This window comes from Coenobita brevimanus, chromosome 57, assembly GCF_032717465.1.
Source record: "Coenobita brevimanus isolate Jiangsu-jjx chromosome 57, ASM3271746v2, whole genome shotgun sequence".
In the NCBI taxonomy this organism is placed as follows: domain Eukaryota; kingdom Metazoa; phylum Arthropoda; class Malacostraca; order Decapoda; family Coenobitidae; genus Coenobita; species Coenobita brevimanus.
This window is the reverse complement of record NC_137010.1, coordinates 28303104-28447282: the sequence shown is the minus strand read 5'-3', so window position 1 is coordinate 28447282 and position 144179 is coordinate 28303104. Positions and strand designations below refer to the sequence as shown.

Here is a 144179-nt window from a genome sequence, read left to right as displayed (position 1 = left end):
TTTCATTACTTTTTCTCTTTCCCCTCACTTCCTTCCTGTCTTCCCCTTCCCTCATACCTCACTTTTCCTTCCTTGCCTCTCCCTGCTATCCCCCCCCCTTCTCTTTCCCCCTTATTCCTTTTCTCATGTTCCCCGTCTTACATTTTTCTTTTGTACCGTTTTTCTTCTAAACCGATAACAAATTGCAAGAAGCTTCTACACGGCCATAACCTCGTGGACTTAGGAGGCTCTCTGGCATCTCTTCCTTTGTGAAAAACATTGCGTACTACACCTTAATGATGACTTATGTGTATTTGCAAATGATTCAGCGTAATGACTCATGGTAGATGGCCAGCAGAAATACAGTATTATAATAACGCAATTAAAGAAAAATGCATGTATAACGGGCCTTCACCGATTTGAATTTCGTACTGCTTTTCATTTCTTTAATATTTCCTTGTTGCAACCACAGTATCATTCATCCTAAGAGAGATTTTTTCAAACTTGAGAGGCTAGATACAGCCTTCATTTACACTTGCATTAAAAGGTTCCCCCTGAACTGAAGGAAACAGTCAAGAGGCAGCACCCACTACAACTGACGTCCTCAGCCTGTAGGGGATAAGTTGTTGTGAGGCCACGTCATAATCATCTGTGGCAGCAGCGGGTCAGTGGTGCCAACAAGAAAATGTAACACTGAAACCTGAATGACCTCCACACGCAGCCAATCGCCCACATGGGGGCATTTCCTTTGACTCCACTGACCCTGACTTTTGACCCACGGCCTTCATATTCCAGCCTGACCTAGATGCTCAATAACCACCAAACTCATTTAAGTAAGGTTTCTAGTCATGGCTTTAAAAAGTTGAATCCAGTGCAAACAAAGAGACAGACCCAACCAAAAACATTGCTTACCCGCTGCGCAGAGTAATAATAATAATAATAATAATAATAATGGTCATCATCATCATCATCATCATCTAACCCTAAGTTGCCCCATGAGGAGCGTAGAAGCCCGGGGCTAGGCAAGTTGGTCCTGAAATTTAAGATGAGTGACCAGCCTCACTCATCCCTGAGTGGCATTACGTGCGCAATAAACCCCAACCTCCCCTTAGATATAAACCGACACAGGCTCAATGCAACTGGAGCGCCATAATTACCCATTAAACCACCAGGTGCCACAATTTGGCTATATGGTTACGACCCAGCATAGCAAATTGACTCCTGATGCACAGGAAACCTTCTGGCTTGTCACTCAGTGTAGAGTCACTCGAAGACAGAAGGAAATGAAAGAAATGAAGTAACGAAAGACAGAAGAGGAAGGAAGAAAAGAAGGAAGAGAGGAAAGGGCAATCACTCGAGAGCAGCACTACATCGAGTGATGGATGGTGAGTGCCCCCACCTACCACTAAATAATAATAATAATAATAATAATAATAATAATATCGCTGACTTTTCAACCACGCAATATAGTTATAGGTAACCATGCACACACCGCTAATTCTTTCCTACATTACGTCACTCCTACTCCTCAAGTATCTCTTACTTTCCTGTTTTCCCTTTTCTCTCTGCGTCATTTGTTTATTGCCTCACGCACTCCCTTCCCCATCACTCTCCCGCCACTTTCATCATTTTATTCTTCTCATCCTCCATCCCTCTCACTTCTTTCTTGTCTCTCTCCCTCCCTCCCTCTCACTTTTTCTTCCGTCGTTTCCCTCCCTCACTTCAATCCAGCCTCCCTCAACCCTTCTTCCTCTTTTTCTCTCACCTCTTCCTCCTCTCCCTTTCTCCATCCCTTTCCCTCTCTCCTCCCATTATTTCCCTCTCGCTTCTTCCCTCTTTCCTCCCTTTCCCTCCCTCTCTCCTTGACCCGTCCTGACCTGACCCGCCTTTACTACAGTGAGGGAAGCAACAAGGGAGGAAGGGAGGGGAAGAGGGAGGCGAAGGAAAGGGAAAGGATATGTGCTCTCTCTCTCTCTCTCGGAAGAAGGGCAGAAGAGAGGACGGGAGGGATGCAGGGAAGAGAGAGGGAGGCAGGGACGGAGAAAAGTGAGAGGGAAAAAGAGAAGAGGGAAGGCGGGATGAAAATGAGAGAGGGAGGGTTGCAGGAGAGAGAAGAGGAGAGAAAAAAGACAGTGAAGCGAAGGAGGAAAGAGAGGGAGGGCAAAGGAAAGAAGGAAGGAAGGGGGGAGAGGGAGAGAGAGAGAGAGAGAGAGAGAGAGAGAGAGGGAAGAGAAAGGGAAGTAAGGAACAGAGAAGGAAGCAGAGAAGAGGGAGGGGAGAAGGGAAGGGAGAGGGAGGGGAGAACGGAAGAGAGAGGGAGGGAAGGGAAGAGGGAGGGAGGGAAGGGAAGAGAGAGGGAGCAGGGGAACGGAATGCTGAAGAAAAGGAAAAGGGATATACCGTACAATTATGTACTCTCTCTCCCTCTCTCTCTCTCTCTCTCCATAAAATACAAGGGCGTATTCAGAATTCTTAACCCACCAAATTTCTTTCCGTCACTTGAACACGCCCACAACAAACCAAAAACATTTTCTCTACGGCAACTGAATACAGTAAACCAATAACAACAATATAATAATAATAATAATAATAATAATAATAATAAACATCCGAGTTTAAACTGATGACAATTACTATAATTATTATTACTACTACTAACACTACTCCACTGATAATGATAATTTTAATTCATCCAAGATTAAATGGCTGATACAGTAATTACTACAACTACTACTATAATAATATTAATAGCAATAACAATAATAATGACAACTAGTTACATACTCTTACTGTGTAGTCACAATATGGCAACTTCGCCGTTATAGTCTATAAGGTGTGTACTGTAGAATGTAAACAAAATCTGAAGACCATAAGGTGACTTGTTTAACATGGGATTTGAAGACAAAGATGTCGAAGAACGCATGTGTAAATTTTACGTTTGTCTCAATAACTGGCTAATTGTAGACTTAACTGTAACCATAAGCCTTTCAGATCATAAGGGGAACCACAGCTATATATCTGGAAAGTTACTGCTATAAAGCTTTAGTGGTTTTCACTAAAACGTGCTGCAAAGAAGAAAACTGAGCTGATTTGAATTCAGTACTTTCCACCAGCTAAATGGCAAAATATCAAGCCAAAAATATTCAGTAAACATTTTTATCATAGATTTTTCAACCAAATAGCTGTTGTGATATTTCAATTTCATACAGGCAATTTTGTAGAATAAAAATGAGTATATCGCCTTCAAAAATAGGTCGTCATTTATATTTGGCACAAGGACTTGGGTTACCCTAGGGTGCCTTCATGTGTAATATCAAGATCGAAGAAAAAAAGTGTAAAGAAAAATAATAATACTGACGAAAACAAGAAGCTTCGCCATTCATATGACGAAGCTTAATTACACTGCAGTAGTAAAAGCAGTAATAATAATCTGGCAGTACTAACAAAACCCTATTAAACTACATAACAGCGGCTAATTTAATGATAGTACATAATACAGCAGCAAACAATACTAGGAAAAAATATAAAAACTGTGGTAGGGGGACAAGGATGAACGGTACATGAGTGAGGGTGGCTTGAAATGACATCGGGAAAGGAGGGCGCGAGGACGTAATTCTGTGGTTGCCCTGAGAGAGAGAGAGAGAGAGAGAGAGAGAGAGAGAGAGAGAGGAGGGGGGGGAGGGAGTTATAACAACAGATATTTAAAAAAACAAAAAAAAAAAAAAAAAAAAAAAAGGTTCCGTAGTTCATGGAAAGGTAATCGTATTTATCAAAACAAACATACAACAGAATAACACACATACACAAAGGAACAGTCATAAACGTGGGCATTCCGGCATCTGGCACTGGTTCGCATCAAGGCCATCCTGGGTCCCGCCAAAACAAGTGAGCTAAGACATGCGGCACTAACATGGCGACATGTAAGGGAGGACGAAAAAAAGTTTGTTGCATTTGCATATATCTCAGGCAATAATTAATATGACAAAAACTGCCTCAACGTATGGAATACAGATTCCTTCATAAAAACAATGACAAGGAACGATTATACGAAGGAATAATGACAAGGCATCATCGATGGACGTGACTGAAATGGCAAAGACGACGATCAAGACACAATAAAATAATGCATCCGGTGACCTTTGTACCAGTTATACATAATGAAGTAATTAACTCAACGACGAAATAATTAATTCCTCTCCAAAGTAAATAATCTGTATAATAATACTTGAAGTACAAGTCAATGAAGCATCGAGCAGTGTGGCCGAAACGGCGGGAGACTTAGGACAGATAGGTATTACATCGTTATCATACCTTTGCATATCAGTAATTAACAATTGAATAATCACAGTCATTACTATATATTTGTTTAACTTTAGAGTAAATGACAGTTTAGACGATGAACAGGGATGAGCAACATGAATCACCATTTAGAAGTAAACAGCGAGAAAACTGTCGAAAATGGCGTCAAAACTGGGACGGCAGGGTGCTGTGGAGACGTAAATAAACGCCAGAGAACTGAAACGTACTGTACAAGCACCAAACAAAAATTTTACTGGACATGTTTGTGGATTAAATAATAAAGCACAACAATCACTATAATTATGCGTTGAAAATCGCAGGTCTTTTGAATTTTCGGGAGACTCGTGATTCGTCAGTAGGGAAGCCCAATATTTTTCGGCGAACAAAAACTTTTTCAGCATTTTACCTTGACATCACGGGAAACCTCACCCATCCTCCGCCATAGCCTAACTGTACAATGGCCAAAGGCAACCGGGACCAATCACAACCCAGCTTTCACAGCTTTGTTTACATCATGTTGCCGAGAGAACATGTAAGCCCCCTCCTGATTGGTCGGTCGAAGAAGCGTCTCTTACAAACGTCCCTATTGGCGTACATTTCATAGCCATTGGCGAGGGACAAAGGGTCATTATTTTGTTGACTTCGCATACTTCGTAACGTCTCCTTCCCAGGTACATATTTGCATTTTACACCTTTGTAATCCCCTTGCACATTATTAATGCAAACCATGTCAATATTAAAAAGACAAATAATATATGTCAGCGAATACTGAATGCGTACTAAGTAAAATAAACTGCTACGAAAATGTGCTAAGAATTCCCTTACGGGAACATGAATACGACCCAGAGAAAAAAGCTACGAGTGTTGTGATTGGCTGCCTGGATGGTAAAAAAAAAAAAAAAAAAAAAAAAAAAAAAAAACTGCTATTGGTCCATGTGTGAAGGCCTGGATTGGCTGACCTGACCTCTGAGTAGTCTGCCTTGACCCCATCCCCTTAGAGAGGAAGGGAGAATGTATGGATGCATTTTTTTTAACTCTTGGTTGGTTTTTCATTCAGAGGCCAAGCAAGACAATGGGTGAGTTAGTGACGTAAGGGTGATGTAAAGTAGACAGGGTGATAAGTAAGGTAGACAGGGTGATGTAAAGTAGAAAGAGTGATGTAAGGTAGACAGGGTGATGTAAAGTAGAAAAAGTGATATAAGGTAGACAGGGTGATGTAAAGTAGACAGGGTGATAAGTAAGGTAGACAGGGTGATGTAAAGCAGAAAGAGTGATGTAAGGCAGACAGGGTGATGTAAAAGTGATGTAAGGTAGACAGGGTGATCTAAAGTACATAAAGATATGTATGGTAGACAGGGTGCGGACTCTATGTAAAGTAGGCAGGGTGATGTTAGAATGCGAGGTAGAGAGGTGATGTAAGAATGATGTATAGTGGGCTACGTGATGTCAGGGTGATGTAAGAATGTACAGTAGAGAGGGTGATGTAAGAATGATGTAAGGTACGCTACGTGGTGTCAGTGATGCAAGCGATGTAAGGTAGAGAGGGTGATGTAAGAATGATGTAGAGAGGGTGATGTAAGAATGATGTAGAGAGGGTGATGCAAAATTAGGTGGAAAGGTTAGGCAAGGGAGGAGGTGAGGCAGGGTAAGGCAGGTGAAGCGTGATAGAATGAAAAAGTGCTGAGTCAAGTGAAATAGGCTGGCAGGCGAGAAAGACCGAGGCAAGTGAGGAAATGTGAGACAGGGTAGGTAAGGGTGAGAAGATATGATGCAGGGTGAGTACTGGTGAGAAAAAGTGAGCCAGAGTGGTTTAGGAGGAGGCAAAATGACACAGGGGATGACTGGTGAAACAGGGTGAGGCAAGGTGAGTATGGTGAAGTGAGACACGATGAGGCAAGGTAAGGGTGAGGCAGGGCATGATCAGGCAGGCTGAGGTGGAGCTGAGATGAGGTAAAGTAGGGTTGGGCTGAAGCAAGATAACGAAGGCTGAGGATGCAGTGCAGGTATGGCAGGGTGAGGGTGAGACAGTGTGGGGATGGGATGAAGCAAGATGAGGCAGGGTTGGGGTAAGACAGGGTAAGGGTGCGGTACAGCAAAGACGCTGCAGAGTAAGGTAAGGCGGGATGAAGGTGAGGTAGAAAGTTCCAGGGTGAGGTGAGGCAGGATGAAGGTTAGGCAGGAGAGGTGAGGCAGAAAGTTCCAGGGTGAGGTGAGGCAGGATGAGGCGAGGTGGAGTAAAACAGGGTGAGGTGAGGTACAGCCGGCATCAAAAGCCCTGTCACCTCTCCTGCTTGTGTCTCCATGGACGTAGATGATCAACGTGTGAAACAGCAACTGCCACTGATGATACCAATAGCTGGACAAATAAATTCATCACTGTCGGTTGCTGCGGGCTCACTTCACCGATTTGCACAGTCCGTGGAGAGAAAAGCGGATGAGTTGGTGGTACTTTTGATGACGTCTGTGCGCTGGGTCAGGGTGAGGCAAGGCAGGGTGAGGTGAGGTAGAGTCAAACAGGATAAGGTGAGACAGAGTGAGCTAGGGTGAAGATGAAGCAAGACAAGGCAAGGTAGGACGAGAAAAGACGAGGCAAGAAGATGTAAGGTGAGGCAGGGTGAGGCAAAGTAAGGTGCAGCAGGGTGAAGGTGAGACAGTAAAAATGGGTCAGCGTGACATGAAGCAAGATAAGACAAGGCGAAGGTGAGGTAGTGACATGGTGAGGCAGGGTGAGGATGAGGCAAGGTGTGGATGAGACAGAGTGAGGGTGAGGTAGGGTGAAACAAGATAAGGCAAGGGTAGAGTGAGACAGGTCGAGGGGTGAGGCATGGCTTGGTTAAGTAGGGTACGAGGCAGGGTGATGTGAAGTACGATGAAGTAGGGTGAGGATAAGGTAATATGATGGCGAGGCAGGCAGAAGGCGAGGGTGAGGCAGTGATGCAAAAGATAGGGTGAGGGATGTGAGGTGAGGCAGACTGAACAAGGAAAGAGGTGGAGTGAGGCAGGGTGAAGGTGAGGTATGTGAGTTAAGACTGGGCAAGGTGAGGCAAAAGAAAAAGGGTGATGAATGTGAGTTACAGCAGTGTGAGGGTGAGGGTAAGGCAGTGTAAGGGTGAGGAGAGGAAAGGAAAGTGAGGCAGTGTGAGGGTGAGGGTGAGGCAGTGTGAGGGTGAGGGCAAGGCAGTGTGAGGGTAAGGGTAAGACAGTGTGACGGTGAGGAGAGGAAAGGAAAGTGAGGCTAGGTAGGGTGAAGGTGAGGCAAGATTGGTGTGGGGCAACTGAGGAAAGGCAACACAGGATACGGCAACAGAAAAAAAGCGTAAGAAGTGTGAGGTTTGGTGAGGCAAGGTGAAGTGAAGCATTATGAAGCAGGGCGATGTAAAGCAAGGCGAGGAAGGGTGAAACGAAGCAAGATGGAGGTGTTTGACGTGAAGAAAGACGAAGTAAGGGGAATATAAAGTTTAGTGAGAGAAAATGAGGCAAGTGAAGCAAAACGATGCAAGGTGAAGAAAATTAATGCGGAAGAAATGTGAGGTGAGACACGGTATGCAAGGGTGAGGCAAGACGAGGATGAATGAAAAAGTGTGGAGATGAGGCAAGGTGCGTGAGGCACGGTGAAGGTGAGGCAAGGTGAGGGTGAGTGACAAAGGATGAGGGTGAGGCAGGTGGATCAGGATGAGGAATCAGAGAAAGGGTGAGGAATAAGAGTGAGACAAGATGTGAGGAGAGAAGGACAAGGAGAAGACAGGATGATGTGAGCCAAGAAGAGTCCAGGCGAGTGTGAGGCAATATGAGTGTGAGGTGGTGTGAGTGTGAGGCAGTGTGAGTGTGAGGCAGTGTGAGTGTGAGGCAGTGCGAGTGTGAGGCAGTGTGAGTGTGAGGCAGTGTGAGAGTGAAGCGGTGTTAGCGTGAGGCAGTGTAAGTGCGAGGTAGTGTAAGTGTGAGGCAATGTGATTGTGAGGTGGTGTGAGTGTGAGGCACTGAAAGTGAGGCGATATGAGCGTGAGCCAGTGTGAGTGTGAGGCTGTGTGAGGTGAGGTAAGATGAGGTAGGGTGAATATGAAGCAGGGTGAAGATGGTGAGGCAGGGCAAGAGTGAGGTATGGGGACATGAGGTAGGGTGTGCGTAAGGAACGGTGAGGGTGTTGTATGAGATGAGACTGGGTGAGGGTGAGAAGGGCGAGGGTGGTGTATGTGAGATGAGGCAGGGTGAGGGTGGTGTAAATGAGATGAGACATGGTGAAGTGAGGCAGGGTTAAGGTGGTGTATGTGAGATAAGGCATGGTGACGAAGTAGGGCAGGATTTGGTAGGGCAAGGAAGTGAAGCAGGGTTAGGATACGGAATGTGAGGTAGGGGAGGGGTGAAGGTGAGGTTACAAAGTTAGACAAGATGAGACAGAATGGAGATTGTGAGAGAAATGGAATGAGGCAGGGTGAAAGTGAGAGAAGTGGGGTGAGGCAACACAGTGAGGCACGTGGAGTGAGACAAGGTGAATAAGGTGAGAGAGGCGGTAAGGCGGAGTGAGTGTGAAATAGGATAAGGGAAAAGAGAAAGTGAGGAATGTAGGGTAAGGCAGGGTGAGGATGATGAATGTGAGGTGAGGAGGGGTGAGAGAAGAGAGCAAGGGTGAGGAATGCGGGGTGCGGCAGGGTGAAGAAGGTGAGGCAGGTGTGACGAGCCAAGAGGATGCAGAAAGAAAGCAGAGGTGTGTAGGGAAAGTGGTCAGGTGGGTTAGTTTTGCACCACTACCAACACTGCCACCACCACCAGCCACTGCCACCACCACTGATAACACCACTGACACCACCACCACCAATGACAACACCAATGACAACACCACTGACACCAAAGACAACACCACTGACACCACTCCCACCACCTCTACAGACAACACCATTACTGCCACTGACAACACCACCACAAATATCAGCACTGACAACACTATTACCAACACAAATATCAGCACTGACAACACTTGTACCACCACCATAACCACCCCTAAATACCACACCACCACTACTGACTATCACCACCAATGACAACACCACCACCACCACCACTGACAACACCACCACCACCACCATCACCACTGACAACACCACCACCACCACTCCTGACAATACTGTCACAACTGACAACACCACAACCACCCCTGTCACCACCACCACTGACAGCACCACCAACACCACCACCACTGCTGACAACACTGTCAGTACTAACAACACCACTACCACCACCATCACCATAACCATCACTAACATATCACTGACAACACTGCCAATACTGATACCACAACTACTGATAACACCACCACCACTGATAACACTGCCACAATTGACAACACCACTACCACCACCATCACCGCAACCACTAATTACATACCACTGATAACACTGCCAATACTGATACCACCACAACTACTGATACCACCACCACCACCACTGATATCATTACTACCATCACCAACACCACCACCACCACCACCACCACCACTGTGGTTTACCACCATCACAGAAACCACCAACACTGCTAACATCACACCACCACTGACACCACAATCACCAGTGACACCACCACACCATAACCATCAGTGGCACCATCACTTACACCACCAGCCCCACTGACACCAGTGTGACTATCACTGACACCACCACCGTCATTAATACCACCACCATCACTAAACCACGAGGGAGAGAAAGAGAGAGAGAGAGAGAGAGACACTAAACACACTTTTCCAATTAAAAACAAAATGATTTGCAAAGTGAGTTAAAAACAAAGGGAAAGTATCAGAAAAGGTGGAATGGAAATACTAAAATGGATTACTACTTCGTAATACATAACAGAAAGGACAAAGGAATGGTTGGAAGAAAAACAAGGAAGTAACAGAGATGGAAAACTGGCAGGGGATTAATATACTGTGGCTGTACATAAGGTATAAGAAGAGATGCAACCCATGTGCCACACCCACACTGGGCGGAACTGGTTTGGTTGTGAGCCCCCCCATGACTCTATAGCAAACTACCACCCCACTGACACCTCCTGTAATCGCCCTGTCCACTAGAGCTTATCTCAAAGGTAAAGTCAGTAAACGAATCCCAAACTGCTATTTATATATCGCTTTCTCTACTTTCACTGGCATGTTATTTAAATACACTGAAATTTAATTACAGAACAGGTCCTTCACATTTAAATTTCTTTTACAGTACCCAGAAGTTGCTTCCCAAATCCCTCTGACTGATAGGTCATATCTGTAAAGTGATGAGGACTGTCTGGCATTTGTTGGAGGAAAAGGATATACAGGAATACATCTTTAGATGGATGGAGTTCATGGAGATTGCTTCTAACCCCTTTAGCCCAAGGGACTGTATTCAAGTCAAATAAAACTATCAGCCAGAAGACTGGAGAAAATAAGAAAGACTTCCTCAGACTGAATGGGATAAGCTACCGATGAATTACCAGTAATTATTACTGTACTCTCAATTAAAATTGCTCATTTTTACCTTTTAATCTGCCCTGCTTGAAGAAATTATTTAATCTTTGTGAATAACTTTTCAGACCTAATCAACAAGCATATGCATCATTTAAAAGTTATCTAACAAAATTTATTTATTCCTTGTATGCACCCTGGACATAAGCCCTTTCAGTATTTATTATTTTTACTTCCAGACTAATTTATGCAGTTTATGACTGTTCCCAGTGAAGGGGCAAATAAGAGCTATATGTAATCCCTCCACCTTGAAAATACTTCCCTAAATTGAAGACAATTGTCTGAAAGTAGCAGAAATATACCTGTAATGTACAGAATGTCACCATGATGAAGGAGTGAGTGAGGAACAACTCTACTGTACACAAAACATCCAGGCTTTAAACAGGAAAGAATATGGCATCTTCTATACTATAAACACAAAATTTCAGCTAACTAAACTTAATTAATTACTACAGCAATTATATAATTAATATAATACCCTCATGAAAAGGACCAACTGCTTGCTTGGGGCTGATCTATATTACTCCAGTGTTCATGACCCCTGATTCATGACCTTTGTATCTGATCCTGACTATATTATGGTCAGCAACTACCAGCCTGCAGAAAATAGGTTTCTATGCAAGGTCAAGGCTTCCAAAAGTTTGAGCCTGCAAAGACATTCAGACAGATGCAGCTACAAACATTACCAGCCTGCTATGCAGGAGGTAACAATGTTACAATCAAGCAGGAAATCTTGCATATGTAATAAAAAATGTGATATTCACATCATTATCAACATCCTGGCTATTTCCCCAAACCAAATGGGTTGAGTAAGACCCAGAAGTATGCAAAAGGTAACCACATATGAATGAAAACTATCAACAGAATGTTAGTGAGAGGGGCCATAAATCTATGCACTCATCATTTAAGCCTTCCAAACTTTTGGCTTCATCCCACAGGCATTACTTTCAAATAAAGAATTATAATACAGGAATATCTGAAAGTTACAAACTGCAGCAACAATAATAATGCTTCCTCAAAGAGAGCAGTATAATAAGACACTTAACACATTCTTCCTCAAATCAGTCATCTACATATGTGCTTACAAAAACATCAGATCTTATCTCCATTTGCATTCAATACAAGATGAAAGTAACATACACAGTAATCCCCCAATTATTTATCCATCATAATTTGGCCAAAGCCAAGTTGGATAATGCATTTTTTGGTATAATACTGTACTGCACTAACCCCCTGGCCCCTCTGTGGGGGAAATAACTCCTACAAAATCCCTATACAATATGTACTATACAACTATCTAAACATATAACACAACAACAACTTGAGTTTTCCTAATAAACAGTACAGTACTTTACAGCAAAATATAGTTATGGTACTATATACTGTACTCACCATACAGTAGTCGTGGTAAGTGGGGGCACTCATCATCCACTCACTTGATGTAGTTTACTTCTTCTCTCATGTCTATCATTTATTTTCTGTCTGTTTTCCTCTCTTTCTATTCCCCCCATCCTTCCTGTCACTATTTATTACTTTTCTTTTCACTTAAGGTGGCTATACAATGAGGTGCAAGCCAAATGGTTTTTTGCAACTCAGAAAACTATTTACAGTGCTGGGTGGTAACCAAGTATCAGGATAATGTGGAGCCTGCTATGGTGCCCATACTGGGTGGGTGGAGACACTAATGTAGCATCCACCCAGGAGCCAAACCTCTACACTAATCCCTGTGCCTTTCTCTGGCGAGGTGCTGTGGGCCATATGAGAACACTGGTCCACTGCATGGAATGGCCCCGCAGGGGCAGTTGCTTGTCTGTGGTTGATGAGTCTGTTTGATCAGACTGGGGTAGTACTACAACAACAGCAACAATGATACTGTACTATTGTAACTGACTTTGTTGATTACTCCTGTGTGGTTAGTGGCGTGCCATCAGTTAATACTGTAATTAATGGATATTGCTTTAATTCAGATTTTTGCTTGCTGGATAATGATGTTTGTCGGGTAATGTGGCACTGAATAATCGGGGGATTAATGTACATTCATTTTGTAATGCAGTGCTCCATGACTGCAAGGGTCAGTCTCTTTGCCTGATGGATGCTCTCCAAGTTGCATCGATCCACTAACTCTGAGGCTCCTTCTCAGGACCTCATATCACATTTTCCTTGATTTCCCAGCACAGACTGTCTCTTCTCTGTTAAGATCCCTATATTGCTTCACACAGTTACATTCACAAACTCTCTCCCTATGTCCAGATTACCTCAGCCTACCTGTGCACATCAAATCAAAAAATGTTCTCAAGTCCAAGACTCTTCTTAACTCTGCACACACTGTACCGTCCTTCAAAGTGGCATTACACATCCATCTAACCAGTTCTGTGAACATCATTCTCTTTTACTGCCTGTGTTTCACAACTGCAACAACTTTCACACACACACACACACACACACACACACACACACACACACACACACACACACACACACACAAAGTTCCATTTCATTTGTAAAGAGAGTCCTTTCATAGTTAGTAGGGGTAACAGGTCTCTAAAACTCCTCACAGCCAATTCTGACTCTTGCATCTGAGCTAACTTTTACAACACCTCCACATTAATCATATTCCCTTATAACAAAACCCATCCACACACTTAAGAACTGCATCTCCTACATCATTTGCCTCTGTCCTTGGCTGGACCACTGGATCGCCCTTGCATATGACTCACTCATAATTTGTTATACCTTGCAAGCTACTTTCACACCACTGAATCACTTATGTATCCACCCTCCACAAACACCAGATAAGATGCAGTTCATACCAAACCCTTTTCTACACACTACTCATGGCCAGTGACCACTCTTCATAAACTATGCCCTCTCCAATTTACTTTTTGATCTCTAGGCCACATTCTCTCCCTCCACTTCCTGAATTTCTACACAGCACCCTCCTTGCCATCAGCAATGAAGAAGAAGAACAATAGGAACCTAGTGCTAGCCATCAGCAATGAGCATCAAATCATCTGTAAATAACCCTCATAACAATCCAGACCTGAAATCTCACATCAATTCTTCAAGCACCATCGCAGACAAAAGGGAACTCAAGACAGCACCCTGGTGCACACCAACATTTACTGTAAACTCCTTGCCTTCTACTCCATCCACATTTACATGTTCTTGTGTTATCATACATTTTTATTATCATGTATATGTGTCACTTCTTCACTCTCCATTTCCTTATTTCCTGATGAGCTACCTCTCTTGAATATATGCTTTTTCTAAATCCACAAAAAAACAAGCAGAGTTCTTTCATTTTTCCATGGGAGCTTTTGTAATTACCTGTCTTAAAAAAAAAAAAAAAAAAAAAAAAAAAAGACTTGTTCTACTCCTGGCATAAATCCAAATTGCATCTTGTCACCTCATTCTATTCTGAATCATTCTCTCTCACACCTCAGCAACTTTTTATATCTGACCTAACAACTTATGTTTACAGCTGCCATGCTCAAGTGATATTCCTACATTTACAGGTTCACTCAGTCACCTGACAAAGTCCACTTAACAACTGCATTCTTTATTTTTTATTTACTTATTTCTTTTTTTTATGTGCTCTACTCTGGGTATAGGCTTCACAGCCTGCTCCCAAGGCCCAGTAGTCCTCCTACATATCATACACCTCTACTTGTCACCACTTTGGTGCTAACACCCACCGTCCATATTGAATACATGCTAGGGCTGCCTCATACAGGACTGGTGTATTGGTATTAGAGGGGGTATTTTTACGACATGTCGGCGGGTCTTCTGGTAGATCAGTAAAGTCTGCTTTACATGAAATTCAAATCCTTAAGCCGTTCCCTGCCCCAGCAGGGATTTGAACCTGGGTCTGGTAGGATCGCAGGCCACCTCTCTAACAATTGGGCCACCGCCTCCCCTAACACCTGCATCACTCTAAGCTGGCACACTTTCAGTGGCTAACCCAGAACTAATGACTGCTTTGCCATTCTCCACCTTACTTACAGTACTTCTTTCTTCACAACTGTATTCAATCAAAGAGGGAAAACCCTGGACTGGTGCTGCTGGATCTAAGCTATCCTTGTCTCAGTCAAATTCTACATTTAACTATCTATCTATTGCCAGATGTCTTAATCCCGTAAGGGGTGGCCACAAACAAATCGCCTTCATGTCGCTCTGTCCCCTGCCATTTCACTGTCCTGCTCCCAGCTCACATGCCCCTCTCTCATATACCTCTCCACTCCATCCCTCCATCTCATCCTTGGCCTCCCCCTCCCTCTCCCCCCTCCACCTCACTTAAATACACTCTCCTCATCAGTCTCTCACTCTCCATCATTTAACATATAACAATCTCATATAATGCTCCCTCCAAGCATCCCTGATTTCTACACTTTCAGCACCCAAATTACCTCAATAATTTTTCACCAATTACACTTCAATTATTACCTAATATATGTCAAGCTATCTTGAGGGTCTCACTCTTACCAACGACATTATTCAAGCTGGTCACAAGATTGTTTTGTGTCACATTTTTGGCTCTGCTCAACAGGCTCTTCATTTAGTACCAAGATGCAGTTCCCTATTGCTACCCTTTTCCAGATCCTGGATAGTAATTTCTCTCTTACTGTTACATCTAAAGTACTATACCATTCCATTACACTGATAAATTATGCTTAGCTGATCCCTTTGTTTGGCCACAGGCTTTGTGCACTATTTCCAAGAAACCACTTATTATGTTAAACTGGTATCTGTCACCTCAACACTATTCCATTGTCACTTTCAATATGCACATTTCTTCATTAAATGCAACCTTAGCATTCCAGCTTCTGCTTCCACACTTTCTTCCAAGGATATACTTGCTTCTTTTTCTTTTCTCCACTTCCTATTTGCACCATATCACCAACAAGGAACTTAAGCTGAGAGGCATATTCCTCCCTATCAATAATTTTCACATCTCCAACATTCATAAAATAACATTTCCTTGCACCATCCAAGTCATAAGCAATCAGTCTGACCATCTCTTCATAAACAACAGAATATGCCTATGTTTTCAGCATCAGTGATTTCAAATATTGTATCACCTTCAACATTCCTGATGCAATATTATAGCCCACCATCATACTTATACGCTTGTTCATTTACATGTCCACCCAAATCACCACACAAAACCATGACAGACATTCTGGCATGTTAAATTTAATTTTAAAACCTATCCTTCACCTCCTCAAACAATCCAGCCTAGGGGACAATCTGATACAACTGCCAGGATGTGACCATTAACCAGGATCACACCTACTCTCTAACTCTGACACCTTTCTCACCTACCCTTCAGAACCCATAATTACCATCTCATTCTTTCTGGTCTCCTCACCTCTCCAGAAAACCTTACCCACTGCTCACTCACCTCTCCAGAAAACCTTATTCCTGTCAGACTTGCCTGTTATATAACTAGCTGAACCCTCCCCAGAGAGAACAGCAAAGAGGGTAAGGCAAAGATGGACAGACAGCTGGGAGGGGGACTGATACCTAATAACTACCTGATGTAAAGATTTCTATGTCTCTCTTCTTGAAATAGAAAGGCATTAGATAGAGATCTCTGCATGTCGTGACACTGATATAACCTGTCAGGTCAATTGCATGACTACACAAAATGTCCCACAACTACTTCCCTATCTTCCTAAAGGAGGATGGTGGACTGCTGAGGGACAACTTAAGCCAGCAATCCATTGGGTTCATGTTTCGGATGAGGCTGGGGCCACAACAAAAAAATTCCTTCCACCTGTCTCATGCAGACAGCACATATCACTTCTCCTCTTTGATACTGTCTCCACCACTTGCCCTCTATTTCTTAATAACCACACAACTGAGTCTGCAAGACAACTTTGGCAGCTTCCACCTCCCTAGTGATTTAAACCCAATGGATTTAGTTATTATGAATTAACGTTTGTTACTTCTGACTGGTGTTGATACACTCACCAAAAACTTCAAAAATTATTTAAACACTAAGCAAATTGGTAAAATGAACAATGAATCTGAAGATGTTCTCTTGCCTGTATTGCAACCCAATATTATCAGTTTCAGCAGCAAATTCTGCACTCTGTACAAAAAAGGGCTTTCCTCGAAGCCAGTAAACTATTTATAACACTAGGTGGTAACCATATAACCAACCCACATGTGTTCCCTATGTGTCAAGAAGTGGGTTGGCAGAAGGTTAGTGCCCTTTCCCATAAGGCTGCATCCACACGTGTGCTCGAACAAGTGTTGGCAACATGTAAGCAACATGGTAACGAACACGCTGCAAACATGCTGGGAACAGCAGCGTCCAGATCATGTTGGCAGCATCATGATGAACTCTCAGCTGCCTCGTATGGACACTTAACCCATTGCCTCTGCTGCCAGTGTTCGAAACTGCACTGAAACATGTTTGCATACATCTGTCCAAATAATTCTGCAAACATGTTCCTGAACATGTTGCCAGCTGTGTTGCCAACGTATGTTCGAGTACACGTATGGATGCGCACTAAAGCAACTAACTCAAAGATAAACAGTCATTCTTACGGGATTAGGACATCTGGTTACAGGTAGGCAGATACCCTACTATGCATCCCACATATGATAATGTTAACATCTACATCTAAATGGCTTTGTGCGTGCGTGCGTGCGTGCGTGCATGCATGCATGCATGTGTGTGTGTGTGTGTGTGTGTGTGTGTGTTTTACCCACTTCATTGTTTACATGATGTGTAGGGAACATGTGGCTTTGACTATATGGTTAGTTGGTTACCACCAGCTTATCAAATGTTTTCCTGGTTTGCAGGAATGCATTTGGCTTGTTACTCAGTGCAAAGTTACCTTAAGGTAGCCCTACATTGAGTGAGAGGATGATGGGCATCCCCATCCACCACTAGGATGAGGAAGTGAAGAGTGGTGTATTGTTAGTGTGGATGTGCTAGAAAGCATTAGGAAAAATGCTTTGTGACAGTCTTGATCATGTGGAAAGGAGGAGAATGAGAAACTGACAAGGAGTGCAAGTGAGTGAGATGGTGGGAGGAGGAGAAGGGGAAAACTGAGGATGAGATGGAGGGATAGGGTGGTGAGGTATGTGAGAGAGGGAGGTTTGAGTTGGAGATGAAGGCAGCCTGATGACAAATGACAGGGTGACATGAAGGCAATTCATTTGTGGCCATCCCTTCATGTGTTAAGGCATATAGTGATAGACAGATAAAAGATGAATACTGGCTATCTTATTTGCTTTGAATGCAAGATCTTATTTGAAAATGTATCCATTATATGATCCTATTTGCATCCACAAGCAATATTAGATTCTGCTACCACCTGCATCCACATTAACCGATATTTAGCCATATTCGGTTTTGAGGAATACCAGGAAATAAACAATATACAAAAAAATATGGAAAAATGGCTTCAGAAATACAGAAGAAATCACACTACAAGTAAAACAAGTATAAAACATACCTTCAGTATCTAGACTATGTAAAGAGAAGAGCCTTCCAAACATCACCTCTTTCCTTCAGCACTTTTCCTGCAATAATTAGTATATTCTATTCCATTATTTTGCCTGGTCACTTCACAGGCTTCAACTGATTCTCCTCACACATCAATATATTAGTCTTCAGCACATCTTGCACACTTTACTGTAAACTCAGATACAAACACATTACTGTATTGTAGTCCGTTTGCCTTAACTTGGGCCAGATTTTTGTCCTTTTCCAGCTTATTTCATGTAGTTACCCAGTAATGGCAGAAAAAGATAATGCTACAGCTCTACATCCTTTTCACAGAACTTTATGATTTGCATTATATTTTAGAATTAATTTACTGTTACGGCTCAGCACTAAAGATAGATGGCAATTTTAGGCCACCAAGTTAGAGTAAAACTGATATAAAACATCAGCACTGTACAGTAATCAATATGCACTGCAAAAGACCAACAGAAATTAACACTAAAACTATCTCACTTAAAACATCACAATCATCACTATAAAAATCATCCCTGTTACTGCAGTATTATCATTTACATCCTGAGGTCGTGGGGTGGGGTGGAAGTATATGTGAGATAGAGATATGTAAGTTGGAGAGAAGGCAGCCAGAAGGTAGAAGATGGGAATTTGGAGGTGATTCATTTGTGGCCACCCTTTATGGGATTAAGGTGTCTGGCAATGGATAAACAGATAAGACAGATAGATAGACAGATAGTTTATTTATCATCATCATCATCATTGGCATCACCATACCTCAATTTCATATCACTGTACTTGAATGGAGTGGGTAGGATCCAAAAATGAACTAAGGAAAAGATCAACGTACAGTAGACAAAGCTATCAACAGAGGTCCTATTGAATTATCCCATACATATATATCCATTCACTCATCATTCATACCTTCAAAATTCTCTGGCCCATCATACAGGTTATATTGTCCATATGGCTGCTGTGATCTAATGGGTTAGAGCACATGGTTCTAACCAAGTGACTAGGTATTTGATCCCACCCAACCCAAAGGTTGTTGAAAGAATTATTATCCAGTCACAAAGTGCTATAAGCTCCAACAAAGTTTTCTAAATAGAGGCAATACCTTAGCCTCCCAAAAGGGGAGTGCATAGTGTAAAACTGAATCATACAGACTAATTTTATGTGTAGATGGTATACTGTTCTAATAAAAATCTATCTATTGTCAGATGCCTTAATCCCGTAAGGGGTGGCCACAAACAAACCGCCTCCATGTCGCTCTGTCCCCTGCCATTTCACTGCCCTGCTCCCAGCTCACACCCTCCTTTCTCATATACCTCTCCACTCCATCCCTCCATCTCATCCTTGGCCTCCCCCTCCCTCTCCCCCCCTCCACCTCACTCCCATACACTTTCCTCGTTAGTCTCTCTCCGTTCTCTCCACATGGCCAGATCACCTCAATGTGTTTCTCCTAATGCTTCCTTTCACATCCACATCCACACCATATTGCTCCTTCACTTCCTCATTTGTCAGTCTGTCTCTCCATGTGACTCCACATGCTCCTCTCAAATAACTCATTTCCACTACTCTCTAAACATCTGTCCCTCCAACAAGGTCCAAGCTTCACATCCATACATTAGAGTTGGTATCACAATACTGTCATATAGTAACTTTTTCGCTTCCATGCTCACTTCCATATTTCTTATCCCTGCTTTCAAGGAACCAGCAATCTTTCTTCTTTATTGTACCCTTTCAAGCATTTCACCCTCTAAACTCCATCCTTACTCATCACACTACCCAAGTACTTAAACGCACTCACATTTTCTATTTCTTCCTCATCCAGCCTCACTGAACGTTCACTGACTTCACTTCTCTCGAAGACCATAATTTTACTCTTCCCTACATTCACCTTCATATTCCGTTTCCTACATACTTGCCCAAACTCATCCACCAAGCCTTGCAGCTCCCCTTCGTCTTCACTTAACAACACAGTATCATCTGCAAACAGCAGTACTTGGAGAAAAAAAAAAAGTAAAATTACCAACTATTTTAATGAGATCTACAATTGTGGAACTCCACATCCAAAGGGGGTGAAGAACCAAAAATAAAATTTTACAGGAGAGGCTTGTAAAGTTCGACAAAGTGTTTGCAACTTTAACCTCGCTAGTTATTGACATACAGTGCTCATTTTGATATCAGATTACACCTTGACACCTGAAGTGTATGAATCTGATGGAAGATGATGAAAATTGTGAAAAATAATGTATCTATTTGTTGCTGTTACAGTTGCATAATGTTGCACCCTTATTGAACTTTACAAGCATCTCCTGTTGCGAAATATTACAATAATACCGATATAATTTTGCAAGCATCTCCTGTTGCGAAATATTACAATAATACCGATATTAATATTTCCATTATAGTTGCACTATAATGCAGGTAATCCACGAGTTATGGTATAAAATTGCAAAGAAATCAGGAATCCCTTTGGACGTGTCCGTACAGCACAGAGACTGAAGGCAGACAAACATGGCGAGGGAGCGGTCTGGCCAATCAGCGTGGACCTAGCGCCCGCTCCTGCGTGCTGATTGGCTGGACACCCACCCCGCCACCACCACCAACTCCGCCGCGCTCACTGCATTGGACATGCTAGCCTTTGGTCGCGGAGTTTGCCTCAAGCCGAGGCAGCTGCGTACAGGTTTGGACGTGGCAATGTTGAACGAAATATGACTTTCAACCCTATGTCCAGTGTCGGAAGGGGGTTATTTCCACATCCAACCGCTAGAGGAAGGGTTAAACTAGTGCTATCTGGTGCTATCACAAAACTGGCCGGGCCGGCGCTTCACCCCCTTTGGACGCAGAGGCTCACAATTGAGCAATATATCTCCTTATGGTTCACCACTGTGTGTCTACTAAGTGCTGTACAAGTACTTAAACATTTCAGTAACAAGTCTTTCACCTTTACAAACCACATACTGTATATGAAAATTATAAATGGTTATTGAAATTAGACACACAGAACAATACTTCAAAAATATTTATCCTGTGTTATAAAATAGAAAGCATAACAACAGTAATACAACTATTTCTGCTGACTGTACTTCAAATACACGGCCATGCTTTAACACTATATGGCATAATTTTTTCTCTGCAAAGTCACACTGAACACTGCATTTTCTACACGTTCATCTGTCCACTACCAGCTACCCAAACTTTAATTCCTTTGAGAAATCCCACCTCATCATCACTTCCTCCTGTTTTTCCAAGCTTTGGTGCAACTCACCACAACTCCCTTGTGCTACTCTGTTATGTGTTTCTGCTCTTGGGCTGAATGGTACTGTACACTATTATTAATGGCACATGTCTTTTTCCGAGTCTCACCTTTCACTAAACTAAGTGAAATAAGAGAGAGAGACACAATTGAGATAAACATAAACGATATGACAGTGTACTGCGTTCTGAATCTTCTTGACCCCTTAACCGCAGGGTGTCACTTTCGTGACCCTTGGGAGCAAGGGATCATACCGCGGGGCATCACTTTTGTGATTCTGTGTTATTTTGAATTCGCCTGGGCTTTCAAGTGGTGGCTTGTATCATCTATCAGTACTGCCAATGTCCAACACTAGTCAGCACTCCCAATCTCATCTGTACTCCCATCCATTGTTGACAATTTAGCCATTTCTCCCCGTTCTTGACTCCCCTCCCTACCTCCCCTCCATTACCCTCTCCTCTCGCCTGCCCGGCCGTGCTATGCTAAGTAAATCTTCCCTGGAATTTTCCACTGATTTCATCCATTGAAATAAGCCCTATGCCCTATTCTTATACCAAATAATATACGCAAAAAAGAAATAAGGTAAGTGAGAGTGCCATACACCTGGAATTGGCTAATTACCACCCGACAACACCTCACGTGCACTCGTTCGCTAATTTTCGCTGTTTATTTCCCCTTGAAATATGCCGTATAATCTATTCTCGTAATAAAAATGTATATAAGAAAGGAAGGGAGAAGCCTATGTGATATTTACATTCACCTGGAACTACCTAATTATTGCAAGCCACCACACTGTATTCTACGCTAAGTAAATCTTCCCTGGAATTTTCCACTGATTTCATCCATTGAAATAAGCCCTATGCCCTAATCTTATACCAAATTATATATACCAAAAAGAAATAAGGTAAGTGACAGTGCCATACACCTGGAATTGGCTAATTATCACCTGACAACACCTCATGTGCATTCGTTCGATAATTTTCGCTGTTTATTTCCCCTTGAAATATGCCGTATAATCTATTCTCGTAATAAAAATATATATAAGGAGGGAAGGGAGAAGCCTAAGTGATATTTACATTCACCTGGAACTACCTAATTTATTATGTATTGTCTAGATTTCCTGCCAATCATTTCATAGCTATATAGTAGCAGCTGTCACAAGGCTGACGTTGAGTAGTAGTATAAGAATAGGAGTATATATACTAGGAGTAATGAAAGTGAAAGTTTCACTCTAGCATGTATGAATACTATGAGTTATGAAAGTGAAGGTGAAAGTGACATTCACTCTCAACGCTAGTATACAGGACGAGAAAGTGAATGCTGTGTATTTTACTGAAAGAGAAACTGAATGCCTACAGTGACAATAAACTACTATTACTGAAGGAAACTTATGGATAAAGACTGTAGATATATATAAGTGTTATATAGTAATAGAAATATAAAGTGTGAGGGGTTTTATGAATAATAAATGACAGAACACCAATGGCAAACGATCGCAAGTGGGAAGGTCATACGCTCTCGTAATTTTCATTGCTTTCACAGTGTCTTTTTTTTGGAGTATGGATTCCAAACTATTTGAGAATCATAGAATAGTGTTTCTAGTGATAATATCAGGCTGTGGTAATCATATTACGGGTTGTCGGGAAGTGTAAAATGGAGACTTCGTTACCCAACTTCAGAGGTCTCCAAAAGTCCTACGGAACTTGATGAAGGCTCAACAAACATCCCAGGAGAAAGCTGAAGGTATGTGCCATATGCAAATGTAATTTTAATAATCTAGGACTAGTAACTGATTTTTGGCAAATATTTTTAGAGAGTCTGTAGGAGCACGAATATGCCCGCAGGAGCCCCAAGTCAAAGCAAAACAAGCCCGCGGTTTAGGGGTTAATACACATTTGGTAGAAAAAAAAAAAAATCATATATTTTATTTATTGCATCTTGTCATATGAATCTATTACTAAAAACATATATTCTTTTGAAATATAAAATATATACTGTATCCATAAAAACTACAATTACTCTGCCTTTCATAAGGCAAACATAAAGGCACTTTCTAAATGACCATACTGTGTAGTACAGGTACTTAATAATTTCTGCATAGTACAATCTTTATACTGTACGTCAAAGTACTCTTAATAGATAGGTTCTAGTTTGTAACTAAGAACACACATGATTTCCTGACAAATGCCATAAACCTCAATTATCACATGTAATTACATACAGGGACTGGTAATATAAATAAGTCATGATAACAGAAACAGACAAGCTGTACGTCATGGTATTATGCAGTGTAACAGCCATATTCTTAAAAGTCAGATCTTGAATGCTAAGGCATGCCACCGCTCCCTCATTAACTTGCTGCTGAATACAACTGGTAAAATGGAATGCAGGTTAACCACATCTTAAGCCCACAATATTTCATAAATGTCTGTCCGAAACTGGAAGCTTGCCTGTATTTTCACTCTCACATTTTGGAGAACAGGGCTATTACAGTTTACTTTAATTAGTCATTTTATTACTCTCCTTTCCACTTCAGGAAGTTCTACATTAGGTGACAAGCCTAATGTTTCCCTCCAACCCAGAACACCATTTACATTGCTGGGTGGTAACCATATAAACCATATAACAGGGTGATGTGGAGCCTACTATGGTGCCCCTGCTAACTGGGTGGAGAGACACATATGCGGCATCCATCCACAAATCAAACCTCCACATATTTTCTCATGCCTTGCTGATGGATGGCGACGTAAACCACGAGGAAGCATCGATTTGCTGCACAGGATGACCATGCAGGGGCGGTTGCCTGGCAGTAGTAGATGTTCCCTAGGCAGTCTGGCTGAACAACCCCAGGTCCCTAAGCAAGGCCATGGCCGAGACCGGGCTTTCCCACAGAGCTCTCAGGGAGTGTATGTTGTGTTGTTGTCAAAGGTGATTGTGTGCAATGCAGTCTTCCATAATGTGCTTACCAGTATGGGGTGCTGTGTTGCATCCTGGACAGGCATCAGCAACAGAGTCATCCAGCCTCTTCCGATAACTCAAGAGGGCTGGATGATGCCCACATCTCAGCCTGGCCAGGTGGACCCTGTCCTCACGAAGGAGGTAGGATTCAGAAGGGTGGATATCAAGAGGCTGTGCATGCAGCTGTGTGTTGACTGAATGAAGCAGCGAGTGATTTGAGCATGGATATGCTTCTGGAAGCTGGTTTGAGGCAGGCACGGGGGGAGAGATGACAGTATTTGTGTATGATATTGTGTGCTAGGTGTTGTTTTGATGTTCCTTGGTGTGTGTGTGGATCTGCTGCCAAGTAATGTAGTGGATGGTGTGGGCTTCTGGACGCTGTGGCAAGAATTTGTGTGCCTCTCATGTCTAGATGATCCTTGACTTTGAGAACTTAGCGTTTCTTGGTGTAAGTGGTCTGTAGGTGTAATACCTAAGCAGCGTGTGATTATTTTTAGGGCCTTGTTCTGTATGGTCTGTAGGGTGTTGCAATGTGTTTCAGTGAGGCTAGAAGCCCAAGCACGGCTTGCATACTTCATCAATGAATACTGTATATATATACTGTTTATATACTGTGGTGGTGGTTTCTCCGTTGTGTCCGAATGTTGTATGGGCAAGTGATCTTAGGGCATTGAGACTTGGTGTTAATTTATTTTTAAAGTTTGTGGTGTGTTGTTTAAATGACACTGATATAGTTTATGTTACACCAAGGTGTGTGTGTGTGTGTGTGTGTGTGTGTGTGTGTGTGTGTGTGTGTGTGTGTGTGTGTGTGTGTGTGTGTGTGTGTGTGTGTGTGTGTGTGTGTGTGTGTGTGTGTGTGTGTGTATTTATTTACCCCTATTTGTACTTACCTATTTGTAGTATACAGGAACTGAGCAATGCTCATGTTGTCCTGTCTCCATATCCACAGTTATCTAGTCTACTTTTACACACATGAATGTTTTTTGCCTGCACCACCTCTTCGTCTAAGTCGTTCCAAATACTTATGTATTTACCTAATATACCTAATTGTGATATACAGGAAATGAGCTACGCTCGTGGGATCCCATCTCTGTTTCTCAATAAGTCAAATTTAGCTTAAAACTCTTTTAAGTTTTTAGACAGGACGATCTCTTTGTCTAGGCTATTCCATAGGTCTATACTTCTATAAGGAAAACTACATTTCTTGGTATCCTTGAAGCAACTTGACTTCTTCAATTTCATTCCATGTCCTCTTGCTGCTCTCTTATCCCATACAAACAGATCTCAGTCAATTTTATCTACTCCTGTCATGGTCCTGAACACTGCAATCATGTCTCCCCTCTTTCTCCTTTCCTCTAAGGAAGGCAAATCCAGCTTTTCCAGCCTCTCTCTGTATGAGAGATCTATTGGGGACCATCTTAGTTGCTGTTCTTTGTATTCTCTCAATCTTGTTAATACAGTATCTTTCTTTTTGTGTGGGGACCACACCACCGCTGCATATTCTAACCTGGGGCGGATCATGGCCACTATCAATTTTTTCATCATCTCCTCATCCATATAATGAAATACTACTCTTATGTTAGTCAAGAGTTTATATGTCTCTCTAACTATCTCGTTAATATGTTTTTCAGGTGACAAACTATCCTGGACCAGCACTCCCAAATCTTTCTCTTCTCTCGCTTTTGTGATTGATTCATTACCCATCAAATAATTCAGTAATGGCCTCTTGGTACTTTTACCCATTTCCAATATTTTACATTTCTTTGCGTTAAATTTCATTTCCCACATCCGGTTCCAATCATGTACCCTATCCAGATCCTCCTGCAGCATTTTACAATCCTCCTCTACCTTCCTCAAGATCTTTACATCATCAGGAAACAGACTTGCATAACTGTTCGCTCCGTCTACCATATCATTTACGTAAATCAGGAACATTATTGGCACCAACACCGAGCCCTGAGGGACTTCACTTGTTACTTCCCTCCAGCCAGACATCCTATCCCTTATTACTGTCCTCATTTGTCTGTCTCTCAAAAAGTCTCTCACCCATTCCATGAGTTTCCCCTTCAGTCCTCCTATATGCTCTAGTTTCCACATTAGTCTCTTATGGGGTACCTTGTCAAAGGCCTCCAAGTCTAAATACACACAGTCCACCAAATCGTCTCTCTCCTGTAGCACGTCAATCGCTCTTGAGTAAAAGCTCAACAAGTTGGAAACACATGACCTTCCACTTCTGAATCGAAACTGACTTTCAGCCAAAATATTCATCTCTTCTAGATATTTTATCCATCTGTCTTTCAGGATTCTCTCACACAATTTTGTGACCATGCTGGTTAGAGACACTGGTCTATAATTCAGGGGTTCTTCCCTTTTTCCTCCCTTATTAATTGGTACCACATTTGCTCTCTTCCATTCCTGAGGCACTTTCCCCTCTTCCAGAGAACACACAATTAAACTTTGAATTTTATCCGCCAGTTGTTCTCTGCATTCCTTCAGTACCCAGTTAGAAATTCCATCAGGTCCTGGGGCTTTCCTTACATCTCGAGTTTCCAGTAATTAATACACTTCCTGTACCTCCATTTTTATATCTTTTGTCACTGGTACATTTCTAATCACTCTCTCCCCTTCCACAAACTCCTTTTCATTAGTGAAAACCGATTGGAAACATTTGTTATTTCAGCTTAAATTGCTGCATCTTTACAGACATCTCCTTCTACTTTCAGTTTGGTGATTCCTTCCTTTTGTTTCAGTTTGCTATTAACAAATCTATAAAACAGTTTGGGTTCATCCTTGCATTTGTCTATTATAACTTTTTCAAAGTTCCTTTCTTCTTCTCTATGTATTCTTGTGTATTCATTTCTAGTTCTTTTATATTCTTCTTTTGTTCTGTTGTTACCTCTCTTCTCCAGTTGTTCCATGTCTTACCTCTCTCTTTTTTTGCCATCATACACCTTCTATTAAACCACTCCTTTTTCCTGTTTTCTTTCCCCTTTACTCTTGGTACAAATTTGTCCACTCCCAAATTATAGAGGTCTAGAAAGATATCCCACTTCCTCTGTATCTCTCTTGTTTGTCTGAATTTTCTCCAATCGCATTTTTGAAAAATTTTCTCAATCCTGTAAAATTTGCTTTCCCAAAGTTTTATCTTCCCTGCCTATAAAGCTAGTCTCTTGGCTCGACGTTCCCTATTATCATCTGAAACTCAATGACCACATGATCACTTTTTCCTATAGGACACAAATATTTCAAAGATTCTGTTACATCGGGTTCTTCGGTAAGCAGTAAATCTAATATTGCTGGTGTGTCCTCACCTCGGAACCATGTCTCTTCTTTGACCCACTGCGTCATCACATTATTCATTGTTATATTTAATAATATAGTGCCCCACGAATCTTCGCTGTCTCCTGAGTCCCATTCCTCCCAGCTCACCTCTTTACAGTTAAAGTCACCCACCAAAATTATATTGCTGCTTTTCTCAATTATTTTTTTGTAAATAACTAGCCATATCTGACAACATCTCCTGGTATTCATCATCATTCCATGCTCTTGTCTTAGGGGGAACATACACTACTGCCATATCTCGCTTGCCATTCTCTCCAGTTTCTAGTTTCATATTTATCACTTCAGCCCTGCCTTCTCCCATTTCCATGGTATATACATTTATGTTGTTCTTCACAGCTATCATCGCTCCTCCTCCCGTTTTTTCTTTTCTGACTCTTCTCCACAGTTTGTACTTACCATCTCCCATATGAACATCAATATCTTCTCTTAACTTGGTCTCTACGAAGCACATGACATCAGGTTCATATACCCTCAAGAAATCGTTAATTTCAAGCCTTGCCGATATTAAACCATCAACATTAGGATATACCACCCTCAAATTATTTTTTATATTTTTTATACCCTCTTCTCTCCGTCAGTACCACTTCCTCAATTTCTGATCTACAACTCTCCAATAACTTCTCTTTTTCGTATTCATAGCCATCCCCCTTAGTTTCCTTCACTTCTAGTTCCTCACATACCACTTCCTTACTTTCATATCCAACACTCCAAAAAAAAGTTTTACATTCTTCCTCTGTCCTCTTATCATTTTTTTTCCTTTACTTGCTCCTTCAAAGATTTTAAAACTCTTTCTTCTTCATTCAAATCTTTTCTTACTATAATATTATCCATCCCTGCCTCTTTGCTTAGTTACCAGGTCACTTTAAGTATATCATTTACTACACTTCATGATGACAACTTGACTCTCATTGGTCTTGTTTCCCTTTTCTTATAAGGGCCTATCCTCATTACTTCCTCAATTTCTTTTTCCCACTTGTCTCCTTCGGGATCAATCTTACCTAATATTTTTTTCACCAGATTCGTGTCTCTCTCAAGTCTCATGGATCTAACCTTTTCTTCCTCCTCTCTGTTTCCAAATATTACCACACATCTGTTCCTTTCTAAAGTTTCTCTCACTATTTTCTCTTTTTTCTTCAGTATTTTCACTACATTTTCTTCAATTTTTTTTCTTGTTCATTTCCCATTCTTCCTGAATGATTTCCCTTAACCCGCCCCATCCCGACCGATTTTCCACCAATGACTCCCCCCAATCCCAACCATTTTTGGAAAAATTTTTTTTTTTTGCTCAAACCTCCGCTTTTGGTGAGAAACATTGAAAATTCATAGACAAATTGCTCACCTGAGGTTTAAAATACTCGATACAGGTAGCAGTACCCCTTACCTTACTGGGTTTTCTATCAGGCTGGCTCCAAAGGAAACGAGTTCTACGGGAGGGTAACTATTCCACACCACTCATAAACGGTATTTATTTATTTATTTGGTACGAATTTATATGTAGTACGAGAGTACAGTATATTGGTTCTCACACAGTAATATGGGCAATATAAGCATTGTTTCACTCACCAAACACATCAACATACCTGACCTTTTTTGGTGACATTACCTGATCATCATTTCTGACTGTTTCTTCCTCTAATGTTACGTAAACTTTTGTCCTCCACATTGTCATCGATTGGGGAATCACTCTGGCCCTAAATTTCGTTCCGTGGCAAGACATGTCTTTACTGGCCAGGTCACTGGTAACAGGTGAATTGCCGAGACAATGGCGTGCAGGGGGAGGGGGGGGGAGGTCGTGTGGGGTAAGGCATTGTCCCTGCCTGGCATCTTGTAGAGGAAGGTGTCCCATGTATACATACCAAAAATTAAGTGCGAAAATTGAAAATTGTGCAAATTCGAGACCTTGCAAATGATGCGTGTTTATATTCGTCAATGGGCCTGACAGTGACAAAACGTGTGGATGTATATATACATCAACGGGATGCAGCGGGTTAAGCTGGCCACTTCTTTCTGTTCTTCTTCCACATGTGCCCACTTTGCCTTTTGCTCTTCTAACACACTACTCACCTTCTCCATTTTATTACTGCTCTCTTCTAGTTTTCTCCTTAATTCGATATTTTCTCGCTTCAAATTCCTGATCTGGTTCGCCGTCTCATTGGACTGGATCAGACTCTGTACAGTATTCTTGGCATTTTCAGACATGTCCTTTAACACTAAATTCTCCACTTTCTTTTCAAGTTCACTAATCCTCATAATCAATGTTTTAACCAAATCCATAACATTAGTTTCACTATCAAATCCTGGAAATTCGAGTCCCTTGATGTTTACATTATCGGCCATGTTTGAGACTGGTTACAGTACCAAAACAGATGTTACTGAAAATACTACAAACATTCATGTATACTCTCTCCCAATAACTCTTTACATTTTTGGTAGTCTATATTAACTTACAGTAATTTAAACTTAAAACAAGACCAAAGGAGACAGGACAAACATAATTCCTGAAAACTACTAAAGGTTTGCAGCGGTGGCTGGGAGGCAGTCGAAATATGTCCGTTCCCTCTGGCTGACAGTGTGTGTGTGTGTGTGTGTGTGTGTGTGTGTGTGTGTGTGTGTGTGTGTGTGTGTGTGTGATGGGGCTAGGGGGATGTGAGGTGTTACTCACTGTAATTCCAGTCGTTCAGTGACTTTGGAGGGGGTGCAGAAGAGTATGATGGGGCGGTGTGAGGAAGGTAACGTGGAGTCTTTGTTGGGTTTGGGGATAGTGATGATAGTACCATGCTTCCAGATGATGGGTATAACAGTATGTCATGTGAGTGCTTTTATGCTTTGTGGCCCAAGATGTTTAAGGTGTATGCTGCTTATGTTGTTTGGGCCACAAGCAGATGAGTGCCTAAGGCTGCTACTGATGTGCTTCGTCTGGCTGTAATGAACAGTGCAAAGTCTGGGTCTGTGGGGAACAGTCTCTTGCATAAGATGACATGTCAGTTGTTGCGCTGGGGATTTAAATGACTGACATTGAAAAGTGATTGATGTGAGTGTTTGCCTGTTGTTTGTTTGAGGGTATGGCATCTGTTGTATTGATGGCAGCATGTGATTGTGTAGTGTTGCTGCTTGAGAATGTAATGCTTTATAGTGTTTTGTACAGTTTGCTGGTGCTTGTTTTGTGATCAAGTGTTTGGTGATAATTATTCCAATTTAGTGTTTGCTGAGCTGATATTTTATTGTTTTTTTGAGTGTTGAGTGCTTGTATTTGTTGTACAGAATCTTATGTATGGGGTATTGGGGAGTGTTGTAGTGTGTCGTGTTGACTGATGAGACCTTGAATTTCTGGTGTGAAGTTGGGATTGTGTCTCTTTCTTTTGCCTCTAAGGATGTGTCTTGTGTCTGTGTTTTGTATAATTATACTGAAAGTGTGCACAGCGGTGTTGATGTTTGTGATGGGTGTACTGTTTAATGTTTCAAAATGTTGTTCCTTTTCAGCTGTGATGGCCTCCCACTTGGCTCTCTTAAAATCAGTGTATGTGTGTCTGTGGCCAGCTTGGGTGATCCTGGTTTTGGTAGCGATGATCACTGGGAGGTGGTCAGAGCCAAGTGTTTTGGCCACTCTCCAGGATGTTATGGGGACAATGTTTAGGGGGCAAAAGGTGATGTCTGGGGATGATGAGTGGAAGAGGGCTTGGTGTGGGATATGGGTATGTTGATGGAATATGTTGAGGATAAAAAGATTATCTGTTTGGGATTGTAGTACCAGCCCTCTTGTCAGTGTCAGGGTTGTTGACATGCCACGCCGATACCTTGGTGTTGAAATCACCACCGGGGATGATGATGTGTATGTTAGCGATGTGGTGTATTTGAGGAGAATAACTGTGTGATACTGTGGGGGATGATTGGGAGGGAATGTACGTACTGGTGACTGTTATGTGTGATTTGCTGCTTGTGCATATTTCAATTTGATTGTATTTCTGTTGTGGTGTCATGTGGGGGGAGAAGTGATTTTGTGTGTACACTCGTATCTGAAAAGTTGATGGATTGGTGTACCAGGGTGATGAGTCCACCGCCATCACTGTCGGCCAGGTGTTGTCTGATGGTAGTGATATTATGAAAAGTATGTGTTTTTTGTGTTCTGCATAGTTTTGTTTCTTGTAAGATGGCAATGTGTATGTTCTGTTGTTTGATGAATTGTTTGAGTTCTTGTTTTTTGGTGTTTATGCAGTGGCTGATGGGTCTGCTTGGTCAGATAGACCATGGCTGATTAATAGCAACTTTCATTAGATAATGACATAACAAAACCTATATTGTAGGTTTTAAAATAAAGTATAATGTGTGATTTTACAGTTGGTGAATGACTTAAAATGATCATTCTACTGTACATGTCTATGCAAGCAGAACATTATATTGTATATACAGTACTCAACAACCTAATCAACACTCTTAGAATGATACTGTCTTATTTACTTTGCTCTACCTACCATCAGATCATGATATTCAGCTTCAGGGAGACCTTTCATAGTGAAGGGATACCTTATATGGTTCTGAAGTACTTGGATAATGACAACTTTTCTGCATGCTGTATTGTACAAAGGCATACCATTTGTACTTACTGCATATCTGTATTTCTTAAGAAAACTGGCATTTCCTTGACTAGATACCTTAGGACAACAATTAGGACTCAGAGTTGACATGTGTAAAATACTGTACATGTGATTAGGAGGTGGGTGTATAATACAGTAAACTCTCAATTATCTGATGTACAGTGGTCAAAGGGGTTACGGAAATTGATGAAGTATCCCCAAAACCTTCTAATGGGGGTTTAACCTCTATGAAGTCATATACCTGCACTGTATAACTATTCAAACAGCCCTTTAATAATGTAATATATATATATAATAAAATGTCACTGCACTGTACTGCACTTTGCATGGATACTGCACAAATGACCCATGGAGGCAAAGTTTGGCAGGTTAGCAAGGCAGAAAGAAAGGGGACAGGTAGACCTAACAAAGCATCAGGAGAGAGAGAGAGAGAGAGAGAGAGAGAGAGAGATTGAAACAGGCGAGGCTTGAGTGTTAGAAATAAAAACAACGTTAGGGGAAATAAACTCATCAGAGAGCAGAAGAAATTCTAGATATATCCCATATGGTTTGACAGGACAGGCATAACCACAGGGATGACAACAAAGGTGAGGAATTCCATCAAAATCAGAGTTGTTTCTTCACAATATGGCTGCCATGTAGCATGCTAGCAAGATTAGCGGCGGCCCTGGGGGAGGGGTGGGGGGAATGATACGTCAAGTGTTTTGAGATGAGATACACAAATGGAAAAACAGTATGAAATGCATTGAGAAGGGGGGATGAACCACATACATTTAATATGAACATGAGAAGAAAACAAAAGATAGGGAAATCCAGGTAACAAATTAGAATGAAATAAAGTAAAGCCATCTGCAGTGAGATAAACTCCAGGAAACGAGACACCACAAAATTGGCAGCATCAAAAGCAATGTTTAAGGGGTAAGACTCACACTGCTGAATTTGATCATGCAGCTTACAGTAGTGATCACTCGGTTATTGCCCACTTGGTTAGAGCAGTTTTCATTGTTTGTGCAAAAGGAAAATTTGCACTCCTGCCATTATCGTTAATTTTTTGGCTAAAAACATCATAATTGTGTACCTGAGCTGGTTTCTGCCAACAACAAGTGCAGCGTCTGTGGTTTCTGATTGCTTTGAGGGATTCAAAGATGAGGCCCTACTCGAGGAGCTAATCCCAGATGGTGTAGACCACAAACTCTCCACTCCCTGGCCTCAGAACCCCTTACCTCAAGCCCATCTCTGGTCTCTTTATGGTACATGTTTCTTCCTTATTTTGACCTTTTCATCACTTTCTATTAACATAACCATGCCTATGTGTTTCTGATAGTCACTATAAAAGTATCTATGTATTTAGTAGGCCTTAAATCATCATTAATGGGCTTGCACTTGTGATGCTTTGTACCAATTAGGATAAATCTCTAAGGGTCTGTGCTTTTGTTACTGTGTAATTCTGTTATCACACAGCATGTCTGGTACCAATTACAGTATGCGCTATAACCAAGGGATCAGTGCACTGTACGTTTATTGAATACTGGGGGCGGGAGGGGATAAGAAATTAGATAGAAATGAAACCATCTGTTGTTAGCCAAAATTCCAAATTATGAGTAAAGGTGCCAGGAAATTGTGTTTGGGTGATGAGACAAAAGCCGTAGATTTTGACTTTGGGGCTTCCTAGGAATTTTATTAAACTCAGCTATTTGTTGTGATGGATAATGACATATGTTGGACAATGTGTTGAAAGATAACTGAGAGTGTACAATAGTATAAGTGTGGATATAGTTATAATAATACATAATAAAGGTATGAATGTGTGTGTATAATACTGTAAAATGGGTGTGGATGTGGAAGTATAATAATAAGGGTGTGGATGCAGGCGATTAATAGTATGGATGTAGATGTGCATATAAAATAAGAAGGGTGTGGATGTGAGTGTATAATAATATGTATGCTGTTATGTGAAAACAAGGTTCACTAGTGCCTGGAAGAAGAAAGACAAGTGTCAAAAAAGTAGAAACTATAGCTGTTGGACACTTGAACCTTTTTCCCATAATTATGACTATATTATTTAGCTACAGGTGATTTCAATCAGCTCAGGATGTGACTTTTTGAACTAGAGGGGTTTCACATATTTGTATTACCCCTAGGAATGAAATGTAGCTCAGTCAGTAGAGAGGTGGCCTGCCATTCCACCGGACCCAGGTTCAAATCCCCGCTAGGGCAGGGAACAGTTTAAGGATTTGAATTTAGTAAAAGCAGACTTTACTTACCTACTAGATGATTTGCCAACAAGTCATAAAAATACTCCAGCTAATACCAATACACCAGTCCCGTTTGAGACAGCCCTAGCATGTATTCAGTATGGATGGTGGGGGTTAGCGCCGAAGTGGTGACATGTAGAGGTGTATGGTATGTATAAGGATTACTGGGTCTTGGGAGCAGGCTGTGAAGCCTTTGCCCAGAGTCGGACACATTATAAAAAAAAAAAAAAAAAAAAAAGTGTTTGGTGGCAGCTACAGTAAAATACAACTCCATACTGAATGAGTCAAGGAAAAGACATACAACATCCCCCCAAAAAAACAACAATTAAAATGCTACAGACACATAAAGATCAAGCATATATACTGGTAATTAAAATATTAGAGTACAAAATAAAAAAAATAAAGGCAAAGCACATGGGTTAAGCATGTCATCAATACTTGGAAAAAGCCCTTGACATTTGGAAACGAAATCTCAGCTGCTACTCAATATTCACAGACTTCCTGGTATTGTACATGGCACAACTATAGGCTGCAGTACAGAACTCAGAAAGATGAACAGGAAAAGAATAAACATCTCAATGAAGCAGTTTACAGGAAAAAAAAAAAAAAAAAAAAGTATCCCAATTCTGATTACTGGGCACGTCACTATTTTTTCTGTTAAATCTACCATGGGCAGAAAAATTGTTAACCCTCTCATGCAATTTGAGCTATGAGTTGCAGTGATTTTTTTCAAGGATCATTTTTCAATTATTCTGATGTTGCTCAATTTCAAGGAAATTACTCTAGAGGGAAAAGTTTCAAGAACTATAATTCACATCATATTCTCATGATTCATAGCTGGACTCAAGTTGCACAAAATGAAACAATTGGCAACCCTCTATTCCTATCTGTGGTCACAGAAACGACACCAAAAGCAACTAGCTCTGATGTCAAGCTTTGCCAGCTTTGTTTCATTTCCATGTTTTCCCTGAAATTTTGCTTTTAAAAAAATCTGAAACTACAGAAAGCTCAAGGCATTCTGCTTCTAGCAAGTTTCTATTTATTGTACTGTACTGCTGTCCATGAGCAAAGTTTTGACTTACAAAACTGGGCATATACAGCATTCAAATAATATGCAAATAAGTGGACCCAGTGCTGTCTTTTCAATCTGTGTTTGAATTTATAACACAGAGGACACATTTAGAATGCTATCAATACACTGTGTAAGCCAATAACAAATTTTGGGAGGTGAAATCAGTTAAGGAGCATGTGAAGTCACATGGACAGCCAGACTGACAAATGAGGAAGTGAAGGAGCATTGTGGTGTGGATGTGGATGTGATAGGAAGCATTAGGAGAAACACACTGAGGTGGTTTGGCCATGTGGAGAGGATGGAGAGTAAGAGACTTACAAGGAGAGTGTATGTCAGTGAGGTGGAGGGGGGGAGAAGGAGGGGGAAGCCAAGGATGAGATGGAGGGATGGACTGGACAGGAATATGAGAGAGGGGTGTGTGAGCTGGGAGTAGGGCAGTCAAATGGCGGGGGACAGGGTGACATGGAGACGATTTGTTTGTGGCCACCCCTTACAGGATTAAGGCGTCTGGCAATGGATAGACAGATAGACAGAAATCAGTTAAGAATGCAAATGTGCATTATGCAGTGTAAACATGTGTATGTATTTCCTTTCAAAATACCAGTAATTACAGTACCATGGTGAACATGAAAGGATGAAAAATCTGTATCACAGTGTGTCATGTTGACAACAAGTATAATGTACGTGTCTGTCTTCAAATTATTAAAATGACTAATAACAGCAATGTTCCCTGACACAGTATCTACTGTCATGTACAGTAATAGGTTTAGATATCTAAAAATGAATATAGTACTGGAGTTACAAAGCTGAAAGAAACAAAATGGAGGCTAATGAATGGAATGATATTGGAAAAGTGGGGGGGGAGGGGGGAAGGGCAACAAAGAACTAGTTTTAACATTTTCCCATATGCACTGGCTTCACTGTGGTTTCCACATGACAGTCAGTTAACAAAGTTCTGAAATAACCTAAGAACAACCCACTGATTTCTCCCAAGATAAATTAGGTTAAGTACGTTAGTCACTTTTAATGTGATACTAAACTCTGTTTCTGTTGATTTGGAGAAGACCTTTGACAAAGTCTCTGGGGAGATGGTGGAGGCAATGAGAAAGCTTGCGACTGTGGAGTGGCTGGATTGAGTGGTTAAGATTACATAAGTGGGTGCTCACTCCCGGATGAATGTGAATGGAGATCTGAGTGACAAATTTTTCGTGAATGTTGGTGTGCATCAGGGGTCAGTCTTGAGCTCCTTACTGTTTGTTATGGTGCTTGAAGCTTTCTCAAGTGACTTCAGAAATGGACTCCCATGGGAGATGTTGTATGCTGATGACCTGGTGTTGTCTGCTAAGAATAAAAGGGAGGCAGGGGAAAGATTTAGAAATGGAGAGATGGAAAGAAGAACAAGGGTTTGGGAGTACAGGTAGATAAAGTAAAAACGATGATACCTAGGGATGGTGGCAGTACTGTCAAAGCACAGGGAGTGTGTCCAAGTGCAGTTTGCCACAAGAGTGTGGGATGTAACTCCATCTTGTGCAATGTTGGTGATAAGCAGGTGTGTAAGGGATGTAGTAGTAGTAGAGGTAGGCTGCAAAATAATGTTGATTTTGTGTGTGTGGTGTGTTGGGGAGAGCATGCAGGGATTGTCAGGCATGAAAGGAGTGATCTTGCTGGAGAGTCTCTTAGATGCGTGGAAGAGTTGTTATTTGGGGGACATGTTATCGCTGGAGAAGGAGATGGAGCTAGCTCTGTGGCTAGGGTAAGGAGTGGTTGGAGGAATTCAGGAAGCTGTTACCTCTCCTAACACTGAGAGGGCTCTCCCCCTGTGGTAGGGGATCTTTGTATGTGGCATGTTAGATGTGTAAAGATGTAGGCAGTGAAACCTGGGAAGTAAAGGAAGGGGATATTCATAGCTCAAACATAAAGAAATGAGAATGATTAGATAGATGTGTAGTGTGCCCTTGAATGCGAGGCCTGGAGAGGCAAGGACTGTGAATGGGGAGTTGACAGGATGGAAGGGGCTTGAATGTATTAGTGCTGTGATGAGAAGCAGTATATTGAGATGGTTTGAGTATGCTGAGAGAATGAAGGATGACATCTGGTTGTGGAAGGTGAGAAGTGCAAACAATAGGGGTAGGGTTGCAACAGGCAGACCAAAAATGACCTGGGATGAGGTTGTAGTGTGACCTCAGGAGTAAGAGACTGAATAGGAAGACTGCATGAAATTGAGCAGCATGGACAGATGCCATTAAGTGACCAAGGTTAATGCATGCAAGCATGTTGGGGCCTTTTTAACCATGATATGAACTTTTAATAAATTATCATGTTTAGCCTATTCATTATCTGCATGACACTAAATCATTTACCCTTTTAGTGACAGATAGTACTTTCAAAGTTTATTCTACCTAATGATAAACAGTTTACTGATCAAGATTAATTTCTCTCAATAAAAAGGTGAAATATAATGATCACAGTTTGCTTTGAATGAAAAATCTAATATTATGATAACCAGTGTAACTAATTGTCTGCAAAAAATACTCCCTGTGTGATGATACCAGGCATGGATAAAAATTCAGAGTAAAGTATATTATCATATCCACATAATTTCAACATGGAAAAAGGGCACACCCTTGTTCTTTACAATTCCCTCTAGAATCACTGAGTACCTAAGAACCATATACTAAACTCTGACAAAATAGTGACATACAATGCTGACACAGATCAAGCAGCCTGGACAGTTGACCAGATGAACAAGGCTGACACATGCTAACATGTTCAATATCTTTCAAAATTAATGAAAGAACTCTATCACAGATCAGTTGAGCTTCATTGCTGACACATGCTAAGATGTTCAATACCTTTCAAAATTACTGTAATGAATGAACTCTATCACAGATCAGTTGAGCTTCGGTTCAACATATATCCATGATATTGGTTCTGCATTAGATATACAGTATACTGTATATATATATATATATATATATATATATATATATATATATATATGTAAAGACATTCTGGAGATTATTTTCTGTTACAATACACAATGATCACAGTGACAACAGAACATTCAAATCACATGTGATGCTCAAATTAATACACTACTTCTAAAACCAATGGCTACTGATCATGCATCAATAAAATGGTCCCTATGAACACCTCCTCTAAAATGCCCGAGTTGAAATATATTTTTTGGTGGGAATATAAAGGTTGGATGACAAAGATAATGGTAGAAATTAAGATACTGAAATATAGCCAAATAATCAGGTATCTAAAGTCTCACCTGAATTAACGAGCTTATCAGATGGTCTGGCTTTTCCATATGTGGTCTCCAAACTTTTGGATGATACTCTCCTCAAGACCGGTGAGAGATAAGCACAAAATCCTGCGTAGCAGCCACCGACACCCTCCCTCTTAACCTATGGCCCAGGTCCACTATAGATGGGGTGCAGGTCTCCCCTGAGGTATCAGGATGCAGAGATGTGTTGGTGGGATGAGAGGGGATGCTTGGATATATTGCAGTAGCATCCTCATTTCTCACTTGAGTTGCCTGCTGCCCACCCCAGGCATTCACCACACCATCTTTGTCAGGAGGAGAAACATGCAAATTATTTTCTTTGGATGGAAAATAAAATAGAAATGGTTGGTAGTGATGATCTGAAAAAGAAAACACTGATTACAGCAAATACCATTTTCATTAAGGCCTCCCAAGCCAAGCATACAGAATATAATTTTTGTCACACACACACACACACACACACACACACACAAAATCCTTACTTCAGCGAGTTATTGGTACTACAATGTTACATCACCACACAGCAAGCCAATACCAATAACAAAATACCAAGTACAAACTGCACTTATTTCAACAAATATGCAACAAGAGCAATCCAAGATTGCAAACCTCCACCAAGATGTTTTCTTGTAAATTTGTGCAAGCATTGTATGCATTATTTATTTAGATGTAAAAATGTTGAAACTGCCACTATCCCTCAATGGTAAAGAATCCTTCAAAAAATGCCTGGATCCAGATGATGATCCGGACCAACACCAAAATTTTATGGTTTGTTCCTTGGGCCATATCCTACCCCGCCAAGAAATTTCAGCAAAATCCTCAGATAACTTCTTGAGTAATCCTGCTAACAGACAAACAGACAAACAAACCAATGCTGGCAAAAACATAACCTCTTTGGCGGAGGTAATAAACTGCAAGCCTCCCTCTCCAACACACAAATTGCACACAAAACTTGAAAAGTTAGACAGGGAGAATCTAGGTACAGCACACATCATAGACAGCACCCAACCAAACTGTACTCTCCTACAAATACACACACTAGATAACTAAAAACACTAAGAATGTATCACTGCATCCCACAGCATACAACACAGTCACACTGTCTAATATTTACACAAATGAGACAGCAGGACAATCTCAAGTATGTTGAGCTTATGCTCTACCCCAGCAGAGTTTGAAAGCTGTCTTGATCCTGTGGATCTACTCAGTCAGAGCAAATCATAACAGTTGGACTACAAAAGCAACAGAAACCACTCCTGACCCACCTATAGTGATGGCCATTGAAAATGTTGCACCACAAACCACATGGTCTGCCTTTGCCCCAGCCATCTCCACCCTGGTTGGCACCCTGGGATCCAGTGGGGTGCACTGAAAGCGGCCCAGCTGACTGTGTGTGTTACTGCCACTGCTCCATACCTCACCTCCATCTGTCAAAAAATGAGGACAGGTAATCACAACCAACATAGCTAAAGGAGCCCCATCACAGAATCACCTGCGGTAACACTATCAACATAATCACTGTAAGCCCTACTTACTATCTAATAAACTGGGTAGAATCCAAAACTAAAAGAGGGATTGCATAAAAGAAAACCATCAAAACAGCATACTAAATTCATGCTCATTCATAGGCGTACAGTAGATTACTGACGGCCAATATGTCGCTTTCGTTTTGTTTCGTTTATTAAGGCTCCAACATGCTTGCATGCGTCAGCCTTGGTCACCTAATGGAGGGTCTCCATGCTGCTTGATCTCTGGCAGCTTCCCTAATCAAACCCTTATCCCCAAGGTCATGCAAAATGACCTCACCCTAGGTCTTTTTAGGTCTACCTCTCGCAACCCTACCAGCAACATTAACACTTCTCATCTTCTGCACCCAATTATCATCCCCCATCCTTTCCACATGCCCAAACCACCTCAGTCTACCTCTCCTCATCACAACACCAATACACTTCAGTCCCATCCTACCCCTCAACTCTTCCATCATAAACCTAGTCCTCCCAGGCCTCATACTCAGGGACGCACTGCACATCCACCTAATCATTGTTATTTCTGGACATTTCAGCCTGTGAATATTCTCTTCCTTTACTGCCCAGGTCTCGCTACCATACAGCATTACACTCCTAACACATGCTGCATACAAAGATCCCTTAGCACAGAGGGAGTGCCCTCACATTGTCAGGAGAGGGAACAGCTTCCTGAACTTCTTCCAACCACTCCTCACTCTAGCCACAGAGTTAGCTCCAGCCCCACCTCCAGCACATAACATGTCTCCCAAATAAAAAAAACTCTTCCACACACTCAAGAGACTCACCAGCAAATTCAATCCTTTCACGCCTGACAATCTCCACCAGATCTCCCCAACACACTGCACACATGAAATCAGCATTATCTCACAACCTACCTCTAATACCATTACATCTTTTATGTACCCACTTATCACAGACACTTCACATGATGGAATAGTTAGCCCTCACTATAAGAGACTAACTGGGGCCCAAACCAATCCGAAAAAAGCGCAGTTCCAATAAAAGCAACATCCAGACTTCCTGCTGCTATTCCGGACTTTTTCCGATTTATCAGACATTAGTCCAGATCGCACTAACGGTTTTTAAACTGTTTTCACTACCGTTGCAGTACTGTACTGTATTATACCTTCACTAGGGTAATCAAATGGTATAATATATAAAATAAGACTATACTGTACTGTACATTGATAAACATGTCTTATTTACCTTATTGTGGTAAACACAGCTGATGTGATCAGGCAGTTCGGACTGCTTCTGGCTTTATCGGACTTTTTCCGATATGTATAGGAATTTAGTCCGGTAGCTCCTCAATTCCGATACAAGTGAAATCCGGTCTATTGAGGTCTGTTATATCGAGGTTTTACACTTCCCATGCCCTTGTGGCAAATCGAACATGGCCACTCTCCCTCTTCTTTGACAGTACTGCCACCAGCCCTTGATACCATCACTTTTGTTTTATCTACATTTACTCTTATGCCCTTGTGTCCCATACCATCTCCCCACTTCCTAAATCTTTCCTCCACTTCCCTTTCATTCACTGCAATCAACGCCAAATCATCAGCATGCAACATCTCCCACGGGAGTCCATTTCTGAAGTCACGTGAGAGGGCTTCAAGTACCATGATAAACAATAAGGGGGTCAAAACTGACCCCTGGTGCACACCAATATTCACGGAAAACTCATCACTCAAATCTCCATTCACCTTTACTTGACTGCAAGCACCCACATACATGGCCACGACCATCCCGACTAGCCACTCCTCAATCCCGAGCTTTCTCATCGCCCACTTCGCCACCTCACTAGGGATTCTGTCAAAGGCCTTCTCCAAATCAACAGTGTACAGTTCCTTTTAGTTTCCTATATATTTTTTCCTGAAGCTGTCGAACACTGAATATGGTATCAGAGGTGTCCCTTTGCCTGGCATAAACCCAAACTGCATCTCATCAATATTCACTCTTTCTCTAATCATACATTCTAGAACTCTTTCCATTACCTTCATTATCTGGTCTAAAAGCTTTAAGTCTCTATAATTTGCTCTTTTTGCTTTTCTTCTTTTTTATTACTGTATCACTGTATTAAAATGGCACCTATCACCCAATTGTTCAACACTGTTGTTTTCAGACTATATGGAATAACAAGTCAAAGGTTTTCCTATACCTTATTAAATTAATTACCAATACTATATTGGGTGGACACTACGTAACCAAATAATGCCAGGTGGTCTTGGGGGTTACGGTACTCCAACCACATGGGGCCCAAAAGACTTTAAATCTGAGGGGTGACTGGTTTTGTTGCTCAATAACGCCACACAGGAGCCAGTGAGGTTGGTCCCCTTTGCCTTAAGGGGAATGGACGGTTCTTACTTATGAAGGTACATTTGTTTTTCTTATATTTGGCTGATTTTTTTTTATATGTTCTGTTACTTTATATGAGCAATAACATCCCAAAGTTTGAGTAAATTTGGTCAATTTGTTTTTACAGAAAAAAAATAATATATGCATAATATGTATGAAAAAAGAGATGCGAGAAATGGGAAACCAGGGGAAGTGTGTTCATCTGATCTCTATGATATTTGGCAGTTTTACTAATAAAACCCTCATTAATAAACTGCCCAAAACTTTTTTAAATATTCTTCACCATTGCTGAACAAAAAAATTCCCAAAATGCCTATGTATGTATCCCAAATTTTACCTCCTTTTTGCCATGTTCAAAAAATCATTACAGTTTCTGAAAAAAAATATATGCACAAAATGCTCCCCTTTCACACTTCTTTTTGTAGGTATTTTGCTTTTTGTCTTACGTTCAGAACTAATGGCGTTACATCACTCCAAAGGACAGTAAGTTTAGTTCCGAGCTATCATTTGTTTTTTGTTGACTTGCAATATCTGTACGATTAGAAACAACTTAGGTACTTTCTTATTTAATGAGTTAGGATTAGGGATGATTATGAAGAGGTAGAGGATGTTGGAGAAGACAAAGTTGGAGAAAAAGACATAGAAGGTTGGGGGTCGTCAGGTGAGGTGACGGTGGGAGGGGGGAGGCAGGTGAAAGGGGAGGTGGCAATGGTGGAGAAAGAACTGCTGCCTCCAACACATTTTTCTCCCCTTGAAAGAGTGCCAAATTCTTCTCTGCCATTTTCTGATGTTGCAGGAGCTTCTTAGGCAGTTGCCACATCTTCGAAAAGTGTGCAAAAACGATGAGAAATGGCCAAGATAGCACAGACTGAGAACAGATTGAGACCAAGGCTGGCACATCTCACCTCTCCCAGTGTCACATCATCTCTGATGTTTCCCACCTCGTTGCCACCGTCCACACGCTCTCACTCCCATTGCCAGATGTACAACAAATTTTTTTGGGGAAAAAAAAAAAAAAAAAAAAAAAAAGTGGTCATATTGTAAACTGCATATAAAATGGAGATTTCTGCAGGGAAGTGACCTCAAAATTGGAATTACAAAATAATTTTTTTGAAGGGGAAAGAATTGTCGTACGGCTGTAAATTTTTACAGAGAACGAGTGATACTGGGAGCTATTTCATGGGGTAACTTTCCCAAAATGCCTTAGTCAGTTGAAAATCGGTCCCTGCTGGCGTCCACTCCCCTTAATATTGGGACTGAGTAGACAAGCCCCAAGCCCCTATGCTCCTGATAGACTGGATGACGGATACAGAGACATTCATTCATTCATTCATTGCCAGACGCCATGTATCCCAAACGGGGTGGCCAAGGCTTAGAGTTAATTGTTTTACAGGGAGGGGCACTAATCCTCCACCAATCCCACTTGACACGTAGGGAGAACGTTATGCCAACAGCATCTGGTGTTCCCAGGCGGTCACCCATCCAAGTACTAACCAGACATATCATTATAAAGTTAAGGGCAATTTTTCAAAGCGGTTTGTGTCTTTCTGATTTTCCCTGCTTTGTGAGGTGCATCATACCCACCCCCCCCAAAAAAAAAAGAGGCCTACCTGTGATAAAAAGTGAATGTGTAGGTCCTGATGCCACTTTCATGATGCAATGAAGGGCAAGTGGGTGGGAACACATGGGCACAAATGTTGTAACCTCCTCCACACGCTTCAGAGTCTCATACCCATCACCATCTGTCTCATCCACACAAAGCTTGTTGTGTCTGAAAGTGGAACTCTGGCCTCAATTTTATTTTCAAACTAGCTGACATTTTTAACAACAACATATAGGATGAACAATAGCAATACACTCAGTTCTCACTTAAAGTTCTAAGTTTGTGGAGGCAAAATATTCTCTTAACTTTGAATAAGTCTTGCTAAGTAATGTACTAGACTGAGAGGTTATAAGCGCAAAAGTACTTACTTCTGACTTCAAAACAATTTTAAAGTATGGTGAATCACGAAAAGTAATAAACAGGTGTTAATTCATGGCAAGCTTAATAATGATACAACTTTAACTGAAACAACTTCAATTTCTTAAAATCAGTAACATATTTATATTTCTTGCTATCTCAAGAAAGTCTTATTAAGTGCATGGGAGATCTTTCATTGTGAAAGGGCTGATGAAGGCAATGTCTAACTTCTACAGTGCAAAAAACTCTCTCAATCTGAGTAATATCTGAAAAAAAAAAAAAAAAAGAGAAACAAAAGAAAAAAGGAAAAGAAAGCATCACAACACTTAAGGGGATAAGAATGGACGAACTGTACTCATCACCATCATAACCCAGTTGTATGTTGTTGTTTTTATTACTGTTATTTATTGCTGTTGCTGTTGGTGGTGGTGGTGTTGCTGTGGCCCCAGGCTGATTTGGATATGAACCCAGTGGACTGCAGGCTGAAGCTGTCCTTTTAGTCCATTCACCTCCTTTTGGGGATATGGAGGGAGTTATGCAGCATCTGGATAACCAAGCACAGATATGTCAGTGGTACTGTGTGAAAGTATTCCCCTCTAGCAGCTCACATGAGGTGGGCAAATCTAGGGCAAGATTCCTGCATCTCTTTAGGGACATAACCTGAAGAAAAAGAAAGCCCCAACATACTACAGTATCTTTCCCTTTTTGGTACTGACGGAGATGAAAGATTACTTGCAGTACAAGTGCTGAGGTGTAGGGTCACCATTTCTTTATGCTGCTGCAATGACGAGAGGTTTCCAACCCTCAGCTGGCAGCAAATGATGCAGTGTGTGGTACTACTTAGGCTGCATGTAGAAGGACTGATTTCCTTCAGTGAACAGAAATCTATGTGCTTCTGAATAATAGTAAATAAATACATAAAATAACAATATAATAACTACAAAAACAACAACAATAATAATACTAATGATAATAATAATAACAATAATCATTCAATCATTCATCCATCATCGAATCCTGCATTGCCCCATGAGAAGCATAGTAGCCTTGGGCTAGGCAAGTTGGTCTTGACATTTAAGATGAGAGTGACCAGCCTCACTCATCCCTGAGTGGCATTACATGAGCAATAAACCCCAACCACCCCTTGGATATAAACATTCACTGGTTCAATCCGACTGGAGCACCATATTTACTCACTAAACCACCAGGCGCCAAAATTTGGTTATATGGTTACCACCCACCGTAGTAAATGCTTTCCTGCTATACGGGAAACCATTTGGCTTGTCACTCAGTGTAGAGTTACCCACAGGCAGAAGGAAAAGGAAAGAATGAAAGAAAGAAAAACAGAAGAGGAAGTGTAAAGTCACCAGTAGGCAGAAAGATGAGGAAAGAATGAAGGAAAGAGACAGAAGATGACGGAAATAATAATAATAATAATAATAATAATAATAATAATAAAAATAATAATAACAATAATAATAATAAAATCAGCTACCTTTTGCAACACATGAAATGGGATGACCCAACAGGGGCTGTAGTTTACCTGAAGTCAACAGGTCTACTTGACCAGCCAGACTGCAGTTAAGCAACAACAACAACAACACATGTAGTACATGGGCAGTATTCTTTCTTCCCAATCCTTGAGAAGCATTATACAGGGTCAAGTGAATTTATTCATGGTTGCAGAGCTACACGGCTGACTAAGGCTCCTTTTATTCCACCATCAAATATTCTGAATTCCCCTTAATCACCTCTTAATTATCCGTTGGTGCATTATCCGGCATTTGTCATTACCTGTCCATGCAAATGGCTGAATTAAATAAAATTCTCTGCGAAGCCCCAAAATTGAAATCCATGCCTAGTACCGGTAATCTTCAGGCAGACATGGGACCACTTTATTTTAGCTTTTTTGTTTTCTTTTTTTTTTCCTTTACCAAAGCCCTTCACAATATTTTTTGAGTATTTTCTTAGTGCATTTTCAAGTTTCAATGTTCTTCATTTCTTTTAACCCGCCCCGTACCCACGACGTACGATGCATGTTGCAACTTTTTTTCACGCTGTCCCCACAACGTACGATGAACACTGCTACTGCAAGGTCCGTCGTTTGCACATTTTTCAAATTCCGTGCATGATTTTTGGTACCTATACACTGGACACCTTCCTCTACCCGATGCCAGGCAGCAAAATGCCTTACCCCGAGTGACCTCCCCCCCCCCCTGCATGCCACTGTCTCGGCAACTCACCTGTTAGCAGTGACCTGGCCAGTCAAGAAATGTCACGCCACGGTACGAAATTCAAGGCCAGAGTATTCCCCAATCGATGACAATGTGGACAAAATTTACGTGGCCTTAGAGGAAGAAACAGTCAGAAATGATGATCAGGTAATGTCACCAAAAAAGGTGCGGTACGTTGATGTGTCTGGCGAATGAAACAATGCTTATATCGCCTATATTACTGTGTGAAAACCAATATACACTTGTACTGCATATAAATTCATACCAAAAAAATAAATAAATACCGGTACCTATTACGAGTGGTTTGGAATAGTTACCCACCCCACAGAACACGTTTTCGCTGGAGCCAGACCCCATTGAAAACAGAGCCAAGTGAGGGTATTGTTACCTGTAGCGCGATTTAAAACATCAGGTGAGCAATTTCTCTATGAATTTTCGAGGTTTCTCATAAAAAGTGGAGGTTTGAGGGGGGGGGGAGTCGAAAATTTGTCGGGTTTTGTAATAAATTAGTTGGTATGGGGCACGTTAAAAGTGGTGATTAGCATTTTAAAAAGTGGTCTTTGTTTACAACCCCCAATGGCATGGAAGACAGACAGATGCCATCTTGTGGTTCACCAAAGACAGACAGACATCATCTTGTGAAGCACTGAAGACAGATGGACGCCATCTTAAAATGCCATAACTGTACTATTATCCTTGTCAATGCTGATTTATCCAAACCTAACCTTACTTTTCATTACTTAACAGAACTTATTTATCCTCACCTAACTTAACCTATCCCTTGTACAGTAATTGTGGCGCCCCCTGCTGAAGTAGGGCAAGCTATGGGTTGAATGAAACTGAGTTGTCACATGCATTGAATAGGCCACTTCAAACTCTAACATGTGGTACAGGTTCAAAGATGAAAGCCAAAGGGATGTGTTGGTGAGGACTATAATCCCAAGAGAATACTGTACCTGTTTTTTTCACCCAAACGCCACGTGACAAGAAACTCAGAGGTGGAGTGAGACAACCACCCAAGAGAGGTGCCACCACCACTCAGCAAATATTCAGTTTCCTGTGTGCATTAGTATTAAGGTAGCATTACAGAAGAATGATTGAATAGTATCAATCTGTGGTATACATGTGCAAGGAAAATACAGTTACTGTTAAGTTCATATGAAGAGGCTTCTAAGACTATGAATAAATGTATATGACATACAGAATGCATTAGTATTATGGAAGAATGATTAAATAATATCAAGCAGTGGTATACATGTACAAGGAAAAGAAATAAAGTGATTGTTAAGTTCTTACAAGTGTTACATTATTTGTCACCCACTCTCTCCTCAACAACACTAAGTGAAAAATTACAGTACAGTGTACAGGTATTATATTTTTCTACATATTGTCAACACCCAAAAATATGTTATACTTTTTTACTGCTTCACACACAAACACTATCATTCATTAACAATCATACAACCACATGACACAAACGTTGTAACATTCATATACATTAGTTATTATATTGCTTCGCTGGCTAAGTACTGTATTACAGAAAACAAATAAATTCGAGAAAACAGCATTTGAAAGTTGGTAGCGAGGTGTGCATTGTTGTCTGGTTGCACACCTCACTCCCACTCCAGAGCAGGAGTGAGGTGTGACTGAGCAGGGCTGCCAACCTCAAACGCTGTTTTCTTGATTTTTTTGTGCGTGTTGCTTACCTCTCTTCAGCAGTGGCTGCCACAATTGTATTTTCCTTGTTTACTGATGGAACCTCTTCACAGTCAAAAATGCACTTCTATACATCTTACAAATTCACTGAATCTGTTAAAAGGTATGTAAAAATTTTTGCTAATATTTAAGAGGCTGTCCTATATTTGCCCAGGATTACCCCACAGCATTTGCCTCATCACCCAAACACAATTTCCTTGGAGCTTTATTCAGAACTTGGGAATTCTGGCTCACAACAGATGGGTTCATTTTGTTCTAATTTCTTACTTTTATGGCCCTTTTCTCTGCTATTCAATATTCAATAAACACTCTGGTACTGTATGCTGGAGGGTCGAATCCAGCGCTGTGACTTATGCCATCAAATCAATGCTTGTGATGTTGCCAAATTTGGCAGTCTCTCCTATCCTGGAGTTTATCTTACTGCAGGCAGCTTTATTCCTTTCTAATATGTTACCTGTATCTCTTTATATTTTGTTTCTTTCTCATGTTCAGTATTAAATATGTACAGTACAGTATATTCCTCTTCCTCAATACATTTTATACTGTGTATATCATCACAAAATGCTTAACAACACACTGATGTCATGGTGTAGTCAGTGGAGCTTAAGGATGCAGCAGATTTATGCAACAAACCACATGGGATACATTAAGAAATTCTTCTACTATTCTCTGGTGCGTTTAATCCCCCTAACGTCTTCTGTCTTACATCTGTCACTCATGCCTCACCCATCTCCCTCTCTCTCATGCTTGGTTAGGTCTACCTATCTTCTGTCTATCTGCATTGTTAACTGGCATCGCCCTGCTTCATTCTGCCTCTGGGGATTAGGTGTACAGTATAGTGACACTTTATCATGCTTATTACCTTACTTAACCCTTGCTGAGCTGCAGACCTCATAAGAGGCACAATGATGATCTGCAAGGGCCACACTGCAAACCTCATACAGGGTACATATAGCGACCCTTCCAATTATGCAGCTAATGTATCACTGGATTCTTCAATGAAAATGAAAATCATGCAAATGGCATCACAGAAACCCATATTACTGTACAGTATATGCTAACTGGCTGAGTGACATAAAAAAAAAAAAAATCCAAAAGTCCCCTTTTTGGCCCTCTTGAAAAATTTTGACCACCCCAGATCGTATCTAATAATTACTGTAGTAAACAAGCAACCTCTAGGAACATCAGTGGGGGGGAAAAAAAAAAAAAAAAAAAAAAAAAAAAAAAAAAAAAAAAGGTTAATTTAGTGTACAGTGTGGTAAATAAGTGACTACACACCATGACAGGGGATGGTGTGATGCTTGGGTGTCAGGGAGGGGTGTATCACTCTCATTTTTAATAAATAAAATATCTTACTGCCTGTTGTTCCTTTTGTAGAAAACAGTAAAATGTTTCTGTAAACATGCATGCAGATGGTGCCATGGTGATGCTGCCAGGCTGCCTCCTTTGTGCTACGTAACATACACAGCTAGTCGCCTGCTTCTTGCTGCACTCATTTCCATCTATGAATCTCACTCTCACTTTTGATAAAATATTCTTAGTGCCTGCAGCTCCTCATGAGGAAAATAATAAAATGAATTACATAAACATGCACGCAGATGTTCAGTGCCAGGCCATGCTGACACGTCACTGAGTGGGACATTGGACTATCGGCATTCAGCAGACCATGTTTTTTGGGGGGCCGATTTAGTGATTTTCCTGCGTAAACAAGATTCTTTCCCACATAACAAGAATCAGGGTAAGGTTTATCTCTCTGCGTAAAAGGTAAAAATCACAAATGGAAACCGTGAAACCACGGAAGGTCACTGTACAAGGGTTATAAAACAATCATCAAAGGAAGGTAAACTACATTACAAGGAATCAGCCTGGTAGGGGTCAAGGATGTTATTATGTTTGAACAGTACATGTATAGGGCTTCATAGGGGGGCTGGACCCCCTTTGGGGGGCTTTGGGAGAATATTATGTCACTATCTGTCAGTACCTGCACGTCTCTATCCACCAGTACCTGTACATCACTTTTCAGTATCCCTTTTGCCACTATGAGCTGGATAATTGAGAGTTTACAGTACCCCATCCTTGCCACATCAAAAATCTATTTTGTAATATGGGTGTACAGTAATACTCATTTAACTGTTGTCATTAAAATGAATTTGTGTTGTTACTGTTGCTGCTTAATCCCGCCCTGTCTGTGACCTGTTGCATACACAGAGGACTGGGAGTAACAGTCAACTCTTGCATTAGAGTTGGACAGAAAAGAGATAAAGATTTGCTGCTAGATGGGTGCTACACACCTGCCATGGTGGTGGAGGAATACAAGTAGACAGTTCCGAGGAGCAAAGACCATTGAAGTAGTGATAGAAAAGAGATAAGGATGCAACAGTGCAGTGAAGAGACAGAGGTTGAAGGGAGCTGGTAAGAGAAGGAGAGTTAATGAGACGAAAGGTCTTTGACTCCACCTCCCCATGAGAGTTGTGTTATACACAGGGGCATATAAAAATCTGTCTATCTATCTATAAAAATCCTGTATAAAATTAACAACTGTGCAGGGGTAAAGAAGGTAGAGAGACAGCTTAGCACACCTAATCTCTTGGAAGCAGACTTTACAGGAGAGGCAATATGATCATTCCAAGATAAATCCAAAGAGAATGAAACCCAAAGTATGTTTAAAGGTGAGGCAGAATTGAGCTGGATATTATTAAAAATTAGAGGATACTCTTGCAGAAAATTCTTATGGGTTGAAAGTGTAAGAAATGAGTTTTTGACACATTAAAAACAAGATTACTTTTACCCCAATCAGAGATATAAGCCTAGTCAGATAATATGTATGCCATAGTCTTATCCCTTATTTGTTGAAGTAACTGCTGATATGGACGCTGCAAGAAATAGATTGAAAGATGAAGGATGAAGTCATCAGCATATGAGTGGACAGGGTTAGATGTGGAGCTTAGGTCATTGACGAATAGAAGGAAGAGAGTTGATAATAGGGTAAAGCTCTGAGGAACACCACTATTGGTAGCTCTAGAAGGAGAATGGTGACCGTCTACAATAGCTGCTACAGAACAGCCAGAAAGGAAGCTACAGTGAAGGCAAAGACTGAAGGAATGAAACTTTTAGAGGGCAGTTTGGAAATTAAAGATTTATGTCAGACTCGATCGAAAGCCTCTGAGATGTCAAGTACAATGGCAAAGCTTTCACCAAAGTCCCAAAAGGTGGATGACCTAGAGTTTGAAAGGAGGGTGAGAAAATCGCCAGTGGAGTGTCCCTGGTGGATTCCATACTGACAATCAGAAAGACGGTTGTGATAGGAAAGGTGATTTAAATTTTTTTGCAAAGAAAAGATTAGAAAGCTTTAGAAATACAGAATGTTAAAGCAGTTGGGTGATGGTTACAAGGCTGGGAATGGTCACCCTTCTTTGGGACAGGCTGAATGACAGCAGACCTCTAGCAAGAAGGAAAGGTGAATGTTGACAGTCAAAGGCAAAAGTGTTTACCTAGGAACAGTATAAGCACAGAAGCACAGTTTTTGAGGACAACAGGAAGAATCCCATCAAGCCTGTATGCCTCATTAGTACTGAAGCCAACGATAGCAGAAAAAATATCAACTGAAGAAATCTTAATGTTGGCCATGAGGAAGTCAGAAGGGTGAGGGGAAGTGATGGAGGAACAGCACTGGAATCATCTACGGTGGAACTGGGGGAGAAAGACGGAGCAAAGAGTTCTACTTTATCAGCAGCAAAAACAGCTACAGAGCCATCAGAGAAGAAAAGAAGAGGAAAAATGATGAAGTTGTTAGAAAGGCTTTAGACATGGTGCCACAAAGCGCAGGAAGAATATGAGTCAGAGAGTTCAGAGCATTTAGTATGAATGAAATTATTTTTAGCAGGGCAAAGAACAGACTTAGCACGATTCTGGGCAGAGACATAAAAGAGATGAGATTTAGAGGCAGGTTGGTTCTGGTACCCTTTAAAGGCCTTCTCCAAGTTGTGGACAGCATCAGAACAAGCGTGATTAAACCAAGAATTTTCTGCATTAGTCACAGGATAAGAGAAAGGAATGTATGCTTCCATGCTCGAGAGAATAGCCTCTGTAATGTGCAAGACACACTCAGATGGCTCTTGGCCATTAAGCATTAAGCATTCCAAGGAAAATCAAAGTACTGCCTGAGGGCCTCCCAATCAGCTGCTCCAAAGTGCCTCAGCTGCTGCTTCTTGGGCGGGTCCACAGGCCTTATTGGAGTGATAGGACAGGTTAAGGTGATAAGGTTGTGATCAGAGGCGCCCAATGAAGAGAAAATTTTAACAGCGTAACCAGAAGGATTAGTTGTATGGAATAGGACAAGTATGTTGGAACTCTCTCTGGGATGCTCATGAATATGGGTAGGGTGCTGTACAAGCTGCTTTAGGCTTGTTCACCAGGTGGTTCAGTGAAAGGAGAGAAGTTAAAGGTGGTGGTGAACAATGAACTCACCTACAATGGAGATATCAGAAAATGGAGAAATTGACAGGATACATTCCATCTTAGACATAAGATAGTCAAAGAATTTTTCAGTCAGTAGAATTAGGGGATAAATACATGGCAAAGATGTATTTAGTCAGAGAATGACAGGTGGGCCAAAGCCAAAGAGTAGAGAATTCAGAAGATTTAAGTTCTAGAACACGAGAATAAGGTATGTTGGGAAGTTTGACTGGAACAGTGGAGATTTGGAATTAGCGGATCCAGTCTTTGGCCCTTGGACTTTGATTGACACTGTTACTGTGAGCAGAGCAATAGGCAGGATGCAGGTGGGGAAGGTAGCAGGTGTGTCTAGATTGACTGCTGAATTGCTGAAGGCCTTCGGAGATATAGGAGTGGGGTTAGTTACTGATCTGATAAATACAATTATATATGAGTGCTGTCCCTGCTGACTGGCTGAAACGTGTGATTGTAAATGTGTACAAGGGGAAGGGTGATGCCCTGGAAAGAGAAAATTACACACCCATAAAACTCTGGATCAGATAATGAAGGTAATGGTGAGAGATCTAAAAGGTTTGATTAAGGAAAGAGTGAATACTGATGATATGCAGTTTGAGTTTATGCCAGGAAAAGGGACCTCTGATGCCATATTCACTGATTAACAGCTTCAGGAAAAATATATAGGAAACAAAAGAGATTTGTACTTTGTTTCTGTTGATTTGGAGAAGGCCTTTGACAGTCCCTACAGTGGCGAAGTGGGCAATGAGAGAGCTTGAGACCGAGGAGTGAGTGGTTGGAGTGGCTATGGCTATGTATGTGCACCCAGGTGGGAGTGAATGGACATTTGAGTGATGAGTTTCTGTGAATGTTGGTGTGCATCAGGTGTCAGTCTTGAGCCCCTTATTATTTATCATTGTGCTTGAAGCTCTCCCATGTAACTTCAGAAATGGACTCCCGTGTGAGATGTTGTGTGCTGATGATTTGATGATGACTGCAAAGAATGAAAGGAAGGCAGAGGAAAGATTTAGGAAGTGGAGAGGTGGTATAGGGGACAAGCTCTTGAGAGTGAATGTAGATAAAACAAAAGTGATGGTATCTAAGGGTGGTGGCAGTACTGTAAAAGAAGAGGGAGAAAGGCCATAAGCAGTTTGCCACAAGGACATGGGAAGCAGTTGCATCTCGTGCAGTATTTGTGATAAGTGGGTGCAAAAGAGATGTAGTGGTATTAGAGGTATATTGTGAGATAATGCTGATTTTGTGCGAGTGGTGTGTCGAAGAGAGCATGTGGACATTGTCAGCAGTGAAAGGATTAATCTTGTTTGTGAGTCTCTTGTGTGAATGGAGGAGATTTTTTTTTTAGCAGAGACATGTTATGTGCTGGAGGTGGGGCTGCAGCTAACTCTGTAGCTATGAGGAGTGGCTGGAAGAAGTTCAAGGAGCTATTGCCTCTCCTGACACTGAAAGGGCTCTCTCTACATGCTATGGGATCTCTGTACGCAGCATGTGTTAGGAGTGTAATGCTGTATGGTAGTGAGACTCTGGCAGTTAAGGAGGAGGATATTTGTGGCTCAAATGTACAGAAATGACAATGAGTAGATGGATGTGTAATGCATCTTTGAATGCAATGCCTGGGGAGGCTAGGTTTATGATGGAAGAGTTGAAAGGAGGGACAGGACTAGGGTGTACTGGTGTTGTGATGAACGGTAGACTGAGATGGTCTGGGCATGGGGAGAGGATGGGGAACAACTGAGTGGAGAAAGTGAGAACTGTGAATGTTGGGGGTAGGGTTGCGAGTGGCAGACCAAAAATTACCAGAGACGAGGTCACAGCATGTGACCAAAGGGATAAGGGACTGAAGGGAGGCTGCCAGAGATTGAGGTGCATGGATAGCCACCATTAGGTGACCATGGTTGACACATGTATGCATTTTGGAGCCTTTATAAATGAAATGAAATGAAACGATATCCAAAAGCCACCTTTAGGTCTGAAGTGAGTACAGAGAAAGTAGGAGGATACAGAGAAAGGTTTGCCATCAGTCGCCCCAGAAAACTGAGGCTTAGCAAGGAAGAGACGGTTAGGTTAAGAGAAAGAGAGATGATGTTCAACAGAGAGAAAATTGGAGGAAAAGCCATGAATGTTGCATAAATGAACAAGAACTGAGTCAGACAGAGGTTCCATGCATCTCTCTTGGTCATCACTGGGAGAAGGGGATAGATGGTGGGGGCTTTCTGATTACCCCTGCCCCCCTGGGGACCCTGGGGCTGGATGCTGATAAGCCATTTTTCTTAATTTAGAATGGGATGTGTAGTATGTAATGTGCAAACAATTTGGTGATGACAGTTAGAGGAACTTACATAGGAGAGTATGCTGGCCTAATCTCTGAGTTACTGAACATACATACATACATCATCTAATCCTGTGTTGCCACAAGCAAAGCGTAGCAGCCCGGGACCAGGCAAGTTGGTCCAGACATTTAAGACGAGAGTGACCAGCCTCACTCATCCCTCAGTGGCATTACGCGAGCAATAAATCCCAACCACCTCTTGGATATAAAGCAACACAGGCTCAATGCAGTTGGAGTGCCTTAATTACCTATTAAACCACCAAAGGCCATAGCTTAGTTATATGGTTACAGCCCAGCATACTAAATGGTTTCCTGATGTACAGAAAACCATTTAACACTGAAAAATTTACCATAGTGAGATGGTCAGACGCTAGTCCTGAGGGCTGTTGAGACCAGAGCTACAGTTCTCCCTGTCATCAGCTTTCCATCTCCCTTTGCACTGCCCTGTTCAACTGGTGCTACAGTCTACTGCTACAATTTTAACTTTGCAACAAATACACACAGATCATATTCTCATTAACTTAAAAGGCTTCCTAGCACCTCTTCCTTTGTTACATATTTTTCTCATTATACTTTAATATTCTCTGCTATGGTAATTTGGACTTTCTGTCATCAATATAGTCTGCATTAATATCCCTGACAACATTAATGCGCCATATTTAGAAACAAAGTAATAAGGAAGGGATGCTAGAGAGTTTCTAAGCTGCCGAGAATACATACCCAACTCTCTATACTTTTCTCTGACTCTACTGCACCTGTTTGATCCAGCAGCAAGAAGGATACCGGAGCTGGTGGTGAGGAAGGATGCATCATCCCCGGCTACCACATCAGTCACCTGCCACCCCTCACCCACATTCTCAGGCAGCTCCACAGGCTGCGGTTGAAGGCGGGTCATACGCGAGCCAACACCAAGGCGACCTGAGCAATACCAATGCTGTTAAACCCTTAAACCCTTCACTGTCATGGTGTCTTTTCATGGACAATTTAATTCAACTATGAAATGATCTTTCAAAGCAAGAAACATTCTCAATTACCGGTAACCCCTTCATGATAACCATATAATTTTGATTTTATCTGTGCTTATGCTACCTACAGATAATAATATTCTACTTCGAAGAAATTCCTCAGATCGAAAAAAATGAACTTAACCCTTTTGTGTTTAATGGGTGCGGTGCAAATTTCACCCACTTGATACCATTTGACGCAGGCTGTGTCTGTGCACATATCACCTGCTCATTACCATTCGACGCTGGTTGTGTCAAACGAAATGGCCCCAGTTTTTTTGGTTATAGTATGATTTTGCATCCACTTCTGGGTGAGAACAAAGCACTACTTGCGTACCCATGCATCCCTCCACCGCACTCAACCGATGCTGCACCCAGCATCGCCCCACTGCCCCAGTCAGTGTGCTATGAGCCTTGCTCGAGCATAAGATAATTTCCTTTCGCATTCCGTAAAATCGGCCCTAACTGACCTACAGTAATTCTTTATACACCAAAATGCAGCCAAATAAATTCCCTATAAATTTTTCTCAGTAACATTTACCATTAAAATTATATTTTTATGAGAAAAACTGAAGTTAAAAAATAAAAAATAAACAAAAAAATTTATGCATTTGGCTGATAATTTTTACAGCACCATAAACAAGTATATTTATTCAGGATTATGTTGAAAAAAAGAAAAAAAAATTATTGAGGCAAAAATAAGGGTGTGAGGATAAATTGTTTATGAACTATTGAGTGCGTGGGAATAGCGTGGTGACGGGGGGGGGGGGGATCTCAGTGTGTGGCCTTGGGCACCAAGGCCCGTGTCCTGAGTACTCGCTCGTGGTAGGATGGAGCCTGCGTTGAATGGTTACATGAGGGTTAATGGTCATACATACCACTTACCCCTCGACACCTATTCAACATGTATATATATTGAAAGTAAATAAATGTCAGGCATGTGAAAGCCAACCACTTTGATAAATACATCATATGTAGGGTACAGTTCACATTCATTCATTCATCATCTAATCCTGTGTTGCCCTATGAGAAGCATAGGAGCCCAGGGCTAGGCAAGTTGTCCAGACATTTAAGATGAGAGTGACAAGCCTCACTCATCCCCGAGTGGCATTACATGGGCAATAAACCCCAACCACCCCTTGGATATTAAACCTGCACTGGCTCAATCTGATTGGAATGCCTTAATTACCCACTATCCACAAAAACACAAATATCCATAACCCAATCACTATGAGAGGTCTCTCTTATATTAATTAAAGGGTGGCAGTACAAAAGGTAACAAGGAAAAAAATTATAATACAGAAATTCCGAAAGGGTTACACGTAAACTCTTACAAGAATTTATATCTAGCTTTCCTGTCAAATCCTGATTATCAACTTCAATGATGCTCTCTATCTTTCACTATGATGATTCAGTAACAATTATCAGTAACACCTGTATACCCATAATTGCTTCAAATGAACCATGACCTATCTGAAACATTCTGTAACCATAAGTTAGCTAATAATTTTTGGTGGGATAATACTGTATATGACTACAGTCAAAGTACACGGGCTAAGTGGACTCACTGTAAAACAATACAAATCTTACATGGTGGGATTTAGACCTAGATATGGAGTGCCTTGTAGCTAAGGCTCTTGCCAAGCCTACGCCATGGCCTTGAGTGACTAGCAGAAAAAGAACTTCAACGTGAGAAACATCAGCTGGAAAACACCTCATCTGTGTAACCTCCTCCTGATAGCCTATGAACACTTGTACAGTGTACAGCATAGTACGCCTCCGAACGGTGTCTAGCACCCTCAGCTGTGTCTGTCAACAGGTATCCAATCAGTTGAGTAACAGTCCTAAGGTACGTATGCCAAATCACGACGGAGGATGGGAGGACAAATAGTAGTAGTAGTGGTTGCTGTTCCCTTGGCAGTTTGGCTGAACAGCCCCAAGTCCCTACGGAAGGCCACGGCCAAGATCAGGTTTTCCCACAGAGCTCTTAGGGAGTGTATGCTATGTTGTCGGCGTAGGCGACTGTGTGCAATGCAGTCTTCCATAATGTGCTTAATACAGTATGGGGTGCTGTGTTGCATCCTGGACAGGCATCAGCAACAGAGTCATCCAGCTTCTTCTGATAATTCTAGAGGGCTGGATGATGCCAACATCTCAGCCTAGCCACATGGACCCTGTCATCACGAGGGAGGCAGGATTCAGGAGGGTGGATATCAGGAAGCCGTGCATGCAGCTGTGTGTTGTCTTTGACTGAATGGAGCGACAAGTGATTTGAGCATGGATATGCTTCTGGAAGCTGTGGTGGTAGTTTCTTTGTTGTGTCCGAATGTTGTATGGGTAAGTGACATTAGGGCATTAAGTCTTGGTGTTAATTTATTTTTAAAGTTTGTAATGTGTTGTTTAAATGACACTGATGTACTATATGTTACACCAAGGAGTGTGTGTGTGTGTGTGTGTGTGTGTGTGTGTGTGTGTGTGTATTTACCAATTTGTAGTATACAGGGACTGAGCTAAGCTCGTTTTGTCCTGTCTCTATATCTACATTTATCTAGCCTAGTTTTAAACACATGAACGTTTTTTGCCTGCACCACCTCTTCGTCTAAGTCATTCTAAATACTTAGGCCACTTTCACACGAGGCCACTGGTGGCCGCAACTGGTGGCCCAGTGTGAAGGGGCCGGCAACTAGTGTAGTCATATGAAAGCTCCGATTTGAAAAAATGCTTTACAGCGAGTAGCAGCAACCACCATTGGCAGACACTAGTTGCGCAAGCGAGCCACCGCCGAGAGCTGGTTGCCGGCCAGGCAACCGCAGTGGCCTCGTATGAAAGGCTCCACTGAAAACTATGGGAGGCAACTAATTGCAGCCACTGGCGGCGGCCACCGATGGCCTCGTGTGAAAGCAGCCTTATGCTTCTGTTCAGGAAACTGAACCTTTTAAGATCATTAAGACATCTACTTTTTCTCAACTTGAAGTCATGACCTCTTGTTCTTCCATCATCCAATACAAAAAGATCCTCTCTATCCACCCTTTCCAAATCTCTTACATTTCTAAATATTGTGATCAAATCACCTCTTTCCCTTCTCTCGCGGTGTTGGTAACTTCAGTTTTTCCAATCTCTCCTCGTAGATGAGTTCCCTTAAGCATGGTAACATCCTCGTTGCCATCTGTTGAACCCTCTCCAGTTTATCAATATGATTCTTCAACTGAGGTGACCATACCACAGCTGCATGCTCTAGTCTTGGTCTTATTATGGTCACTATCACCTCCCCCAGCATTTCCTCATCCATATAATTAAAAGCCACTCTAATGTTGGTCAGTAATCCATAAGTTCCTCCAATGATTTTGTTTATATGCTTTTCTGGTGACAAGTCATCCTGAATAATCACTCCCAAGTCTTTCTCATCTCCTCTTTTACTAATTATCTCATTGTCCATTTTATTTGTCCAGTGCAGTCATTTTTCAATCATTCCCATTTCTAATACATGACGCTTCTTGGCATTAAAATCCATTTTCTAAGTCTGGCTCCAGCTGTGGAATTTGTTCAAGTCCTTTTGTAGTTTTTTACAACTATCAGTACATTTAATAATTATGTTTCATGATTTTAGCATCATCTACGAACATACTCATGTAACTATTCAAACCCTCTGGCAAATAATTTACATATATCAGAAACATTACTGGGGCTAAGACAGAGCCCTGGGGTACTCCAATAGGCACGTTTCTCTATTGTGAAACCTCATCTCTTATAACTGTTCTCATCTGCCTTCCTATCAAATAATCTCCCATCCACTTCAATAGTTTCCCATGCACCCCTACAAAGGTCTTCAACTTCCACAGCAGTCTCCTTTAAGGCACGCTGTCAAATGCTTTCTTGAGATCAAGATAGACACAATCTGTCCATCCCTCCCTCTCTTGTATGACATCTATTACCCAACTGTAGAAACTTAATAGGTTAGTAACACATGATCTTCCTTCCCTAAAACCAAACTGTCTTGGTGTTCACTTCATTTTCTTCTAAATGCATTATCCATCTTTTTCTAATAACTTTCTCACAGATTTTACAAACAATACTAGTAAGTGTGTGTGTGTGTGTGTGTGTGTGTGTGTGTGTGTGTGTGTGTGTGTGTGTGTGTGTGTGTGTGTGTGTGTGTGTGTGTGTACTATGATGAACTACTGATTTATCTATCTATCTATAGCCCAATGCCCTAATCCCGAAAAGGGTGGCTGCAGACAAAATGCCTCAAGTCGCTCTGTCATCCAGCATTTGACTACCCTCCCCCCAACTCATCCCCCCCCTCCCTCATTTACCTCTCAACTCCATCCCTCCACCTCATCCTCGGTCTACCCCTCAATCTCCCTCCCTCCACCTCACCTACATACACCCTCTTAATCAGTCTTTCATTCTCCATTCTCTCCACATGTCCAAACCACCTCAGTGTATATCTCCTAATCTTCTCAACCACATCCACCCCACAACGTTCCTTCACTTCTTCATTCGTCAACCTGTCCCTCCATGTCACTCCACATGCTCCTCTCAAGTAACTCATTTCCACTGCTCTCACTCTTGACTTGTTCCCCTCTTGCAAGGTCCACGCCTCACTTCCATAAGTCAGGGTAGGGATCACAATACTATCATGCAGTGACTTCTTAACTTCCATACTCACCTCCCTATTTCTCATCACTGCTTTCAGTGAACCAACAATCTTCCTTCCCTGTTGTACCCTTCAAAGCACTTCATCCCCCAAAGTTCCATCCTTACTCATCACACTACACAAATACATGAATACACTCACATTCTCCATATCCTCACTATCCAACCTCACTGCGCATTCTGTGACTTCAATGAAGTCTGACTTAGAATGAAGTGTAAAGAGGGTGCAACCCAAAAAAGGCTGAGAACCACTGAACTAAAACAAACACAATGCCTCCTCATGATTTTGCATGAAGCTGTAAAAAGGGCTTCATATAGTTAAGTCACTCTTAGAATGTTTGTGGAGTACAAACCATTCTGTTCACTTCGCTGAGCTTGGAGTTAAATCCTTGTCTTGAGCATCTCCAAAAATACTTCAAACCATCTATTTCTATTCCTTAAGCTTTTTCTACTTTTCGATTCCATTTGTAATTTTAACACATTCACATTTCACACAAAACAATCTTCTTGCCTTTCCATACCTCTTCTTATTCTCAAACTCACTTACACATATCCTTTCCACAACCTTTTTCATATCTGTTTACTTTCTGTTACCATATCATCCAAGTACACTCTCTTGTACCCTTTGATGAACAGACTTCCTTACTCCATGTCTGTTATGGATCTGTGCTTCTTACCCTTTTCAGTACAATTACGTCATACACATTCCTTAACGCTCTAATATGCACTGTCCTTACTGTTGACTTTTACATGGATGTCATACCAAAGCCTCACATCTGTAGGTAAATGTGGGCACTAACACACTTTCATGCACGAAATGAAAGACACAAGACAGTACAGCAAAAACGGAGATACATGAACGATGATCTGCAGTCTGTAAAATGATGACCTTATACTGAAGTCATCCTAACCAATTTTTTCATATTCACATGAAGTAGGGAAAACCAAACATAGCTCAGTAGTCCTACTGATTGCAAAGACAAGAAAAGAATATAAGGTTCAGATACATTCTCTCCCTCCTGAGATTTAGAGGATATGAAGCTGCTTGCAACTCAAGTGATGGGTAATGAAGTTGCTACATCTCAACACAAATACCAAGGTGGGGGGGGTGGGGGGTTGCAGCCTTCACCTCCCCCCCTCCCTGGGAGAAAATAATGCTATATCTCACTGGCTATAACCCCAACAGGGGACAAAGGAAAAGGGTATTAGTGCATGGCTTATAAGCCACAGTCTTCTCAGTCACTGACACATATCCACACCCACCATGGCTGCCGCAACCCCAAGCATATACGGCGCCATCCAGGGTGCGTGCAAGAATGTGGCATGGTCCACATGCCACCCCTGCCACTGACACCCCCAGCAGAGACTCCACCATGCGTAGGTGGCCAACGTCATTGGTATCTCCATGGCCCAGACTTCCTGTTGCCCCTCGACCCATGGTGAGCAAGATACCACGATCTGTACCAAAAAGTTATAAACCGATAAAAGATAAAGGTCTACAAACACAGCATTAAAAAATATTGAAAAATCTTAATGCAATACAGTACAGTATATCCGAAACAAAATATGCACTGAGGGGAAAGTAAGATGAACAGAATATTGTATGAGGTCTGTCCAAGATGAAACCAAACTTTTTAAACAAAGCACCAACTAACCTGCACAGCGTTATCAATCTGGGAATGCTGTGTAGTGGTGACTGAGCTTTAATTTAACACTAGCTGCATCACATCACATCAATTAGTCATCGACCAACATGCTTTTGAGTGAATGTGTGTTTAGTGCACTTGGTAAATTTTCTTCTATCACTTCTATCATCTGAAAGTAGCGACTTTTCAAGGTGGATTTCAACCAATGGGGGGGGAGGGGAAGGCCTGCAGAAGCCAAATCTGAAGAGCGTGGTGGTTGGGCAAAGATAGTCGTCTTGTGCTTCGGCAAAAGTCATGGACAAGTAGCAATGTGTGAGCAGGTGCACTGTCATGGTGCAGCACCCAGGTTTTGTTTGTCCACATCTCAGGCCTCTTCCTTCACTCTGCCCCCATCAAACACCTCAGTATGTCCAAGTAAAATTCTTTACTGTCTGTCTGACCACGTGGAATAAACTCATGACGAAGGACGCCCTTCCAATAAAAAAAGACGATCAACATTTCCTTCACATTTGAGTGACTCTGACATGCTTTTTTGGGTTGCAGTGACGATGTTCCAACCCACTGCAATGACTGTCTTTCTGTCCTGACATCATAGCCATACACCCAAGTTTCATCACCTACTACAGTTCTCCCTCATTTATGCGGATGCTCAGTATCTGGACGTGTTCATTATCCGGATGCTGGACCTTGGCTCTATTAAACTATTATCCAAATTTACTTGCTATTATCTGGATGTAAAAGTCCCCAAGAACTTTGGCCAGCCAGCCAACATGTTCAAACATCCAGCATTGTGGCCGCTGGGTTCGAGCCATGAGTGGAAAGTAGTTTATAACCCACAAGCAGAGCTAAAATGTCTGCCCGCCCATGTACTGAATAGTCAAAATCGTGCGCTCATCCTATCACTCCCAACAAACATCCAGCATCCGGGTAATATGACTGTAACCCACAAGCTGTGTCAAAACGTCTGTATGCATTCCCACCGAATGTCTAATATCATGCGGCCACGGGGGTTAAGTCTTTCCCAGCCGCCACCTCCATCGAACACAGACCACAAGCCATGAGTACATGTTCAGCGACAGCGGCTGTCTGCCTCGTCTGCCTCTCTACCGAAGATTGAAAATCCCCCAGACACGGTGAGTTGTGTTTCCACACGGCCACTCAGCGTCTAACAGACTGCAAACCATAAATAAATTTATGGCAAAAGCACCCATTCGCCTGTTGACAGAAGGGGGAGAATCTTGCCCACAGCCTCACTTCTCCCCCCCCTCCCGTCCCTCCTCCACACCCTCCCGGCTCCCCCTTCACTCCCTCAGTCCTTACCCTCCTCCATGGTGATAACATTGACTCATGAGTTTTCAATGTTGTTTGCGATTTATTCGACTACTATTGGTCATATCAAAATTACGCAGTAACCAAGAGAAAGCCCATGAAATTCTGCATCTAGACATATGCTTAACTCTTGGAAGGTGCCGGCAAAATTTTGAAGTAGGATGGTGGGAAGTTATATGAAGGTATGTCGTACTCCTGAACACTTTATTCTTTTCTTGAATTTCTGTACTTTTACTTGTCAGTTTTATGTGTTTTATTAGCTTAACTTACAGCATAAACACAAGCAAAGGTGATGGTATACAATTTATACCAATATAACTAATTTACGGTGGCATATTTGGGAGTAATTACTCATCACAGACAACATTTTTTCAAACGTTTGTCATTTTTTTTTTGTGAATTTCTGTTGTTTATGTATTGTTTTCATGATATTTAGCATTAATAAGGATAATCCTATGTGTGTTTTGATGTCTCAATATGGCAGAATGACCAAAAAACTGCTAAAATTAGGAGGGGTACTGTACATACAGCAGTCTATAGGTCATGTGTCTTTGATTTTCAGTGTGTGTGTTTTTTTTTTATGGTTTTCTTGGTGTGTAGCATTGCTTTGGATATTTCTCTGTGCGGTTTGATGTCTAATATGGCAGACTGACCTGAAAACAGTGCCAAAATTCAGAGGGGTACTGTACATATAGTTGTGTATAGGTCAGGTGTTTTCTGGTGTTCATTTTTTCTTTGCATGATTTTCTTGGTGTTGAATATTATTTTGAATAATACTCTCTGTATGTTCTGATGTCAAAATATGACAGACTGACCAGAAAACAATGCCAAAATAAGGAGGGGTACTGTACATACAGTTGTGTTTGGGTGGGGCATTTTTTATTTTTCAGTGGAATTTCTGCATGGTTTTCTTGGTGTTTAGCATTACTCTGGATATTCCTATGTGTGTTCTGATGTCTAAATATGCCTGAATGACCAGAATACACTGCCAATTTAAGCACTGGTGCTGTACAACCAGGTTAGGTATAATAGGCTGGAGGTGGGTATAGGTAGGGTCTGGGTATGGTAGGGGAATATTGTTCATGATCCAGGTATTGCCATTACTCAGACACACCTTTGGCTCTATTATGTCCAGATAAATGAGGGATTACAGTATATATATATGTCAGGGATGAGTGAGGTGGGTCACTTTCATCTTAAATGTCAGGACCAACTGCCTAACCCCGGGCTCCTACGCTCCTCATAGGGCAACGTAGGATTGGATGATGGATGGATGGATGGATGTATATATATATATATATATATATGGAGCCTCTGTGGTACAGTGATAGTGTGTTTCGTACACGGATGAACCAGAGTTCGCGCCCCGCCAGGGTAATAAACTTTGGGAGTGTTCACTTGGCCACGTTGCATTGGCAGACACAAGGGGTGCTGTGGTTGAATCAGTGTCGTATATTATAAAGTATGCTTGCACCCAGTCGGCTTGCGTGGGCCGATTACACTTGGTTCACAGACTACACACACATCCAAAGCCACTCCAACACTACAATTACACTTACAAGCACTTCTCACCCTACATACAATCTCTACTAAACAGCCTAAGCCACTTGGTAGAGATACATTGGCTGAATCGTCCCGACTTCGGTCGGGATAGGCCGGTCCTGCAGTGGATACTCAAATGGCTGATGATGATGATGATGATGGAGCTAGTTGGAGAAGAACAAGGGGGATTTAGGAAGGGAAAAGGGTGTGTAGATCAGATATTTGTTCTAAGATGTTTAGTGGAGAAGTATCTAGAGAAGGGAAAGAATGTGTATGCTGCCTTCATGGGCTTGGAGAAAGCTTATGACAGAATAGATAGGCAAGGTATGTGGAAGGTATTAAGAATATATGGAGTGGAGGGGAAATTGTTGAATGCTGTGAAGAGTATGTACGAAGGAGCTAGGGCTACGGTGCGAGTGGATGGTGAGCTGAGTAAGTTCTTTGATCTCAATGTGGGACTGAAACAGGGTTGTGTGATGTCTCCATGGCTGTTTAATATATACATGGATGGGGTTGTAAAGGAGGTGCAAGGTAGGGCAGTAGATGTGGGGGTGGCTCTAACGAATGAGGGTGAGATTTGGAAGATTCTGGTGTTGCTGTTTGCTGATGATACAGTATTGTTGAGTGACGATGAATGGGAGTTGCAAGGTTTGGTGAATGAATTTGGGACAGTGTAGGAGGAGGAAGCTGAAAATTAATGTAAACAAAAGTAAAGTTATGGTGTTTGAGAAGAATGAAGTCACAAAATGTAGCGAGGTTGGATGGTGAGGATATGGAGAATGTGAGTGCATTCAAGTACTTGGGTAGTGTGATGAGTAAGGATGGAACTTTGGGGGATGAAGTGCGTGAAAGGGTACAGCAGGGAAGGAAGGTTGTTGGTTCACTGAAAGCAGTGATGAGAAATAGGGAAGTGAGTATGGAAGTTAAGAAGTCACTGCATGATAGTATCGTGATCCCTACCCTGACATATGGAGGCGAGGCGTGGACCTTGCAAGAGAGGAACAAGTCAAGAGTGACAGCAGTGGAAATGAGTTACTTGAGAGGAGCATGTGGAGTGACATGGAGGGACAGGTTGACGAATGAAGAAGTGAAGGAACGTTGTGAGGTGGATGTGGATGTGATTGAGAAGATTAGGAGAAATACACTGAGGTGGTTTGGACATGCGGTGAGAATGGAGAATGAAAGACTGACTAAGAGGGTGTATGTAGGTGAGGTGGAGGGAGGGAGAGGAAGGGGTAGACTGAGAATGAGGTGGAGGGATGGAACTGAGAGGTATATGAGGGAGGGGGGGGGGTGAGTTGGGGGGAGGGTAGTCAAATGGTGGGTGACAGAGCGACTTGGAGGCATTTTGTCTGCGGCCACCCTTTGCGGGATTAGGGCGTCGGGCTATAGATAGATAGATAGATAGATAAAACAACATAAATAGTGTTACGAGAAATACGCAACGATTCTTTGTTAAGAAACAGTAGCACGACATGGCTTAATATCGTGTTACGATCTCAAACAATAACAAACTTAGGTGTGTCTACTGCCCCGCTAGACCTGCTGTATAAAGATCGTGGAAAACTGTTGCATAGAAAAATGGACAGTGCCTACACTGAGCATCGGTATGCAACGTCTGCTGAGTGCTGGCTGCCGACTGGGAGTATTGAATTGTGGGGAAATTCGTGAATTGTGAGACAACTAAAAATTTTTTTCTTGCACAAAAAACGAGGTGTCGAAGTAAAGTGCGTCCAAATACAAGGACTTACTGTGTGTGTGTGTATATATACTGTATATATATTATATATATATATATATACAGTATATATATATATATATATATATATATCGTGTGTGTATATATATATATATATATATATATATATGTACATATATATATATATATATATATATATACAGTATGTACATACACATATACATGATTCTTTGATCACGAAGGAGGAAGTGGAGAAGGCAGTAAAGGAGATGAAAACAAGGAAAGCTGCAGGTATGGATGGGTGTGCTGTGGAATACCTGAAGGGTGGTGGAGTGACTATTGTTGACTGGTTAGTAAGATTGTTGAATGAGTGCTTTGTGAAAGGTATGGTGCCAGTTGACTGGGCAAGTGCTTTTGTGGTCCCATTGTATAAAGGCAAGGGTGATAAGTATGAATGTACTAGCTTTAGGGGTATAAGTCTGTTGAGTGTTGTAGGTAAGGTGTATGGTAGAGTGTTAATTATGAGAGTTACAGAGGGTACAGAGGGAGTGATTGGTGATGAGCAGTGTGGCTTTAGGAGAGGGAAGGGATGCGTGGATCAGGTGTTTGCAGTGAGACAAGTGTGTGAAAAGTATTTAGCGAAAGGCAAGGATGTGTTTTGGGCATTTATGGATTTAGAGAAAGCGTATGATAGAATTGATAGGGAGGCTTTGTGGACTGTTTTAAGATTGTATGGATTTGATGGTAGGTTTCTAAAAGGGGTGAAAAGTTTTTATGTTAATAGTAGAGCATGTGTAAGAGTGGGAAATGCTGTAAGTGACTGGTTTCCTGTGAGAGTGGGGCTGCGACAGGGATGTGTGATGTCGCCCTGGTTGTTTAATATTTACATGGATGGTGTTGTAAGGGAGGTGAATGCAAGAGTTTTAGGTGGAGGTCTGAGTCTGGTGAATGTTGATGGTGGAGAGTGGAATCTGAAGCAGCTGCTGTTTGCAGATGATACTGCATTGGTGGCTGATTCAGAGGAGAGATTGAGAGAGTTGGTAGAGGAGTTTGGAAGGGTGTGTGAAAGGAGGAAATTGAAAGTAAATGAGAATAAGAGTAAAGTGATGAAGTGTATGAGGTTGGTAGATGGTAGGGGGATGAATATAGTTTTGAATGGCGAGTTGCTTGAGGAGGTAGAGTGTTTTAAATATCTAGGGTCACATGTTGCTGTGGATGGAAGAATAGATGCAGAAGTGAAGTTTAGAATAAATGAAGTAGGAAAGGTGCTGGGAGGAATAAAAAAAGGGTTTAGATGTCGTTCGCTTAGAATGGATGTAAAGAGAAGGCTGTATGAGGGTGTTGTGGTACCAACTGCATTATATGGGGCTGACACATGGAATATGGGTGTAGCAGAGAGGAAAAGTTTGAATGTAATGGAGATGAGGTGTCTGAGGAGTATGTGTGGAGCGACGCGTTTGGATCGAGTGCGGAATGATGAAGTGCGAAGGAGAACTGGAGTTGTTCGGGAGATGGCTGGTAGAGTTGAGCAGAGGGTGTTGTGATGGTTTGGGGATATGGAGAGAATGGATAATGAGCGATTGGTGAAAAAGATAACTAGATCTGATGTGAGAGGTGTAAGGCTGTGAGGAAGACCACGAATAGGATGGATGGACAGTGTGAAGAGAGCACTGGATGCGAGAGGGATGTCTGTTGAGCAAGGAAGAGTGGCTATGCGTGACAGAAATAAATGGAGAGAAATTGTGAATGAATAAGTGATGACGCAGCCCTGAGGGGATATTCTCCCGCATTTGGTCTGATCAGCTATTTCAGGTCAGGTGCGGGAAAGGGGATGAGTCTGTTATGATGTGGCAGGGGTAAACCAGCTCTGCTGTCGGGCCCTGCTGCGGATGTCACTGACTGCATTGCACAGTTGACCCTTGTGCGGTGTGGTGCGGTGAGGATCTGTCCGTTCTCCCCTTTGGGGCTAAGATGCGAATGAATGTGTTTGAATGGATGAGTAAATGGGGAGTGTGTCGTCCTGTCTCGGCTACCTCCCTTTCCTTGGGGGAAGCAGCCTAGGTAAAAAAAAAAAAAAAAAAAAAAAAAAAAAAACATACATACATATATATATATATATATATATACAGTATATACTGTACATAAATTACACTGATAAGAAACCTGGTACATAAACAGCTATTAAAAATCTTAAGTATACTACACACTAAAACAATCAAGGCAGCAAAACACCAGAGGTCCTTGCCAGAAATGACATAATTAACAGATATACATGTATATATATATATATATATATATATATATATATATATATATATATATATATATATATATATAATACTGTACAACACTGTATACAGACTGGGCTAATAATATGATGTAAACGGAATATGAAAAATTTTACAACAATACATAAAAAGCAAACATAAAAAACATACACACTGATAAAATAAAACTGATCCATCAATCTGCAGTATACCATCATCCAATTCATTACTGGTAGTGGTCCAGTGCCAGTCATGAGTAGAGGCCTGGGTGCAGGCTTCTTAACCCACAAGACAAAAAAGAGCACAGACTATAGAAGTGACAGCAAAAATACCAAAACCATATCCACTGACAAGAAAGTACACCACACAGACTCTAAATCTTAAAGCAACCCTTGTAGTTTTATGTAGTGAATTCCAGTCTTTCAGGATTACGCCTGTGACTCTATTCAGAAGACTACTATTGAAGCATTAGCAATTTGTGACTAGATGTTCCTGGCAAAAACCAATAGCCCTTTGATAAGACTGAAAGTCTGATCCCCCAGTCTCTATATGATTAGACCATACTGGTTATCCTAACATAATCCATCTATCTTCTTCAGCTTACATGATCAAAACTACAGATGGCAGCCTACCCTCAGGTCTTTCCATGCCCTGATCCTTCTGGGAACAACCATGATTATTTAAGACAAGCTGCTATAATTATTTAAGAAATACATTGGAAAGTATGCCTTTGTATTATGTGGTTACTTTTCAATAACATCATCATCATCATCCAGACCCCCTTTCCCACTCCAGAGTAGGACGAGGTAGGATCCAGAGCGCCAGAAAAAAATTGCGAAAATGAGATACTAACCACTCTTTGGCTAATTCAATGAGCCACACTCCCAATCATTCACCATTCAAGCCTCTAAAATCTTTACTGCACCTGACCATGTCAAAAAACATTCCATATGTAGCTTTACGCTGACCTATATGAGTCAATCCAATGTTGTCAAGTTTAAAACGGGTGCCAAACCCTGGTCATACACTCCTCCACACAAATTTCACCCTGCCAGCTCTATCACTTGTCAGTTACTTGACTTCGTTAGCTCTTATACCTCTCTTTATGACACACTCACTTACCACATCTATCCTCCACCTCCTAGACCTACCATGTCTTCTACCATTTTCAAATTTACTCAGATATACACTTTTCAGATATAAAGTAATCCCTCAATTATCCAGATGTCTATTATCCAAACAATCCACTACCCGGATGCTGGGATCTGACTGTTTAAAACTATTATTCGTACATCCTTTCACTTTATCTGGACAAAATGCTTGCACCTGGGTGGAAATTATAGCTGCGCAAACATTTTCACCCTGCTGTGCAGGAATAGCCCGATGGTGCTGCACTGTTTGGCTAGGTAGTTCACCCAGCATCCACTACAGACCCCCTCGGTCGTTCCCAGTTCCTGCGCAGCTACCGTGTAGTGAACAGCTCCTCTCGGACAGTTGCCATGGCGGCACACGTGGTGGCTCTTGTGGTTGTTCCCTACCTACTTCAGGTCTTGCTATTCCTTGAATGCCTCTTCCTAGGGTGTGTGATGATGGTCCCTTCACCAGGGAAAAGGAAGTGAGTAGTGCTGACTCTGGAGAAGAAGCGGGAGATTCTGGGTAAGGCTGATGTGGGATGGTCGAGGATGGTCAACTTCCCACATCTTAAAGGAGTGTTATTTTCCATGCTTGAGCATGGGAAATGCTTGGCTGTGGTTTACAGGTCTGCTTGACCAAATAAAGTAGTATTAAGCAACAGGAACAAGTAGTGCACAATGTACTGTAGTGGAATTTTACACTGGCTTTCAAAGTTAGGCTATGTACAAAGGGGGGCACGGGGAGAAGTCCAATATCCGGATGGATCCACTTTCTGGACATGTCTTTGGCTCTATTACGTCAGATAATTGAGGGATTACTGTATTCCTATTCACTCCCATTTTTTCCACATATCCATACCATCTAAGCACATTCTATTCAACTTGTGTCCACTGACTTACTCTGCATCATCCATGAATGACATTATTCCTTATCCTATCTACTCTCTATATTCCTTATATATTCTTCAATAGTCAAAATTCCACTTACTCTTGACTTTTCATTTTCATACCAATCATAGTCTCACACCCTTATGTTACAGTATGCACTAAAACTTCATCATGCAAGGCTCTCACAGTCACCACACTCAGACCTCAGCTCTAACCAGATACTCCATGATCCCATGCATTCTCATTGCCTACTTCACCACCTCCCTGTGGACTCTGTCAAACGCCTTCTCCAAATCAACAAAAAGTACAGATCCCTTGTCTTTCCTACTTATTTTTCCTGATGCTGTTGGACAATGAATATGGCATCAATGGTTCCTATGCCTGGCATAAACCCAAACTGCATCTGATCAATGTACACTCTATCCCTTTTCCAACCTTCTAGGACTCTTTCCATTACCTTCATTAACTGTTCCAAAAGCTTTTTGCCTCTATAATTTCCGCTTTCCAGGGCACCACCCTTCCCCTTGTACACAACATTACACTTAACAATGTACCTGTGCCAAACACACCCACAACTAAGATCGTTGAAGTGACATATGACACTGGACTTATTTTCATGGACTATGCACAAGACATCATGATGAGGTACACCCCCAGCTTCAATGCAATCACGGCAACTACAGGGCTAGACTTTTGGGGGGGAGGGGGGGAACACTCTCCTTATTCCACAAACAATACATCAGTGATGTCCTATGCCTCCCTGGCATGGGCTCCTATCCTATCTAATATCCACTACACCACCTTGCAAATCATACAGACCAATGCCCTATGCGTCACCAATGGCTGGACCAAAACCACTCCCACAGCCCACCTACTCTCTGTCACTAAAGTCCTCCCTATCAGAGATCACCCTGATATGAGAGACACAATTCTATGCAGCAACCTGTGCCAATACACAACACCCCTATCACTACACTGCTGAGACACACAAGACACATATGCACATCAACAATCACCACAAAAACATCATTAAACCCTCTACAACAATATCCCACCTCCAGATATTCCAACACCAGCAATGAAGAAACACCAACATACTCACTTCACATGCAGAGCAATACAACAAACTGATCATAACACCATACTACAACCCCCCCTCTTCTGACATCCATCCACTGGTGTTCTTAATTAATGATGGGGTTCACCTAGGGAGGCTTAGAGCAGGAAATCACCCAGCTCTCCTCAGCCACCAAGATTTGGGTTGGGTGAAATGACAGATGACACATGCCCAGCTCACAGAATAGGGCCACACAGCATAACACACACAGTGGAACACTGTACTGCCCATACCACACTTAGATGCAGACACAACATCAATAGTGTTGGGAACCTACGTGACAACCCCACTGAGGTGGCTGCTTACCTACTATCAATGGGTCTGCTTGATCAGACAGATTAGGGTTGAGCACCAACAACAACTATATCCTCTAACCTATGCAAGCTAACTTCAAGTACTCCTTCCTTTAAACTTCTGATGTCAACCTCTTCTCATTCTTCCCTTAGCATTGCTTCAATACGCACTTTTTCAACTGTATTAAGAATATACTTAAAATTGAGCAGGTGCCTGTGAATATTTGTCATTTATGGAACAGCTGTGAAAATTAGACATGAATAATATGCACAAGAAATTACTGAGAGTATTCAGCAGTGAGGTAGAGACATCAAGCACTCTTTACTTTCAGCATGTCTGACAAACAGCTGACATTAACTGGGGGCTTGTCTTCACTTTTACCATCTCTGCTTTAACAAATTCAGATGCCAGCCTCACCAGTAACACAGGCCATGAATCCATCACCACATGCCACCTCCACCACTGTGACTGCAGCTGGACACTTCACTACCACAGCTACAGAAGCTTCTCCACCACCACCACCATCATCTGCAAAGGAAGATGTACCATGTCATCAACAATATCTAAGCCAAACTTCCCATGTGAATGTGGGATGAGAGGAGTGCTCTGATCCCTCTAGAGACATTAATTAGAGGAGAAACAACAGCCCTGGCATAATCTTCCTAACCTCCTGAGCCACAGGAAAAAAAATAGGCACAAATATGTATACTCTTTTTTTTTTTTTTTTTTTTTTTTTTAACATCCAGCATTCAGAATAGTCAAACTACCTGAGACAAAGTGACCTGACATTCACTCTCACTAGTTGTTCTTATTGGGTAACCCCAGTCTGTCTCGGTGAGAAGACCCATCAACCTCAGGGAAGCAACCACCCCTGCAGGGTTGAATCGATGTTCCCACACAGCAGACAGTGCCTCACCACAGCTGAGCCCAGGAAAGGGTGTGAAGGTTTGGTTCCCGGATGGATGCTGCATATGTATCTTTCCACCCAGTTAACAGGGGTACCATTGTATGCTTCAAGTTATCCTGTGATCTGGTTGTGGGGTTACTGCCCAAAGTTGTAAATTGTTTCCAGAGTTACAAGAAGCCATTAGACTTATCACTCAGCGTAGTGCCACCTGAAGTGGAAAGAAGAGTAATAAAAAGTGACAGGAAGGATGGAAGAAACAGGAAAAAAGGAAAGCAGACACAGAAAAAGAATAAACCTATAAAGTTGCTTGGAATTCAAGCACTGCATAGGTGGGGCTGCCACACTACTACACCCATGAAAAGACTGAGAAAGAGTTCCAGCCCAGCATTTCTGTCCCTATTAGTTTTTATTTTCAATGTACAGGAAATGAGTGCATACATAGTGAGTACAAAAATTATCCTGGGTTAAATCCACTGAGCGCTGCAGCAAACACATGGAAGAATGATAACTGTAAAGGATCAGAATGTCTAGGGAATGAAGACAAAAGAGTGGTTTTAAGAATTACAGGTGATGTGTGGATCAAATATTTGCAGTAAGGCAGATACAGGAAACAATGAAGTAAAGAATGTAAGAAATTCAAAGATCTGCAAAAATTATATGACAAGGTGAAATGTAGGGATTTTGGAACCCATCAGGTATGTATGATATGAATGGAACTCTGGTGAAAATACAGTAAAAGTTTAAGATGGCAGTGTAGCAGGTTTATGACTAGATGGACGTCTGTGTGATAGGTTCAATAACAGTGCCTGAAGTGAGATGAGGGTGTGTGGTGTCCCCAAAGATATTTAACATACTGGTACTGGTACTGTACGTGTATGGATGATGATAAAGGGAAAGTCAAAACAAGAGTTATGAGGGGAGAGACACTGGTGATTAACAGTGAAGAGTGGTGTATTTCAGATATGATGTATACAGATGATGAAGTGCTGTGTGCTACGAGTGAACAGGGTCTCTGCAGTCTGGTTCAGTTTGGTGAGTATCTTTGAGCTGCATAGTTTGAAAGTAAAAGCAAAAATGAGTAAAATGTCGAATTGGTGGAAGAGTTCAAGCACGTCAGTGCAATAATCAGAAAAGAGGGGTGATTATCTGGACAATGTGGAGAGTGGTTCAAAGAAAAAAGGTGGCCTGTGCTATGAAGGTCTTGATATAATTCAAAGGAGTGAATATGAAAGTTGCAAGAGGAACCCACAAAGGTGGCATCAATATCCTTAACAATATATGGATGTGAGTCTCTGGTATGTTATTATGACTCAAAAGTCAAGAGTTAAAGCTGCAGAAATGGGAGTGTTATGTAAAATATCTAAGCTGTGTGAGCTGGATAAAATAAATAACCTGAAAATCTGTGAAGGATATGAAGTAAATGGCAAAGTAATACAAAGAGCATGGTCATGAACAGGGTGGTAAGAAAATTTATAATTGGGTGACCTTCATGGTAAGAGGAGGCATAAAAGGGCAGGCAGATGGCTGGACATAATAAATGAGGACGGATGACAACAATGACAATGATGATGATGAAGATGATAAGAATTACGAAATACATGTCATGATGGAAACCGGAAAAAAAAGAAACATCACATCTTGCCACCAGCACCTTGACTTTGAGTATGTGTGGGTTCGAGGTTTGGCCAGTGAGCAAGGTGGCCAAGGCTGGTGACAGCCAGGCGGTGGGTTCTGCTAGCTGATACTTGGACTGCCTCACCTTCAGCCTCACCCAGTGACAGTCTGGGGGAGAAAAGACCACAAAATCAGTAGAAAAATACCAGAATGGAAGAACAAACCTCACAGCTGTTACACAACAACTCGCTTTATTGCTCCACTGAGACTAAAAAGTCCAACAACTAGGTTATTTATACCATACATTTAAGGTAAGAATGATCAGTCCCATTCCCCAGAGTGGCTTTATGTGTGAATTAAGTCCCAAACATCTCATATTAATTCCTTTACAGGCCATATCTGGTTGGACTGCCATACACCACTAGACTGGTGGTGGACAGGAGCCTTCCTGCAGTGCTACTGTTGCCCTGGGTGGTGAGATGCAGATGTGACTCCTGCCTGGGAACAAACTTCCTCATCCTGCTCTGTGTCCTGGAAAGAGGGCCTTGGTCTGGCCTGGGAAGACTCCACCACATACAGGGGGGAAGCTGCTCTCTACACTGTTCTTAACACTAAGGGGTATGACTCTCTGGAAATCATTTCCCTGTTTCTCATGCCTGCAAGACACTGAGGGCAATCCTGGGTCCCAAAGATTATACATATCCTGTCTGCTCCCTTCACATCACAAGCACAAGACACACATGTGGATCTTGCAGAGAATGGATCCAGATCATTTGTACTACACTAACAAATGTCAGACAACACCACAGAATATGGGTGTGTGACACGTGCAACACATCCAAAAACACTCCTGTCACACCAGACACAATTCCTCCCACTCACCAAAAACTCCCTCACTCATACAACCAAAGACAAAACAGTCTGTCCCTGTACACAAGCACTATACCTACAACAGAGACACACATCATACACTACCTCCATCACAGTTACACATATAACACATAAATGTTCATGGTCTCTGCAAAAACACATAAGAAACAGAACAATTCCTTCACAACCATGACATACACATTGCACTTGTACAAAATTGGCACACACACACAACAGACCCTCAAATCAAACACTACTTATACATCTCCTGAGACAGAACTGATGGCCATGGAGGAGGCCTCATTACATACATTCACCCATCAATCCACTACAAAGACACAACATAAGACAATCACATTTCCAGACTGACACAACATTAGAAATACTGTACAATCACTCTGTGTTAAATCAGGTCACAAACATGAAATCAACATTTTTAACATTCACATTCCCTATGACACCTCCCATGCTGTACTAGCACAATACAACCCTCAGCTCCTCCCCAGCACTGACACGTAACTCAATCATTACTGGGGATTTTAACGATAAAAATACTGCCTGATACAAACACAGTAAAAACAACCGCTGAGGCCTCGACACTGATTCATGACTCAACAAGTATATTCTCAATGACATCAAACATTACAGCTTCATCTCACACCAGGTAAACTACATTCCCCCTCCTCCCCAGACACCACAATCTGTTCGCCAACACTTGCATTCACCATCTCATTAACAGAACTCAAACTCACTGCATCTCTCCATCATTATCGTCACAGAAACACAATCCAACCCAGAGCAGGCACATCTAATGTACACAAACTATAGCAATGCAGACTGGACAAAATTAACTGAAGAAACAGAGCAACACTTCAGCACACCAAATAATATACCAATCTGTCTATCTATAGCTAGATGCCTTAATCCCATAACAGAGTGCCCACAAACAAATCACCTCCATTGTGCCCTATCCCATGCCATTTCACAGCCCTCCCCCACACTCACACCCCCCACTCCCATATACCTCTCCATTCCATCCCTCCATCTCCTCATTCTCTCCCTCCCTCTCCCCTCTCCAACTCACTCACATACTGTACACTCTCCTCATTAGTCTCTCACTCTCCACCCTCTCCACATGGCCAAATCACCTCAATGTAGTTCTCCTAACATTTTCTATCACATTCACATCCATTAAGCAATGCTGCTTCACTTCCTCATCCGTTAGTCTGTCTCTCTATGTAACTCCACATGCTCCACTCAAATAACTCATTTCCACTGCTCTCACTCTTGACTTGTGTCAACAAGGTCCAAGCTTTGCTTCCAAATGTTAGAGTGAGGATACAATACCGTATATATCTATCTATCTATCCATTGCCAGACGCCTCAATCCCGTTTGGGGTGGCCACAAACACACCGCCTCCACGTCGCCCTGTCCCCCGCCATTTCACTGCCCTGCTCCCAACTCACACCCCCCTCTCTCATATACCTCTCCACCCCATCCCTCCATCTCATCTTTGGCCTCCCCCTCCCTCTTCCCCCCTCCACCTCACTCACATACACTCTCTTCGTCAGTCTTTCACCCTCCATCCTCTCCACATGGCCAAACCACCTCAGTGTGTTCCTCATAATGCTTCCTATCACATATATATATATATATATATATATATATATATATATAGTAAACCCATCATAAATCGAACTACAGTATATAGGGCTCTAGGATACTTCGACTTACTGAATTTTCCGACTAACTTGAAATAATTGCAAAAAAAAAACTATATTACCCCCCCAATAATCACAAATTATATGTGATTACTTGTTTATTAATACTACAGTAGAGAAGCATCTATAAAACTATAAAAATAATCAATAAAAACAATTTGGTGCATGTCATAGGCTAGGATAGGATAGGAGGCTGCACACATGGAGGGGTGCAACAGCCACTTAATTATGTAAAGTTCTGCACTTACTTACTTCACTTTACAATCAATAAAACTAAAATGAAACACCTGGAATATAACAAACTAAAATGTAGCACTTGGAATATCCATCCAATCCTACGTTGCCCCATGAGGAGCGTAGAAGCCTGGGGCTAGGCAGTTGGTCCTGACATTTAAGATGAGAGTGACCAACCTCATTCATCCCTGAGTGGCATTACGTGAGCAATAAACCCCAATCACCCCTTGGATATAAACCTTCACCGGCTAAATCCGATTGAAGCACAATAATTACCCAATAAACCACCAGGTGCCAAAATTTGGTTATATGGTTACCACCCAGCATAGTAAATGGTTTCCTGGTGTACAGGAAACCATTTGGCTTGTCACTCAGTGTAGAGTCACCAACGGGCAGAAGGAAGAGGAAAGAATGAAGGAATGAAAGACAGAAGAGGGAGTGTAAAGTCACCCATAGAAAGAAGGACAAGGAAAGAATGAAGGAAAGAAAGACAGAAGAGAACAGAAGGAAAGAAGGATGGAGTAGAGGAAAGGGCAGACATCTGACAGCAGCACTATATTAAGTGAGTGGATGGTGAGTGCCCCCACCTACCACAAATATATATATATATATATATATATATATATATATATATATATATATATATATATATATATATATATATATATATATATATATATATATATATATATATATATATAAAAATAGTGCCCTCACACAGTGAACAAGTTTATGGGTGGCAGACGAGCTCGTCCACTGTGAACAACATATCTTATGGGAAAATAGCATACAGGCGGCACCACTTCCTCAAAGTCCACTTTTTGTGCCACTGAGACAAATTAAATTGCACATTTCAAACACATAAAGTACTGATATATAAAATATAGAACACATGGTTATTTACCTTAAATGGAGCAGATGGCAGTCCTGATTGGCCTGAATGCAGGTGGTTCCTAGGCAGCGAGATACACTTGGGGTGTTCCCACCACATCACCTTCCACTTCCTTGTTTCCATTACCAGTCTCGTCCTCATGGCCTGACTAAATCATTTTCTCGCGTGCCTCTACTTCGTTCATCTCTCCCACAAAGCCTTCAAAGTCCAAAGATGACACTGCTGACATCACATCATCATCATCTTCCCCTGCAAGTGTAGCAGACGATGTGGAGACAACTGGCTCCTGTTGTTCTTGAGTTCGGTAGTAGCGTGTGACGAGCATTAGTTTACTTCTGATGACTTCCATAACGAAATGTGGTTTCTATTCCACTGAGCACTTCCTGCATCCTATGGTAGCTGGTTTCATGTGCCTTGACCTCTTCTCTCAGAACATCCACTGCTGTTAGAAGTTTACTGAAGATCGACATAGGTAAATTTTCGTCCTCCATTGGTTTCTGTTCCACAGGGAGCTCAGATCTGGCCTTTTGTGTGGCATCTACTTGGGGGGGGGGTTATTTAATATGGGAGATGGCAGTTATGGCCTACTCTTTACCCCGATTTCGTTCACTCGGGGTTCAATTCGTTCATTATGGTTTTGTGGACCTGATTGCCCCCTGCTCATTCACCAGGCAAATTGATTACTCTGAATATGTTCACTGTGTGAGGACACTTGTATATACACACCCTGTACAAAGGTGGGCACCCGGTCCTCCAAAGGACTGACAGTCCCAGTCCCAGTCCTTCCCTCAAAATGGACCGTCGAGTCCGGTCACAGTCCTTTCTGAAGAACTGACCTAGCACTGTCTCAGTCCTTAGTCCGCAGTCCTTTTACATATAATGGTATCCTTTATAAAGGCTCCAATATGCTTGCATGCATTGGCCTTCATCACCTAATGGCAGCTCTCCATGCTGTTTGATCACTGGCAGCCTCCCCATTCAGTCCCTTAACTCTGAGGTCACACTCTACGACTTTGTCCCACATCTTTTTCAGTCTGCCTCTTGCGATTCTAACCCCCCACATTCACACTTCTCCCTTTCCTCATCCAACGGTCATTCTCCATCCTCTCCACCTGCTCACATCATCTCAATCTACCTCTCCTCAATGCAGCAGACACTCCAGTCCCATCCTTCCTCCTAATTTTTCCATCGTAAGCCTAGCTCCCCCCAGGCTTCATGTTCAAGAACGCATTACACATCCATTTAATCAATGTCATTTCTGTAAGTTTAAGCCTAAAAATATCATCATCCTTTACTGCCCAAGTCTCACTACCTTACAGCATTACACTCCTAACACATGCTGCATACACAGATCCCTTAGCACGTAGGGAGAGCCCTCTCAACATCAGGAGAAGCAACAGCTCCCTGACCTTCCCCCAACCATTCTTTACCCTGGCCACAAAGCTAGCTCATGCCCCACCTCCATCACATAGCATCACTTGCAAATAACAAAACTTTTCCACACACTCAAGAGACTCACCAGCAAGATCAATCCTTTCATGCTTGACATCATTACATGCTCTCCTCGACATACCCCACACACAAAATCAACATTAGCTCACAGTCTACCTCTAATACATCTCTTATGCACCCACTTATCAAAAATACTGCACAAAATGGAGTTACTTCCCACATCCTTGTGACAAACTCCACATGGCCACTTTCCCTCTGCTTTGACTGTACTACCACCAGCCCTAGATATCATCATTTTTGTTTTACCCACATTTACTCTCAAGCAACTGTGCCCAATTCTGTCTCTCCATTTCTTAAGTCTTTCCTCCACCTCCCTTTCATTCTCTGAAATCAACACCAAGTCATCAGAATACATCTCCTAAGGGAGTCCATTCTGAAGTCACATAAGAGACCTTCAAGCACCACGACATACAGGGCTCAAGACTGACTCCTGATGCATGGCAACATTCACAGAAAACTCATCCCTCAAATCTCCATTCACTCTCATAAGGGTGCAAGCACCCACATTCACAGCCGTAACCATTCGAACCGGCCACTCCTCAATCCCAAGTTTTCTCACTGTCCACTTCACCACCTCCTTAAGGACGTAGTCAAAGATCATCTCCAAATCAACAAAAACAAAGTACAGCTCCCTTTTCTTCCTATACTGTAAATTTTTCCTACAGCTGTCAGACACTGAATATGGCATCAGTGGTCCCTTTGCCTGGCATAAACTCACTCTGTATCTTATCAGTATTCACACTTTCCCTAATCATACTTTCTAGGACTCTCTCCATTACCTTCATTATCTGTCTAAAAGTTTTACTCTCTATAATTTCCTCTTTTCATTGTACACATAAAATACAAAAATATCAGAACAAAAACGGCTTATGTACATGTTAAGGAGGTTAACTGACAAAATGAGGTCCACTGTTCTTAATAAACCAGAAAAATAGTCTACAAGGAGACATTTTCGTTAAATCTGTCAAACCCGTAACAAAGTGAAAAATTGGTGGGAAAAGTGGACTTCACTCATTCTTTACTGCCCTGTCTTCTGTCACTGGTAGGAGAGAGAGAGAGAGAGAGAGAGAATGATGGCAACAATACTCAAGGTCAGTGATGCTGATGGCATTAGAAAAAAATGAGGATTTCCATCTCATATTTGTGACTGTCACACAACACTAATGGCACTATATTTCTGTGGCAAAATGAGTGGATTGTAGGCTACTGTTTTTTGCTAACAGGACAATGAATTACACATAAAAACACCTGAGAAATACTGTGATTGATGAACAGTGTGGCAACTCTGGCACTTCGTCAGCATGATGATGTCATAAACCAGGGAATCTGTAGATGAACTGAATTGTCAGTGTTGAATTTAAAATTTGCCTGTTTCCAATATTTGTTATACAAAGGTGTTTCATGCTGTGATTATTACCTTTCCAGACTGTGTCATCATTTTTGATAAACAATGACCTATAAATGTTAATTACAGCAACAGAATATGAAGATGAATATTGTAACATAACGAGCTTTCTACTACCTGAATTCTCCTCATAATGACAGCCAATTAGCTGCAAGAACGGATATGTCAGGCATACTTCGACTGCAATGTTTGGATGAATTCACTGTAGTTATTTTATCTTCCTGCATTATATCCACATGTTCATATCACCCAGTGTGTTAATAACAACAACAGTCTCAGTGTATTTCTCACCATCATCACACCGTATGCTCTCTGCACTTTTTATTACACCATGACTTATCTAACCTACAAATATTTACACTATCTATTCTTGTTACCCCCAAAATGCTGCTGACTTCTTCCTTCACCTCTTTCATTCATTTTCTGTCTGCCTTCCTCCCTTCACTCATCCTTCCTGTCATTTTTTATTACTCTTCTTTGAACTTCAGCTGACTCTACATTGGGTTACAAGCCTGATGGTTTCCTGTAACCCAGTGATGCATTTACAATGCTGGGTGGTAACCATACAACTAAATAAATGGAGTGATGTGAAGCCTACTATGGTGCCCCTGTTAACTGGATGGAGAGATGCACATGCAGTATCTATCCAGGAACCAAACCTCCACACTTCTCCCTACGCCTCACTGTGGCAAGGTACTGTCAACCACTTGGGAACATCACTTCACTGCACAGGAAGACCAAGCAGAAGTGGCTGCTTGCCTGCAGTTGATTGGTATGCTCAGCTAGACAGCTTGGGGTTATTGTATACTACTTTTATTACTACAACAGCTACCTCAAAAATGCTGTTATCAAGACACTAATCCCAACTGCTTGAATGTTTACTTCATTACTGTATGATATACTGCACTGTATTATACTCTATCTCGACGTGTAAAGACGAGCATCCCAACCAGATACAGGTACGCAGATATTCACAAACAAAGCAAAGTCAAACACATGCAAACACCAGTATTCAAAATACAAATAATATCAAACCAGCCAACAAAATGTACACCTGGTGATGCTGTGGTTTAATAAAGCACTAGTCGGAGTGAAAAGCAAATGACGTAGGCAAATCAATATGAAAGTGGTAAGTGGATTTTTTTCTCTTACTCATGCAATTGCACTCTGGGTGTACAGATGACGGCTTAATTACCCTTAAATGTTCATATTATGGTAGCCTGGCCTCAAGTTCCTTAACCAGCAAAGATATACATGGGACAAGATTTTTTCCTTCAAAGACTTTCACTGCAAGGGTAAGGTGCTTCATCTTTGCTTTCTCCAGACATTTTATTCAGTTTGGGAGACTTTGAATTGACCAGGGCAAATGGAAAATGTCTATCTATCTATCTATCTATAGCCCGACGCCCTAATCCCGCAAAGGGTGGCCACAGACAAAACGCCTCCAAGTCACTCTGTCACCCACCATTTGACTACCCTCCCCCCAACCCACCCACCCCTCCCTCATATACCTCTCAACTCCATCCCTCCACCTCATCCTCGGTCTACCCCTCCCTCTCCCTCCCTCCACCTCACCTACATACACCCTCTTAGTCAGTCTTTCATTCTCCATTCTCTCCACATGTCCAAACCACCTCAGTGTATTTCTCCTAATCTTTTCAACCACATCCACATCTACCCCACAACGTTCCTTCACTTCTTCATTCGTCAACCTGTCCCTCCACGTCAATCCACATGCTCCTCTCAAGTAACTCATTTCCACTGCTCTCACTCTTGACTTGTTCCCCTCTTGCAATGCCCACGCCTCGCTTCCATACGTCAGGGTAGGGATCACAATACCATCATGCAGTGACTTCTTAACTTCCATACTCACCTCCCTATTTCTCATCACTGCTTTCAGTGTACCAACAGCCTTTCTTCCCTGCTGTACCCTTTCACGTACTTCATCCCCCAAAGTTCCATCCTTACTCATCACACTACCCAAGTACTTGAATGCACTCACATTCGCCATATCCTCTCCATCCAACCTCACTGCACACTCTGTGACTTCATTCCTCTCAAACACCATAACTTTACTTTTGTTTACATTAACTTTCAGCTTCCTCCTCCTACACACTGTCCCAAATTCATTCACCAAACCTTGCAACTCCCATTCATCTTCACTCAACAATACTGTATCATCAGCAAACAGCAACACCGGAAGCTTCCAAATCTCACCCTCATTCATTAGGGCCACCCCCACATCCACTGCCCTGCCTTGTACCTCCTTTACAACCCCATCCATATATATATTAAACAGCCATGGAGACATTACACACCCCTGTTTCAGTCCCACATTGAGATCAAAGAACTCACTCAGCTCACCATCCACTCGCACCGTAGCCCTAGCTCCCTCGTACATACTCTTCACAGCACTCAACAATTTCCCCTCCACTCCATATATTCTTAATATCATCCACATACCTTGCCTATCTATTCTGTCATAAGCTTTCTCCAAGTCCATGAAGGCAGCATACACTTTCCTTCCCTTCTCTAGATACTTCTCCACTAAACATCTTAGAACAAATATCTGATCTACACACCCCTTTCCCTTCCTAAATCCCCCTTGTTCTTCTCCAACTAGCTCCTCTGTCATATGCCTAACCCTATCAATGAGTATTCTACCATATATTTTACCAGTCACACTAAGAAGGCAAATACCCTATGGTTACCACATACTTCTCTCTCCCCTTTTCCTTTGTACAGAGGAACAATTATACCTGATTTCCAGTCCTCTGGAACCCTTCCCTCTTCCCAAGCCAATCTACACAACTTCCATATCCACTCCACAACAATCTCACCCCCATACCTAAGCATTTCACCACACACTCCATCAATTCCTGGGGCCTTTCCCAGCTTAATCTTCTTCATCGCTTCCACTACTTCCGACCTACTGATCTCTTCCTCCCTCCTCTCATCTCTTCTTCTCCCAGCCATTCCCCAACCACTTATACTCACACTGCTCTCACTCTCTACATTCAACAAATCCTCAAAGTGCTCCTTCCATCTCCTCAATTTCTCTCTCTTCTCCACCAACAATCTATTATTCCTATCTTTCACTCCCCTACTATTTCCCCTTTCACACTACCTTACTTTCTTTACCTCCTTCCAAAACAATTTCTTACTCTCCCTCCATTTCACACTCAGATTCCTCCCAAACTCTTCATCCACTTTCTTCTTACTCTCCTTCACCAGTCTCTTAACCTCCCTTCTCCTGCTCACATATACCTCTCTCTTCTCTCTCTCATCTTCTCCCCTACCTCTACTCGCCAACCATTCACCATATGCCTTCTTCTTTTGTTCCACAGCTCGTTTCACCTCATCATTCCACCATGCTGTCCCTTGCACACCCTTGGATCTCCTCCTCACTCCACAAACCGCCTCACACACTGCGCTTATCTCTTCCGCGAATATCTTACATACGTCTTCCACCCCTTCCATCTTCTCTAGCTCATACCTTCCCAATCTTTCTTCCACTATGCTCTTATACTCTGTCCTTTTCTCACTATCTTGCAATTTCTCCACTCTTCTCACAGGAGCTGCTTCCTCCTGTCTTCCCCTTCGCCTCCTCAACCACTTTCTTTGCAGCTCTACCTTGGCCATCACTAAGTGATGGTCCGAGACTCCATTCCCCCACCCTCTCCACACCCTCGCATCCAACACTTGTCTTCTCATTCCCTCATCCACACACACGTAGTCTATCATTGCCTTTCGTTCAACAAGTTCACCATCCATCCTCCTCATTACTCTCCATGTATACCGGTGGATCATCTTATGACGAAAGTAGGTGTTGGCTATTGCCAACCCCTTACCAGCACAGATGTCCACCAAAGCACTACCATTCCCATCTACTTCAGCTGGCACACCCCACTGACCAACCACTCCATCCACTCGTACATTCCCAACTTTGCCATTCATATCTCCAATCAACAGCACTCTCTCGCTCCTCTCAATGTGAGTGCATTTAAGTACTTGGGTAGTGTGATGAGTAAGGATGGAAGTTTGGAGTGTGAAGTGCTTGAAAGGGTGCAACAAGGAAGAAAGGTTGCTGGTTCCTTGAAAGCAGTGATAAAAAACAGGAAAGTGAGCATGGAAGTGAAAAAGTTGCTGCATGACAGTATTGTGATACCGAATCTAACGTATGGACATGAAGCTTGGATCTTGTTGGAGGGACAGAAGTCAAGTGAGAGCAGTGGAAATGAGTTATCTGAGAGAAGCCTGTGGAGTCACATGAAGAGACAGACTGACAAATAAGGATGTGAAGGCACTTTGTAGTGTGGATGTGGATGTGATGGGAAATGTTAGGAGAAACACAGAGGTAGTTTGGCCATGTGGAGAGGATGGAGAGTGAAAGACTGATGAGGAGAGTGTATGTGAGTGAGGTGGAGGGGGGAGAGGGAGGGGGAGGCCAAAGATGAGATGGAGGGATGGAGTGGAAAGGTATATAAGAGAGGGGGTGTGAACTGGGAGCAGGGCAGTTAAATGGCAGGGGACAGGGTGACATGGAGGCAATTTGTTTGTGGCCACCCCTTACGGGATTAAGGTGTCTGGCAATAGATAGACAGATAGAACTTCCACCTCAATGAGGGATCTCTCCATCATCATCATCATCATCATCATCATCATCAACAACCAGACCTCATTTCCCACCCTGGGACAGGGTAAGAAGTAAAGCTTAATAAAATAATCTGGCAGTAGCAAGATTAAAATGAGACATACACTAACTCGGCTGACAGGGCAAATGCAGACATACCTGAGTAGCTTGCCATGGGGACTCCAACAAAAGATTGAAGAAGGGGGAGCTGTTGGACTTGTATGCCCACTGTCCTCCATTTTATCTTCCCGAAGCCTCTCCACATAAATGCTTCTTCCTTCCCCATTTCTTGCCCTCCTCACGTCATCTTGGGACTCTCGCCCTTCCTCTCCTCCATGCCTCTTCTCATCACTCTCTCCCATTGCTCTTTTCTCCCTCTCATCTCTCCCTTCCTCTCCCACCAGTCTCCTCTCCCCTTCAATGATCTTCTCCCTGTCAGTAGAATCTTCGCTGCCTCGAGAGCTACGGCCACGTGTCCCAACAGATGACAAACGAAGTGGTCTGGAGAATTTAAGAGATCAGCTGCACATCCATAAATAATAATTTCAGCTTTCTATATAATAACTCCTTGGTGATATACTGCTATTCTACTGATTTATCCTTGCTACTTTCAGACATTCATTCAATTATTCATCATCTAACCCAGTGTTGGCCCATAAGGAGTGTAGGAGCCCAGGGCTAGGTAAGTCAGTTCTGACATTTAAGATGAGAGTGACCAGCCTCACTCATCCCTGAGTGGCATTACGTGAGCAATAAACCCCAACCACCCTTTGGCCATAAACTTTCACCGGTTCATCTGACTTTAGCGCCTAAATTACCCACTAAATCACCAGGTGCCATAATTTGGTTATATGGTTAGCACCCAATACAGGAAAGGGTTACCTGGGGTACAAGAAACCATTTGGCTTGTCACTCAGTGTACAGTCACCTGTAGACAGAAGGAAGAGGAAAGATTGAATGAACGAAAGACAGAAGAGGAAGGAAGGAAATAAGAAAGGAAGAGACAATTCTGTTTATTTTAGGAAGGACCCTTTGAAATGAAGCTGTGTCTATCTCCAACAGTCATTCAAGCTATACTGTATAATGGTACATCAACAACAGCAAGCCTATAGGTATGGAAATTAAGTATACAAATTACCAAACCATCATCAGTATTCTGAAATTACTGTCACACAAAAGAACAATAACATAACACACAACTAGACTAGACATTACCATATACAGGAACTCACTCAATAAACTGTGACACTGTACTTCACTTTCCATACCTAGACACACACGGCAGCATCCCAAGGTCAGCATGGAGTCTGCAGAGTGCAGGGAAGACAAGGGGATGGCTGATGACCTGGTGTGAGTCAGGGCGCTGGGCTGGGTCTGTGTGAAGCAGTAGGTGAACCAGTGATCGCATCTCACTGCTGTAGTGCGGGTGGATAGGCTCAAATATCCCACGCATGATCTTCATTATCAGTGCTGGCAGGGTCTGGGGAAAAAAACGAGAGTTTATTATAGCATAGCAAAGAAGTAGGCTGATGATGCAAGAAGGTTAGACAGAGTTGCAACAGATAGTGAATAAGTTTAAAAGAATTTGTACAAGAAGAAAACTGAAAGGAAAGGAAAACAAACACATATTAATGGTAAATGAATGTAAAGACCACGACCACAAATTTTAGTAAAAAGGACATGATTCTAGAGAGAAAGTAGGATGAGGATGAAATGCTGAATACCAACAGGAGAGGAGATGCCAGGGTAGGTTAGTATCTGGAAGTTGTGTTGTGTAAACATGGCATTATGGAGTGTGAGGCTATAATCACTTCTGGGGAAGACAGCAATTAGAAACTTGGCAGTATAATGAAGAGTATTATTGTTAGCATGGAGGTGAAGAGAACCCTGTATGAAAGTGTTTCATTGCTGACACTCATATGGGAATGAAACCTGAACAGTATGTGACAGAGAGCTCTCTACTGTACAGGCAGTGATAATGACATTTTTTTTGGACAGCTGCAGACATAAGCAGGGGCGCACCCAGAAATTTTCTAAGGGGGAGGCCCCGTAGTGAGGTGAGGTCAGGTAATCTGATAATTACAGGGAGGTCACATGCAGGTTTAGAGTCAGGGAGCTGCTGGCTCATGTGTTACTCTTTGTTTGTACTTGCCAATTTTTCATGTTATGCTGTTATCAAAATAAATATATATAAATTTTTAAAGGACCCAGAGAGCTAAGGGGGGGGGGGGCCAGTCCCGGTGCCCCCCCCCCCCCGGGTGCGCCCTTGGACATAAGTCGGATGGACAGTGAAAGCAATAACAGAAATTTATGAGTATTTTACAATGGAAGAATGGACAACAGAAGTAAGAAGTGGAACCACTGAATGGATGAAAAGAAACAGATTGAAGAATGGACATACTGTATTCAAAAAAGGCAAATGAAGAAAAAATCTTTGAATGTAAGAATGGGGGGTAAAGCTTGAAGAGGCTGATTATATGTGGTATGGATGAAGATAGCAGAGCAGTGCAGAGGTGAGGAAAAGGAGTAACTGACAGAATAGAGGTATGAGAGGACAAAACAGTTTGAAGGTGATTCTGTCATGGCCATCCTACATTGGAGGTCCTCAAATGGGAGCACGGCATTTGAGATGCTGATGAGAATACCAAAATTACAACAAATTCAGAACTAAACTGAGATTCTGAAGACATGTGAAGGCAAGCAGCTTGGAGGCAGTTCTGTCATGGCCATTCCTTGTTGGGATGTTCTCAAAAGGAAGCAAGCATCAGAAATAATGATGATGGATAAATCTAGAATTCAAGAGACTTAACAAATAAGCTGGGATTATAACTGTTTGAATGATGACAAAACAGAAGTAATGTATGGCTCTTACATTAGGCAGTCTTATGAAAGATTCCTTTAAGTTTGTATTTTCTTTTGTGGCTTCAAACCATCCATCATCATTATCATAATCATCATTATCATGTTAGTTAGTACAGTGAGCTTAATGGTAACAAGTGGCCCATACAGTACATGATGACACAGGTTAGTGACATTCTTCTTTTATATTAGTCTACTCGTAACAAGATAGGGTAACAGATCACAAAAGAGTGTACTGTACAGCATATAAATAAATCCTTATTCTAAACTGAGTACCTTAAGGTTGAAGATAATGACAACAACAACTAGAAAGCACTCAGAGAGCACATACCTCTGCCAATGCCATTAAAAAGGATCGTGATCCAGATCTGTGGAGATTTTGTGTGGAATACATAGGATCCGGAGCTGCCCCCAAATTTAATCAATTGTTCCTTGGCCCATGGCCCACTCTTCCACAAAATTTTATTGAAATTCATTAAGAACTTTTAGGAGATATTGTGCTGGATACAAAGGATCTGGATCCGGATCCAAATCCGCCCCAAAATTTAATAAATTCTTTCTTGGCCCATGGCCCACCCTTTCACAAAATTTAATTGAAATTCATTGAGAACTTTTGGAAGCAATATACATAGAAGCTGGATCCAGATCCGCCTCAAAATTTAATCAATTCTTTCTTGGCCCAAGGTCCATCCTTCCACAAAATTTCATTGAAATTCATTGAGAACTTTTGGAGCTACCATGTGGACGAACAAACAAATGGGCAAACACAGATAAATACATAACCTCCTCCAATTTCGTTGGTGAAGGTAATAATGATGACGACGAAGTAAACAATGACGATGATGTCAACAACAACAACAACGATGAAGATGAAAATGACAACAACAACAACAACGATTAAGATGAAAATGACAACAACAACAACTACAACAACAACAATGATGATGATAAAAGAAAAAAGAAAGTAACAGTTGATTCTTTATCATCCTTCTGAGGGCACTGGAGGGCCTAGGGCATGGGAGGGTTCGAGGCTATCTTATAATCAACATCAGAACACTAAACACTGGGAATTAATTGTTTTACCACCTCACCACAAAATTTCAGATTACCTGCCAAGAGCTTGGTTATTTTGACTACTGTCATTCCCTGTTCCCACTAACAGCTTTAGCATGAATATAAATTTACTTCATGTGTCAGTTAAAAATGCTGATGCTAATGCTATTACGACCTGGTGTGGTGGTGTGGGAGAGGGTGAAATACAAAAACAAAGTAAGACTTACACAACCGAAATGGATGGAGTGAATGGAGAGGCATAGAGTGACAGTACCTGATAGGTAGGATGGGATGAGTACACACTGAGATGGGAATGACACTGTATGAAGGACAGAGCTTGTGACAGCAAGGCGGAAGTCACGCATGATCAAGAATATTGATGTGGGAGGAGGGAAAAAGGGCGAGGTGGTTGAAAGGTGGCATGGCATTGGAGCAGGGCAAGGGTAATACAGCCTATGATGACTTGCACTGAATGTTCACTAGTATGGGTCTGGCATCAGATTAAATCAAATGTTGCTCCCAGTCACAATACAAGGAAGATGAGGAATAAAGTAAACATACACCACTCTTATACCTGGCACCTCATAATGCAGGTAAAAATGGAGAAGAAGGTGGAAACAAATGATGTGAATGAACAAGACTGAAAAGGGAAGTACTGTACATGAGTTAGTTCAAGCATGCATTCAATCCCTGACTGTCGTGATCACCCTCGATGAAAGGCAGACTACGGCACCAACACAACAGACAGACAATAAACAGAATGACAGATGGCTATATTTAAATAGTAAGCACTTTTTAACAACTATCCACTATAAACTTTGTCATATAAATCATAACTTATTTTCCCACAACTGTACTCAGAAACTGAGACAGGTAAAACATAAGCTACAGTAAGTTCTGCACCTGCAATATAAGTTTACAGTCACCTCTCACATAACACACGATCAGAGAGCACGGAAACAGTCACAGCATGGCCTTTTTTTTTTTTTTATCCAAAGTATGGTCAAAATGCGATTTTGACAAATATTACACAGGGGGAGAAATTCCCCATTTCTTAAAAGAATGTACTATGCTGCTTCAATAGTGAAAACGCGGCCTGAGGCCAAAAATTATGGAATATTTAGTCATTATGTGAGACACCTGGTCAAAACATGGTAAAAAACAGACAAAACTATCTATCATCTATCTACTGCCAGACGCCTTACTCCTATACAGGGTGGCCATAAACAAATCGCCTCCATGTCGCCCTGTCCCCCGCCATTTCACTGCCCTGCTCCCAGCTCACACACCCCTCCCTCATATACCTCTCCACTCCATCCCTCCATCTCATTCTTGGCCTCCCCCTCCCTCTCTCCCCCTCCACCTCACTCACATACACTCTCCTCATCAGTCTCTCACTCTCCATCCTCTCCACATGGCCAAACCACCTCAATGTGCTTCTCCTAATGCTTCCTATCACATCCACATCTACACCACAATGCTCCTTTCACTTCCTCATTTGTCAGTCTCTCTCTCCATGTGACTCCAAATGCTCCTCTCAAATAACTCATTTCCACTGCTCTCAGATTTAGTCATAGCGTGCGTTGCATCTGCCTGTGACATATCCCCTGATCCTCCCTGCCTCTTGGCGGTTTGCCCAGACGAAGCCACAGGTTATGCTGATTTTGCTAGGTACTAAAATGCATGTATGAGATTTGGTACTTATGGTAGTGCTAAGTACATCTGGTATGACTTAGAAAAAAAATGCCAACCAATTTTCTGTTAATGATCTCTGATGAGCATAATATAATAGAAATAAGCTGTTTAACTTTATTTAAGAAGTGGCACCAGCGTCCATACAGGACATGTCTTTACGAAACTTCAGTACATATTAGACCTACACAGTGCACACAACACACTCAGTCACAAGTCTACTACGAGCCCAGAAGAAAGTGCTTGGATATACTTAAAAATGGGCAAGCCACAATATTTGCAGAAATTTAGAAAGGTGTAGCTAAAAGACAAAAAGTACAAAAACTGGCTTCTCAAGGTCCCTGGAGATGACAGAAATGGATTTTGTAAAATTTGCAAGTGTACTTCACAAAACTGTGCAACCTTGAGAAACACAGAAACATAAACAAACATAAGAAAGCTGCAAAGCCTTTTAGTAGAGTGCGACACAGTTCTCTCATTTAAGAAACTTGGTGAAACAAAAAAAGTGGAAGGAAGTCTGGCCATGTTTGACTTATTGATTAATACTGATATACTGTATTTCGTCAATATTGTGCAGAAAAAACTGCTATAAAAATGTGGGGAGGAGGGAGGAATGATACTAGCGACTTTTGACGAAATGGTTAGCGACATTTTAGCGACTTTTAGGCATAAGCATAACGACATTTGAAAATGTGAGTTGGCAACCCTGATTCCTGTGCCACTCCAGTCAACCTTCTGCCCACTCTCTGCCTCCAACAGTGCTGTGTGTTAACTTTGCTCTATTTTTTGGCCATCTGACCCAGCCTAACCATGCCACGCTACCATGACACAGCAAGATGACGGAAGAGTTTGACCCAGGAGCAGAAGCTTGACACGATCAAGCGGAAGGATAGAGGAGAACGTAATTGTGTCATCATCAAAAAATGCCAAGTCAACGAGTCAACTATTCATCTTACCCAACGCTTGTTATGATGGAAAGGTACCTGGTCATGTACTGCAACTGACAGGAGAGGGAAGGAGTTCCAATCGACTCTATAAGCATACACAAACTCTTCAATTCAAGTTGAGGAATCCACCAGTGTTTGTGGGTACTGAAGTAATTTTTAGGTAGGTAAATGTCCAGTGAAAAATCCTGGAAAATTTCCCCAAAAAGTGAAGCTGGGACTGGCTTGGGTACCATGAAACCCTTTAACATGTAAACATATGGCTGTATAACATGGAATTTTCATAAAGTGGGACCTGCCAGGAACAATATTCACAGGTTGTATGAGTAGTGACTGTATGTCCAAATCCATGAATCATGGAACTACTATACACTATATCATCACAACAAATTGACAAAGATAAGAGATAGACAGTCTCGGACATCTATGACTTACTATCACCTGAATAAAATAACTTGGTATAGTTGGAGCAGAATACTAGAGGTGTCCCACTACAAGGAAGTTAATGTTATCAGTACAGTGAAACTGACAAAATCCAAAGAGGTTGGGATCAAGATGTTTTCAGAAATCTGAATTTTTCAGAAAACTGGAATTCTCTATATTACCATCAGCTACAAGTACAGTGTGGGCATCCAACTGCTTGGCATTTCCTTCAGTAATCACTGTACCTATGCTATACAATATTATCCCACAATCATTATTTTGATAGTTCAGGTGTGAAAATTCAACAAGAAACAGTGACAATTTTCTTGTCCACAGGGGCAGAATCACAGAACAGAAAATTATAAAATCAACCTCATTGTCTGAGTTCATCCTGAGCTAGCGTGGATGGCTGTAGACTACTGCAGCACTTAGTCAATATATCAGTAACCTGGGAAAGTACTGCAGACCCTCGTTATATGATGAACCAGAATGAGATGAATCATTTATACGACGACAAAAAGTTAAGACCGTTTTTCAATGTACAAAAGAATTTTCACTTATACACTCAATCCTCGTAAATTGCGGCAATTTGGGTCTGGACCTCTGCCGCAATTTACAAATTCCGTGGTTTATAAATAATAACTCTTATGTGAAAAATGAATTTGGGTCTGGACTTTGGCCAACCACCCTCCACAGCACCCTACCTACACCTATCTACGCACCATCAAACACAAACATACAAATTTAGGAATATTCAGTGCATGTATTTAATAGAAATAAGCAATGTTAAAGGATCTCACCTTAATCCTATGATGATATTGCTTAAGTGAATGGAGTGGGGTGGTGTCGGGAAGAACTTAGAACCTCTCAGCATGAGGTGGGGGTGCTCCCTTCTCAACACGACAAATGAGCTCCAAATGTTGACTGTATGACAACGGCGGCTTATTCTTGATGCCATACTGCTTAAAGCGCTTCATCGGGGGTTCGGGAGGGGCCATGGAAGGTAGGAGGCGGGGGGGAAGGTGCACAAAAAAAGGCAGGTAGCTCTCGTACTCCACGGCGATGGTCTGTAGTGTGCGGACTGGCGGGAAGAACAACAACAACGTGGCAGCATTAGTATGCACATTTGCCACCAGGGGCGGGTGGTGATTGGTTGTTGGGTCGCAATTTTCAAACTGAATGCCACGGTTTACGATTCTCCTCGGAAAAGGCCCACTTCGGTGCCTAGGTCCGCGATTTTCGTGACTTAACAGCAATTTAAGGGTCCCGGCAGTCTGATGGCCACTTAGCCATGATTTATGAATCCGTGATTTATAAACACGAGATTTACGAGGATTGAGTGTACTGTACGATGATTATGATCCCGTACAAAGTCTCACAAATTGTTATTTTTGCTTATACAGTCCCCCTCACACAAGTCTGGAGTCATTTGTTTATTGCAAGAATGCATCTGCACTCATCACTATTGGGTATGCTAGTGTTAGTGATGGAACAACAGGGTGGTGCTGGAGTTCAAGCAGCAAGTGAAGTGCAGTGAAGTGAAATAACTATCAGTTTAGGAGTTGGAAACTTATTTTTTGACTTATTTTTGTTGGTAAGCAGCAAGTGAAGTGCACTGATGTGAAATAACAACCAATTTAGGAGAGTTGGAAACTTGCTTTTAGACTTTGTTGGATGGGTGACCCTTGGCCAAAAATGTATCCCTACTGAACCCAAGTTATTAATGACTCTCTATATAGTACATTAAAATTTAAGAAGTGAATTTTTTAAATGTATCCTCATCATAAAATGAGGGGACGCTGTAAATATGGATTATTTTTTTATCTTTTTAATTAATTTTTTTTGGTGGTACAGTAACTATAGTCTTTCAAAAAATTATTCATTAACTGACTCTTTCAAAATTCTTTTGGAAAACTAGTATTTTATATTCAGAAATCTGGAATATGAATGGTGAGAAGTGCACTGTGTTGTACTAACAATCTCAGGCTCCAATGACTCACTCTCAACTGTATAAAGTTATATGGCTTTAGATGGAACAGAATACTGTACTGCACTAAAGTTGTCTTGATCAGGAGAGGGTTAAAAGGCACTAGAGAAAATGACAGTTTTGCTCTGAGCAAGAGTTCATAACTCTCAGGATTGTCTGAGGGTTTATCTAGGATATGTGCTATAAATATGCAATACTCATTGAAAGCATTTTATGTGAGACATGCTCCTGGTTCATAACTCAAGGGGTTAAAAAAATGAAATCTAATTATTTTACTTCACAATAAAAAATAACTTTAATTGAAAAAATGGTGATAATTAATCAACAATTTACTAATGAAACAAATACACGTGCAACTAGAAAGCACTCAGAAAGCGCATACCTCTGCCAATGCCACTGCAAGATCTGGATCCAAACCCAGATCTGCCCCCAAATACAATCGATTCTTTCTTGGCCCATGGCCCACTCTTCCACAAAATTTCATTGAAATTCATTGAGAAGTTTTGGAGTTATCGTCTGGACCAACAGAAAGACAGAAACATAGGTGAATACATAACTTCCTCCAACTTCATTGGCGGAGGTAACGAAACAGCATTAAATGAAGACTAACTGTACCCTGTAAATTTAAGTGCAATCAAGGGCAAAAGTTCACCTTATATTTCATTTCTACTTCTCACAATCTTCTGTCTATATCTAAGTGTAGTGAGACCTGATACTGGAACATCTCTCTGCCTACAGATGCTGCCGCTTATTATGATGTGCAAGAATGAGATGTGACAGATATATTCTCTGTGTAAAGACGATGCAGTAGTGGAATAGTAGGCAAATTTTTGTCCCTGACAATACACCCTCTTCCCACGTTACCTCAGCCTCAAATGCTCGCCTGAGTGTAAGCATCTCGTACAGCACACAACCAAGTGCCCAGATGTCACTGCGCTGGTTGTAAGGCTTCTCCTGACACAATTCCGGCGACAGGTAGCACGGGGTCCCTACCACTGTGTGTGCTTTGCTCTTGCTGATCGGAAAAAAGATATGAACATTTTATTCACACTAACTTTCAGCCTATGAATCATCATTATTATTAATTTCACCCCTTACTGATGCTACCATCACCAGCATCATTATGTCACCATCATCACCACCACCATCACTGTCATTTATACCATTCATCACCAACTTCATCATCACTATCATTTGTCATCAACATATATAATCACAATCATTTTCATCACTACTATCACCATCATTCATCATCATCATCATCATTAACCATCACCATCATCAATACATAATCATCATTCATCCTAAAATAATTGTCTTTCATCATCAATACATAATCATCATTCATCCTAAAATAATTGTCTTTCATCACCAATACAATCATCAGTTATTAATTTCAGCAACATTTTCATCCATCCATCATCTATTACAGTGTTGTCCCATGAGAAGTGTAAGAGCCCAGGGCTAGACAAGTTGGTCCTGACATTTGCAATGAGAGTGACCAGCCTCACTCATCCCTGAGTGGCATTACGTGAGCAATAAACCCCAACCAGATTCCTTATATTATACAAGGATAAACATAACAGAAACAAGAAAAGTAAAAGCAAATAAGAAAAGTAAAAATAAATAACATAAAGCTACTGAAAAAATATCAAATGAATGAGTGTACATAAACACAACACATCCAGTCAGTTATTATCCAAGACTTCAAAATTTTTGGCTCCATCCCACAGACTATGCAGAGCTTCATCTTGCCTTTGATATACCTGTATAGTCATTCCATTTCCTAATGAGTAAAAAAAAAAAAATCATCTCTTGTCATGTACACTTAACAAACAATTATCATATCTCTGGAGTCTGATGGATATCAACTCTAATCAGACTGAAATGATGTCATGCTTCCTCTTAGAGAATCCCCATATTGAGGCTGGAGATGATACAGCTGATATTTTCTATGGGCTGGAGCTAAATCAAAAGTCAAAGTCAGCTAATTACTTCACAACAATTGCTGGAAACTGTTGGGAAAGAAGAAATCTACCGTGTAATACGATTTGCAACAAAGTGACAATCTCAGCTTGGACTTTGATTATTTACTCGTGGCTGAGTTGCTTGCCTAAGACTGATGGCTGTGTGGGTAAATACCAAGCTTGTAGCCATTTTTCACTCAAGGAAGTACTCCCCTGGACTGACAGAAGCCAACCATCTCCTCCTTGTAATGGGTAGGAAAATGAGGGAATTTCTCTAACACATATATAGTTTAAGGTACCAGTTTCATAACTGGTACCTTAAACTATATAACCTCTTGTATCATTCTGACTAATGTAATTTTGAGTACTGAAGATTATCAAGGATAATATCCCCACCCATCATAAGGTAACTCATATACCACATTGTTTCAGAATGCTGTATCAGCGGCATGATTATTTTTACTCAAGTGATATCATGTAATACTGTGCTATTTTTTCTGGTGATGGGAAGAGGTTAACTGTAATATCTTCAGCCCAAGAGGGTCTCTCTTTCACAGAATTAAATAATCAAGGGTTTGCCAGACTATTAAAAAAAAAAAAAAAAAAAAAAAAAAATACCCACCTCTAGTCGATGGAACTTAGTTATAACAACAACATCCATCCCCATAGTACCCCTTGTGAGGTACTAGGCCCTAAGACTAAGTTACTGTAAATTTAGTCCAAAGCTTTTATCTCATCATTGCAATGACATTTTTGCAGCTTATTCTTGCTCCTACCAGACACCCTTATTTAGCTTAACAGCACTATCTGGTTGTAGAGGAAATAATGATGGTTTTATCTAAGGATGCCTGTATCTCTCTGGAGCCGAATACAATTGTCAGGATATAGCAAGAACAGCACAGAAATGGCCTGATAGGCGGTACTTTGAAATTTTTTTCTTGTTACCTCCATATAATTTTATTCTATACATGAAACACTTCCAGTGATGAAGGGGTTAATTATGTCTGTATTTAACCCCTCCATATCTAAATCTAAGCTTTACAAAACTGTCAGGAAACAGCAAGATCATAATATAACAGAGATATCCAGGCTGAATGGATTAAGGGACAGTGACTCGTCTTCCCCCATGGTAGACCTTCACTCTCACTGGTACTTTAGATCTCTTAGTCTACCAAGCAGTAAACCTTACCCCATCAATCTTAAGACACATTTCTTATTTCATTCCTACTATCTCTAGATGATTTTATTCATCCATCCATCCATCATCCAATCCTACCTTGCCCCATGAGGAGCATAGGAGCCCAGGGCTAGGCATGTTGGTCCTGACATTTAAGATGAGAGTGATCAGCCTCACTCATTCCTGAGTGGCATTACGTGAGCAATAACCCCAACCACCCCCTGGATATAAACCTTCACCGGCTCAATCCGATTGGAACGTCGCAATTACCCACTAAACCACCCGGTGCCATCATTTGGTTATATGTTTACCACCTAGAATAGTAAATGGTTTCCTGGTGTACAAGAAACCTCTTGGCTTGTCACTCAGTGTAGAGTCACCCATAGGCAGAAGAAAAGGAAAGAATGAAGGAAAGACAGAACAGGGAGCGTAAAGTCACCCGCAGGCAGAAGAACAAAGAAATAATGAAGTAAAGAAAGACAGAAGAGGAAGGAAGGAAAGGAGGGAGGAGAGGAAAGGGCAGACACCCGAGAGCAGCACTACATCGAGTGAGTGGATGGTGAGCACCCCCCACCTACCAACTATGATTTTATTCATTTTAATATACTATATACTTTTCACAATGAAGAGGTTACAAATATTCGTCACTAACTTCTTCTATAATGTTGGCTCTCTTATACTAAATAAAATCATCTAGTACCAGCAAAAATACACAAGAAGACACCCTCAGGCTGCAGAGGATCACATAATCATCATGGTTTCCAGTACAATTTGTATGCAAAATTAACTACCTGGAAAAACTGCATGATTCCAGCAGCTGAGAGCACATTTTCATGCTCCATCATAACCCCTAGGAAAAAGGATCCCCACTCATTTCTGTTCCCATTCAGTATCGACCCCTCTTTCCACAACTCACCTGCCTCCCTTGTAATCTGACTAAGCATAAAACATGCAACTGTATTATACTGTCAGGAATAACACAAGCTATTGCCATAAACAATTTTTATAATACTGTAATTGATCTAATCCATGTTCCAGTACAGTAAACTGCTCTTTTTCATGTTCCTTTTCTGTCAAGTCCACAGTCTGTCACAGAAAAACTGCATATTAAAGTTCTGTGGCAATCTGTAAAGTTGACTTGCCAGTTCCCTCAAATGACGATACCAAGTGTAGAGAAAAGTTGTGGTATTAAGGAATATATCCCTGACTTATTATGAGGACTGCATGCACCTCAATGGGATGGGAAGATCCAGAATTAGAGAAGGAAAATATTAAAATGGGAGAAGCTATTGCAAAAGAATTACTGTACATAACTTATTGTGACTGGAAATAGCTGACTGCCTCAGAGTCATCAGAATGGATACTTGGGACTTGAAAGATAAGTGAGAGATTATGTGGCCCATTTCACTACTATGAGTAATGCTGCTGACAGTTATTCCATTTCCCATTTTTCTTTTGCTTGTGTTTGGATCCTTGGATCCCACCTTACCTTATATTTAAGTGTGAATACAGGTGGTGGTGGTGGTGGTGATGACAATGGTGATGATGATGATGATGATGATGATGATGATAATGATGACAATGATGACAATGATGATGATGATGATGACAATGATGACAATGGTGATGATGATGATGATGATGATGACAATGATGACAATGGTGATGATGATGATGAAGATGAAAATGAATATGATCATGATGATGAAAATGAAGATGATGATGATGATGATGATGACTGATTGACTGACTGACTGACTGATCGACTGACTGACTGATGATGATGATGATGATGATGATAATGACTGAATGACAACACCAATCCTGTCGCTGCCAATGATGATGATGATGATGATTAGAAAACAAAATCACAAGCTATCTATGGTATATCTATAACCTGACACCACATCCTTTAAGGTGTTGACAGAATTATGTCCGGCCACTTTTGTCCCTATTTAGTAATGATTTCTTCCCACAACACACCTCCCTTAACTCCCTCCCTCATACAATCTCATTCTTTACTGCTTCATCTCATTGTATGTTTTCCACTCCTTCTTCCTAAAATTGTATCACTAACATATACTCTTGCATTCTGTCTCTCATTTCATATTTACTGAATATGACCAAACCACATCACAATCATTTAATGACTTCACTACTGTAAACAGTACTATATTGTTCGAGTTGATCATTCCTTTGCATGTTTGGGTTTTAGAACAATATTCCAACCCATCTGATCGCTATTTAGTTTTGCATAATCTTATTAGATTTTAACATGGTGTAATGGAACTATTTACTGCAACTACTGTATACTAACTAGCCTGACTCAATGTGAACCTACTTCAAACTAATCCATATGGAACTAACCCAAGTATACAGTATTTAACTTACACTACATTCTGGATATACATGTATTAATACTGTACTGGAATTTCAAGCTGAACTGAAATAATATAATTTTGGATAATGACTAAAAATGGCTCTCACACTCCTACTAGTAACAACCTGCTGAGAATCTTGGAAATGCCGAAGTCACCAATCTTGACAATCCTGTGGGAGCGATCAAGGAGAATGTTGTTGGACTTGATGTCACGGTGGAGAATGTTACTCTCGTGGATGTGTTGCAGGCCCTGAACCATCTGGCAGAACAGGTGTAACACGTCCTGCAATACCAAGTAACAAGCTGGATGTGAATGTTAATGATAGTGCTTATGTTTGCAAGTGATGTCAACTAATAAATTTAGAAAGTGTGCAGAGGTTGGGGGAGTGGACTTTCTGACCACCACATGATGGTGGTGAAAGTCAAGGTTCAAATGAAATGGAGGATTCGGAGAAGGGAAGGACAGGAGGAAGTAGTACATAAAAGGAGAGTAGAAAAATTGCAAGAGGATGGAAAAAAGGCAAAATATAAGAGAGAAGTGGAGAAGCAATTGGGTAAATATGATTTAGGGCAGATGGGGACATGGAAGGTGTGTGCAAGATATTCACAAGTAAAAATGTGTGGGGAGAAGTCGAAGGGGATGCCAGGAACAACATGGTGGAATGAAGAGGTGAGACAGGCTGTGGCACAAAAGAATAAAGCATATACAGTAGTGAGTGAATGAGAAACAGGGGAGTGGAGGAAGTTGAGAGACAGAAGAGAGAGCTATATGCAGAGAGGAAGAAAGGTGAAAGGATTAGTATGAGAGAGTAAAAAGAGAGTGGATGAGGAATTTGGACGGAATCTGAGTGTAATGTGGAGGGAATGTAAGAAAATGTTCTGGAAGGGGGTAAAGAGAGTTAGGGTGATAAAGAAGTAAGTCGGGGAGTGAAAGATAAAATAGGTAGATTGCTAATGGAGGAGGGAGAAAAAATGAGCAGATGGATAGAACTCATTAAGGAATTGTCAAACATAAGAGAATGAAAGTAATGCAAGTATAAGTGGCTGGGAAATGGCTGGGAGAAGGAGGGAGGTGAGAAAAGAGGAAGAAATCAGTAGGATGGAAGTAGTGGAAGTAATGAAGAAAGTCAATATGGAGAAAGCTCCAAGAACTGATGGGGTGTCTGGTGAAATGCTGAAGCATGGGGGAGAGATAGTAGTAGAATGGATATGGAAGATGTGCAGATTGGTCTGGGAGGAAGGTAGAGTTCTAGAGGATTGGAAGTAAAGTACAGTACAATTATTCCCCTGTACAAAGGAAAAGGGGAAAAAGTAGTTTGTGGTAATCATTCGGACATCTGTCTTCTTAGTGTAATAGGAAGAGTATATATAAGGTTGGATACTTATTGACAGAGTTAGGGAAATAACTGAGGAATTAGATGGAGAAGAACTGGGAGGCTTTAGGAAGGGAGGAGGTTGTGAAGATCAAATATTCATTCTTAGGTCTTCTGTGGAAAAGTTTCTAGAGACGGGAAAGAAGTTATATGTGGCCTTCATGGATTTAGAGAAGGCATATGGCAAGGCGGATGGAAAAAGATTGTGGAAGGTATTACGAATATATGGAGTAAATGGGAAGTTTCTGAATGCCATGAAGAGTATGTATGAAGGTGCTAATGCTGCGATGCGTGTCAATAGTGAACTGTGTGAGTTCTTCTATCTGAATGTTGGTTTGAAACTAGGATGTGTCATGTCCCCATGGTTGTTCAGTCTGTATATGGATGGGGTGATAAAAGAGGTACAAGGTAGGGCAATGGATGCTGAAGCAACCCTACTGAGAGACAGCTGTGTTTGGAAACTCCCTGTACTGTTGTTTGCAAATGATACTGTATCCCTGTACTGTTGTTTGCAAATGATACTGTATTGTTAAGTGAAGACAAAGGGGAACTGCAAGGCTTGGTGAATGAGTTTGGGAGAGTGTGTAAGAAATGGAATCTAAAAGCGAATGCAGGAAAGAGTAATGTTATGGTCTTCGAGAAAAATGAAGCCACTGAATATATAGTGAGGTTGGATGAGGAGGAAAGAAAATGTGAGTGCATTTAAGTACTTGTGTAGTGTGAAGAGTAAGGATGGAAGTTTAGAGGGTGAAGTGCTTGAAATGGTACAACAAGGAAGAAAGGTTGCTGGTTCTTTAAAAGCAGTGATAAGGAGCAGGGAAGTGAGCATGGAAGTAAAAAAGTTGCTGCATGACAGTTTTGTGAAACCAACCCTATCGTATGGAAATTAAGCTAGGACATTGTTGGAAGGACACAAGTCAAGAGTGAGAGCGTTGGAAACTAGTTATCTGAGAAGAGCATGTGGAGTTATGTGGAGAGAGAGACTGACAAATGAGGAAGTGAAGCAGCATTGTGGTGTGGATGTGGATGTGATAAAAAGCATTAGGAGAAATACAGTGAGGCAGTTTGACCATGTAGAGAGAATGGAGAGTGAGAGACTAATAAGGATAGTGTATGTCAGTGAGGTGGAAGGGGTGAGAAAGTGGGGGAGGCTGAGGATGAGATGTAGGGATGGAGTGGAGAGGTATATGAGAGACAAGTGTGTGAGCTAGGAGCAGGGCAGTGAAATAGCATTGGACAGGATGACATGGAGGCGTTTTGTTTGTGGCCGCCCTTTATGGGATTGAGGCATCTGGCAAATAGACAGATAGTTAGATAAAGTAATTGGTTGTTTAGAGAGTGACTTACAGTGTGATGTGTTGGTGAATGAAGAAGGAAACTGGTTGAAGAGTATAAATACCTCTGTGAAGTAATAAAAGAGAGAGAGAGAGAGAGAGAGAGAAATGTGTAAAGCAGTGGTTTTCAACCAGGGGCATATGCCCCTCTAGGGGAGGCATGAGCAATTTCCACGGGGGGCATGAGGATCCACAGAAAGAGTAACGACTGGCCCGAAACTGTGTGTGTCCGTTATGACGAACCTTCAGTTTATATTCATTCCATATTTTGTCTCTGATTCAACCTCTGAAGCAAGCTTCTTCCTGTACCAATGTGTAATAGATTTCTTTCCTCCTCTGTCTGTCGCCTGGATGCCTCTTGCCTTCCTCTCTTCTTTGTTCTCAAGAGCACAGAAGAGATCCCAAGAAGTCTAATACAGTAAACTCCAGATTATCTGTCTCAGCACTACCAGGCACACGGTATTATTTGGCGTAGTTAACGGCTGAATTAAAATGGTATCCGGCAAAAAGCATAAAATCTTTGACAACTATGCGGCATGAAGGACCTTTTCTTCTGGATAAAAGTACATTATTATCCTGCATGAGAGAGTTGTTGTCATCAAACCTCCAGCCACAATCACAAAAAAGGAAAATAAAGATATAAAATCCACAAAAAGAATGGGGTTATACTGTACATGTACTGTAATATGAAAGGGGTGGAGTGTTGAGGGAGGACTGATGGTTGGTGGACTAGCAGCTCACAGGGTGTTTGGTGGTGGGTAGGGAGGGGAGATGCAGTGGCTGGGAGTAGTGGAGTTTTGTTTGGCTAAGGCAGGTGAGGGAGAATTCTAATGCAGAGTTTTCACTGGCTGGCAGCAGGAAGGTGGATGTTCTTTTACTCTCCACTGTGTTCCTCCGCTGCTATCATGCCAATATTCAAACAAACCTACACTGCACTCTATGTCTCGTCCAAAACATTATCATTATTAAATGGCAATGTTGCGATGGGTTTCCCTCCAAAACCTGGCTGGCCTTCTAATGCTGCCTTGGCCTACTCCTTCACTGCTGCTCAGCTCTAGAGGGTTGGAGGTGAAAGGAAGGGCACGGGCACACTCTCCACACACGGCTAAAGGCCGAGCCATGCATGCCTGCACTGCACTGCACTGAGGGGCAGAGCTCGCGTGCCACCGGACCGACACCATGATCCCTCTGGCTCCTCCATTTCCTACTCCTTCGCTGATGCTGCTCAGCTATGGAGGGTTAGAGGTGGAGGGAAGGGCACAGGCACATTCTCCCCACACGGCCAAAGGCCGAGCCATGCATGCCTGCACTACACTGTGCCGTGGGACAGAGCTTGTGCGTCAGCGGACCGACCCCACGATCCCTCTCGCTGCTCCATGGCCTCCCCCTTCTCTGCTGTCTGACACGTCACACTGCTGCCCCCCCTCCCCTCCTCCTTTCCTCTCCTCTCTGTTACGTACAACTTACAGTGTTCTGAAGTGTACAATACTGCATTGTACAAGTGGCTGTTGGATTCTGCTAAGGCATCACTGAAAGTGTACTGGAATGAAAAGTTGATCAAATTGTGTTACTAAACAAGCGGTGAAGCCGAGGATGAGATGGAGGGATGGGGTGGAAAGGTATATGAGAGAGGGGGGTGTGAGTTGGGAGCAGGGCAGTGAAATGACGAGGGACAGGGCTACGTGGAGGCAATTTGTTTGTGGCCACCCCGAACAGGATTGAGGCGTCTGGCAATAGATAGATAGACTAAACAAGAAGAGTTGATAAAAATGTGTATATTTTACTAAGCAAAATAATCATGCTACAAAAGAATGGTTAACACAATGTATAAAATCATTTAGACAACATTTTCTTCCAAGTGAAGTTTGTCCTTGCTACTACGGGACAAAAGTTTTGTTGTGTTTTGTGTGACAGAGTGCTAGAAGATTGTTCGAAGAAAGTACAGTAGTGTACACAGTACAGCGGTGAAGCATGCTTCATTTTATTCTTTTTTTTTTTTCTTTTTTTTTTTTTTTTTTTTTTGGGTGTTAAAGTACAGTACATTATTTATCAGTAATGTCTACATCACCACCACCACCATCAACATGAAATGTGTTATAAGATTAAAATGTACTTCACAGATACAGTACAGTAATCCCTCCAAGATCTGACATAATAGAGCCAAAGGCATGTCTGGGACTTGGGTTTGTCCGGGATTTGGGAAAATGCACCCTGGACAGGTACTTATGGACCCTAACCCAAGCTAACTTTGACAACCATCTAAATAACTCCCTACCGGACATGCACAGCATCTATTTAAGTATGCACACAAATAAGAGACAGAAACCATGAAATAAATGAAAAGGAACCAAAGAATGAGGAATCAGATGTGAGTATGGAAAATATTTAGCAGTGTACTGGGTACTTACAACACGTCTGTGGCCGTTACGAAGATTAACCCGCCTCCTCCAAGGCTCTGGCAGCGATGAAAATGCTCTTGAAGCACATACAGTCATCCAGTGCTGTGCTGCACTTGATCCTTTGCACTGTAAATTATAACTGTTTAACACTGCACATTCTGTTCTTACTTGCGCCACACCAGTTGCAACATGCCAGTTTGCACTCTGCACTTAATCCTTTGCACTCTGAATTCTAATGTTTTAATGCAGCACAACACTGTAAATTTCCACGTGGTCTAGTGGCGAGGTATTGCAGTTTATTCACAAAAATGAGCACGTGAGGCAGCCCTGGCGATAAGCGTCTAGTCACGACGATAGTTAGGCGGGAAATGGGGAGGGGAGGATGCAGGGGGGGCGCCCTACTATGTGCCAAAACATAGCTGTTCGCCACCACGTGGCAAATTTAAAGTAGGGATGAATACATATCGGCTTTTGGAGTGACATGGAGGGACAGGTTGACGAATGAAGAAGTGAAGGAACGTTGTGGGGTAGATGTGGATGTGGTTGAAAAGATTAGGAGAAATACACTGAGGTGGTTTGGACATGTGGAGAGGATGGAGAGTGAAAGACTGACTAAGAGGGTGTATGTGGGTGAGGTGGAGGGAGGGAGAGGGAGGGGTAGACCGAGGATGAGGTGGAGGGATGGAGTTGAGAGGTATATGAGGGAGGGGGGGGTGAGTTGGGGGGAGGGGAGTCAAATGGTGGGTGACAGAGTGACTTGGAGGCGTTTTGTCTGCGGCCACCCTTTGCGGGATTAGGGCGTCGGGCTATAGATAGATAGATAGATAGATTTTCTTTTTTTGGCCATTTTGGTGTCCAAACACCCGAGCCCAAAATGTTCGGGACTTGGGCGTCCGGGTCTTACAGGGATTACATCTTTTAGCTGATTTTCAATTAAATATAGTGTTTACAATGTGCATTATACAATACATGTAATGCCAGGTAACAGAAAACAGGTCTCCCATCTGGGAGGACTTTGATATTATCACCATCATAGACATGAAATTGCTTCTGTATGTAAAAAACATACTGAAGTGCACTTAACAGTACATTACAGTAATTTATTTTTAGGAATGTCTGTTAGCTGCTTTTTTTATATTTTAAAGCATTTTGTAGAGGTTAGACAGTGGATAAGTCTTATAGGGTTAGGGGTTAGGGGCCTCTAGGGGGGACTTTTGCATAACCCAGCATTTTGACAGTATATGTCAGGCCTTTGGCTCTAATAACCACGGATAACCAGGAGTTTACTATTAAAGGGCAGCTCAGACACCAGTTTTTCAGACTTAAAAAAAAAAAAAAAAAAAAAAAAAAACGCTGTCATCAGGACTGATTTTTGTTTCCTGGTCTTTGCACAAGTCTGGCTTCATTTTCTTTATGTATTTACCTAATTTTCAAACTGCAAAAATTCCAGGTCCCAGTCACCACGTATGTCACCCCATGACAGCTGCCTGTCTCTCATGCTTACACTTTTCTGTATTCAACTGAAATGTTTAATTACATGAAGCAATGAATAACAATGCATCTGTATTCTGAAAATGTTTGCTATTAAGTTGATTTTTTGTAATGAGGAAGAAGTCTGCCAAATGAAAGGGGATTATGAGCAAGCATGTCCTGATTATGACTGAAGTTAATGCAGTATTTGTGGAATAAAATCTATCAACATGTGCTTGTACCGTACAGCAGTCTCAATTACATGACCATCTTTCAACCAGAAAATGCAATAAACTAAAAGTCTATCTATCTATAGCCTGATGACCTAATCCCGCAAGGGGTGGCAGCCATGGGCGGCCATGACGACGAGCGTGCACACACAACAAGAGACGGGCGGTAAGTGGGGAGGATGCAGGGGTGCTCTAGCGGACGTTGGCGGAACAAAACACCAGAACACAGCTGGCCCGCGCCGCGCGCGCCAACTTCAAATTACGGGCGGGAAAAAGTCAGATTTTTTTCAAACTTTTTGCAGTATTTGGACCATTTTGGGAATATCGGATCCCGGGACGAATATGTCCAGTTATTTGGGATGTCCGGAAAATGGGCGTCTAAATATTGGAGGGATTACTGTACTGTAATACTGTTCACATGTCTTAATGTTTTTCTTTTTTCCCTACGTACATAAAAGGGTAAAAAATATATCAAAAAGCAGTAAAAAGTTTACTAACAAGCAGTAAGTTTACCCAATAACAGTGTCATAAACACCAGCCACATCCAGTCGCGTACTTACTGCCACTTTTGTGTGTTCTTGCATAGCCTTGCATCGGGTTTACATAACATTACATATGGTGTTACTGTCTTAATCTGGGCTTTTTATACAGTTCTGTACTGTACTTTAAAAGCAACATACAGTTCAGTATATACCATATACCTGCATATATAGGCAATTTTTTCTCAGCTGGTGGGTTAGGCTCTATTACTAGAGTGCGCTCGAGAAACTGGCCAGGCGACTTTGACCATTTGGTAGAGAGGCCGATGGCCATTTTAACTCAGCTGGTGGGTTAGAGTCTATTACAAGCACGCGGCCAGAAAGGCTAGCCGGCCGCCCAATCGTATACAGTGCATAAGTTACGGTGGCCACTTAACATCCAGATCAAGACCACTTAACGTCCTATTTTTCAGAACATATCGTGAACTTTAAGCAGTGCATGGCTGTATACATATAGTAACAAAACATAATGATGGGATAGGGTGTGGTCATGAGCACCTGTTGCAAGAAGGGAGGGGGAGGGATGACTAAAAGTTGAGAACCACTGGTGTAAGGAAGTGGTAAGCAAGGGGTGCAATAAAGAAAGGTGGTTGGTGTTATGAAAGCCTTGTTATGAAACAGTAGGCTAAGTAGATGGCTACATGGCAGTGCCTGCATTAATGTATGGGTACGAAACTGGTATGACACAAATGAGAGTGGTGGAAATGAGACTGTTACGGAATAAGTGTGAGCTGCATAAATATGGACAGGATATGAAACTAAAATACTTACGTAAGATGCAGACTGGAGAAATCTACTGACCAAAAAGTTGAACAAAGTGTCTCTGCACAGTATGATCAAAAAGAGAATGTATTTAAATAGGGTGATGAAAGGGATATAGTGTGTATGCAGGAGAGTTTGAAGGTGGAAGCAGGCATGGGGAAAAAAAAAAAAAAAGTAACAGTGTGTGAGAAACTGAGATATGGAATTTGAAGAAGGTGAGGAATTGATAATGGATCACAGCTGATGAATGGACTACAGTAACAATTCCATTTGCACAGCTAATGGATAACTGAATTTTACTATGCATCTTGCACTGCACACATGCTACCATTAAAACCCATGCTGTATGGCTTATTGGTATGATGAAATACACAAATTTTCCCAAAGTCCCCCTTTTTGCACCCATGAAAAAACTGACCCTCCCCTGATCTTACCTAACATTCAATGTAGTATGCATACAACCTCTAGGTACATCACTGGACATAAAAAAAGGGTTAATCAGTGTACAGAGCAGTAAATAAGCAGTGATCACGAACTTTAGTGCCTGCAGCACCTCCTGTGGAAAATAATAGAATGTTTACGTGAATATGCACACAGGCAACGTCACCCTGTTGCCTTTGTTACATCCATAGCTTGTCACCTACTTTCAGCTCTACATTACTCATTTCTGTCTATGCATCTCACTCTCACTCGTAATAATTAACAGAATGTTCTTAGTGCCTGTAACTCCTTCTGTGGATGATAATAAAATGTTTATGTAAATATGTACACAGGCAGCACCAGCATGTCTCTTTTGTTATGCACATGGCTAGTCACCTGCTTTTGGCTCTATTCATTTCTATCTATATATCTCATACTCACTTTTAATAAATTACAATATTCTTAGTGTTAATGATATGCATAAAGGAAACACATTTTTAATAATCAAAATCACATCAACTTAATTTATGAGTGGCTGCCTACAAATTGTATACTGCAATGAATATATAAAAATGGCCGTCAGAAAGTCGTTATCACAGTTTTGCATATCGACAGCTACAGTACGCTGACATATCATACAGTAGGGTATTGGTGAGGTAATACTGGCAACTTGATTTTTTTTTTAACCCCACAAAACCAAGGGAATACTTTCCAAAAGTATTTTCCTAATAATGACAATGTTCCTTATGATGAAAGGTTAAGTCTGAAACCAATTTTGAGTTCATTATGCTGCGGACTCGACTGATGAAAAGAAATACGAGACATTCCAAAGACTGAAAACTGTACTGAAAAAAAAGTTTGTGTGTAGCACCCGGACAGCCTACTTGGATCAAATCTGTATACCTCCTGCATACTATGGATTCTATAAGGCATCTTTTGCCCATAAACAGTTAGCTGATACCTGGTAACACAGGTTTAGATGATGGATGGATAGATTTTCAAGTGAGGAATCACCTGTATCTGTGGAGGACTCTGAAGTCCAAAGCCAAGAAGACTGAGATGAAACCAGTAACGCAGAGGATAAAACACATACAACAAACAGTGAAGGCTAGAGTGACCAAAGATTTGGAGTTAAAGGAAGGGGAGCAGGACTATAGGCCATGTGCTTAAACACAAATGGAGAGGCCCTACACTGGTCCCTACTTTGCACACTAAGGAAAGCACAAGCAAGCCCTCAAATTTTACATCATATGCTTAGAGAGCAGTAAGGGAAAGGGGGCAGCTTGTTGCCCTGAGTGACCAGTTGGTATGTCAGAAGTGCTCCTGTGGGAGTCACCATGACTATTCTTTGTCCAGATGATGTCAAGCAACAACAAAACAAAATAATTTCCCATCATTTTTTGTGTATATTAGCCCATGTTTGTAAGTATACTTTATATACTTTTATAGTTATAAACTCTTCAATCAATACTTATGTTGTAAATCTGATAGTTAGCGCACGAGATAGTTTAGGTTAGGTTAGGATAAATTTGGTTTGGTTACCCTAAAACTGGTTAAGGCAGCCTAAAATAGGTTATGATAACTAACGATGGGTTAAATTATGAAAACTTATGCTAGGTTTGGGTAAATGACCACTGATTAAGAGCAATTTTGCTGAAAAAAGGCATTCTAAGATGGTGTGTGTCAGTCTTCAGGCACAGGTTAGGATAAGTTTGGTTAGGTTAGCATAATACTGGTTAGGTTAGTCTAAAATAGGATAGGCAAGGTTAGGATAAATAATTTTGGGTTGTTACGAAAATTCAGGTTAGGTTTGGATAAGTAGGCACTGATAAGGGTAATTTCGCTCATAAATGGCACTTTAAGATGGCGTCCATCTGTCTTCATGCACCACAAGATAGTGGCTGACTGTGAAGAAACACTGCTTTTTAAAGTGATTTTTACCACATTTTCAAATAACAAAAAACACTGAAACCTGAGAACACAATTCAAGAGTACAGTACTTGAAGAACTCCATGAAGGGCTAATGCAAGGGAAAAAAAAATAAGAATCCAAAATAAGGTGGTCCTATGTCTCCTTAATGATTACCATGAATTATGAATAGGATGCTGTTGATAAATAATTAAAAATGGCATCAGAAGAAAAAGAAAATAGTTTGCAGTGCCTGAGATTAAAACACAAAGCTGATCTGATGATGTCACAACGCTTCATAGTTTGGCCTATGTGCGAAGAACAGTACCTTTCTTGTTATATATATTATCCCGCCCCATCCCGACGTTTTCTGGGCAGTGGTACGCCCCAGTCCCGACGTTTCTGGACCTTTTTTTTTTGGCTCAAACATCCGCTTTTGGTGAGAAACATTGAAAATTCATAGAGAAATCGCTCACCTGAGGTTTAAAATACTCGATTTAGGTACGAGTACTTCCTTACCTGACTGGGTTTCTAACAGGCTGGCACCAAAGAAAACGAGTTCTATGGGAGGGTAACTATTTTATCCACTCATAAACAGTATTTATTTATTTACTTGGTACGAATTTATATGTAGTACAAGAGTATGTTGGTTTTCAAACAGTAATATAGGCATTATAAGCATTGTTTCACTCACTAACTCATCATCATTCATGACCTTTTTTTTCCCACATTACCTGATCATCATTTCTGACTGTTTCTTCCTCTAATGCTATGTAAACTTTGTCCTCCACACTGTCATCGATTGGGGAATCACTCTGGCCCTGAATGTCTTTATTGGCCAGGTCACTGGTAACAGGTGAATTGCCGAGACAATGGCATGCAGGGGGGGGGGAGAGGTTATGCGGTGTAAGGCATTGTCCCTGCTTGGCATCTTGTAGAGGAATAGAGGAAGGTGTCCCGTGTATACGTGCCAAAAATCACTCGCGAAATCACTCGCGAAAATTGAAAATTGTGCAAATTAGGGACCTTGCAATGTTGCCGCGTTAATTCACGTCGCCGGGACATGAGTGCACATCATGTGGTTTTCAAATACAGGTAGTCCAAAACTAATTTTATTTTATGAGGAAAGCTTTGGAGCACATGACTTTAAATTATAGTATGTAGTTACCATAAATGCCTTTCTTACCACAGAGATGTTTACTACGTAAAGAAGGCAACTTTTTTTTTTTTTTTTTTTTTTTTTTTTGACATTACCCCATCATACAGTACATCATTGTGTGGGACTTTTGAAAGTCTGCACCAGACAGCCTAGTTTTAGGGGCCGATTTCTGGAATTTTCCTGTGCTTATCAAATTTTTTTGGCCATGCTTATTAGTTATGGATAGGGTTTATCTATCAGCTCAAATAGTGCTTAGTGCATGTGAAACCAGCACAAATGGAAGGGTTAGTTGATGAACGTAAGGAAATGCACAAGTGTTCTTGCTGTTGTGACCCAAGGCCATCTGGACATGAACCCACTGGACTGCAGTTTTATTACTTTTCTCAATCATTCACCATCTTCCTTTTGGGGACAGAGAGGGAGCTGAGGAGGTGAGGGATGTATAACTGGTAAGAGAAGCTGCCCAGTTATACTGGCATTACTCTGTGAAGATGTTCCTCTCCAGCACCATTTCATGGGTTGCACCCCTCAAAAAAAAATATATATATATATATATCCTGTACATGAATAAATAATAAAATATAAAAATAATAATAATAATGATGATGATGATGATGATGATGATGATGATGATAATAATAATAATAATGATAATAATAATAATATACTAATACTAATACTAATAATCTGCTAGATGATGGAATGACTTATCTCTATAGCTGTCTGTGATGAGCATCCAAACAAATTAAATGTAAAAAAATATATGAAGATAGTTTTTATATTTGTGGTGAATTCTAGATTTTAAAGTCTGTGATACTGTGTGAATAATTATGTGCTTCATTTCAGTGGTCACAATGATTATACAGTAAGCCCCTGCGTTTGGTGATCCAATTAGTCTGGCGAAACTACCGCCAAATTCGAATTTCGCCAAACGCGAGTTCTTTTTACCATATAAATTGCCTATAAAGTGCCTCAATCAGTCTTTGGTCATTGCCAAAGTCCCCCTTTTGACCCCTAAAACACCATCTTTCGAGCTGAAATAAAATCTTTTGCCTTCACATATTAATACACATGTAGAAAACAGACCAATAAACAATAAATAAAGCTAATAAGACATGATATAAAGGTTGTAACTAACCGTAGAGTGAAGATAGGCTTGCTTGGCTGGGGACGTCGGAGTGGCAGTGGGGGCAGCTTAGTTGCTACCACCACTTTCCTCATCACTCTCCCCCTCCTCCCCCATAACCCCCTTAGCAACCATTTGTCTCGCTTGATCATCCACTTCATCGAAGCCAGAAAAGTCAGCATCCAGCTTAAAGAGGGCAGCGAAGCTTGGCTGGGGAGGTTGGGGAGGTTGGGGTGGCTGGGGAGGTTGGGGTGGCTGGGGAGGTTGCGGCTGTTCTTGTGGCTGCTTTTGGGGCTGTTCTTGTGGCACATCGAGTGGGGGGGGGGGTTATCAATGATTTCACAGTTATCATCATCTACGGGAATGGTGGCAATGACGTCTTGGATATTGCGTTGTCTCTCCAGATTCTCTAAGAAAAACTTTGTTATTTTTGCCTGCTTTGACATTTTCAATTTTTCTTGATATTGTTCAACGTGCAGCCGCCAGGGGACCGCCAAGTTTGAATTCAAATCGCCAAGCGCGCATTCGGTGGTCCGTGGCCACACTACCACCAAAAGTGAGTTTCGCCAAGTTGAAATTCGCCAAACGAGGGGGCTTACTGTAGTTTTAAATCTATACCTATGGTGGGAATTTGGGATGATGATGATGATGATGATGGAGATGATAATGATGACGATGCTAAGGACAATCCTCATCACTATCCTCCTCCTCATCATCATCATCATCATCATCATCATCATCATCCAAACCTACAAATTGAGGTGAGGTGAAATCCATAACCAAAGGAAGAGAACAATGATTATTAACTAGCATGTCTAGTAATATGAGCTACACAGTCATTCATATATCAGTCAAACCTTTAGAATCCTGGATGCACTTAAAAATTCTGCATATACAGTGCAGCCTCGTTATACGACACTCCGCTAAGTGATAAATCGCTACAACGATAATTAAAAAGTTATACCCTGTCTCTGTACGTTAAAAATTAATCGTAATTTTGCTACAACAATATTTTCGATGGCTGCCTCTGAGATTGGATGATGGATGGATAAAAGCTTTTGAAAATACCATACAGTACAGTAATGTCATTATATTCTCATCAATGTACAATACATTCTCCTCAATTCACCTCTCTGTAGGAAGATTAATTATTGAAAAAGTAGTTAAGTATGATGAGTTGCAACTGATGTGTGATGTTTATTATACTGTATGTCGTCTGCATCTCTGCTGGCACCAGGGGAGAGGGGGGGAGGGTCATTTAGTCCATCAACTGATGAGGTTGGCAAGGTGGTGGTCGGTGTATTTGGTTGAGTTACCTCTGAGGTTGATGGTTGAGCGCTTGCAGAGTGAGGTTGAGCAGCTGGGCGCGTCCGTCTATCAGAGATGGTGGTCATCCTGGGCTTGGACTGTTGCCTCCATAGCTGGTCCTTTAATTCCATGTAACTTTAAGGGCAGCTTCAATCTGTCTTTTGACGATTAAGGCATGCTCCATTGAAGGGTCTCGCTCCACAAACCTGTTTGTTCCATCGCTGAACATTCTCAGTTATTTGTAGAGAAATTCCAAGTTGAATGGTTCGTTCTTTTTCAGCTTCTTAGTGGCCATCTGGTGTTCACCAAGTACATATGGGAGTGCCATTCAAATGCCGCAATTTTTCATTTGACTTCACTGTTCATTACTATTTACCACCAGAGTGAAAAATCCGTGAGGAATCAAATCCGCGAGCATCAAGGGTTTACTGTACATGTTTCTTCCTCATAGTACCCCTTTCATCACCTTCTATGAACCTAACCATGGCTATGTGTGTTTCTGATACTTACCATAACAGTATGTACATACAGTATCTATTGGGTTAAACTAGTCATAATAGGGAAAATTTGGCCTTGCACCTGGGATGCCTGGTACCAGTTAGGATAAATCCCACAGATTCTGCGTTTTTGTTATTGTGCCATTCTATTATCGTGAACCATGTTTGGTACCAATTACGAGCAATAACCAAGGGATTGCTGAATTTGTGTTGGTGGTGACAATGGAACGGTGATGGCAAGGCTCTCTGAATCTTTTAAGCCAATGTCATCCACATCTGCAACTCATCTGTCATTACTGAACTCAATTCTCAATGTGGCACAAATGGAATTTTCTAAGTAAGAGCTTATGTACACCATCTCTCACCTCTTCTTGAAGAAGGTTACCCTCCCCTCGCATGCGGAGATAATCATACAGGTTGCCTCCTGGTGCATACTCCATCACTATCATCATGGTGTTGTTCTCCAGGAAGTTGTCATAGTATTCAATGATGTTGGGATGTTGCAGCATTGACAGCACACGCACTTCATTTTTGGTTAACTGGAAAAAAAATAATCAAAATCACCAACCCAAATGTACAGTACTTCCCATTAATATGTGATGAAGGTACAATTCAGAAATATCAGTTGAAAAGTTCTTGCTGAAATGAGCAATACATACATTCACTCACATAAATGACACTGACAAGGAGGCCACATGGGGGCACTGTCATTCCTGGGTGGAGCAGTTGTGGCATCCACCTGGGAGGCAAACCTTCACATACTTCCCTGCACTTTGCTGTGGGAGGGATCCTACTCCAACTTACATGAGGCACCGTCTACCACAGTGGGGCACCAAATCCCTACATCTGTAGGACAACCCTACAGAAGCAGTAGCCTATCTGTGCTTGGCCAGACTGACCAGGATTAAGCAACAACAACAGTAACTCCTATAAGTCGTTAAATTCTCATTTCCAATCCAAAGACACACACTTCCCACACTACACACTTTATGATATTAAGTCACTTTTGCAACACCTGCTGAGCTGAGACCATTCTACTATGGCCAGAAAAGAAAAAGAAAATACAATGAGAAAGTAGAAGTCCATGTATTATTCTCTACTGTAAGATCACTTATGAGAGGGAGTTCTGTTTTTGTAAATTTTCAGACAGCTACTGATACTGTACAAATATGGTATGCAACCTTTCAAAGCTAAATAAACCTGACTGATATAGACATCCTTGGTTGCACATAGCTGGCTACATTCTACCCTGGGAGGTAATACCAAGTGTGAAATATGGCTATACATTACACAATTTTCACTCACTGGCAGGAAACTCAGCCCCAAGCAGAGCCAAAGTCCAGGTGTTGCAAATCCTACTGCACATCTGTGATTATGTTTTCCCTAACATTTTTCAGCAACTGTTAAAAAAGTAATCAGCTGGTTTTGGCACTTAGTCTAGCTTCCAGTCAATGGACAGCATCAGCTGCATTATGGCCAACATCAATACAGGGATTCCTTAACAGGAAGCATGACATTATTTGAAGTCACAATCTGATTTGGTGTTCTTGGTGGGAAAGCGTTAAGGTGTACTTGTAAGTAAAGCTGATGTGCTGGATGAATTGATGTTAGCTGTTCTGTACAGTAAGCCTTCAATTTTTGACAAGTTTTTTTCTGTTTAGTTCACAGTAAATAAGAGAAAAATGGCCAATTATAGTTCCAGTACTACCTCCAAAATGGATCTGCCAATTTAAATTTACAACCATCACACCATAACATCAGAGACTCCAACTAGGGTTGTGTTAAACCTCAGACAATTCATTAGGTTATGCACAGTGCAAGTTCACAAGTGGTACAATAATTCAGTAAATTACTCACTGTAGACTTTTAACCTCTTCGCTAAAAGGTCAAGTGGCACTGTGCACCCCGGGTGGAGCAGCAACAGCCTCCACCCTAGGCCAACTCTCCTCATACTGCACCATGCCATAGCAAGGACCCTGGTCTGACCCTAGAAAGGCACTGTCTACCACAAGGGGAGCTGGATCCCCACATGGTAAATGTACCATACTGTGGTGTACCAGTAGGATGGCTCCACAAAAGCAGTTGTTTATCTGTGGTCAACAGGTCTCTTCAGCCAGACATGCCAGGGTTAATACAACAACAACTACAAGGATACAGTTTTTACTTAATTCCTGCTATCTCATAATGACTGAATTCAGCCTAAGAGTGACTTTTCAAACTGAAACAGTTAAACAGAACCTTCATTAATTCTGCAGCATGAAAGAACTTTCTTTAAGTGAACAAAATTGTCCAGAAGCAGCAACAAGTACAATATGTGACATCCTTGGGTTGAAGAAGTCAACCACTTCATTCTGATGATGTATAGTAGTTCTTTTATTCTTGTTATCCATCCATCAATCCATCATCCAATCCTACACTGCCCCATAAGTAGTGTAGAAGCCCGGGGCTACCGGTAGGCAAGTTGGTCCTGACATTTAAGATGAGAGTGACCAGCCTCACTCATCCCTGAGTGGCATTACATGAGCAATAAACCCTAACCTCCTCCTGGATATAAATCTTCACTGGCTCAATCCGACTGGGGTGTCGTAATTACCCATTAATCCACCAGGTGCCAAAATCTGGTTATATGGTTACCACCCACTGTAGTAAATGGTTTCCTGGTGTACAGGAAACCATTTGGCTTGTCACTCAGTGTGGAGTCACCCACAGGCAGAAGGAAGAGAGAATGATGGAAAGAAAGACAGAAGAGAGTCACTAGATGATTTTATTTTGCTCAGGAGACTATACAAGACATTTATCTGTCTACTGCCAGATGCCATAAACTCATAAGCGATTAATGAAGAATGTATACCTACCATTTGTGTGAAAATTATCTAAACAAAATGAAACTGTCTGAAGGGAGCAAAAATGCAATGAAACGCACATCAGGGTGAATTGGTTTAGTGAAAACAGTGACTCACCTCTCCTTCCTCATTGGTAATTGACTCCATTGGGATCTTCTTAATGACCACATGTTTACTGTCCGATTTGCGACGATACAGGTAAACATTGCTGAAGGAAGAAACAAAAAGCATTACAGAACTGACATTAAACCTTTGCCACTTACAAGTTTCTCTCTGCTGATTAAAAAAGTGTACTGTAAATGATCTGGAGAGCTGAGAGGCACCACTTTGTCACTGGAAAGTGACCCACCCCTACCCATTGCTACAAGCAGGGGTCAAGGTACTGCAAGGCAAGAAGTGACTGTGTAAATCTGGTCTGTTGGCATGGCCCTGTTTGTAAGTGACAATCTGTGCAGTACAGTAAACTATACTGCAAGTAAATGACAGACCTTTAACTGGGTGTGAGCATGTGAAAGCACTGTAAATAGGTGTGCTACTATGTGGTCTTATTAGTCTGTACTGTACTGTATATCCATCCTGAGGCTGGTTGGAATTGAAGTCTAGATCACTCTGATTCACACACTATGTGGTAATCTAGTGGCCTCACCAAATACCACTCGAAACAACTTCAGTACAGTACTATATTTTTGTGGCAATATTTCATTCAACTGTTTATACAACTGACTAGCACAACAACCACATACCAGTAGTTACATATATGCAGACCAGTAGCTATGTAAAAACAAAAACAAAAAAAATTGTTCTGGTAGCCAATAAAAAGCCTCTTACATTAAAAGACAGTTTTTTCATCGCAAAAGTAAAACTGTACAAGAGATATCATGTTTCAAAAAGTTTATATTAACATGCCTTCAATGTAATAGGTTACAAATGATGATTAAAGGTATGAAAAACCTGGTAAATTTTTAAAATTTACCCATAATGGTTCCAGACATGAAACCTACATTACACAGATTCTGATGGGATTCAGTCAACTGATACCGTACTGATTTTACTGTAGTTGGAAATTCGGTGAAACTGCAGGAGTTCCTATGCACTGAATTTACAACTGTTTATTTTTCCTCAATAAACTATGATGTTATTATTTTGAAAGTTTTAAAAAGTTGTGGAAATGCATAATTTTAAAGATAACAATAAAACCTCACTAGATTTACATGCAAACTGTGGGAAGAAGCCACTCATCATGTTGAACTTTCAGGATGATTCAGTTTCATATTAAATCCATCCCTAATCGTTCAGCCCTACTAACCTAACTTAACCTAACCAGAATGCTTCTGGGGAAGAAAGAGTTCCAGGTCCGAACTGACCTACTGACCTTCGTAGGATGCCACTGCCAATGTCAACGAATCTAACAGTGCTCTTTAGTAACATAAATGCTATTTCCACAGAATTTGGGTGCAATAAATGAGTTATACAATCTTTATAGTAATCTGGGTGTCATAAATGAATTATACAGCTTTGAAAGGTATTCATCAATAAATTTTCATTTTTAACAGGAGCTCTCCTGCAGTTTGTCCAGAAATAGGCCTAAATAATTTTTTTTAATATAAGACAATCTTTCGTGGCCATCTTAATAAGCCTGATCTTGGAACTAAGTGAAATGACAAGCCATTTTTGGCATTAACTTATCTAAACCAAACTTAACCTAACCTAAACCCATGAAATTTAAACCTAACCATGACTGATTCTCATAGCTAACATCATTTTGGGAAAGCACCATCAGGCAACAAGTCTGCAAGCTGGCAATGTAAATGCCTCATTATGTGCAACCTGTATTAAAGAATATATATATATATATATATATATATATATATATATATATATATATATATACACCCTGCCACTGCTTAGATTCCACTCAGCCTCACCCATAAGCCCCTCTCCCTATGGCTTGCATGGTTTCGTAGTTGTTCATAATAATGGTGTGTTGGTTGTGCTGGGAGGTGAACCGTGCTGAAATATGACTTCAGAAATGTGACAACCAAAAGTTTCATGGGCATTCAACTTCGAAACCACATCACATTAAGAAATATCGGAAATCAGAGACAGCGCCATAAAATGACACAGAGAGTATATATATAATAACCAGAGAAATCCTACTCCTCAGCAAACCCCTACAACTACCGCACGTTAGCTAGGCCCAATCTGAACACTTCGTTGCTCGAGGCACTTCGCATATAACAATATTGGACATGAATACTGACATGATTCAATATAATTGAAATTGATATTCAATAATATGCGACAATACAACTGAAACAAACATAACCTTATGTGATACACTCTAAGTATATAAAAATACAGGCAAGGTGATGATGTTTGGAGGGAAACGAAAAGTCTAAATGCAATGTTATTCCTGTAGGCATTCATAATCACATACATTTCATAGCTAGAAGGACTTCATGATAATCTTTCTATAGTGGTTAAGATATATGGTAGATGTAATACCAGAGCTAGGTCAGAATTAATTTAATGGATGGTTAACTTGCAATAGGAACAAAATAAACAATAATAGTACGCTTGTAGCATTTCTTCTGCCGGTAGATGAAGCAACAACACTGGTGATCAGCTGGGAGACGGCAGTGGTCATTGACAGTTTTCTGCCTGCACACCCTGAAGATGGGTCAAATGATGTCAGAATTTGTGGGTGATCCGGCCACCAGACCGGACTACACCAAACAGTCGACCTTTGACCCTTTGTATGGGTTTCCTGAAGGCAGAAAGGAGAGAGGTCAGTCGGGGTTTGGACTCAGAAATTTTACATCACATTGACGAGTTGGAAATATATATATATATATATATATATATATATATATATATATATATATATATATAATGTACTGATATTTAATATATTTACCATAGAATAAGGAAATAGAAATGAGTGTGTGGGGAGTACCTGTATATATACCGTAACTATACATTGAAGCTGTTTTACCTGTTGTTGGTAAATTTATTTTTCTAAATATGAAAGAATATGTAAGATATGAAAACATATTGTCAGAAAACTACCCATATAAGGTTAGTGTAGTGTGCTGGTAAATTTTTACAAGTGGACAATACATCCCCCAGGTAGTGCAATATATTTTTCTGGCAGTTTTTGATGCGATTCGAATGTTTCTGACCTTCATTTTTGCCGGAAATGCCCCTCACCGAACACAATAAAACTAACCAAACCAAACCCAACATACCTAACCCATCTTAGGGGAGTAATAATCAATTTCTGAATGGGGTAATAGGGGTTATTTGTGATCCTTAGGGACTTTACTATACGATAATGGTGCTAAAATTCCAAAACTGCATATTGTCCACTTGTAAAATGATACCCTGTGCTATAGTAGATACAGTATATATTGAAGTTAACTCAGCGTATCATAGGTTAGTAGTTAAATGTTAAGAACAGGGTTTGTAGAAACAGGTCATTTTAAAATGTAAATACAGTTACTTGGCTGATTGTAGATACTTATATTATTTTTATTGTATGGATATATACAGGTTTACATTGTAGTGTTACGTACCGTACCTGAAAAATCTTATATAGCTAATAAGTTTTACTGTGTTCTTGTGGTACCAGGCTCATCAGACAACCTAGTAGACTGCATGATGATTTTCCTTCTGCATTCCATCTCTCTTTTGGAGGATAGGAAGTTGAGTGATGGTTGTATAACTGGTGAGAGCTGCCCAGTTATATTGGTACCACTATGTAAAGGGATCGCTCTGTAGCATCATATTTTACTATAACTTATATTTTCACTCTCCATATGTTCATCCCCAGACTGAGTGCATAATTGGTGTTGGTGATTCCTTTATACTGTATTGTATGGTATATTGACACCAGTGTAACTGAACTCCCTCTCTTTCTCCAGAGAGAAGGATGGTGGACTGCAGAAGAGCAGCCTCAGTATGCAGTCCACTGGTTTCATGTTTAGATGACTCTGGGACCACAACATTAATCCAGGGTTACTGAATAAAACGCAGCTGCATGTCCTCATACCATACGTGTTTACTCCAACACTTCAGACCAGTTGCAGCCTTCATTCATGCATTCCACTCATTTACCAAATGATTTTTAATTATTTTTTAGCCATTCTACTTTCAGCTTTGCCTGTCACAAACTAATATATTGTCTTACCACTGCAGTACATTCTTATCCACACTGTTATATGTGGGTAATCATCAAGGAGACAAAGGGCCACCTCTTAAATATTCAAAAACATTTTTACCTACCTTTGAATGGATGCAGGAGCGCATTTTCAAGTATGAAGACGACCCATTAAAAAAAAAAGAAAAAAAAAAAAAAAAAAAAAAAAGGAAAATACGATGACCATATAAAAGGGATAGGTTAGGATAAGTTTTCTTAGGTTAGCATAAAATAAGTTAGGTCAGGTCAGGATGAGTTAGGTTATGAAAATTTAGGTTAGGTTTGGATAAACCAGCAGTGATGAGGGTAATTTTGTGCCAATAATGGCATTCTAAGATGGTGGCCGTCTGTCTTCAGTGCTGTCCAGGATTGTAAAAAAGGCTGCTTTTTAAATGCTGTTCACTACTATTAAAAGAAATAAAAAAAAACATTGAAATTTGAAAATACACTCAGAATACAGTATACTAAAAAGTCCATTGAAGGGCTTTGGTAAAGAAAAAAAAAATAATACAAAATTAGGTGGTCCCATGTCCCCTTGAAGCTACCTATATCTGCAACTATTTTGTTATGTACGTGTTCTTTTGTCCATTCTCTCTCTCTCTCTCTCTCTCTCTCTCTCTCTCTCCCCAAGGTAAATTAATCTCTCCTTCCATGACACATTGCTTGTCCACATTTTACTCCTACACAGGGTCGGCATTGGCACCAAGATCTTGCTCTCATAGTTCCTCATATTTCTTTCACTGATTATGACATTAATCTATAAAAATATACAGTATTTGTATGTAATGGCAAGCCATTTGCAGCAGCAAAGCATAGTGCTAGTTGTCGGTTCATTACTCTGTTTTTGACTCCTAAGCTTCAAGTAGCATACACTGACTCACGTGTCCTCCATTGCTGTAGTGATGGTTGCAACAAAGGAGGAGATGGAGTCAGCAGAGCTGCCCTTGGACAAGCGTGATTACTGTGCACACTTGGCCATCACACACCGTGCGTGTCGACAGAAGGTGTGGCCGTGGACCTATAAGTGTGCTCATGAAAAGCACGAATACCTCAACTGCGAGTATGAAGAGTGAGTATTGACTTCCCATCTTGTAATGGTGGTTGCTGTTATGGAACAGTCCATTAGTTTCAGAGTTGTCACGTGTGTACTCAGTCTCAATTGACTTTTGTTGTTTACACAACGACTACCAATAATTAATGTTCATGATTCCTCATCTACCAGTAATAAACCTCTATCCCATTGAATTTGGCAGTTTACTGTACATTACTTCCCTCTTTGCTCATGCTTTTTATAAACAATTTTATTCAGGTTTATGACAGACCTTTGTGCTAGTGAAATTTTGTAAAGCCTTCATTTCTCCTTCAGTATGAGGCATTTCCCAAGATGAATAAAATCATATGGAAGTTGAAGGAAGAAGCATAAAAAATATATCACCAGGTTCATTGGGTTAATTTGTCCCTCCACCTTCCTGTAGTTTTACCTAGCCATATACCCTCAAAGTCTGTGACCATTGTAGAATAAAAGGATCTTACTAGACTGCACTGTAGCAGTTATAGTTTCCAATAGCAGCACCGTGTCAAGAAAAAAAAAAAAACATGTTGCTCTTAAAGTAGTGTTGCCTTTTATATCAGTAGTTTGTTTATAGATGGTGTAGATGGTAAGCTCCTAGGTGCCATCAAGAGTTTATATGATGGTAGTGAAGCATGTGTAAGGGTTAATGGGCGACAAGTGAATGGTTCACGATCGGTGTGGGCGTGCAACAAGGTTGTGTGATGTCCCCATGGTTGTTCGTTATCTATATGGATGGGGTAATGAGAGAAGTAAAAACATGAGTAATGGAGAGGGGGATGGCGTTGGTAGTGAATGGTGATGGATGGAATATATCTTATTTTTTGTATGCTGATGATCCAGTACTACTTGCAAATACCGGACAAGAACTTGGTAGACTAGTGCAGAGTTATGCTGATGACTGTGAGCATCGTGCCTTGAGAGTAAATGTAGAAAAGAGTAAAGTGATGGTTATTGAGAGAGAAGGTGACTCCCAATGCAATGTTACAGTGAATGGAGAGAGACTGGAACTGGTGAGAGAGTTCAAATACATGGGTACAGTGATAGAAAAGAGAGGGAAATGTGCAAAAGAAGTGGAAAGTAAAGTGACACAAGGAAGGAAAGTAGCTGATGCAATGAAGACCTTGATAAGAAACAGAGGTTTGAGTGTTGCAGCTGCACGAGGCTTGCATGAAGGAATGTTAGTGCCATCTTTAACATATGGATGTGAGATTATGTTGTGGCATGAAAATGAAAAAAGTGAGAGCAGTGGAGATGGGACTGCTGACGAATGTATGTGGAGTACAGAGAGTGGATAGGATACGAAATAATGTGATTTGTGAAAGATATGGAGTAAGGAAGTCTGTGGACACCAGAATTGAAGAGAGTGTACTGAGATGGTATAGTCATGTGGAAAGAATGGGTAACAGTAGAGTGGTGAAAAGGTATACCTGAGTGAATTTGGAGGGAGGAGGTCAGGTAGGCCAAGGAGAAGGTGGAAGGATATGGTGGATGAGCGTGTGAGGAAGAGAGGTTTGGAAGTCGGTTAGGCTAGGGGATTGACAAGAGATTGAGCTGGCTGAATGAATATTGTGAGGAGAAGCGCATGATCAGGGATTTGGCACCCCTTTTTAACGTGACAGCGTCTGGATTGACTCTATTGGATACGTTTATGTGAAGCTACCGAATGTGGTGAATGTTTTTGGCCTATCAGATAGAGCCAGGATTCCTTGGGCTTGAATGGTGAGCAAATGGAAGCGTAGCCTATTGGACTGGGCAGATTTGGGTTGTCTGGACATCGTTACTCCTCAGCCTGCCCTAAGGTGGGAAAGGAGGTCCGGATGATGATGATGATGAAGTTTGTTTAAGCATCTCACTTCAGTAGAACACAGCCTATCTATCTGTCTATCTATTGTCAGATGCCATAATCCCATAAGGGGTGGCCATTTGACTTTATTTGTTTTACAGGGAGGGGCACTAACCCTCCACCAACCCACTTGTTGACACATAGGGAGCACGTATGGTTTGGTTATATGGTTACCACCCAGCGTTGTAAATGGTTTCTTGGCTTACAGGAAACCATTTGGCTCGTCACTCAGTGTAAAGCCACCTGTAAAGGAAAGAAAAGCAATAAAAAGTGACAGGAAAGATGGGAGAAATAGGAAGGGAGGAGGGCAGGTACAGAAAAAGAATGATAAAGGCTAAGGAAGAAGTAGGCAGCACTACATCAAGTGAGTGGATGATGGTCGCCACCACGTACCACTGAACACATCCTTCAACATAATAATTAGAGACTTGTGGAAGCATCAAGTTTACTTGACTAGATGATGCAGCTGTTGTCCATGTAATATTTTGCACATTTTATATACCGTAAAATATAGAGTTTAAGTTAGCTATACAGTAGTGACATCAGCTTTGGACTTGTGGTATTGTTCATATTCAAATGGGTAAACATGTGGACTGTGGTTTGTAACGGCTGGTGATGAGAGCTTTTTGAGGATTTAATATTTGTACAATTTATCTGCTCCCTCAAAAGGTCCCTCTGAAAGATCATAAAACCCACACTGATATATGCTCTGCTATACCAGACTTTGGCGGACACAAGGGGTGCTGTGGTTGAACCAGTGTCGCTTGCTATAAAGTATGCTTGCACCCAGTCGGCTTGCGTGGGCCGATTACACTTGGTTCACAGACTACACACACATCCAAAGCCACTCCAACACTACAATTACACTTACAAGCACTTCTTACCCTACATTCAATCTCTACTAGACAGTCTAAGCCACTTGGTAGAGATACATTGGCTGTATCGTCCCGACTTCAGTCGGGATAGGCCGGTCCTGCAGTGGATACTCAAATGGCTGATGATGAAGATGATGATACCAGACTTGGATTAGATATGACAAATGTATCCCAGTAGAGACTATGGGCATTGACACCTAGTTGATGTGAAGGCTGTTGGATAGCCCGGTATTGGTGTGAGAAGACTAATGAACTATGGGTTTTGCTTCATATATCCAGTCAGATGCTTAACTGATAAATTGGTAATAATTTTTTCATTCATGTGTATTGTAGAAGTGTTATCACAGTACATTTCTACAGCCTGGCTTATACCATCAACCAGCTATTGTCTTTCGGCAGCTATATAATGAGGATGAAGGAGTATGAGAGGGAAAGACGGCTTTTGGAGAGGGCCAAGAGGAAGGCAGCCAGGGCAGCACAAGAGGAGATGGACTGAGAGAATGTTTAGAATGTAGAGGAACACCTTCCCTTCTTGCAACATCCCAGTTGCCATTACCAGTCTCACCAGGAGGGAACCTTACATTAGGTGTCCCAGCCAGTGCACTATTAACATTACAGTATTTATTTCATCCACTCTCTTAATTCTACCAGTACATTGATATAAAAAGACAGTGATCATATTGTGGTCATTTCTTGAGACTTCCAGGCTAAACATACAGGTACAGTATTTGGTTTATATAGAACCATAGACACTTTCCAGTACACTCAAAATTAAAAATCATTTCCTACATTTATTTAGTACTGTTAACTAAAGTTATGAATATTCTAGGAACACTTTAGATAGCAGTATTTCTGTGACAGTTGTTTCTGAAAACTTACTGTAATTAATGACAGCTCTTGAAGTATTCATATTTGTTGCAGGTTTTGGTGAGTTTTGACCATCTGTGTGTGGTGTATATAGTTTATAAGAGTTGAGATAAAATATATGTAAATAGTTTTACAGCTTTGTATCATTTAGCCTGCTACTTCATCACATTCTGCTTATTTTCTCAAAATTATTGCACTGACTTCCAACTAAAAGCACAGTCAAGAGTAGCATACTGGCCTCTAGCCTGACAGTGAGTATTGTAAAATTCTTATACATCTTTAATACTGCTAAACATAAAGTGTATTGCCATTAGCATGACTCTGAGTTAGTGTATAATGAATATTTTACAGCAGTATGATAACCTAATATCCCATTATTAATTGGAGTGAGGTTTTACTGTAAGGTGATTCGTGAAAGATGCAGAGTGACCAGAATCGAAGAGAGTGTATAGAGATGGCACTGTCATGTGGAGAGAATGGATGACAATAGAGTGGTGAAAAAGGTGTATCTGAGCAAATTTGAAGAGGGAAGGAGGTGAGGTAGGTCAAGAAGAAGGTGGAAGGACATGGTGGATGAGTGTGTGAGGAAGAGAGGTATGGGAGTTGGTGAGGCTAAGGGACTGACAAGAGACTGAGATGGATGGATTAATTTTGTGAGAAGAAGCGTTTGACCAGGGATTTGGCACCACTTTTTATCGTGACAGTGTTTGCATTGGTTCTATCAGACAAGTATATGTGAAGCTACAGAATGTGGTGAAATTTTTTGGCCTATCAGATGGAACCAGGATTCCGTGGGCTTGAATAATGAGTGAATGGAAGCGTGGCCCAGTGCATTGGGCAAACTGGCTGTTTGGACGCTGCTACTCCTCACCCCACCCTAGGGTGGGAAAGGAGGTCCAGATGATGATGATTGTATGGTTCCTTGATAATGCCATCCACTAAAGAAGGTTTACCATCATTATTTTTTGAGGGTCAGCTCCTCCCAAAACTTATAAAGGTTACAAAATAAGGGCAGGAGGGCAGATATCACTTTGATAGCATATACAGAATGGGTTCCCATCTGCTGACTACTACGGCACACTGAGTGTACCCTGGGATATCATCCTCCACATATCCCATCATTGTGATCATAGGGGTTTTACACTGGTATACTAACTCTTCTTGTATGACATTTATGTTTTGTACTGTAATTCTTTCAAATTTCAACAGCAGGATTGGGGTAGGCAATGTCCATGTGTTCTCTGAAGGCTCAGGAAGAAACTGCACATCTACTTTGTTAATATTGACCTCAGGCTTGAAAAAATTGAAAGAACACAGAACAAAGAAGCAGCACTTGCCAGACAGTGCAACACTTGTGTTGGACATACTCAATACTGTACTCAAACATGACAACACAAAATATTTTGACAAGATTTTATGAAGACAGGGTGTGATTCAATTCTGGGAACAATGGATTAAAGGACCTTGCCCGGTGACCTTTACATCTGACCAATTGTTCTTGAAATCGAGTCACTTCATATTTATCCGACTCTCAAGACTTCCATCAAATTTGATGTAAACCAGGAAATCATTTTCAATGCTGGGTGATAACTGATAACCTTATAACCAACCAACAAGTGTTCCCTACGAGACAAGTGGGTTGGCGGAGGGTTAGTGCCCCTCCCTGGAAAACAACTAACTAAAAGTACGAACAAGAAGCCTCGGACCAGGACTGACCAACAGGTGACGACTAAGGACCAAACAAAGGAGAAGGCAAAAGAAAGAGTTTGCACTGTTGTATGCAAGAGATGGAAGGAGAATATAAGAGAGTATAGATCCGTTGGCTCAAGGACTGTGTGGGCAAGATTGAAAGTTGGACTACAAATGTGGGTTATTGTGTGTGTGTGTATGCGCCAATGCAAGATCCTGCAAGCAAACTGAAAGAAGAGTTCTGGACAGATGTGGAAAAGTGCATGGAAAAGTTTGAAAGGAATGAGCGAGTGTTTTTTATTGGAGATATGAATGGAAAAGTAGGAAATGTGAAGGTTGATGGATTAGTTGGAAAATGGGGTGTGCCTGCAGAAGTGGATGAGAATGGCAGTGTTCTCTAGTAGACATTTGTGCAGGGAGGGGGTTGGTGATAGCCAATACCCTCTTTAGGTACAAAATGATCCGCAGGTATACGTGGCAAGTGATAAAAAGGGTGAGTGGTGAACTGAATGAACGGAAGGCAATGACTGATTATGTGTGTGTGGATGAGAAGGTGTGTAATGGATGCAAGAACATACGGAGGTTGGGGGAATGGACTTTTTGACCACCACATGGTGGTGGTGAAAGTCAAGGTCCAAATGAAATGGAGGATTAGGAGAAGGGAAGGATAGGAGGAAGCAGTCCATACAAGGAGGGTAGAAAGATTGCAAGAGGATGGAAATAGGGCAGAATATAAGAAAGAAGTGGAGGAGCAATTGGGTAAATATGATTTGGAGCAGAAGGGGATGTGGAATTAAGGTGTGTGCAGGATATTCACAGAAGAAATCTGTGCAGCATGCGTGGTGGCGTGTGGAGTGAAGAGAAGACGAAAGGGGATGCAAGGAACAGCATGATGGAATGAAGAGGTGAGACAGGCTGTGGCGCAAGAGAAGAACGCATATACTGTAGTAAGTGGATGAGAGACGCGGGAGTGGAGGAAATTGAGAGACGTAAGAAAGAATGACATGTAGAGAGGAAGAGGGAGATGAAAAGATTAGTAAGAAGGGATTGGATGAGAAATTTGGAAGGAATTTGAGTGTAAAGTTGAGGGAATATAAGAAAATATTCTGGAAAGAGGTAAAGAGAGACAGGGTGATAAAGAGCCCTAAGTAGGGGAGTGAAAGATAAACAGGGTAGATTGCCAGTGGAGAAGGGAGAATAAGAGAGCAGATGGAGTGAACACTTTAAGGAATTGTTGACCAAAGAGAATGAAAGTAATGTGAATATAAGTGGCTGGGGAATGGCTAGGAGAAGGAGGGAGGTGAGAAGGGAGGAAGAAATCAATAGGATAGAAGTAATGGAAGAAATGAAAAAAGTCAAAATGGGGAAAGCCTCAGGAACTGATGGAGTGTGTGGTGAAATGCTGAAGTATAGGGGAGAGATGGTAGTAGAATGGATATGGAAAATGTGCAGATTGGCCTGAGAGGATGTAGAGTCCCAGAGGACTGGAAGTCATATATAATAATTCTCCTGTACAAATGAAAAGGGGAAAAAGAAGTGTGTGGTAATCATAGGGGCATTTGTCTTCTTAGTGTAATAGGAAAAGTATATGGTAGGATACTTATTGACAGAGTTAAGGAAATAACAGAGGAATTGGTTGGAGAAGAACAGGGAGGTTTTAGAAAGAGAAAAGCTTGTGTAGAGATATTCATTCTTAGGCCCTTGGTGGAAAAGTTTCTAGAGAAGGGAAAGAAGTTGTATGCAGTCTTCATGGATTTTGAGAAAGCACATGGCAGTTTGGACAGACAAGGAATATGGAAAGTATTAAGAATATATGGAGTAAATGGGAAGTTATTCAATGCCATGAAGAATATGTATGAGGGAGCCAAGGCTGCAGTGCATGTGGACAGTGAACTAAGTGAATTTTTCTATCTGTATGTTGTACTGAAACAGGGATGTGTCATGTCCCCATGGTTATTCAGTCTGTATATAGATGGGGTTATTAAAGAGGTACAAGGTAGGGCAGTGGATGTTGGAGCAGCCCTAATGAGAGAGGGCAGTGTTTGGAAACTCCCTGTACTGTTGTTTGCAGATGACAGTGTACTGTCAAGTAAGACAAAGGAGAACTGCAAGGCTTGATGAATGAGTTTGGGAGACTGTGTAAGAAACGGAATCTAAAGGTGAATGTAGGGTTGAGTAAGGTTGGTCTTCAAGAGAAATGAAGCCACTGAATGTACAGTGAGGCTGGATGAGGAGGAAATGGAAAATGTCTGTCTATCTATCTATTGCCAGATGCCATAATCCTGTAAGGGGTGGCCATTTGACTTTATTAGTTTTAAGGGGAGAGGCACTAACCCTCCACCAACCCATTTATTGACACATAGGGAGCATGTATGGCTTGGTTATATGGTTACCACCCAGCGTTGTAAATGGTTTCTTGGCTTACAGGAAACCATTTGGTTTGTCGCTCAATGTAGAGCCACCTGTAAAGGAAAGAAAAGCAATACGATGTGACAGGAAAGATGGGAGGAATAGGAAGAGAGGAGGGCAGGCACAGAAAAAGAATGATAAAGGCTAAGGAAGAAGTAGGCAGCACTACATCAAGTGAGTGGATGATGGTCGCCACCACCTACCACCTATATGGAAAATGTGATTGCATTTAAGTACTTGGGTAGTATGATGAGTAAGGCTGGAAGTTTAGAGGGTGAAGTGCTTGAAAGGGTACAACAGGGAAGAAAGGTTGCTGGTTCTTTGAAAGCAGTGATAAGGAACAGGGAAGTGAGCATGGAAGAAAAAAAGTTGCTGCATGGCAGTATTTTGATACCAACCCTAACATATGGAAGTGAAGCTTGGACCTTGTTGGAATGGAAGGACACAAGTCAAGAATGAGAGCAGTGGAAATGAGTTATTTGAGAGGAGCATGTGGAGAGACTGACAAATAAGGAAGTGAAGGAGCATTGTGGTGCGGATGTGACAGAAAGCATTAGGAGAAATACAGTGGGGTGGTTTGGCCATGTGGAGAGGATGGAGAGCGAGAGACTAATGAGTAGAATGCATGCAAGTGAGGTGGAGACGGGGGGAGAGGTAGGGAGAGACCGAGAATGAGATGGAGGGATGGGGTGGAGAGGTATATGAGAGAGGGGTGTGTGAGCTGGGAGCAAGGCAGTGAAATGGTGTTGGACAAGGCGACATGTAGGCGATTTGTTTGTGGGCGTGGCCACCCTTTACGGGATTGACGCGTCTGGCAAGAGATAGACAGACAGGTTGGATAAAAACTGAGTTATGCTACACACACACACACACACACACACAGAAGATGGAGACGCACATAAGAAAAAAAAGGGCGAGCGGGCATAATGTAAACATTTATTTGCACAATATGCTTTTATCTGAGTGTTACAATGTATTATTCTGACTGTTATTAACATAATTTTAATACCTACGCGATACATAAAAAATAAGCAAAAAGATATTTGCGTGCAAAAATAAACAGGAAGGGAAAATGATGTGGCACCTCCCAACCCATAAAAAATGGGAGAAATGGAGTTCCCCCGAACTAAGCCCTGTATTGGACTATATAGCCCCGCTAGGGTTACAGGAGGGAGCTACCCCTCCCGGCACGGCAGCCCGGGCGAGGCTCGAACTTGCAATCCCCCGTCATAAGTCCACCGCGCTACCACTGTGCTACCGCGCCCCCCTCCCAACCTTTAAGAATACGGTCCACAGAAATGTCTGGTGTAATGGTCATAGGAGCCATATACTAACTTGAATAGTCTGTATGGAAATGACAGTGTCCAGTGTACTCTCCTGCACACGACTGGTCTAATAATACACTAATTTATCCAACAGTTTACCAACACTATATCATTAACATAAAGGGCAGTGTAAAACAAATGTATCTTTACAATATCTATCTGTCTATTGCCAGACGCCTCAATCCCGTTTGGGGTGGCCACAAACAAATCGCCTCCACGTCGTCCTGTCCCCCGCCATTTCACTGCCCTGCTCCCAACTCACACCCCCCTCTCTCATATACCTCTCCACCCCATCCCTCCATCTCATCCTCGGCCTCCCCTTCCCTCTTCCCCCCTCCACCTCACTCACATACACTCTCTTCGTCAGTTTTTCACCCTCCATCATCTCCACATGGCCAAACCACCTCAGTGTGTTCCTCATAACACTTCCTATCACATCCACATCCACACCACAACGCTCCTTTATATCCTCATTCGTCAGCCTGTCTCTCCATGTGACCCCACAGGCTCCTCTTAAATAACTCATTTCCACTGCTCTCACTATTGACTTGTGTCCCTCCAACAACGTCCAAGCTTCACTTCCATACGTTAGAGTTGGTATTACAATACTGTCATGTAGTAACTTTTTCACTTCCATGCTCACTTCCCTGTTTCTTATCACTGCTTTCAAAGAACCAGCAACCTTTCTTCCCTGCTGTACCCTTTCAAGCACTTCACCCTCCAAACCTCCATCCTTACTCATCACACTACAATATGCAGCTACAAAAACACGAAAAAAAAAAATAATAACAAGACATACGGTACCCAGTAAGTCAAACTCACAGTTATTCTGCATTAACACCAAAAACACTAATAAGTTATAGAAACAATTAACCCAACTCACCAAATTTATTCCACATTCCATAACTAGAAAAACTGCTTATACATACAAAACCAGTATTAGATTCTTCTGTACTATAAAACTGCCACATCATAAGAATATCAATGTAACAATAACATAATCAAACTCATCTTCTGTTAAGCAGATTAGCTCTGCTATTCAACATTATTTTTCAACAAAAATACTGATAATTCACAACCATTAAACAAAAGTCAACTTCTCATGTTCCATGCAATGTTCATTCATTCATTCATTGCCAGACGCCATGTATCCCAGACGGGGTGGCCAAGAGCTTAGAGTTAATTGTTTACGGGGAGAGGCACTAATCCTCCACCAACCCCACTTGACACGTAGGGATGCCAACAGCATCTGGTGTTTCCAGGCGGTCACCCATCCAAGTACTAACCAGACTCAACGTTGCTTAACTTCGCTGATCGGACGGGAAGCGGTGTACTCAACGTGGTATGGCCGTTGGCACGTGGTATGGCCGTTACTTAAAAAAAAAAAAAAAAAAAAAAAAAGTACCCACAACATTCAGACAAATATTTAAGTACTTCCCATGGCCAAACAAATACCGGTATGATTACTTTCTGATAATCAGCATTTTTTTTGTTTATAACTACATAACAATAATAGTCAAGTAACTACTTTATCAACACAGTACCAAGGTAAAAATTAATGAAAAAAAAAAAAGATAATTCAACCAACTCTCAGTTGTTCCATACTTTACCAACACAGTATCCAGACTAAAATTACAGTACAAAAAATTAAAACTCGAATTACTCCACGTTGTTCCATACCAGAACTCTAATCACAAAGCTAAAAACAACTTAACAGCCAAAAAAAGAGGTAAAACAAAACCACCTTCAGTTCTCTACATTAACTGGAAAACAATATCAAACTACTGTAACTCACGTAGTATTAAAATCACAAAAATCATAATTCCCTTTAGTTATTCCACATCCCGTAACTACAAAGACATTGGTCAAAATAAAAACGACAACCAATATGACATCCAGATTAACATTAAAGCACAACAATGATAGACGAAAATAAGTTTCAAATATACAACATTATTTGGCTACAAAAAGTTTCAATGATAAAATGACAATATTATACTTCTAGCAGCATTTTATGGTGTAAATCTGACTATTCAGAAAACTAATTATCAGTATAACCCCAACATCCATCACTGTCAGCACCCATCATTACAGTCGGTCTGTCGACTCACAGCACTACTATAACACCCACACCTTCACACCACTTATTTGTACATCTCTGTCTATTACTACTATGAACACTTTCACAATTCTCACAAGTACTACAACTCCTTGTGTTACTACAATTATATCTACCATTACAACAATCACATGCAGTTCTCACTAAAACTACAGAAACAATCTACAGCTCCATCTATTCCACATCGTCACTTTTTTTTCTCTCAGTACAACACCTACAACTCTTAAAACCATTTCAACTATTGACATATCACTCCAGTGCCATTATACATAACACCATAACAATCATTGATACAACTACCACTACGGTACCACCACAACTGCCACCTTCCTTGCAGCTCCCCATCAACAACAGGGAACATACCCACCCGGCGCCTTGCAGAAGAACTTGCAGTTACCCCCCTGCCCACTGCTCCCCTGCACACTAATGCCTGAGCTGACTCCTCCCCCAGCACCTGAACCGATACCTACCCCAATACCTGAGCCACCAATCCCACCCACTGGACGGTTGGGTCGGTTAGGACGGTTGGGCCTGTTTGGGAACTGTCCTCCGGCTCCTGGAAACTGACCAGGGAACTGGCCACCCAGCCCTGGGAACTGGCCGCCGGCACCAGGAAACTGGCCACTTGCTCCAGGGAATTGTCCACCTGCTCCTGGGAACTGACCACTGGAGCCTGGGAACTGCCCACTTGAACCCGGAAACTGGCCACCTGAGCCTGGGAACTGGCCACCTGCCCCTGGAAACTGGCCACTAGAACCCGGGAATTGGCCACCTGCCCCTGGGAACTGGCTACCTGTCCCCGGGAACTGTCCACCTCCTCCAGGTAACTGGCTCCCTGCTCCCTGCTGACCACTTCCTCCCGGCTTCTGGCCTTCTGAGGCTCCCTCACCACCCTGGGAAGCTACTACCTGCTGGAAGATCTCCTGGAGGGCCTGGATTTGCTGCAATAAAAACATCGCATTATCAAATATGATTCTTAGTGACTACAGGTAGGGATGAGAGGTAAATTATGAGGTACAATACCAGATCAAGTGAACTAGCTACTGATCAGGGGCCTGGGGGGTTCTGCCCTCCTGTCTGATCCTTAACTCCTTCCACTAGCCCTATCAATTTCAAATTCCGGATTGTGTAATGTGTGCACACAGTGTACCTGTGGGCCCCCCGGAAAAAGGCTTAGACCCACTTTGGCCCTCATATCTGTAGAAAGAGGCAATGACTCTGGCCATATCTTCGAGAATGCAGTCAGCATATGTAATTTTCAATCTATAATTACGTTATTTTTTGGTGCAGTACCAGTCTGAGTCATAAACATATGAGTGGCAAGAAAAATACGCATAGTGTGATCACTGCTCTAATGAATGAGGTGAGATTTGGAAGATTCCGGTGTTGTTTGCTGATGATACAGTATTGTTGAGTGAAGATGAATGGGAGTTGCAAGGTTTGGTGAATGAATATGGGACAGTGTGCAGGAAGGGGAATCTGAAAGTTAATGTAAACAAGAGTAAAGTTATGGTGTTTGAGAGAAATTAAGTCACAGAATGCACGGTGAGGTTGGATGGCGAGGATATGGAGAATGTGAGTGCATTCAAGTACTTGGGTAGTGTGATGAGTGAGGATGGAACTTTGAGGGATGAAGTGCGTGAAAGGGTACAGCAGGGACGGAAGGTTGTTGATTCACTGAAAGCAGTGATGGGAAATAGGGAGGTGAGTATGGAAGTTAAGAAGTCACTGCATGATAGTATTGTGATCCCTACCCCGACATGGAAGCGAGACATGGACCTTGCATGAGGGGAACAAGTCAAGAGTGAGAGCAGTGGAAATGAGTTACTTGAGAGGAGCATGTGGAGTGACGTGGAGGGACAAGTTGACGAATGAAGAAGTGAAGGAACGTTGTGAGGTGGATATGGATGTGGTTGAGAAGATTAGGAGAAATACACTGTGGTGGTTTGGACATGTGGAGAGAATGGAGAATGAAAGACTGACTAAGAGGGTGTATGTAGGTGAGGTGGAGGGAGGGAGAGGGAGGGGAAGACCGAGAATGAGGTGGAGGGATGGAGTTGAGAGGTATATGAGGGAGGGGGGGAGTGAGTTGGGGGGAGGGTGTAAAATGGTGGGTGACTGAGCGACTTGGAGGCGTTTTGCCTGCGGCCACCCTTTGCGGGATTAGGGCGTCGGGCTATAGATAGATAGATAGATAGTGATCACTGCCTATGATTGTATGCAAATATCATTGCTAAAAATATTGTTATCGTTATTAAAGGAATTATGTTAAGTGAATAATGTTTGTGCACGTGGATAATGTATTTCGAATGTCATGCACTGGATAATATTTCTCAAACATGGCTAAGTTTTTGTTACAACAACCAATGGTGACCCCAAGGGAGATGATGGGGGGTTAAGCCCACCAAAAACCCTCTCATCCCCCTTAATTTTTAAGCAAATTATTGTACATTTCGGCGCTCGCGTCACCTCTGACCCCCACCCCTGCGTAATTAGCTCACCCTGTAAGAAAATCCTGGAGCCGCCACTGGCAACAACTCATTTCCGAAAAAATTTAATTGTTAATACGGTACCTATATGTGGTTTGGCAGTAATAATAAATATCGACAACCATAAATAAATAACAGAGTGAATACTGCAGCAGCTTTCATGTGCTTGTGCTTTTGGACACAACATCACGATGCTAAACTTCGAAAGGTGTAGCCTGTGGCAACTTTGGCATTATAGTGAGACTGAGAGAGGCGCACCGATAGGACGCCGGTGTACTCGCTAATCGTGACTCCTTGCGTTCAACAAAACAGGGGCGAACGGTTCTTCTAAACCTCTCTAAAACTGTGCCAGAACCTACTGAGGAATCTCGTTTTATTAGTTCGTGAACCCCAGAAGAGCATATGAAGTACTGACCAGGTACAGTACGAGATTTGCTAACAGACGATCAGAGTCCCTCTCGTACACAGAATCTGATTTGCAAAGAATAAAAAATATATATATAAGTTTTTGCACATCTTTCCCTCTCTTTCCCGTGAAAAATAGCAAAAATGACAAGTTACCTCTCGTCACCGATATTTAGAACTGAGACACAATAAGAAATGGGAAGAATAAACGTTCTCCTCCTTGCCTTTCCTACAAAAACGAATGTGAGTTACGAGAGGGAGCTCATCTGAAAACTTGACTATGAATCCCTCCCCGAGACAGATACAATTATTTACCCAGACTTTTCACTGTGCCCGATGACGGTCTTGAGTTTAATCGTCAGTCACTGCACCGAAAACATCGTACTGAAGGAACTAATGTGGATCTTACACAATTTATCCCTTCAGCCCGAGTATCTGTTTTCTTCAACTCTAGCTATGGTCAAACTTGCGCAACTTGAGACCCCGTCGTATTCAGAGGATTTATCAGGGCTACTATCTAATCCCTCCAGCTCGAGAGATATCTCTAGCTCTTTATAAAATCGTCTGAAGAGCGCAAGAAGACAATAACAGACACTGTAGTGAAAGGTTCAAGATAATCTGTGTCTTTATCAGTCATCGTCATCATAATCATCATCACAACCCAAACACTTGAACAGTGTGTGGATAGGAGGAAGAAACTGAAAGGGGGGGAAAAAAAAAAGGCGGTTATTCTCGTGAAGTTATGGGGCACTGGGGCTATCTGCTGCACAACCCCTGCCCTACCGGCTTACTTCTGCACATAGACGGGTAATATTCTGCTCTAAGTTATTTATACAAGCTATGTCGATAATGTAATGTTTTAAATAATATGCAAACTATTAATTGCACTATGACAAATCAGTGGCAAAGGGAGAAGTACAAGAAAGCCTCTTTAGCTTGCGATAATACTGGCCTAAGAGTAGGTGAGGCCCGTGGTGTGTACTCTGACTCACCATACTGGTAAAGGAGTTCAGCTGTGTACAGGATTACACGTAACAAACAAAACAACCCGTGTCTCACCTCAGCCGTCTGTGCTTGGCCCTGACTCCAGAACAGCGCCGCTATCAACACCAATGCGTTCATCACCATTATCCTGGTAGAAAGAGGGGAAAAGATAGTTTGAATACAACTCAGATACGTGTGATGAGAATAGTGTGGAAGTTTTAATGAAAAAAGTCATCACAGCATCACTACCACCAGCAACAGCACAGTGTATGTTTACCACCCTCACCCTGGTAGAGAGAGAAGCAACAGTTTTAGCACCATTAAGTGTGTAATAGCTTTAATGATAAAACGTCATCCAGCACCACAGTCACCACCAGTACGTTCACCACTCTCATCCAGACAGACAGGCAGACAGATAGATAGACAGATAGATAGATAGATAGATAGATAGATAGAGAGAGAGAGAGAGAGAGAGAGAGAGAGAGGATAGTTTTAACTTCACAAAATTAAGGTAGATGTAATAGGGAAAATGTGATAATTTTAATGTGAAGAGCCAGTGACAGCCACGCACCAGCACGTTCCCCAGCAGCATTTTGGTTGAGCGAGCAGTTACGTCACAGGACTCAGCTACAGATTTAATGAGCACCGTGAGGAAATAAGACTCAATTACGTCTTTTTAAATATGAAAGTGAGCCATTATTACATTCGAGAGGAAGTGAAATAGCTTTAACCGGATGCAAGCGAGCTAGGTTTAATGTTCAGAGTATGTTAGTTTTGCAAGTGAAGGGTGAAGCTGGAGTTAGTTTCAGTTAGTGGATGTTTTTTAATATATTATTTTTGTTGCCATTACACGATCTCATTCAGCCTAGATCACCTGAGATGTTAACGAGGGCTCTATCTATTCCCCTGTCCCTGGAGCAGAGCAAAATCGAGAAGGGGGAAAGGCGCCATCACAGGGAATGAGGAGAAAGGGAAAATGTGTTAGGGCTGAGGAAACGTGAGTGTTAATTACTGAAAAAAAGTGAGCTAGCTTTAATAAGAAAAGAATGTTAATTTTACATGTGCCGAAGTGAGCCAGTTCATGTGAGGAAGTAAATTAGTACAGGGCGAGAGAGACAAAGGGTGCGTGGGATGAGATGAGATGACGGGAAGTAGGCTACATTTAAAAGAGAGAGAGAGAGAGAGAGAGAGAGAGAGAGAGAGAGAGAGAGAGAGAGAGAGAGAGTAAAAAAAAAAAAAGCGAAGAATACTGGCATGTGTAGGTTGTATACAAGTTGTCTGAGGGGATTCGTTCTCAAATGAAACAAAACCATTCGGGGGGCCGAATGCTAAATGTCGCCCACCAAAATATGTTGTTGGCTAAGGCATTAGTTACCTACAAACCAAACTTGAAGAAAATTCGCAAACCTCTACAGAATGTAGTCACCGTGTTTCACACAATCCATATATATATATATATATATATATAGTATATTTTACTGCAGCTTTAAAGTAATGGCAACTGAAGTACAGTATGTGAAAAATGATCGTGGAATACATCTACTGAGTGTTGACTGATTTGTATATAAAAGAATACTGTTAGCAAAGATACCACAGACATCAAATACTTTAGTGATGAACAATGTGGTTTGGGGGGAAGCGGAGGCCATATGGATTAAATATTTACAAAAATGAAGACAGCAGTGAAAGTAGCCTATGTCAGGCCCAGTAGATATTCATGGCATTTATGGACCTGGACAAAAACTTATGACAGGATGATCAGGGAAGAAATATGAAGGGTGTTACGTGTATATAAGCGTGGATAGAACACTGGTGAATGCCGCAAAAGTTTTATTTGGGAGATAGGGACGCATGGCTGAGGGTAGATGGATGTTTGAGTGAGTGGTTCATTATAGGTGTAAGAGTGAGACAAGGGTAAATGTCGGCCCATGGTTGTTCAGTATATTATGTGCATGGATAATGGTAGGGGGTTGCTGACTGACAGCATTTACGAGAACTGTATCAGCGGCAAGGGAGGAAATTACAAAATAAATATAAGTATGCGTATATATATAGATCGACAGTTAGACATGGACAGACTGATAGACAGATATAGTGTGTGTGTGTGTGTGAGTGGTTTCGCTCTTATATAGCACGAGAGAGAGAGAGAGAGAGAGAGAGAGAGAGAGAGAGAGAGAGAGAGAGAATACAAGATTGAACTAGATAAGCAGAGAAGTGTGTCGAGGCGAGAAGTTCACCCCTCCCCCTTACGATGGGACGATGGTAAAACCTGTAGTGGGGAAGTCCCGACGGGTTATATAATCACACACACACACACACACACACACACACAGAATATCCTTACATGATAAAACACATTCTTCATCTCCATCCCATTCACCTTCATCCTCCCATCCTAATATATTCAGAGCCTATTAGTATTACGCAGTGGCTTTTCTAAACACCATTATTAACTTGGTAAATTGTATCTGAGCTAAAGTATGCATCTAGTTATCAATATATCCTAAAATCTGAATTCTATATGCCCAGGTCTGAATTGTAGCTGTCCAACTAACCCTTTCAGTACGACGACGTATTATTTCAGTTTATACTCCAATTTGCTCTTCCAGACGATTTCATGCAGTTCAGGAAAAGTGTCTCGTACAGCAGGAAGTAGTAAAGTTAATAACTAACCCCTCCAGTTCAAGAAGCCTCCCCTAAGTTTAATAAAGTGGTCTGTCGGCAGAGGGAATTAATAGTCACATACCTGAGCCAATTTCCCAGCGTTTCAAAGGGGAGGGTAGAGCCAGATACACACAAAGACCTTTAGTTTGATGATGTTTTTTATCCTTAATTCTTTTTACCACGCTGTCTCCAGATCTCTCGCCTGGAGACAGCATGAATAACATCTAAAAAATATTCTCACTCTGAAAGCCGAAAGTGTAATATGTTATGAATAATAAAGACAAATAAAATGACGAGTAAAGTGCTGTAAAAACTAACGATTATGATAATTACAGTCCGGTACAAAAGTTAATGGAACAGATTATGATCGCGATCCCAAAATTAATCAGTTCTGTTACGATGCCTTATGATTATTAATCTGCTTCCAAGAGACTAGGTGTGCTAAGCCGACTCCGTACATTCTTTACCCCTGCGCAGTTGTTGACTTTATACACGGGTTGTATTCGCCCCTGTTTAGAGTATAACTCTCATGTGTGCGGAGGCTCCCCACATACAGTTCTCAATAGGGTGGAGTCAAAGGCTTTTCGTCTCATCAACTCTCCTCCTCTTACTGGCTCCCTTCAACCTCTGTCTCTTCGCCGCACTGTTGCATCTTTATCTCTTTTCTATCACTACTTCAATGGTCACTGCTCTTCTGAACTGTCTGCTTGCATCCCTCCACCTCTACGACGGGTGCATAGCACCCGTCTGGTAGCAGACTCTCATCCCTTTTCTGTCCAACTATCTAATGTAAAAGTTAACCGTTACTCCAAGTCCTTCATTTATGAAACAGGTCAGCTCTGGAACTGTCTCCCTCTGTCTGTATTTCCTGCTAGCTATAATCTCCAGTCTTTCAAACGCAGTGTGTCCAGGGATCTCGAAATGAACGGAACTTGAATTTGTCTCTCTTTTGTATTGTTTTTGTTTTTTTCTTGGAGGGAAAGGTTTGCGGGCTCCTGGCCTTTGGTTCCTTCTTTCTTGCATAAAAAAATCTGATTACACCCTGACCGAAAGAGTCCCATGGAAAAAGTCCTATGACCTCTTTCAGCCAAGGTGTAATCGAAATAACTAATCGATTTAATAGTCGTAAGGCATCGTTACAGTCAATCATTAAACATTTAAGGGTGAAATCTGGAGCTCCACCTGTCCATGTCACTTTTGCAACACTTGTAGAATCCAGTCATTCCGGCAAATGGTACATTACATAAGGCATGCACTCCTTCCCATGTTCCTCGTCACCAGGGATATTTAGACTGGTCACAGAAAAAAATATCAAAATACTGTACATGCAATACTGAAACACACACACACACACACACACACACACACACATTTTTCGTGGTAACGTACAGCTGACCTTTATTTAGTAGTATATAATTGTGCAAGTTATTAGTTTGTTTTAAATTATCGTCACCTTATACTTTATGCATGAACTGCTTATGTTTCCTCGTGCAGTAATTACCTCAGTGGATACATTATACTCTCCAACTGAAACTGTTTATCATTAGGATAAGCATCGCAATAAACACAATTTCCTAGCATAATTCTTTTATACTATTCAACTCGGTCTCGGTTGCCTTCAATACGTACTACTGTTTTCGTCCGCCTTTAGAAGACAGAACGATAATATTTTTGTCTGCCCCTGTGTGTGTGTGTGTGTGTGTGTGTGTGTGTGTGTGTGTGTGTGTGTGTTCCCATTATATCTTATGAATGGCTTGAGCTATCAGACATGAAACCTTCAGGGTATCAAGGTATGGTCAAAATCTTGGCCGAGTTCGAAAACGGGCACTCGGGGTCGTCACAAAAATGGCCGCCAAAGGTCAACTAGTTTTTATCGCCCGCCTTTTGCACCATTGTATTTCATGAAGGGCTTCAGCTGTCAACATGAAACCTTCAGGGTATCAAGATAGCCAAAATCTTGGCCGAGTTCGAAAATGGGCACCCGGGGTCAAGGCCAAGATCAGAATGGCTGCCAAAGGTCAACTAGTTTCTATCTCCCGTCTTTATCTCATGAACGGCTTGAGCTATTAACAAGAAACCTTCAGGGTATAAAGATATGGCCGAAATCTTGGACTGGGCCAACAACATATTCTGGCGGGCGATTTGCATTCGGCTCCCGAATACTTTTCTTTCATTTTTTCAATAACATTATGATGATTTTATAATAAATAATGTAAACAAACAAACACAAAAATAATACAAAACAGAATGCCAGAATATTCGCTGTAGAGTATTTTGTTACATTAATTCAATAAGCACGAATAAGGCTGCATGTCATCCACTAAATTTTTTCCTTTTCTCTTTCACTCCTGCAATGTACCACTGCTTCTCTCTCCCCATTTCCTCCCCTACCCCCACCCTACATTTATACTTGAGAGAACGGGAGAAGAAAGA

The 144179-nt window shown here is 41.5% G+C and overlaps 2 protein-coding genes and 1 non-coding gene across 4 annotated transcripts; 1 reads left to right on the top strand and 2 right to left on the bottom strand.

Annotated features, from left to right (window-relative positions):
• Positions 1–24552: 24552 nt before the first annotated feature.
• LOC145402122 (serine/threonine-protein kinase Nek8-like) lies at positions 24553–120816 on the bottom strand. The gene is made up of 16 exons (XM_080274239.1): positions 120733–120816; positions 118925–119015; positions 116330–116503; positions 101565–101722; positions 96780–96930; positions 88226–88437; positions 87310–87458; positions 87117–87165; positions 75721–75857; positions 73586–73696; positions 62517–62711; positions 56352–56514; positions 44501–44661; positions 40275–40436; positions 38995–39293; positions 24553–24580 (listed from the first exon to the last, which is right to left on the bottom strand). The coding sequence occupies exons 1-15, from the start codon at positions 120777–120779 to the stop codon at positions 39067–39069; spliced, it is 2187 nt and encodes a 728-aa protein (XP_080130365.1). The 5' UTR covers positions 120780–120816; the 3' UTR covers positions 24553–24580; positions 38995–39066.
• Positions 120817–121409: 593 nt separating this feature from the next.
• On the top strand, positions 121410–127795 carry ND-B18 (NADH dehydrogenase (ubiquinone) B18 subunit). Of its 2 annotated transcripts, none has more exons than XM_080274463.1 (3): positions 121410–121595; positions 123906–124074; positions 127195–127795. In XM_080274463.1, exons 1-3 carry the CDS (start codon positions 121484–121486, stop codon positions 127289–127291), a joined length of 378 nt encoding a protein of 125 aa, XP_080130589.1. In that variant the 5' UTR covers positions 121410–121483; the 3' UTR covers positions 127292–127795. The 2 variants fall into 2 exon arrangements, with proteins under 2 accessions (XP_080130589.1, XP_080130588.1); XM_080274462.1 differs by having other exon boundaries at positions 127156–127795.
• A 6527-nt stretch (positions 127796–134322) lies between these two features.
• LOC145402515 (5S ribosomal RNA) lies at positions 134323–134441 on the bottom strand. Its single transcript, XR_013897809.1, has one exon. It is a non-coding gene; the product is annotated as a 5S ribosomal RNA (ribosomal RNA).
• Between the last annotated feature and the right edge of the window lie 9738 nt (positions 134442–144179).

Bases quoted from the DNA above. Each gene is read 5' to 3' on its own strand.
- ND-B18 (XM_080274462.1), top strand. From the start codon at position 121,484: ATGGGTCAAATGATGTCAGAATTTGTGGGTGATCCGGCCACCAGACCG. The intron at 121,596-123,905 runs GTCAGTCGGGGT...CCATTGCTGTAG, and splicing joins TGAAGGCAGAAAGGAGAGAG to TGATGGTTGCAACAAAGGAG. The intron at 124,075-127,155 runs GTGAGTATTGAC...ACATTTCTACAG, and splicing joins CTCAACTGCGAGTATGAAGA to CCTGGCTTATACCATCAACC.
- LOC145402122 (XM_080274239.1), bottom strand. From the start codon at position 120,779: ATGAACAACTACGAAACCATGCAAGCCATAGGGAGAGGGGCTTATGG. The intron at 88,438-96,779 runs GTAACGTGGGAA...TTTTTTCCCCAG, and splicing joins GGCGAGCATTTGAGGCTGAG to ACCCTGCCAGCACTGATAAT. The intron at 73,697-75,720 runs GTGGCAAGATGT...CTTCCTTTGCAG, and splicing joins TACTCAAAGTCAAGGTGCTG to ATGATGGTGGTGGTGGTGGA.